The sequence below is a fragment of the Triticum urartu genome, chromosome 2, assembly GCF_003073215.2.
Source record: "Triticum urartu cultivar G1812 chromosome 2, Tu2.1, whole genome shotgun sequence".
NCBI lineage: Eukaryota > Viridiplantae > Streptophyta > Magnoliopsida > Poales > Poaceae > Triticum > Triticum urartu.
In genome coordinates this window covers 332,203,845-332,348,023 of record NC_053023.1, presented here as the reverse complement: position 1 = coordinate 332,348,023, position 144,179 = coordinate 332,203,845, and positions in this window count along the sequence as shown.

The following is a 144,179-nucleotide window of genomic DNA, read 5'->3' as shown; positions in this document are numbered from 1 at the left end:
CTTCTAGCAAAAGCTTCTGAATGCTGGCTCTGGCATCGGAGGCTAGGGCATGCTGGCATGAGGAACCTCCACACTCTTGCAAGGAAGAAGCATGTCATAGGCATCGAGGGCGTCAGGTTCAAAAAGGATCACTTATGCTGTGCCTGTGAAGCAGGAAAGATGACGAGGGCCAAGCATCCCTCGAAGACAATCATGACAACGACTCAACCCTTCGAACTGCTCCACATGGACCTTTTTGGTCCCACTCATTACTCAACTCTTACTACTACTGCTTGTCTCTATGGCTTTGTCATTGTTGATGATTATTCAAGATATACCTGGGTGCATATAATCCTCTACAAGACTGAAGTGCAGGATGTCTTCAGACGCTTCGCAAATCGAGCCATGAACAACTATGGCGTCAAGATCAAGCACATCAGAAGTGATAATGGCACTGAATTCAAGAACACTGGCCTAGATACATATCTTGATACTTTGGGAATCACACATGAATTCTCAGCTCCGTACACGCCACAGCAGAATGGCGTCGTGGAACGCAAGAACAGAACACTTATTGAGATGGCTCGGACGATGCTGGATGAATACAAGACTCCAAGAAAATTCTGGCCTGAAGCCATTGATACTGCATGCCATATCATCAACCGTGTTTATCTTCACAAGCTTCTCAACAAGACATCCTATGAGCTCCTTACTAGCAAGAAGCCAAATGTCAGTTACTTCAGAGTATTTGGTGCTAGGTGCTGGATCAAGGATCCACATCACACTTCAAAATTTGCACCAAAAGCACATGAAGGTTTTATGCTTGGATATGGAAAGCATTCGCACTCCTACAGAGTCTTCAACCTTTTTCACTATAAAGTGGTTGAAACAGTGGATGTGCGGTTTGATGAGACTAACGGCTCACAAAGAGAGCACCTGCCAAATGTGCTAGATGAAGTTCCATCCAGTGAATCAATCAAACTTATGGGAACTGGAGAAATCATACCTTCTAAAGCTCAACCTGAAGAGGAACTTATCATCTCCACACCTGATCAACCTGAAGACAATGATCAACCTGAAGACAATGCTCAGCCTGAAGACAATCCTTCTAAAGATGACAATGATCAGCAAGAGCAAAATCTTCGTCCTGTACATCCTCATGTTGCAAATGAAGTACAGATTGAGAAAATAATTGATAGCATCAATGCACCAGGTCCACTCACTCGTTCAAGGGCAACACAGCTAGCAAATTTCTGTGAGCACTTCGCATTCGTCTCAATATCTGAACCCAAGAAAGTTGAAGAAGCCTTCATGGAACCTGAATGGATTCAAGCTATGCAAGAAGAGCTTCAACAGTTTGAGTTGAATAATGTATGGGAACTGGTTAAGCGTCCTGATCCTCGCAAGCACAATATAATAGGCACCAAATGGATATATCGCAACAAGCAAGATGAGCATGGTCAAGTTGTCAGAAACAAAGCTCGTCTCGTTGCTCAAGGGTACACTCAAGTTGAAGGGATTGACTTCGATGAAACATTTGCTCCTGTGGCTAGACTTGAAGCCATACGCATACTGCTGGCCTATGCAAATCATCATAACATTCTTCTGTATCAAATGGATGTGAAGAGTGCTTTTCTCAATGGCAAGATTGAAGAAGAAGTGTATGTTGCACAACCGTCTGGCTTTGAAGATCCAAAACATCCTGACATGGTGTACAAGCTCAACAAGGCACTGTATGGCCTCAAACAAGCCCCTCGGGCTTGGTATGACACACTCAAAGACTTCCTGAAGAGCAAAGGCTTCAAACCTGGTTCCCTCGACCCCACTCTCTTCACGAAGACATATGATGGTGAACTGTTTGTGTGCCAAATATATGTGGATGACATTATCTTCGGCTGCACCAATCAGAAATACAGTGAAGAGTTTGGATATATGATGCACGAGCAATATCAAATGTCCATGATGGGTGAGCTGAAGTTCTTCCTTGCTCTTCAAATACGTCAGCAACGCAATGACATCTTCATATCTCAAGAGAAGTACCTCAAAGATTACCTGAAGAAATTTGGGATGCAAGACTGCAAAGGCTTCACGACGCCAATGCCAGCCAAACATCATCTGGGTCCCGACGACAATGGTAAAGAGTTCGATCAAAAGGTATACCGCTCCATGATTGGTTCTTTACTTTATCTATGTGCATCTAGGCCAGATATTATGCTTATTGTTTGCATGTGTGCTCGATTCCAAGCGGCACCAAAGGAATCGCATCACTTAGCTGTGAAGCGAATTCTTCGATATTTGGCTTACACCCCAACATTAGGATTATGGTATCCAAAGGGCTCAGAGTTTGATCTGGTTGGATTCTCGGATGCTGATTATGCTGGTGACAAGGTGGATCGCAAGTCTACATCAGGCACATGTCATTTTCTGGGACGATCACTTGTATGTTGGTCTTCAAAGAAGCAGAACTGTGTATCTCTCTCCACTGCTGAATCTGAATACATTGCTGCTGGATCTTGCTGCGCTCGGCTTCTATGGATGAAGCAAACACTCAAAGACTATGGCATTCATCTGAAGCAAGTTCCACTCTACTGCGACAATGAAAGCGCCATCAAGATTGCCAACAACCCAGTTCAGCACTCGAAGACAAAGCAAATTGAAATTCGTCATCACTTTCTCAAAGATCATGTTGTGAAGGAAGATATTGATATCATACACGTCAACACTAAAGAGCAATTGGCAGATATCTTCACCAAGCCCTTGGATGAGAAGAGGTTTTGCAAGTTACGGTGTGAGCTAAATATCTTGGAATCCTCAAATGTCCTGTGATCAGGCACACATCCTAACACTTATGCATGCTGATGACTTAGATGTGCAACACATGAAGTAAAGTATATCTTCAATCAATGAAGACTTACATTCTAAGTGTGAATATATTAATGTGGAATTTGACTTCGGAGCACCACGATAATTGTGCGTCGTGTCTGGGTCTAATACTTCCTATACGGTGGGTAACGCCACCACCAAATTTTTCTGTTTGAAGTGTTTCACTCATGGCGTTACGTTTGCTATGTCTTCACATTTGGTTTGGCTTCAATCTCAACTTGTCTTCATGATTATCTTCACTATGTTGATTTGATTGTCTTTCTCATATATATATATATATACTAGTGTTCTGTCCTCTACAGCATTCACTTATAGCTATGTCTTCTTGTTGAATCTTTTGAACTAAGTGAATGTGATCGGACCCTAATCTCTCTATGATTTCTATCTCAAACTCTATCTGTCCAAATCATATGCATTCTATTGAAACTGTCGAATGTCTTCTCTGCGTCCTAGTCAGCAGAAGATACAGAGACAAACATTAAGTCCATTTTCAATGCTAATTCCTTCACCTGAATCCCGGAGAAGTGGGAACGACCACCCAACAATCCAGGCGTGCGTGGGAACGTGGAACAACCTCCGATATGTTGCATGATGGCCACGTGTCCTTCAGATGTGAATCGCCAGGGGCACCTGTGTAATAACACTGTGTCGTCCCTGTCCCTATAAATACACGCCTCACCACAGTCATTATCCTTTCTTCCACTCTCGCACAAACCCTAGAGCCACCGCTAGCCTTCGACGACGCCGGCGATGAAGCGCTTAGCTGCCGCGACCTCACCAACGCCGTCTTCACACCGGCCGCAGACATTGTCTTCTCCGCCGTCGCCGTAGGTGTCCTCCATCGCCAAGTTAGGGCACGGACGATCGAACTTCTCGGCCTCCTCTCCCACTCCGTCTAGCAGTTCTTCGTGTGGTAAATAAAACTTCCTTTTTACGGTCCCTTTGATCCTTTAGATTCATCATTTTCTACCACAAGCAGTTTCTGTTCACACAAGTTGGATCTATTTCATACTGCATCTCATAATATGCCTAGTATGTTCACTTATGCTTCACAAAGTAGTTAGATTCCTCACTTGTACTTATTCGTGGATTCGTACAAATCTGGAACCAACTCTCTATCTATGAGTGAATGTCTTCGCACTATGAGGTCAATGTCTTCTAAACTAATTTATCTTCAAAATCTTCTGAGAATGCATATGACCTCTTCCCCTTCCCTCGCACCTTAATGCTGTCACAGGTACATGTCCGTGGGAGAATCCCTTGGTTCTCATAGTCTGCATTCATTTGCAGAATTCTTACAGCATCATATAAATTCTCCCGAAGCCAGTTCCTGTTTGACCAGCAAGCGGAAGCCTTTGAAACCTTTGAACGTGTTGAAGCCATTCAGTTTGAAGTTCATGGCTACAGAGAAATCAGCAAGGAAGGGTGGCACACAGCGTCGAGGGGGAACATCAAGAGATCTGCCAGATGACCTCTCAGAGCTGTACAAGATAGACCCAGAAGAGGATTACAATCAGCGCAAGACACGAATCCAATGGATTCGAAGATACTGGGCTGAGCAATGGTTCAAGTACAGGTTTGTGACCCAGGAATATGCTGAGCAGAATGCCATCAAGCGACCATGGGGAGACATCCTATACAGAAATCTTCAACCCAGGTCCAAAGATGAAGCCATTGAACAAGGCTTCTATCCCTGCATGGTCCGTAGACCACAGCCTGTGGATGCAGACCCATCGTCATTGCTATGGTGTCGTGACGACAATCTGTTCAAGCGCAACTTCCAGTTTGCCAAGAATTCGGCTAAGCAAAACAAGAAGTCATTGGGACTAGACTTCAACCCTGGTCCTTCTGCTCCCCGTGCCGATGGCACCCGCGAAGCTGAACCCAATCTTGTTGGGCCCTTCTACAACCTGGAAGGTCTCATCACTCATATCATGGTTCAAGGGACAGCCGTGGATGAGCCTGTAGATGACGCTGAATCTGATGAAGCGCCTGCACCGCTGAAGCCAAAGAAACTGAAGAAGCCTAAAGCTTCAAAGCCTGCCTCAGCACCAAAAATCTTACGGGCGAAGCCACTGGCTACTGCACCTCCTGAAGACAGTGTGTAGTCTGAAGATCTATCATGCATCTCCAAGCCCTCGAGAGTAAAGATGCCCTTGCAACCCACCAGCCAAGAACTGACTGCTGCTGCTATTCTGCACAATGACGCCATTGATCTGTCCAGCGATGAAGATCTTGCAGATGACGCTCTTGAGCAACTGATCAAGAGCAAGGAAGAAGCAGAGATCTTCAATGATTTGCCTCTCTTTGATGTGGCAATCATCCACAACTTCATTGATGAGTGGTTTGACACGCCCAACCTCAGCCTTGAAGATCTGCAACTTCCAATTGGCCTTAGTGTCGCCTTCACTGGCGCCATTGCTTCTAAGCTAACTCTAGCTCGGCGCATCGTTGAACTGAAGCAAAAGATCGACTATGAGAATCTCAGTTCAAGAAGCACATGGACAAGCTCAGCGTGCAAGATGTGAAAAACTTCAAGATTATGCTGCACGAGCTCAAGGAAGCCTTTCTCAAGAAGCGTGAAGAAGCTAAAGGTTCTCGTGAGCGCATGAAGAGCCTGGCTGACAAGTGTGTGCAAGCCTACAATGAGGCTGAGAAGCACAAGGCCCTTGGTCGTCCTGGCATCGACCCCAGAATGGCTGCAAAGAAGAAGAAGCCCTCAACTGACCAATCTGCACCTTGAAGGCAGGAAGAACCTCGCATAGTCTTCCCAAGAAGCATGACTGGCTCGAAGCCAAAGGTCAGGTCAACCGCTTCAGAACTGAAGAAGACGAGGACTGCTGAGGCTGAAGCCAGAAAGAGGAAAAATCCTGAAGCTTCTGATGTCGCTCCCTCTAAGAAGAAGCGCAAAACCAAGAAGGACCGGGCTGCTCCCACAGAGTCCTTAGTTGTTGAACCTATCTCAATGGTTCACCCTGCATCTGAACACCACGAGCGCCAACTGATTGTTCATGAGCCTGCTTCCACAGAGGCTCATGAAGCTGAAGACATTCCAGCAGTTGATCCCACCGCTGCTGAAGACATTGGTCACCATGACAATGTTGAAGATGATGTAGTTCTTCCTCAGATCGAGCACAACTTGGTATCATCGCCTGTTCTCACGAACAACAAACTCATCAGCATTGGTCGTCCTCTGACGCCAATTGCTCAGGATGCGTCATGGGCTGATCACCCACAACAACAAGACACCCCGAGTACTCCCAAACAACAAGTCACACCACCCGTGCAAGAAGAAGAAGATGACTTTGACGCCCAGCCAACTCCATCTCCAAAGGCGTCGCCAGCGTTACGTAGGCTTCGCAAAGGACCAAGGCCTCAAGTCCCCCTTTCGAGCGTTCCAGAAGGAGAAGTGCCCTAATCTGTTGCACGTCAAGTGTTCCCAGAAGCCACTCCGACTGTGAATGTCTCCGTGTCTGAAGCCAAAGGTGCTGAAGACAATCCGGCTGCATCAGCCGATGACAAACAAGAAGAAGATCGTGTCCCTACACCCCCAATCTCTGAAGAAGCTGTTCCTGAAGTGAACGTGTCTGTGCCCGACCCTCCTGCTCATCAAGTGGAGGTTGAGAATCTTGAGGCTGCCACCACCAACACAAATGAAGCCAATGACGTAGTCATGGCTGAAGCAAATGTGGAGCCTGCACCAACCAATGTGCCAGAAGCTAATGAAGCCAATGATGCACCTGCAATAGATGTGCAGCCTGACGCCTCTGTTTATGCCACTGCTCCTGTTCCGCCACCAAGGCCACATACTATGGAGAAAGCATACAACTATGGTCAGCTCATCACTGTCAAATGGCCTTTTCTGACTCCTCCGCCTGCTGCTGGTCCTCAATTTGACTATCATGTCGAGCACAGGCCTCAGGTTCAGAAGCCAATGCCAAGGTTGCCCAGGTTTCCAGGTACTGCATCTGCACCTAGATCTTTTAATATCAATGGCTTCAAAGCACACAACACCTTCTTCAATAGCGCCAAGAACCCCTACTCAAAGGCAAGAATATCTTCTGATCGGTTCTGGAGCTATCAGCAGCGCAGTTATTACTCATGCATTCTGTACAATCAAGGTCACATTTTCCCCCATATGCGTCTTGACACTGAAGCCATAACTGGTCTGCCTTGTTTGGAAGAAGCTCTGGATTGCTTCAGAGAGTCTGGATTGTTGCAGTTCGTCACTGACAAGGAGCACTGGAACAAAGAATTGTTGCTCCAATTCTATGCCACTCTTCATATTCGTGGCTACAACAAGGATCCGAAGACTTGGGTCCTTGAGTGAATGACAGGCAATGTTCATCACGAAGCCAAAGCCTTTGATATCATTGAGCTCACTAGCCTGCCCACTCCAGGAGATCTTTATGAACCTGGTTGTCAGCTTCACAGTGCTGCTATGGAAAGCATTTTTTACAAGCCTGAACCCAACATGAGTCAGATGCTTAGCATGATGAAGCCTTTGCCTCCAGATGCTGAATATCCTAAGGAGTTCTTTGTTGAAGACCTTGAGTATCTGCCATGCACTATCTATCACATCATAAGGCGAACTCTCTGGCCCATCAAAGGACATTCTCCACATGCAAAGCTGGAAGGTGCAATGAAGACTTTGGTCTTCCATATTCTTCACGACAAATGCTTCAATGCACAAAACTTCTTCATCCGCCAACTTGCTGCATCAGGATCTGATGTCTTTGGCTTGAAGTTTTACGCTCCATGGATTATGCGGCTGATCAAACTACACTCAGCTGTCACCTATCAGCCCTCTGCTCACAATCATCGAATCTTTATGACTGATGTCGATATGTCAGTTGAAGCCATCTATACAGAGCCTGCCAAGGAGCCCCTTAGTCTTTAGAATGCTAATAAGAAAAGTTTCTCTCAACACATTGAAGGAGACCCAGCAGTCACTCATGTTTATCCGCTAACTGGTACTACCCATGCACCTCATCGTGCCCTCACTGAAGCCACTGAAAGCACCATTGCACAACAGACCAAGAAGCGATCCCGTGTTCTCAATGACCGAGAGCTTCTGGTTGCCCTTCATCAGAAACAGGATAAGCATCATGACTGGCTGAAGCGCCAAATGCAAAGCCTCTTGGTGGACGTAAACAGGATTCGCAACCTTGCCACCAAGAATGCCTTTGTTGCCCATGAAACCTATCGGTGTACATGGAAAGGACTGACGCTTATGTGTTCTGAAGATGATCTTCAAGAGGATGGCTTCTCTGAACGCTTCAAGTTTGACTCAACACCTCCAAGAAGGACTGTGCTGCGACGTACTCCATCTCTTGAATACTCTGATTTCTCCTCCTCTGCTGCAACAGTGAATGCACGTGTCATCGATAATGAAGACGATGCTACTTCACCACCTTCGGCGCGAATCACCACTGCACCGAGTTCGTCCCTACTGCTTCACCAACTCCTCATGGGAACGAGTAGGTGCTCTATGTCTTCAAACCTTTTTGGTCCTTACTGACAAAAAGGGGAGAAGCATATGAGTTTGATAGTCTTCAAGCGGGTCCATATGGGCGGTGGTTTTATATTTTGCCTAGTGTTTACAACTCTCATTTTCGATACCTTTAGTTCTTTGAGTTGTAACACTTAAACTCGATGGTCGTCTGCTACTTATTTGCTTTTCTGTGATGCGATGGTAAATTCCGCATGTGCGACGATAAATTCCGCACTTAGATCATTTTGCAGACATCCATTTTTCATTATGCATGTCATTATCTTCACATACTTTTCATGCATGATGAATTGTCATCATAAGTTGAAGAGGATCTCGACAAGTACAACCTGCCATGTGCATTTTCATACCAAAAGCAAATTACTTATATGCATATCTTCAGGGGGAGCCTTTGCCACTTATGAAGACAATAACCTATCCTTTACAATTTCACATATTTTATTCCCCGTTGAAAACTTCAACTAGTTTGTCATCAATCACCAAAAGGGGGGAGATTGTAAGTGCATCTAGTGCCACCCCTAGTTGGTTTTGGAGTATTGACGACAAACCTAGTTGAGGGACTAATGTGTTTGTGAGAATTGCAGGATAACACAGGTAGAAGTCCCTCATTGATTCGGTTTTCCTACCAGAGATGACCCCTAAAAATGTATGAAGACATTGAAGTCAGAGGTGGTATGTGAAGACATTCAAATTGAAGACTATGATAAGAGAAGACATCGCATGAAGACTATGGAGCGCGAAGACTTAGCAGTTTCGTCGTTCTGTGTTTTTCTTTGTTGAGTCATAGGACCCACCGTACTATTAAGTGGGGTCCAAGAAAACTAGTCAGAGTGACTGAAGTGATGCTTAACCAAAATCCTATGTCTTTGAGTGAAGACTATGAGAGAAAATCTTGTCCAGAGTTGGATAAGTCAGCTTTGCTTGTAGTCCAAGTAAAATTGCCGTGTGTGTTTGAAATCTGACCATTGGAACACGTGTCAGTTCCTTAGTGACCAAGGGTCATTTCGGACAAACCAGGTCGGGTTGCCCAGTGGCAATAAATAGCCCACCCCCTACAACCATAAACGGTTGGCTGCTCAAAGTTAGAGTACGGCTTTTGTCGTTTGAGAGCAACCCACCTCGAAGCCTTTGAGAGAGAATTCCTTGCGAGGATAAAGCCCTAAACACCCAGAGCCAAAGAGTGCTAGGCATCACTTAAGTCTTCCTGTCGGTGTGATCTGAAGACTTATTACACTTGAGGACTGTGAATCCTCCAGCCGGTTAGGCGTCGCGTTCTGAGCATCCAAGAGTCATTGTGGATCGCCGGTGAACGAAGTCTGTGAAGGTTTGGAAGTCTACCTTGAAGACTTACGAGAGTGATTGGGCGAGGACTGGGTGTCCTTAGCTCAAGGGGAATAAGGTGAAGACGAGGTCTTCTGAGTTGAATCTCAACCTCCCTAACCAGACGTACAGTTGTCATAGCAACTGGAACTGGTCCAGCAAATCATTGTCTTCAACGAGTCACTGGTTTCATCCTTCCCTTCCCTTTACTTACGGTTGGTCCTTGTGAAGTCATTGTATGATTGCATTATCTTTTGTCTTCACTGAGTGACTGCTTGTTCTGATTGGCTTCACAATATCTTCCTACCTGATCTTTACTGCCTAGCTGCTATTAGTCATTGTGCTTTCACTTCATTGAATACTTGACTATGGTTTGCCTAGTGTAGTCTACCTTCCGCTGCATGATAATAGGTTTATTTCTATCGTTTGTCTTCGAAACTTCCATGTTTTGAAGATTTTCATAAAAATCGCCTATTCACCCCCCTCTAGTCGATCACTAGCACTTTCAAGCATGTTGTTATCTTGCTCTAAACATTACTTCCTGATGTTAATTCCTGACATGTTAGTATTTTCACCAAGTCTGTGAAGCTGATATCTTTTGCACTTTTGCCATGCTTATTTGAACCTGCTCTTGTGTGTTTTAGCCATAGCTCAGTGTTCATTTTTGTCAAGCATCTTGAGTAGATCACTGCCATGTGCTTTGTTGCTATGTTGGAGTGCAGTAGCTTAGTTTCCTGTTGCATTCTAGATGGCATCGTGATGTTAATCGCATAATTGTGCCATTATTGTTTTGCTTGCCATTTGCAAACCGTGCATCCGTTTCCAGTGATCTTTATATCGATTTCAACCGAAATCAACTCATCTTTCCAGCGGCACACTTGGTTTGCCAAGTTGAGGCCTGGTTCAATTTTTTCCTTCCGGAGCATGCATATGCATTGCATATAACATCCCGCATACTGCCATGTTTTGCATATGTTGCTTGTGCATTGCACCGTGATTGATTGTTGGTCTTTTGCTTGTGTGCTTTCCTTGGGTAGAGCTGGGAGACGAGTACGTGATCGAGGCACCCATTGAGTACGCTTACGAGGATCAAGCTTTCGTCAACTCGAAGAACTTTGCAGGCAAGATGACCATACCCTCAAAAACGCTTCTATCTTTGCTTGCTAGTTGCTCGCTCTTTTGCTATGCCGCGATACCTACCACTTGCTATATCATGCCTCCCATATTGCCATGTCAAGCCTCTAACACACCTTTCCCCGCAAACCATTGTTTGGCTATGTTACCGCTTTGCTCAGCCCGTCTTATAGCGTTGCTAGTTGCAGGTGAAGATGGAGTTTGTTCCTTGTTGGAACATGGATATTGTTGTGATATCATTAGTATATATGGTTTACTTTAATGCATCTATATACTTGGTAAAGGGTGGAAGGCTCGTCCTTATGCCCGGTGGTTTGTTCCACTCTTGCCGCCCTAGTTTCTGTCATACCAGTGTTATGTTCCTTGATTTTGCGTTCCTTACGCGGTTGGGTGTTATGGGAACCCCTTGATAGTTTGTTTTGAATAAAACTCCTCCAGCAAGGCCCAACCTTGGTTTTACCATTTGCCTACCTACCACCATATACCTTCCCTTGGGTTCTGCAGAATCAAGGGTCATCTTTATTTTAAACCCCCCCGGGCCAGTGCTCCTCTGAGTGTTGGTCCGAAACGGGCAACCTACGGGGCCACCTCGGGGTAACTTGAGGGTTGGATTTAATTGTAGCTTGACCTATCCAGTGTGCCCTGAGAACGAGATACGTGTGACTCCTATCCGAATTTGTCGGCACATCGGGCGACTTTGCTCGTCTTGTTTTACCATTGTCGAAATGTCTTGTAACCGGGATTCCGAGACTGATCGGGTCTTCCCGCTAGAAGGAATATCCTTCGTTGACCGTGAGAGCTTGTGATGGGCTAATTTGGGACACCCCTGCAGGGTTTTGAACTTTCGAAAGTTGTGCCCGCGGTTATGGGCAAATGGGAATTTGTTCATATCCGGTTGTAGAAAACTTGGAACTTAATTTAATTAAAATGGATCAACCGCGTGTGTAGCCGTGATGGTCTCTTTTCGGCGGAGTCTGGGAAGAGAACACAGTATCATGTTATGCTTGAACTTAAGTAGTTTCAGGATCACTTCTTGATCATTATAGTTTCTCGACCGTGCTTTGCTTCTCTTCTCGCTCTCATTTGCGTAAGTTAGCCACCATATATGCTAGTGCTTGCTGCAGCTCCACCTCACTACCTTTTCCTACCCCCTTAAGCTTAAATAGTCTTGATCGCGAGGATGTGAGATTGCTGAGTCCCCGTGACTCACATATTACTTCCAAAACCGGATGCAGGTGCCGATGATGCCAGTTCAGGGGACGCGACCAAACTCAGGTGGGAGTTCGATGAGGATTCAGGACGTTACTATGTCTCCTTTCCGTACGATCAGTAGAGGAGCCCAGTTGGGGCGATCGGGGATCTTTGCATTTGGGGTTGTCTTTATTTGTGTTGGTTCCATAGTCGGACCTTGATTGTATTCTGGATGATGTAATGCTATATTTATGTTTTGTGTGAAGTGGAGATTGTAAGACAACTCTTTATCCCTTTCTTATTCAGTACATGGGATGTGTAAAGATTACCCCTCTTGCGACATGCCTACTATGCGGTTATGCCTCTAAGTCGTGCTCCGACACGTGGGAGATATAGCCGCATCGTGGGTGTTACACACTCTCTATCCTTTTTCCCTAATGTTAGTGACTCTATGGCCATGACATCTAAATGTCTATAGGATAGTGGGGGAGGATTCCCTGATGTATTTTTCATCTAATAACTGTATAATTTTTCAAAAAAAACTAAAGGAGAGATCGATTTCCAAAAAGAAATATCAATTTTGTAGGATTGTGCATGTAGGAACAATGCGGGGGGCTATATTTTCCAACATAATTATTCTTTCCTTCTTTCTTCCCTCCTAATTATATGCACCTCGTATAGCCTCTATCTTTTTCCTTCCTATCTTTCCTTCTTTATTTACACCCCGTCTATAGAAGATTAGCCTCTTTCCCTCCGCCTCTCTCTTTCCTTCCCTCTTAATTATATGCACCTCTCTTTCCTTCCTTCTTTTGGTCCACATCCCCTCTCTTTCCTTCTTTTTCCACTTGTGTAATTGGCCTCTCTTTCCTTCTTTATTTCTCATATAATTCGCCTCTTTGTTTGTTCTTACTTGCTGATATTTCTTGTAATTTGCAAAGTATATAAACATGTAGGAATAACTCCAAGGTAGCGAGGTGGTACTATTCAACATTCATACAATATCCTAGTTGGTTGTACATCTTAGACAAAAGGTGAGGTCTTGAGTTTAATCTGACATGAAATCAATATTTTTTTGGCTGCTCTATAGTTGACATAAGAATAAGGCATGTTGCAAGCCCGGCTCGGCCTCGGCAGGGGCCAGACGAAAGCGGCGCTCGGACACCACACGTAGAACACATGGGGGCAAAACTTTCTTCTGTTGAATAAAGAGTATACATAAAACAACTTCTAATTCAGTACAATAGAACTTTCTTGGCATGGTGGTATTGCTTCGGATGTGCATACTAAAGGTCGTGGGTTCGACCCTGCCGCCCACACTATTTTTTAATTTTTACAAAATACTTCGATGCCACACATAGGCTAACGATGTAAGAAAAAAGAATAAAAATTCCATGTAAATAGTACCACCTCAGATAGCAAAAATAATATAGGTGAAAAAACTAAAAACGTAAATTCACGGGAAGAAGCGTATTGTGACGGTGAACCCGACAAAGTCAATCCGTGCTTTATTATTAGGGAGAGAGTTTTTGTTTGAGTCAGGTTAGTACTTGTCGAGATGTAAAAGGCATGCTCTATTTAAATTAATAGAAGGATATATTCTATCGAGGGTAGACATCTTGAGTTTGTTAGATGGGTTAATCATTATATAAGGTCAAGTACGTGAGCCATGTAAAGGTAGGTTATATTTTATATGAAATAAACACGATGTGTTTTCAGGGTAGACACCTGTATCAAGTTTTGGAGGAATCTTTAGAAAACCTCTGTGTTGTGATTTCTTTGTAGAAATTGTTTTGTGCGTGAGTACTGTCGTCGAGATTGGTTTTCTCGTAATGGACCGTAGGGTTCAATCCCTCTACTTCGCGTAAATCATGTGCACGGGTGAGAGGTTTCTGCTGTTGCTGGTGGAGTGTCGTGAAAGATCGGGCTGCAACAACAGGTTGGATCTCACCACGAGGTTAGGTCTATATTACTACTTCGTGAAGATCTACCCGAGTGAGGCAAGTCCTTCGTGGGCGATGGTCATGGTGGGATAGAAAAGGTTGCTTCTTGGTGGACCCTTCGTGGGTGGAGCCCTCCATGGACTCGCCAACTGTTACCATTCGTGGGTTGAAGTCTTCATCAACGTGGATGTACGATAACACCACCTATCGGAACCACACCAAAAATCTCCATGTCATTATTGCATTTGCACTCTCCAAACACTTCCTTTTACCTTCATATGCAATATTTTACTTTCCGCTGCTACACTCTTAGAATTGCATGTGTAGGTTGATTACTTGATGTGTGCTAATTGCTAAAATATGCCCACAACTAAAATTGGGAAAATCTTAGATTTTTATTTGGTCAAGTAGTCTAATCACCACCCTCTAGACCTAGTTTCGATCCTACAAGTGGTATCAGAGCTTTGGTCTCCATTTGCCTTGATTTCCATTGCTTTGGTGATCATAACTTGGTTTCACAACCTAGGAGAGTATGGCATCTAGCGAGGGAAATTACCACCGTAGAGGTCCTTACATTGATAGTAGTAATTTTGCTAGTTGGAAGCTGATACGTCTCCAACATAACTATAATTTTTCATTGTTCCATGCTATTATATTATCTATTTTGGATGTTTTATATGCATTAATATGCAATTTGATATGATTTTTGGGACTAACCTATTAACCTAGAGCCTAGTGCCAGTTTCTGTTTTTTCCTTATTTTACAGTTTCACAGAAAAGGAATACCAAACGGAGTCCAAACGGAATAAAACTTTCGCGATGATCTTTCTTGGACCAAAAGACACCCAGGATACTTGGAGTGCAAGTCGGAAGAGCCACGAGGCGGCCACAAGGGTGGAGGGCGCCCCCAACCTTGTGGGCCCCTCGGTGGCCTCCTGACCTAGATCTTCCTCCTATATGTACTCTTATACCACAAAAACTTCCAGGGAGCCACGAAACCACGTTTCCACCGCCGCAACCTTCTATACCTGTGAGATCCCATCTTGGGGCCTTTTCCGGCATCCTGTCGGAGGGGGATTCGATCATGGAGGGTTTCTACATCAAGACCATTGCCTCTTCGATGAAGCAGGAGTAGTTTACCACAGTCCTACGGGTCCATAGCTCTAGCGACCCGACCTCAGACGGTCAAGTCTCTATGCTTAAGTGTCATCCCTGGATCGGTATGCTGACACACACAATACTCGAGGATTTATAAAGAGGTAAGTCACATGTATAAAATAACATAAATACTATTACCTCAATCCAAATAGCAGAAGTAACAAGCTTGTGGATTCCCATCAACACCAACAGCAGAGTTGAGTGTAGAAATCGTAACCCTAACATATCACTTACTCGTCGTAAGAATCCTGCAACATAAGACATTGCAGCCACAAAGGGTCAGTACATTGAATGTACTGGAAAATTCACACCATAGGATAATGATGAATAATAGCTATCACTACATGCATATATGGCTGGTGGAAAAGCTCTATGGTTATAATGTTTTTGCGAAAAGCCAATTTTTCCCTACTGCAAAGGAATACATTTTATTTAACTACAAAGTTGGTTGAAAACATTGAGAATGGTAAACCCCATCTCAATCCCAATTAAAAGGTAATTAATAACCCAACAATATTAATTTAGAGTGATGAGATCAACATGATAATCCAAGAACCAGATACTCAAGATGTACATAACCGGGGACACGGCTAATCATGATTAGTTTGTACACTCTACAGAGGTTTGCACACTTTCCCCCCCAAGACTCGATCTCCTCCGTTGGATTTCTCGCACTACAACGGATGACCGAGACACAGTCTTTCAGAAGCGTTAGCACCTTACGATGGATAGACAGTACCACCTACATCCCCTACATCTGTTAGTCTACCACTGTAAGAGTTCACACTACTTAATCAACTATTCTAGAGCCCATAATAGCTTGTGGCTGCACACGGAAGTTTCTAGCATGAATAATCTTATGATCCCTTTGAGCCTGGGTGGCAGCCCATAGGAAAATCACACGGTACCCCAGAATTTCCCAAAAATACAGGCAATCACTGGGTTCCCCAGGTGCCTCAATCCACCCATATGTGTATTAAAGTTGCCACCTTAAGTTGAACCATTAAATAACAATCTCACATCTGTCATGGATTCACTCACCCAATCCACGTCTACGAGCATAGCAGATCAGTATAAGCATAACGTAGTAGTAACTCCCAAGGTTTGAATGCAGGGCAATAGGTTCCTACCTCATCAACTACTTCCCAATACCCACATGTTATCAAATCCTAACCATGCAATGTTTGAGGGTGAAACTAATGCATAAAAACTGGGTATGAAAGGGATATGATCAAAGTGTGAACTTGCCTTGTACTGCTGATGAAGATGATTTGCACTCATAACTCTTGATAGTTCTACTTGTCACACTCTGTTCAATCTATCGCGAGCAAGCAATAGTAACCACACATAAGCAATCACTCAAAAGATTGGGAAGAACAAAGAAGACAGTTCGGAAAACATCAAAACCAAGCAAATAACTCTTGAAACATAAAACAATTTCTAAAGTACCAAAATTATGTGAATTTGGCCTTATCAGAAATTTCAGGTCAAGAGCTTTGATTTGCAAAAATAATCAACTAAATCAGAATTACGAAACTCAAGTTATGTTCAAAAGAAATTTGAATATGAATCTAAACAAAATTAGAAATTTCAAAATTTCAAAAATTTGATGTGACAGGTTCACTGGATAGGTGAAAACAAGACGAAGCTATTGGTGCTGATTTCATCTAATTTGGATAAACAAGTGAAAAGTTATGGCTATTTGAAAAATCAGGGCCAAACTGTTTTACGAAAGAAAAATAGCTACGGCTAAGGTCTAGTGTATAAATACATAGACTAATTGATAATCTAATTATTCTATCATATTAGTCTAGAAATAATATACTACGGAAGTATAAAAAGAATAAACACAAAGAAAGATACCTTTATAAGGCAGAGAAAAGATGACTTCGGAGACAGGAGTAAACTTTCAGAAGTCGCGCCGGAGAGGAGAAAAATATTTTTCTTAAATGAATCTAGTCAAACCAAAATATTGATTTAACCCGGCACGACTATAGACCCATCGAGCCTCCAAAAATCATCCAATTTGGGTTAAATCAATATTTTGGTTTGACTAGATTCATTTATGAAAAATATTTTCCTCCTCTCCGGCGCGACTTCTGAAAGTTGTCTCCTCTCTCCGAAGTCATCTTTTCTCTGCCATATAAAGGTATCTTTCTTCATTTTTTTCTTTTTATACTTCCGTAGTTTTTTATTTCTCGACTAATACGATAGAATAATTAGATTATCAATTAGTCTACGTATTTATACATTAGACCTTAGCCGTAGCTATTTTTCTTCCGTAAAACAGTTTGGCCCTGATTTTTCAAATAGCCATAACTTTTCACTTGTTTATCCAAATTAGATGAAATCAGCGCCTATAGCTTCTTCTTGTTTTCACCTATCCAGTGAACCTGTCACATCAACTTTCTGAAATTTTCAAATTTCGAATTTTGTTCAGATTCATATTCAAACTTCTTTTGAACATAACTTGAGTTTCGTAACTCCGATTCAGTTGATTCTTTTTGCAAATCGAAGGTCTTGACCTAAAATTTCTGATAAGGCCAAATTCACATAATTTTGGTATTGTTAGAAAAATTTTTATGTTTCAAGAGTTATTTGCTTGGTTTTGATGTTTTTTTAACTGCCTTCTTCGTTCTTCCCGATCTTTTGAATGATTGCTTATGTGTGGTTACTATTGCTTGCTCGCGATAGATTGAACGGAGTGTGACGAGTAGAACTATCAAGAGTTATGAGTGCGAATCATCTTCATCAATAGTACAAGGCAATTTCACACTTTGATCATATCCCTTTCATACCCAGTTTTATGTATTAGTTTCACCCTCAAACATTGCATGGTTAGGATTTGCTAACATGTGGGTATTGGGAAGTAGTCGATGAGGTAGGAACCTATTGCCCTACATTCAAACCTTGGGAGTTACTACTACGTTATGCTTATACTGCTCTGATATGCTCGTAGACGTGGATTGGGTGGTGAATCCATGACAGATGTGAGATTGTTATTTAATGGTTCAACTTAAGGTGGCAACTTTAATACACATCTGGGTGGATTGAGGCACCTGGGGAACCCAGTGATTGCCTGTATTTTTTCGAAATTCCGTGGTACCGTGTGATTTTCCTATGGACTGCCACCCAGGCTCAAAGGGATCATAAGATTATTCATGCTAGAAACTTCCGTGTGCAGCCACAAGCTATTATGCGCTCTAGCATAGTTGATTAAGTAGTGTGAACTCTTACAGTGGTAGACTAGCAGATGTAGGGGATGTAGGTGGTACTGTCTACCCATCGTAAGGTGCTAACGCTTTTGAAAGACTGTGTCTCGGTCATCCGTTTCTCAAACACCATGTAGTGCGAGAAATCCAACGGAGGAGATCGAGTCTTGTGGGGAAAAGTGCGCAAACCTCTGCAGAGTGTACAAACTAATCATGACTAGCCGTGTCCCCGGTTATGGACATCTTGAGTATCTGGTTCTTCGATTATCATGTTGATCTCATCACTCTAAATTAATTTTGTTGGGTTATTAATTACCTTTTAATTGGGATTGAGATGGGGTTTACCATTCTCAATGTTTTCAACCAACTTTGTAGTTAAATAAAATGTATTCCTTTGCAGTAGGGAAAAATTGGCTTTTCGCAAAAATATTATAACCATAGGGCTTTTCCACCAGCCATATATGCATGTAGTGATAGCTATTATTCATCATTATCCTATGGTGTGAATTCGCCAGTACATTCAATGTACTAGCCCTTTGTAGCTGCAACGTCTCATGTTGCAGGATTCTTACGACGAGTAAGTGATACGTTAGGGTTACAATTTCTACACTCAACTTTGTCGTTGGTGTTGATGGGAATCCACAACCTTGTTACTTCCGCTATTTGGATTGAGATAATAGTATTTACGTTATTTTATACATGTGATTTACCTCTGTTATAAATCCTCGAGTACTGTGTGTGTCAGCATATCGATCCAGGGATGACACTTAAGCACAGAGACTTGACCGTCTGAGGTCAGGTCGCTACAATAGCTAGTAGCTAGATGGATTTTTCTCTCTCTTTGATTCTCAATACCATGTTCTCCTTGATGTTCTTGGATATCTATTCGATGTAATACTCTTTTGTGGTGTGTTTACCGAGATCCGATGAATTGTGGATTTATGATCAGCTTATCTATGAATATTATATGAATCTCATCTGAATTCTTTTATACATGATTTGATATCTTTGCAAGTTTCTTCGAACTATCGATTTGGTTTGGCCAACTAGATTGGTTTTTCTTGTAATGGGAGAAGTGCTTAGCTTTGGGTTCAATCTTGCTGTGGTGCTTGATCCTAGTGACAGAAGGGGAATCAACACGTATTGTATTATTGCCATCGAGGATAACAAGATGGGGTTTTCATCATATTGCTTGAGTTAATCCCGCTACATCATGTCATCTTACTTAATGTGTTACTCTGTTCTTCATGAACTTAATACTCTAGATGCAGGCAGGAGTCGGTCGATGTGTGGAGTAATAGTAGTAGATGCAGAATCGTTTCGGTCTATTTGATCCGGACGTGATGCCTATATTCATGATCATTGCCTTAGATATCATCATGACTTTGCGCTTTTCTATCAATTGCTCGGCAGTAATTTGTTCACCCACCATAATAATTCCTTTCTTGAGAGAATCCTCTAGTGAAACCTATGGCCCCCGGGTCTATTTTCCATCATATAAGTTTCCGATCTACAATTCTGGTTTCCTATTTACTTTCTTTTGCAATCTTTCACTTTCCATTCCATAAACCAAAAATACCAAAAATATTACTTTACCATTTATCCATCTCTATCAGATCTCACTTTGTGAATAACCGGGATGGGATTGACAACAACCCCTTTGTCACATTGGTTGCAAGTTGGTGTTTGTTTTTGCAGGTATTCGGTGGCTTGTCGTATTGTCTCCTACTGGATTGATACCTTGGTTCACAAAACTGAGGGAAATACTTACGCTACTTTGTTGCATTACCCTTTCCTCTTCAAGGGAAAAACCAACGCAAGCTCGATAGGTAGGAAGAAGGATTTTTGGCGTCTTTGCCAGGGAGATCTACGCCAAGCCAAGACATACCAAGTACCCATCATAAATTCTCATCCCTTGCATTACATTATTTTCCATTCGCCTCTCGTCCCCCCCCACTTCTAAAACGATTTTCAAAAATATTCGCCTTTTTCTTCGCCCCTCTTCTGTTCATCTTCTTCATTTGTTTTTTGTGTGCCGGTGTGTTGGATTGCTTGCTTTGTCATGATGTCTCAAGATAATACCAAATTGTGTGACTTTTCCAACACAAACAACAATGATTTTATTAGTACTCCGATTGCCCCCGATGCTAATGTTGAATCTTGTGAAATTAATACCACTTTGCTGAATCTTGTTATGAAAGATCAATTCTCCGGCCTACCCAATGAAGATGCCACATCCCATCTTAATAATTTCGTTGATTTGTGTGATATGCAAAAGAAAAAATATGTGGATAATGATATTGTTAAGTTGAAGCTATTTCCGTTATCACTTAGGGATCGCGCTAACACTTGGTTTTCATCTTTGCCTAAAAATAGTATTGATTCATGGAATAAGTGTAAAGATGCCTTTATTTCCAAGTACTTTCCTCCCGCTAAGATCATCTCCCTTAGGAACAATATTATGAATTTTAAGCAACTTGATCATGAACATGTTGCACAATCTTTGGAGAGGTTGAAATTGATGATTAGAAATTACCCTACTCATGGTTTTAAATTGTGGATGATTATACAAAACTTTTATGCTAGATTGAATTTTGCTTCTAGAAATCTTTTAGATTTGGCCTCAGGAGGAACTTTTATGGAAATTACTTTAGGAGAAGCTACTAAACTCCTAGATAATATTATGGTTAGTTATTCTCAATGCCATACCGAAAGATCTTCCACTAGTAAAAAAGTGCATGTGATTGAAGAAAAAAATGTTTTGAGTGGAAAGATGGATGAACTTATGGAATTGTTTGCTAATAAGATTGCTCCTATTGATCCTAATGATATGCCTTTGTCTACTTTGATTGAAAACAATAATGAATCTATGGATGTGAATTTTGTTGGTAGGAATAGTTTTGGTAATAATGCATATAGAGGTGATTTTAATCCTAGGTCGTTTCCTAGTAATTATGGTAATTCTAACAACAATTCTTATGGAAATTATAATAAGATGCCCTCTGATTTTGAGAATAGTGTTAAAAATTTATTAGTTCGCAAAAGAATTTCAATGCTTTGATTGAAGAAAAACTATTTAAGATTGATGATTTGGCTAGAAACGTGGATATAATTTCTCTTGATGTTGATTCTTTGAAACGTAGATCTATTCCACCTAAGCATGATATCAATGAGTCTCTCAAATCCATGAGAATTTCCATTGATGAGTGCAAACAGAGAACCGCTAAGATGCGTGCTAAAAAAGATTTGTTTATAAAAGCGTGTTCTTATGCTTTCCGTGAAAAAATTATGAAGATATTAAAGTGATTGATGTGAATCCTATTGAATCCTTGTTTTGCAATGTTAATCCTGATAAAGATGGGACTGGAGATGAGTCAACTTTAGTTAGAAGGCGTCCCAATGATTTGGAGTTTTTAGATCTTGATGCAAAAATTGATAAAAGTGGGGTTGGAGAGGTCAAAACTTTAAGTAGGAATGAACCCACTCTTTTGGATTTCAAGGAATTTAATTATGATAATTGTTCTTTAATAGATTGTATTTCCTTGTTGCAATCCATGTTGAATTCTCCTCATGCTTATAATAAAAAGAACGCTTTTACTAAACATATCGTTGATGCCATGATGAAATCTTTTGAAGAAGCTAGAATTGGAAGTTTATATCCCTAGAAAACTTTTTGATGAGTGGGAACCTACTATGAAGATTAAGATTAAAAAAGATGAATGCTATGCTTTGTGTGATTGGGTTCTAGTGTTTCCACGATTCCGAAAACTTTATGTGATGTGTTAGGTTTCTGTGAATTTGATGATTGTTCCTTAAATTTGCATCTTGCGGATTCCATTATTAAGAAACCTATGGGAAGAATTAATGACGTTCTTATTGTTGCTAATAGGAATTATGTGCCCGTAGATTTCATTATTCTTGATATAGATTGCAATCCTACATTTCCTATTATTCTTGGTAGACCTTTCCTTAGAACGATTGGTGTAATTATTGATATGAAAGAAGGAAACATTAGATTTCAATTTCTGTTAAGGAAATGCATGGAACACTTCCCTAGAAATAATATTAAATTTCCTTATGAATCTATTATGAGAGCCACTTATGGATTGCATGCCAAAGATGACAATACTTAGATCTATTCCTGTTTTTATTCCTAGCTAGGGGCGTTAAACAATAGCGCTTGTTGGGAGGCAACCCAATTTTATTTTTGTTCTTGATTTTTAGGTCCTGTTTTGCAATAAATATTTCTTCTAGCCTCTGGTTAGATGTGGTTTTATGTTTTAATTAGTGTTTGTGCCAAGTAAGACCTTTGGGATAGCTTATGGTGATAGTTGATTTGATCCTGCTGAAAAACAGAAACTTTTGTGCCCAGGAGATTAGTTTTCATTTCTAACAGAAGCGCTATCAAATACAAATTCTTTTTGAAGAGGATTAATATACAAATTGTATAGGACTTCCTAATTTCTCAGGATTTTTGGAGTTATAGAAGTATTAGAAATACCCAGATTGCTACAGACTGTTCTGTTTTTGACAAATTCTGTTTTTCGCGTGTTGTTTGCTTATTTTGATGCATCTATGGCTAGTATCGGGGGTATGAACCATGGAAAAGTTGGAATATAGTAGATATTACACCAATATAAATAAAGAATGAGTTCACAACAGTACCAAAAGTGGTGATTTATTTTCTTATACTAACGGAGCTTACGAGATTTTTTGTTGGAGTTTTGTGTTGTGAAGTTTTCAAGTTTTGGGTAAGGATTTGATGGACTATGGAATAAGGAGTGGCAAGAGCCTAAGATTGGGGATGCCCAAGGAACCCCAAGGTAATATGCAAGGATGTAAAAAATCCTACGCTTGGGGATACCCCGGGAAGGCATCCCCTCTTTCGTCTTGGTCTATCGGTAACTTTGCTTGAGGCTATATTTTTATTCACCACATGATATGTGTTTTGCTTGGAGCGTCTTGTATGATTTGAGTCTTTGCTTTTTAGTTTTACACAATCATCCTTACTGTACACACCTTTTGGGAGAGATAGGCATGAATCGTGATTTATTAGAATACTCTATGTGCTTCACTTATATCTTTTGAGCTGTGCAATTTTGCTCTCGTGCTTCACTTATATCTTTTTAGAGCACGTCGGTGGTGTTATTTCATAGAAATTGATGAAGTCTCGTGCTTCACTTGTATTATTTTGAGAGTCTTTAGAGCGGCATGGTAATTTTCTTTGGTTATAAAATTAGTCCTAATATGACAGGCATCCAAGAGGGATATAATAAAAACTTTCATATAAAGTGCATTGAATACTATGAGATGTTTGATTCCTTATGATTGTTTTGAGATATGAAGATGGTGATATTAGAGTCATGCTAGTGAGTAGTTTTGAATTTGAGAAATACTTGTGATAAAGTTTGTGAGTCCCGTAGCATGCATGTGTGGTGAACCGTTATGTGATGAAGTCCGAGCATGATTTATTTATTGATTGTCTTCCTTATGAGTGGCGGTTGGGGACGAGCGATGGTCTTTTCCTATCAATCTATCCCCCTAGGAGCATGTGCATAGTACTTTGTTTCGATGACTAAAATATTTTTAAAATAAGTATGTGAGTTCTTTATGACTAATGTTGAGTCCATGGATTATACGCACTCTCACATTTCCGCCATTGCTAGCCTCTTTAGTACCGCGTAACTTTAGCCGGTACCATAAACCCACCACATACCTTCCTCAAAACAGCCACCATACATACTTATTATGGCATTTCCATAGCCATTCCGAGATATATTGCCATGCAACTTTCCACTGTTTTGTTTATTATGACACACTCCATCATTGTAGTTGACATCGTATTTGTGGCAAAGCCACCGTTCACCATTTTTTATACATGTCGCTCTCGATTCATTGCACATCCCAGTACACTGCCGGAGGCATTCACATAGAGTCATATTTTTTCTAAGTATCAAGTTGTAATCTTTGAGTTGTAAGTAAATAAAAGTGTGATGATCTTCATTATTAGAGCATTGTCCCATGTGAGGAAAGGATGATGGAGACTATGATTCCCCCACAAGTCGGGATGAGACTCCAGATAAAAAAAGATGCCAAAAAATGAGAGAATGCCCAAATAAAAAATGAGAGCAAAGAGGGAAGGGGCAATGTTACTATCCTTTTACCACACTTGTGCTTGAAAGTAGCACCATGATGTTCGTGATAGAGAGTCTCCTATGATATCACTTTCATATACTAGCGGGAATTTTCATTATAGAACTTGGCTTGTATATTCCAATGATGGGCTTCCTCGAAATGCCCTAGGTCTTCATGAGCAAGCGAGTTGGATGCACACCCACTTAGTTTTCTTTTTTTGAGCTTTCATAAACTTATAGCTCCATTGCATGGCAATCCCTACTCACTCACATTGATATCTATTGATGGGCATCTCCATAGCCCGTTGATATGCCTAGTTGATGTGAGACTATCTCCTTTTTTTCTTCTCCACAACCACCGTCTATTCCACCTATAGTGCTATATCCATGGCTCATGCTCATGTATTGCGTGAAAGTTGAAAAAGTTTGAGAACGTCAAAAGTATGAAACAATTGCTTGGCTTGTCATTGGGGTTGTGCATGATTTAAATATTTTGTGTCATGAAGATGGAGCATAGCCAGACTATATGATTTTGTAGGGATAAGCTTTCTTTGGCCATGTTATTTCGAGAAGACATAATTATTTGTTAGTATGCTTGAAGTATTATTGTTTTTATGTCAATATAAAACCCTTTTTTTGAATCTTACAGATCTGAACATTCATGCCACAATGAAGAGAATTACATGGATAAATATGTTAGGTAGCATTCCACATCAAAAATTATGTTTTTATCATTTACCTACTAGAGGACGAGCAGGAATTAAGCTTGGAGAAGCTTGATACGTCTCCAACGTATCTATAATTTTTCATTGTTCCATGCTATTATATTATCTATTTTGGATGTTTCATATGCATTAATATGCTATTTTATATGATTTTTGGGACTAACCTATTAACCTAGAGCCCAGTGCAAGTTTTTGTTTTTTGTTGTTTTAGAGTTTCGCAGAAAAGGAATACCAAACGGAATAAAACTTTCGCGATGATCTTTCTTGGACCAGAAGACACCCAGGAGACTTGGAGTACAAGTCGGAAGAGCCACGAGGCAGCCACAAGAATGGAGGGCGCACAGGGGGGTGGGCGCGCCCCAACCTTGTGGGCCCCTCGACAGCCTCCTGACCTAGATCTTCCTCCTATATATACTCTTATACCCCAAAACTTCTAGGGGAGCCACGAAACCACTTTTCCACCACTGCACCCTTCTGTACCCATGAGATCCCATCTTGGGGCCTTTTCTAGCATCCTGTCGGAGGGGGATTCGATCACGGAGGGTTTCTACATCAACACCATTGCCTCTCCGATGAAGCATGAGTAGTTTACCACAGACCTACGTGTCCATAGCTAGTAGCTAGATGACTTTTTCTCTCTCTTTTGATTCTCAATACCATGTTCTCCTTGATGTTCTTGGAGATCTATTCGATGTAATACTCATTTGCGGTGTGTTTGCCGAGATTTGATGAATTGTGGATTTATGATCAGCTTATGTATGATATTATTTGAATTTCCTTTGAATTCTTTTATGCATGATTTCATATATTTGCAAGTCTCTTCGAACTATCGATTTGCTTTAGCCAACTAGATTGGTTTTTCTTGCAATGGGATAAGTTCTTAGCTTTGGGTTCAATCTTGCGGTGCTCGATCCTAGTGACAGAAGGGGAACCGACACGTATTGTATTGTTGCCATCGAGGATAACAAGATGGGGTTTTCATCATATTGCTTGAGTTAATCCCGCTACATCATGTCATCTTACTTAATGCGTTACTCTGTTCTTCATGAACATAATACTCTAGATGCAGGCAGGAGTCGGTCTATGTGTGGAGTCATAGTAGTAGATGTAGAATCGTTTTGGTTTACTTAATACAGACGTGATGCCTATATTCATGATCATTGCCTTAGATATTGTCATAACTTTGCGCTTTTCTATCAATTGATCGGCAGTAATTTGTTCACCCATCGTAATAATTCCTTTCTTGACAGAAGCCTCTAGTGAAACCTATGGCCCCCAGGTCCATTTTCCATCATATAAGTTTCCGATCTACAATTCAAGTTTCCTATTTACTTTCTTTTGCAATCTATTACTTTCCTTTCCAAACCAAAAATACCAAAAATATTACTTTACCGTTTATCCATCTCTATCAGATCTCACTTTGCGAATAATCGTGAAGGGATTGACAACCCCTTTGTCGCTTGGTTGCAAGTTGGTGTTTGCTTGTGCAGGTATTCGGTGGATTGTCTCATTGTCTCCCACTGGATTGATACCTTGGTTCTCAAAACTGAGGGAAATACTTACGCTACTTTGCTGCATCACCCTTTCCTCTTCAAGGGAAAAATCAATGCAAGCTCAAGAGGTAGCAGAAGCATAAGATGAAAATGCATATTCTTGGTCATAAACCCATCGTTTGGGCTATTGTGCACATTGGCTTGCAAGGTGATTTCCTCGAGGATGGAAAAGAACCGGATCATGAACGTTAGTGAAAGAAATGAAGATGTTACAATACAATGCTCGAGCTTGCGATATTCTCTTCAATGGATTGTGCCCCTAAGAATTCAACAAAATTAGCCGCCTTGAGAATGCAAAAGAGATTTGGGATATTTGGTTGATATGGACGAAGGTACCGAGTCCGTCAAGGAGTCCAAATTGGATGTGCTTCAAAGTCAACTTGACAAGTTCAAGATGAAGGATGGTGAAGGAGTCACTGAGATGTACTCTAGGCTTGCTCTCGTCACAAATGAGATTGTCGGCTTAGGAAGCGAAGAGATGACCGACAAATTCATTATCAAGAGGATCCTATGATCCTTGGATGGAAAATATGATACCGTATGCACCTTGATCCAAATGATTCCAAATTACAAAGATCTCAAGCCCATGGAAGTCATTGGTATAATTGTTGCTCATGAGATGTCACTCAACGATAAGGAAGAGCTCCACAACAAGTCAAGCGATGCTTACAAAGCTTCAAGTGATCCTCCCACAACATAAAGTGATAAATAAGTATCCAATGAGGAATTGAGTTTAATGGTGAAGAACTTCAACTAGTTCTACAAGAATAGAAGCAAAGCGAGAAGCTCCAAGTCAAGATCTATAATGACAAAAGATCTTCTAATCGTGATTGTAATTGCTACAATTGTGGAAGACCCAGACACTACTCCAATGAGTGTACGACTTCCTACAAGAAAAGAGAAGACTCCAGACACTACTCCAATCGTAATCAACTTTCAATTGTGGAAGACTCTGACACTACTCCAATGAGTGTACGGCTCCCTACAATTGTGCAATCAACTTTCATATATTGCACTAGTTCATGGAGTCACAAACTCTCTTGTTGGTAAGACAAGGGACAAGGTAACCTAATGCTTTCATGTACATTGTTATGTGTGTGCTTCACTCTTATGTCTATGGATATCCTTGTGTGTTTCTTGTGGGATTAACCCATGTAGGTATTGAAAGTGCGACACTCTAATGGATTTCTCCAAATGATCTACATCAACATTGAGCATCCACATCTTCAACATCTACATGAAGTCATCATCGACAACATCCAAGGTTATTTCATCCCTCTTAGGGGGGATATCACATCTAGGGGGAGCTTTGATCTTAAAATTGAGCTAAAGAAACTCTAATGGTGTGAACACAACAACGCTTTATGTAAAAGTGGTAACCCCACTTGTGCTTAAACGATGAGTATGACCTATGATCAAATGTTCTCATTTGACTCCTAAGTCAATATACTCATGTATAGATGACCTAGTCATTCCCATTGCCTGATAGATGCTAGAGTGTTTGTGCATGCTTTGTCACATGTTTCATTCACTATCCTATTGTGTGAGCATGTTGGTTGCATAATTTTCTCCATTCGAGGACATCCGTTTATAGTTTTTATTGTTTGGTTTTTATTTGCCAAATTTATGGAAAAGAATGCATAAGTTCTCGCTCTAGCTATCTATGCATGTTCTCTTATTAAACTCTATTCATGCTACATCACAAAATTTGAACAAGTCACTTTCGGAGCCTCCGAGTGAGGAGCACTCAGAGTGACCGATCCGTCAAGGGCTAACTTCCAATACCTCTTAGTGAATTTCGGTCAGGCCAAATCATCCCTATTCGGTCTCGCCGAAACAATTAAGTTGATCTAGGTTTTCACCTTGGTGCCACCAATTAGAATGATTCGGTCTCATCGAGTTGTTGCAACTGCAAGCAGTTTCACATCTCGGTGCCACCGAGACATTCCACTCAGCGCCACCGACAACATATGGGTACATATATCGCTGACCCAACATTTGGAAAATCCTTCACACTCTTTGCTCCTGCACCCCATTACTGCTGCCCCCTTGGTCTCCGGCTTGTCGCCATCTCCACATGTGCGCCGTCATCGCAGGTTTCGTTGCCGTCAACGTACATCGCCAACACCGTTGCTGTCATACCAAACCACCACCAAGTTAGGGAATGGTTCGGCCCTCTGTGTTATTCCTTTACTCCGATTCAATGCACAAAGCAAATGCCTTTACTCTTGCCATTATTGAAAGCTTCTTATCCACACAAATCATCCTCTAGAATAGATTTGTTGCAAAATCTTAGGGTTAGGTTTCCGCCAAACTCATCTCGGACCGACCGAATTGACATTTTCTGTCACACCGATTGGCCCTGGCCATTGCACTAAGTACTACTCGGTCTGACCGAAGTGTACTAATTGCTGAGACCGAAAGCACTTTCTCAGTGAAACCGTAGCATCTTGGAGTCACCGAACTGCGTCTCGGTCTGACAGAAACTACATGTTTAGACTTTGTTAGTGCATTGGTGTCACCGAGATTATCAAATCGGTAGCTCCGAAATGCTTTCTACAGAAAACTGAAGTTAAGGTCTTGTCTCAATTTTTGCAAAAATAAGCTGCATTTTGTGATGCTCATCTACTCTACCCACACACATCTTTTCACAGGGTCAGTTGCAGCGATGTCAAAAGCCAGTGACAGCCAGAACAAGTCTGAAGAGCAACTCAACCTTAGTGAGGGCACTAGTCCCTCTGGTAGCTATGATGAGGGAAGCAGAAGCACCCCCAACAACCTGCCAAAGGCAGCTACCAGGCAGAGGAAGAAAAGGAATTCCGACAGTGAAGATGAGGACTTTGTGATTGAGGAGGAAGTGACCTCCAAGAAGAAAATTGTGAAGAAAGAATAAGTTGGTGCTGCTGCTGCCACCAAGCCAGGCCTTTCCAAAAAGGCTCCTACAAAGAGGACACCAATGTCCAAAGCCAAAGCTTCAACACAAGAGACTACGTAATTTACACTTGAGCCTAGAGAGGAAGAAGAAGCTGCTGGTGGAAAGAAGAGGAAAGAAAGGGTCAAAAAGACCATTGCAAGAGTGGTTGGAAGACCATCCATGATGAGGGATGAGGAAGAAGAAGAGGAAGAGGAACAACCTGTTGCACCTCCTGCCAAGTCATAGAAGATGGAAGATGCTATCAAGACTGGTGCTGCTCCTTTAAAGCCCAAGTCTGCCCCCAAGCCCACAGTTCTAGCTCAAACACCCAAGTCCACTGCACCAAAGAGATCCACAAGGAATATCTCAGCTGCAGAGAAGAACAAGGCCCCAGTGCCTAAGGTTCAGGAAGATGATGAGTGATACGTCTTCAACATATCTATAATTTATGAAGTATTCATGCCATATTTATAAATATTTTATATGGTTTTGGTATGATTTGCATGGAACTAACCCGGACTGACGTTGTTTTCAGCAGAACTGCCGTGGTGTTGGTTTTGGTGATGAAATGGAAGTTCTCCAAATGAGCTAAAACTTTTTGACGATTTTTTTGGAACAAAAGAGACCCCCGAAGCTTCATGGGAGAGCCAAAAGAGCCACTTGGAGGGCACAACCCACCGGGGCGCGCCTGGAGCCCAACCCATGGTGTGGTGGGTTGTGCTCACCTCGAGCCCATCTTTGCGCGAAACCAACACAAAAAAATTCTATAAATAGGGAAACCATCAGAAATAACCCTAGAACAGAAGTTCCACCGACGCAAGCCTCTATAGCCACAAAAAACCAATCTAGACGCCATTTCGGCCCTCCGCCAGAGGGGGAAATCGTCACCTATGCCCATCTTCATCATCCTGGCGGCCACCATGATGAGGAGGGAGTACTCCACCCTCGGGGCTGAGGGTTTGTACCAGTAGATATGTGTTTAATCTCTCTCTCTCTCTCTCTCGTGTTCTTGAGATGTCACGATCTTGATGTATCGTGGGCTTTGTTAATATAGTCGGGTCATATGGTGTTTTCCGCTCTTTATCTTGTTGTGAATTGAGTTTTCCCTTTGAGATTTTGTTTTATCAGATTGAATACTTTTATGGATTTGAGAACACTAGACGTATGTCTTTCTATGAATACCTATGGTGACAATGGTGATATATGTTTTGGCACTCAACTCGCGGATTCCCGAGGTGACATTGGGGTAATCTATGCATATGGGTTGATGCACATTCTCATCTTTGTTTCTCCGGTAGAAACCTTGGGGTACTCTTTGAGGTTCTTGGTGTTGGATTGAGTATTATGAATCTAAAATTATTTGGTATTATCTTACTACGAACTCTTGATATATCGATCGGAAAGGATAACTTGGTGTTATTTTAGTACGAACTCTGGATAGATCGATCGAAAAGGATAACTTCGTGTCATTTTAGTACGAACTCTTGGATAGATTGATAGGAAATAATAGCTTCAAGGTGGTTTCATATCCTACCAACAATTTCTTCTTATGTTCTCCGCTCGATAGGAACTTTGGAGTCGTTTTTCATCCCACGTTGAGGGATGGTTATATGATCCAATTATATTAGCATTGTTGAGAGATTGCACTAGCAAAAGTACGGACCCTAGGTCTCATTTTCAAGCACTGCAATACCATTTGTGGTCAGTTTTGTTACTTGCTACCTTGATGTTTTTTATTGTTCCTATTGCAAAAATCAATATGTACTATCATTACTACACTTATATCACCATCTCTTCGCCGAACTAGTGCACCTATACAATTTACCATTGTATTTGGTGTGTTGGGGACACAAGAGACTTTTTATTATTTGCTTGCAGGGTTGTTTGAGAGAGACCATCTTAATCCTACGCCTCCCTTGAGGGAAATTTGCTACTGTCCTACAAAAGTCTGCGCTTGGAGGCCCAACATGAGTCTACAAGAACAAGTTGTGTAGTAGACATCAAGATCTTTTCTGGCGATGTTGCCGAGGAGGTGAGTGCTTGAAGGTATATCTTTAGATCTTGCAAATCTTTTAGTTTCTTATTTTATCATCAGTTTGGTTTATAAAAGAAAACAAAAAATGGAATTGAGGGGGTCTCATATTGTTCATCTTTATCATGTCTTTCTTGAAAATGATGTAAAGGAAAATTGTGCTCAATTGATAGAAGAAGAATTCAATAAAATGTTTGGCATAAAATCTTTAAATGATGAGCATGATTGCAATGTTGTTAGTATGAATTCTTTGAATATCCATGATGCTAATGATATGCAAAGCCATAAGCTTGGGGATGCTATGTTTGATGAAGATGATATTTTTTGTGTCCCATGTTTTGATGAGAAAAATTATTATGATGATTGCATTCCTCCTATTTATGGTGATTACAATGATGAAAGTGGGTTCGAAACAGTTTCAACTCTAGGTACTAATGATCCCACTATTTTGGAGGGTGTTGAATCTTATCATAATAATCATGGAAGTGGATATGGAGAGGTCATGACTTTATTTAGTGATGAATCCAATATTTCGAAAGAGGTTTCAATTGATTATTATGAGAACAAAGTTGCTATATATGATGATTATGGTGATGACATGTGTGTTATAAAGAATAATGATAACCATGACACTTGTCATCATGATTTTAATTTTCAATCACATGATAGCTATTTTGTTGAGTTTGCTCCCACGACTATTCATGATAATAAATTTACTTCTGTGGAGAGTAACAAAATGTCTATGCTTCTGGATCATGAAAAGAATGCTTTAAGTGATACATATTGATACGTCTCCAACGTATCTATAATTTTTTATTGTTCCAAGCTGTTATATTATCATTCTTGGATGTTTTACAATCATTTTATATCAACTTTATATCATTTTTTTTGGGACAAACCTATTGACATCGTGCCCAGTGCTAGTTGCTGTTTTTTTGCTTGTTTTTTTACTTCACAAAAAATCAATACCAAACGGAGTCCAAACACAGCGAAACTTTTTGGAGAATTTTTTGGGCCAGAAGACATAGGATGGGCCAAAGAAGTACCATAGGGGTGCCCCGAGGGGGCACAACCCACCTGGGCACGCCTGGGGGACCAGGCGCGACCTGGTGGGTTGTGCCCACCTCGGTGGCCTCCTGCACCACCTCTTTGCTCTATAAATACCCTAATATTCCAGAAACCCTAGGGGAGTCGATGAAACACAATTCCAGCCACCGCAAGTTCCAGAAACCACAAATCCAATCTAGACACCATCACGCAAGGGTTCATCATCCTCATTGGTGCCTCTATGATGATGCGTGAGTAGTTCATTGTAGACCTACGGGTCTGTGGTTAGTAGCTAGATGGCTTGCGCTCTCTCTTTTGATTCTCAATACAATGGTCTCTTGCAGATCTATTCGATGTAACTCTTTTTGCGGTGTGTTTGTTGAGATCCGATGAATTTTGAGTTTATGATCAGATCTATTTTATCCATGAAAGTTATTTGAGTTTTCATCTCTTATATGCATGATTATATATAGCCTTGTATTTCTTCTTCGAATCTTTGTTTTAGTTAGGGCGACTATATCGATTTTTATTGCCATGTGAAGAGGTTCTTTGTGATGGGTTCGATCTTACTATGCTCAATCCCAGTGATAGATGGGGAAATGACATGTATGTATCGTTGCTATTAAGAATAACAAGATGGGGTCTATTCCTACATGAATAGATCTTGCCTACATTATGTCATCATTCGTATTGCATTACTTCGTTTCTCCATGAACTTAATATACTAGATGCATGCTGGATAGCGGTCGATGTGTGGAGTAATAGTAGTAGATGCAGGAAAGAGTCGGTCTACTAATCTTGGACATGATGCCTATATAATGATCATTGTCTGGATATCGTCATAGTTATTTGAATTTCTATCAATTTCCCAACAGTAATTTGTTTACCCACCGTATGATATTTTTCTCGAGAGAAGCCACTAGTGAAATCTACAGCCCTCAGGTCTCTTCTTTATCATATTTGCATTCGAGAACTATTTTTATTTGCTTTTATTTTCAGATCTATTAATCCAAAAACCCAAAAATACCTTGCTGCATTTTTTTGTTATTTATTTTATCCCGCATTCCCACGAGATCTATTTATCCAATCTACTACAAATTTACCTATCTTTTTACCCGGGAGGGATGCACAACCCCTCTTACACGTCGGGTTGCAAGTATTTGTTCTTTGTGTGCAGGTACCGTTTACATAGTGTTGCATGGTTCTCCTACTGGTTCGATAACCTTGGTCTCATCACTGAGGGAAATACCTACCGTAATTGTGCTGCATCATCCCTTCCTCTTTGGGGAAATACTGACGTAGTTTAAGCCGCATCAAAAGGAGTTTCTGATGCCGTTGCTGGGGAGACATCATCAACATCCATGAGGTTCCTAATCACAAATCTCATCTCCTTGCAATTTACATTATTTTCCATTTTCCTCTCGTTTTCATCTCCCCCACTTCATAAGAATTTTCTGTTTATTCGCCCTCTTTTTCATTAGCCATTTTCTCGTCTGATCTATCTTTTTACTTGTGATATTGTTGCTACGGACAACATGACTACTCCTCCTTTGTGACCGGATTTTGAAGTTTTATACTTCAAACAGAGACAAGGAGAAAATTTGAATGATGCTTTCCATAGGATGATGGAATCCTATCGCATTTGCAATCTAAAAGGGGATGCATAAATTTTTCTTCCGAATTTTTACAAAGGTGATGACCCACAAGTATAGGGGATCTATCGTAGTCCTTTCGATAAGTAAGAGTGTCGAACCCAACGAGGAGCAGAAGGAAATGATAAGCAGTTTCCAGCAAGGTATTCTCTGCAAGTACTGAAATAAGTGGTAACAGATAGTTTTGTGATAAGATAATTTGTAACGAGCAACAAGTAACAAAAGTGTAGCGACCCGACCCAAATGGATCAAGTCTCTGTGCTTAAGTGTCATCCCTGGATCGGTATGCTGACACACACAGTACTCGAGGATTTATAACAGAGGTAAATCACATGTATAAGTAACGTAAGATACTATTACCTCAATCCAAAAGAGCGGAAATAACAAGGTTGTGGATTCCCATCAACACCAACGGCAAAGTTGAGTGTAGAAATCGTAACCCTAACGTATCACTTACTCGTCGTAAGAAATCCTGCAACATGAGACGTTCCAGCCACAAATGGTCAGTACATTGAATGTACTGGCAAATTCACACCATAGAGAAGGATGAACAATGGCTATCACTATATGCGTATATGGCTGGTGGAAAAGCTCTATGGTTATATGTTTTTGCGAAAAGCCAATTTTTCCCTACTACAAAGGAATAAATTTTATTTAACTATCATGGTGGTTGTTAAACATTGAGAATGGTTGACAGCATTCTCAACCCCAATTAAGCATCATGATTAAACAAAACCCAACAAAATTAATTGAGAGTAACATGTTGAGATTCACATGATAATCCAGGTACTAGATACTCAAGATGTCCATAACCGGGGACACGGCTAATCATGATTAGTTTATACACTCTGCAGAGGTTTGCGCACTTTTCCCCACAAGACTCGATCGCCTCCGTTTGGTTTCTCGCACTACATGGTGTTTGAGAAGAGGGATGACCGAGACATAGTCTTTCAGAAGCGCTAGCACCTTACGATGGATAGACCGTTACACCTACTTTCCCCTACATCTGCTAGTCTACCCTTTAAGAGTTCGCACGACTTAATCAACTACGCTAGAGCCCATAATAGCTTGTGGCTGCAAACGTAAGTTTCTAGTATGAAAAATCTCATGATCCCTATGAGCCTGGGTGGCGGTCCATAAAAAAACAGGCAATCCTGGTCTACCCAGGTGCCTAGACAGGCAATCCTGGAATACCCAGGTACCTCAATCCACCCAGATGTGTGTTTAAGTTGCCACCTTAAGTAAACCATTAATTAACAATCTCACATCTGTCATGAATACTCTCAAAACCCAATCCACGTCTACGAGCATAGCATGGCACTATAAGCATAACATAATAGTAACTCCCAAGGTTTTAATGTAGGGCAATAGTTTCCTACCTCATCAACTACTTCCCAATACCCACATGTTATCAATCCTACTCATGCAATGTTTGAGGGTGAAACTAATGCATAAAAACTGGGTATGAAAGGGGATATGATCAAAGTGTGAACTTGCCTGCAATGTTGATGAAGATGATTCGCACTCAAAAATATTGATAGCTCTACTCGTCACACTCCGGTCAATCTATCGTAAGCAAGCAATAGTAACCACACATAAGCAATCACTCAAAGATCGGAGAGAACAAAGAAAACAATTCAGAAAATGTCAAAACCAAGAAAATAACTCTTGCAACATAAAACAATTCCTAATAGTACCAAAATTAAGTGAATTTGGCCTTATCAGAAAGTTTAGGTCAAGAGCTTCGATTTGCAAAAAGAATCAACTAAATCAGAGTTACGAAACTCAAGTTATGATCAAACGAAGTTTGAATTCAAATCTGGTCTAATTCAAATTTTAAACTTTCCAAAAACATGTTTGAGTTGTTTTACTGGATAGAGGGGATCATAACGAAGGCGTGAGCGTTGGTTTCGTTGGATTTGGACAAATGGTTGAGAAGTAATGATCGTTTGAAGTTTAGGGACTAAATTGTAAATAAAACCTTCACAGATGAGTCCCTGGCCGAAAACTAAAATAAAAGAAAAAGAAAAAATCTAAAAAGTGAACGTTCGTTACCGAACGCTAACTAACGAATTTGCTCGCTGCGAAGAGGTAAACAGCGAGCGTTCGCTATTTAACAAGTACCGGTTCGGAAATAAAAAAACGATTAGATCTAATCCTAGACGTCTATCCTAGATCGAACGGACGAGGGCGGCCGGTGGTTTACCGCGGCGACGGGTCATCGGCGGCGAGGAAGAACGCCAGCGGCGGCGTCGGGTCCGAACAGCGAGGCGACTCCGGTGGTCGTCGAGGCCGGCAAAGGGGTCGGGGAGAGGCGGCGCAGCGCGGCGGAGTCGATGGTGGCGACGGCGGTAGTCATCAGAGGCGAGAGTGGCGGCTTCGGGCGGCGGAGCTTGGCGGATCTCGCCGGCGGTGGCGAGACGCGAGATGCAAGGCGAGGGGAGAGAAGAGGGGACCGGGGCCGGCCTTATAAAGGAGGGGACGACGGTGGCATGGAGGAGGGGCCAAGGCTGTGGGGTGGCCGGGTCGGTCACGGCGGCGCGATGGCGGTGACGTGCGGGCGGCGGACTCCCGCTGGAGCTCGGGGACGGGTGCGGGCGTGCTGGGCCGCTGCTGGGCTGGGCCGGCTGGCCTGGCGCGGGGAGAGAGAGAGAGAGAGCAGTGCTAGGCTTCGGCCTGGCACTGGTCTAAGAGTTTTTTTTAACAATTTTGAAGCAAAATAAAAAAACAAAATAAAAATATACTATAGCCATATAGTATATCAAAATTTTCAGAAAAAAATTTCCTACAAGCTGAACATTTTCTAGAGTCAAATAAAATCCACACAAATTTAGAGAAAGCCAAGAGTGCTACTGCTCTAATAAAATCCAACAAAAATCAGTTTAAAACAATTCCAAAATGAATTCAAATTTATTTCTCTCCAATTTTCTATTGTAGGGAATCATGTTACCCTATTTTCCATGTATTTTATTTTTGGAGAAAAATAATTTGAATAAAACTCAAATAAATCCAAATTGAAAATTAATTCCAAAAGGACTTTGAAATTGATCCTTTGAAACTCCCAACTCATATTTCATATAATTTGAAGAAGTCATTTTATCTTCGCTCGTGAATATCATTGAGTTGCATAAAGTTTCAGAATTGGAAATATTCTCAAATGAAATTCAAATATTTTCAACACCCCTTGTCATTTAAATAAATGGAAGAAGTCATGTCATCTTCTCTCGAGGGTTTCATGGTGAAAAGAATTTGAATTCCCGGAGATCATAAATGCAAAATGAAAGTTTGGGAAAGTCCTTTTATTCCCTCTCATTTAACTTTCAAAAAGTTTCGAATTTCACTTAATCAATCACACAACAATCAAACAATCAATCAATCTATCTATTTATTATAACATTCCAAAATTTAGAATTTTGGGATGTTACAAAAAGTAAATAAAGTGCAACAAAGTGGCCCAATCCTTTTGTAGCAAAGGACAAGCCTGGACAAACTCTTATATGATGTAAAGCGCTCCCGAGGACACATGGGAATATCATCAAGCTAGTTTTCATCACGCTCATATGATTCGTGTTCGGTACTTTGATAATTTGGTATGTGGGTGGACCGATGCTTGGGTGCTGCCCTTACTTGGACAAGCATCCCACTTATGATTAACCTCTATTGATTGCAAGCATCCACAAATACGACAAAATTATTAAGGTAAACCTAACCATAGCATGAAACATATGGATCCAAATCAGCCCCTTAGGAAGCAACGCATAAACTAGGGTTTAAGCTTCTGTCACTCTAGCAACCCATCATCTACCTATTACTTCCCAATGCCTTCCTCTAGGCCCAAACAATGGTGAAGTGTCATGTAGTCGACGTTCACATAACACCACTAGAGGAGAGACAACATACATCTCATCAAAATATCGAACGAATACCAAATTCACATGACTACTAATAGCAAGACTTCTCCCATGTCCTCAGGAACAAAAGTAACTACTCACAAAGCATAAACATATTCATAATCAGATGGGTATTAATGTGCATATAGGATCTGAACATATGATCTTCCACAAATTAAACCAACTAGCATCAACTACAAGGAGTAATTAACACTACTAGCAACCTACTAGCACCAATCCCGGACTTGGAGACAAGAATTGGGTACAAGAGATGAACTAGGGTTTTGAGATGAGGTGGTGCTGGTGAAGATGTTGATGGATATTGCCCCCTCCTGATGAGAGGAGCGTTGGTGATGACGATGGCGATGATTTCCCCCTACGGGAGGGAAGTTTCCCCGGCAGAACAGCCCCGCCAGAACCCTAGATTGGTTCCGCCAAGGTTCCACCTCGTGGCGGCAGAGTTTCGTCCAAGAAGATGGCTTATGATTTTTTTCCCATCGAAAGAGTCCATATAGCAGAAGATGGTCACCGGAGGGCCAATAGGGGGCCCAAGAGGTAGGGGGGCGCGCCCAGGGGGGTAGGGCGCGTCCCCCACCCTCGTGGGCAGGGTGTGGCCCCCCCTGGTGAAGTTCTTGTGCTCAATGTTTTGTATATATTTGGAAAACATCATCCGTGAAGTTTCAGGACTTTTGGAGCTGTGCATAATAGGTCTCTAATATATGCTCCTTTTCCAGCCAGAATCCCAGCTGCCGACATTCTCCCTCTTTATGTAAACCTTGCAAAATAAGAGAGAATATGCATAAGTATTGTGACATAATGTGTAATAACAGCCCATAATGCAATAAATATTGATATAAAAGCATGATGCAAAATGGACGTATCAACTCCCCCAAGCTTAGACCTCGCTTGTCCTCAAGCGAAAAGCCGAAATCGAAAAATATGTCCACATGTTTAGAGATGAAGGTGTCGATAAAAATAAAATACGGACATGAGGGCATCATGATCATTCTTAGAACATCAACTTATATAATTCTTGTCATATGATTTCTTATGCTAGAGTAATAATTCAATCACAATATCAAGTATGAATCGTAAACTTCATTGAAAACTAACAAACTATAATCTCAGTCATTGAAGCAATTGCAATTTATCATAACATAGGAAAGAGTCAATGTATAAGAGCTTTTCAGCAAGTCCACATACTCAACTATCATATAGTCTTTCACAATTGCTGACACTCACACAATACTTATGGGTATGGAGTTTTAATCGGACACAGAGAAAGATAGGGGCTTATAGTTTTGCCTCCCAACGTTTTACCTCAAGGGTAATGTCAACAGTAATAGTTCATGAAAACCCACATCCAATTTGCCATATATACCAGGATCTTTCCAACATATTGTGCTTCCCAAAGGATAAAATGTAAAAAGGAAGGGTGAAGATCACCTTAACTATTTTGCAGTATAGGAGATAAAAGTAAAAGATAGGTCCTTCACAGAGGGAAGCAGAGGTTGTCATGCACTTTTATGGTTGGATGCACAAAATCCTAATGCGAAAGAACGTCACTTTAAATTGCCACTTGTGATATGGACCTTTATTATGCAGTCTGTCGCTTTTATTACTTCCATTTCACACGATTGTATAAAGCTTATTTCTTCCACACCAATCAATCATACATATTTAGAGAGCAATTTTTATTGCTTGCACCGATGACAACTTACTTGATGGATCTTACTCAATCCATAGGTAGGTATGGTGTACTCTCATGGCAAAACTAGTTTAAGGGTATTTGGAAGCACAAGTAGTATCTCTACTTGGTGCAATGAATTTGGCTAGCATGAGGGAGAAAGGCAAGCTCAACATGTTGGAGGATCCAAGACAATATAATTTATCTCAGATGTAAGAAAACATAACCCATTACGTTGTCTTCCTTGTCCAATGTCAACTCTTTAGCATGTCATATTTTAATGAGTGCTCACAATCATAAAAGATGTCCAATATAGTATATTTATATGTGAAGACCTCTCTTTCTTTATTACTTCCTATTAATTTCAACGATGACCAAAACTATTTTTGTCAACCCTCAATAACTTTTATTCATCATACCCTTTCTATGTGAGCTCATTACTCTCCATAAGAGTCACATGATCTTTTTGTTTCTTTTTATTTCTTTCTCTTTTCTTTTATTCACTTAGGATCATGGCAAAATAATCAAGCCCTTGACTCAACACTAATTTTTATTATATAGCTCACAGACTCGATTACATAGTGGGGTAATAAAGCAAAACTCACAACTAGATCATACTAAGTACTTTTATTCTACTAGATAAAGATATTACCAAAAGGATCGAACTAAGAAAAACGGTAAAGATAAAAGTGATGGTGATACGATACCGGGGCACTCCCCCAAGCTTGGCAGTTGCCAAGTGGAGTGCCCATACCAGATACTCAATTCTTCTTTGTTGGAGAAGAAGGTGGAGTTGTTGATGATGGATAGTCGCACATCGAGCGTAGGAGGTCTTCTAGCTTGCGGATAATGCCCTTGAGTGCGATGATATGCTCCTTCAACAAAATATTTTCACGTGTGAGATACTTATTTTGTATACGAGCCAACTCAATCATCTTGAAAGCTTCGATTTCTGTTGGAGTAAGAAGATTGTGATCCAGTTGAAGGGTGTTCTCTGTTGCTGGAACTTGGTCCTCCATGGCCTTCTTGATCCCTTCATCCTTGTTGATCTCCATAGGTTCTTCTCTCTTCAGCTCTATGTTCATTAGCCAAGCATCATTGCCCTCATGGTTGGACGAGGAGGGAGACAACATAGTGCCGGGCCTTGAGAACCCTGACAGAAAACAGCTCGAAACAAAGACAGGAGATTTTGCGTGATACGGGAGTCAAAACCCTCGGGAGGTTATATAATGAATTTTTACCGACCAAAATACGTGTCCTATAAGAAAACGGAGTCCGGAGAGCACACGAGGTGCCCACGAGGTAGGGGGACGTGCCCAGGGGGGTAGGGTGCGCCCTCCACCCTCGTGGAGCCCTCGTGTCCTTTCCGGACTGCTGCTTATTTTTCTATTTTTCTAAATATTCCAAAACGGAGAAATATTTCCTTAAAAACTGTTTTGGAGTCGGTTTACTTACCGTACCACATACCTATTCCTTTTCGGAGTCTGAAATGTTCCGGAAAGTGTCCCTTATGTATTCCTCCGGGGTTACAGTTTCAATAACATTGGTTTCAACATTTATAGGATTACGTGAGATATAGTGTTTGATTCTTTGACCGTTCACCACCTTATGATTTGTGCCTTCAAAGTTGTTGATTTTTATGGCACCGGAATGGTAGACCTCCTCGATAACGTAAGGACCTTCCCATTTAGAGAGAAGTTTTCCTGCAAAAAATCTTAAACGAGAGTTGTATAGCAATACATAATCACCTACATTAAACTCACGCTTTTGTATTCTTTTATCATGCCACCTTTTAACTTTTTCTTTAAACAACTTGGCATTTTTGTAGGCTTGGGTTCTCCATTCATCAAGTGAACTAATATCAAATAACCTCTTCTCACCGGCAAGTTTAAAATCATAATTAAGTTCTTTAATAGCCCAATAAGCCTTGTGTTCTAGTTCAAGAGGTAAGTGACATGCTTTTCCATAGACCATTTTATACGGAGACATACCCATAGGATTTTTATATGCAGTTCTATAGGCCCATAATGCATCATCTAGTTTCTTGGACCAATTCTTTCTAGACCTATTGACAGTCTTTTGCAAAATTAATTTGAGTTCTCTATTACTCAGTTCTACTTGACCACTAGACCGAGGGTGATAAGGAGATGCAATTCTATGATTAACATCATATTTAGCAAGCATTTTACGGAAAGCACAATGAATAAAATGTGAGCCACCATCAGTCATTAAATATCTACGGACTCCAAACCATGGAAAAATAACTTCTTTAAGCATTTTAATAGAAGTGTTATGATCAGCACTACTAGTTGGAATAGCTTCTACCCACTTAGTAACGTAATCAACAACAACTAAAATATGTGTATAACCATTAGAGGAAGGAAAAGGTCCCATATAGTCAAAGCCCCAAACATCAAATGGTTCAATAACAAGTGAATAATTCATAGGCATTTCTTGACGTCTACTAATATTACCAATTCTTTGATATTCATCACAAGATAAGACAAACTTACGGGCATCCTTGAAGAGAGTAGGCCAATAAAAATCAGATTGCAGTACCTTATGTGCAGTCTTATCTCCAGCATGGTGTCCTCCATAAGCTTCAGAGTGACACTTGCATAGGATCTGTTCCTATGCATGCTCAGGTACACAACGTCTAATAACACCATCTACTCCTTCTTTATAAAGATGTGGGTCATCCCAAAAGTAACGCCTCAAATCATAAAAGAACTTTTTCTTTTGCTGGTATGTGAAACTAGGTGGTATAAACTTAGCAACAATATAATTAGCATAATCAGCATACCATGGATCAGTATGAGAAGAATTTATGACATTTAATTGCTCATCAGGAAAGCTATCATCAATAGGTAGTGGGTCATCAAGCACATTTTCTAACCTAGACAAGTTGTCTGCGACGGGGTTCTCAGCTCCTTTTCTATCAACAATATGTAAATCAAATTCTTGTAGCAAGAGAACACATCTAATAAGTCTAGGTTTAGAATCTTTCTTTTCCATAAGATATTTAATAGCAGCATGATCAGTGTGAATAGTTACTTTAGAATCAACAATATAAGGTCTAAACTTATCACAGGCAAATACAACTGCTAAGAATTTTTTTTAGTAGTAGCATAATTTCTTTGAGCATTCTCTAGAGTTTTACTAGCATATTGAATAACATTTAGTTTCTTATCAACTCTTTGTCCTAGAACAGCACCTAAAGCATAATCACTAGCATCACACATAATTTCAAAGGGTAAACTCCAATCAGGTGGCTAAACAATAGGTGCAGAGATCAATGCTTTCTTAAGTATTTCAAATGCTTCTACACAATCATCATCAAAGACAAATGGTATATTTTTTGTAATAAATTAGTCAGAGGCCGAGAGATTTTTGAGAAGTCCTTAATGAACCTCCTATAAAAACCGGCATGACCAAGGAAACTTCTTATACCTTTGATGTCCTTGGGACATGGCATCTTTTCAATAGCATCAACCTTGGCTTTATCAACTTCAATACCTCTTTCAGAAACTTTATGCCCCAAGACAATACCTTCATTAACCATAAAGTGGCACTTTTCCCAATTCAAGACAAGATTAGTTTCTTCACATCTCTGCAAAACTCGATCAAGGTTGCTCAAGAAATCATCAAAAGAAGATCCATAGACGGAAAAGTCGTCCATGAAAACCTCACAAATCTTTTCACAAAAGTTAGAGAATATAGCCATCATGCATCTTTGAAAGGTAGCAAGTGCATTACATAAACCAAAAGGCATACGTCTATAAGCGAAAGTACCAAAAGGGCAAGTAAAAGTAGTCTTTGATTGATCTTTGGCTGACACAGGTCTTTGGGAGAAACCAAAATAACCATCTAGAAAGCAAAAATGTGTGTGTTTGGATAATCTTTCTAGCATTTGATCGATAAAAGGTAAGGGGTAATGATCTTTTTTAGTAGCCTTATTTAATTTGCGGAAATCAATTAGTATCCTATAACCAGTAAAAATTCTTTGAGGAATCAATTCATCTTTATCATTAGGAACAACAGTAATACCTCCCTTCTTAGGGACACAATGGACAGGACTTACCCACTTACTATCAGCAACGGGATAAATTATACCTGCCTCAAGGAGCTTTAGTATCTCCTTTCTTACCCTTCTTTCATTTTAGGATTCAGACGACGTTGATGATCATGAACTAGTTTAGCATCTTCTTCCATATTAATTGTATGTTGACATAGAGTGGGACTAATGCCCTTAAGATCATCAAGAGTATACCCAATAGCAGGATGGTGCTTCTTTAGAGTTTTTAATAATCTCTCTTCTTCATGTTCTGAAAGGTTAGCACTAATAATAACAGGGTATATCTTTTTCTCATCAAGATAAGCATATTTAAGAGTATCAGGTAACGGTTTAAGCTCAAACACGGGATCACCCTTGGGTGGAGGAGGATCCCCTAGGATTTCAACAGGTAAATTGTTTTTCAGAATAGGTTCTTGTTTAAAGAATACCTCATCTAATTCCCTTCTTTCATTCATAAACATATCATTTTCATGGTCTAGCAAATATTGTTATAAAGGATCACTAGGAGGTACGGCAATAGAAGCAAGACCAATAATTTCATCCTTACTAGGTAATTCTTCTTCACGGTGTTGTCTACTAAATTTAGAATAATTAAATTCATGAGTCATATCATCTAAACCGACAGTAACAACATCCCTTTTGCAATCTATGGTAGCATTAACAGTATTTAAGAAGGGTCTACCAAATATAATGGGACAAAAACTATCTTGTGGGGAACCAAGAACAAGAAAATCAGCAGGATATTTAGTTTCCCCACACAAGACTTCAGCATCTCTAACAATTCCCATTGGTGAAATAGTATCTCTATTAGCACGTTTAATTGTGACATCAATATCTTCTAACTCAGCGGGTGCAATGTCATGCATAATGTATTTGTATAAGTCAATAGGTATTGCACTAGCACTAGCACCCATATCACACAAGCCATGATGACAATGATCTCCTATTTTAACTAAAATAACAGGCATGCCTACCACAGGTCTAGGTGTATCTGTATCACGGGGTTTAGCAATTCTAGCAGTTTCATTACAGAAATAAATAACATGCACATCTATATTATCAGATAGGAGATCTTTAACAATAGCAATATTAGGTTCAACTTTAACTTACTCAGGAGGTGTATATGTTTTACTATTGCTTTTACAAACCACAGTTGAAGCTTTAGCATGATCCTTTATCCTAACAGGGAAAGGTGGTTTCTCAACATAAGAAGTAGGAACAATAGGATCATTATAAGTAATAGTCTTTTCTTCAAATTTAATAGGTGCAGCTACTTTTACTTCTATGGGAGTATGATATTTAAACCACTTCTCCTTGGGGAGATCAACATAAGCAGCAAAAGATTCACAGAAAGAAGCTACTATCTCAGAGTCAAGTCCATATTTAGTGCAAAATTTATGAAAAATATCGGTATCCATAAAAGATTTAACACAATCAAAACTAGGTGCTATACCTGACTCCTTACCATTGCCGAGGTCCCAATCTTCGGAGATGCATTTAATTATTTCCAACAAATCCCATTTGAATTCAATAGTCTTCATCATAAAAGAGCTAGCACAAGAAGTATCAAGCATGGTGCGATTGTTACCAGAAAGCCGAGCATAACTTTTTTGAATAATCATTTCTCTTGAGAGCTCATGATTGGGGCAAGAATATAACATTGATTTAAGCCTCCCCCAAGCTTGAGCGATGCTTTCTCCTTCGCGAGGCCAAAAATTATATATATAATTACGATCACGATGAACAAGATGCATAGGATAAAACCTTTGATGAAATTCCTATTTCAATCGTTTGTAGTTCCAAGAGTCCATATCATCACATAGCCTATACCATGTGGATGCATCTCCCCTCAAAGATAAGGGGAAGACCTTCTTCTTAACAACATCTTCGGGTACACTTGCAAGCTTAAATGATCCACAAACTTCATCCACATATATTAGATGCTCATCAGGATGTTTTGTTCCATCTCCTAAAAAAGGATTAGCTAGCAGTTTTTCTACCATACCCAAAGGAATTTCAAAGAAAGCATTTTCATTTTCAGTAGGTTCAGTAGGTTGAGGAGCAACTCTTTGCTCTACTGGTCGGGGTGAATATACCCCGAACAAGCCCCTCAGAGGATTACTTTCCATAGTAACAAGTGATAGTAAATTTCAGCACACTATATAAATTTTTCCTTACCAAATTCCACCTACCAAAGGCCCTTCACTCCCCGGCAACGGTGCCAGAAAAGAGTCTTGATGACCCGCAAGTATAGGGGATCTATCTAGTCCATTCGATAAGTAAGAGTGTCGAACCCAACGAGGAGCAGAAGGAAATGATAAGCGGTTTCCAGCAAGGTATTCTCTGCAAGTACTGAAATAAGTGGTAATGGATAGTTTTGTGATAATATAATTTGTAACGAGCAACAAGTAACAAAAGTAAATAAAGTGCAGCAAAGTGGACCAATCCTTTTGTAGCAAAGGACAAGCTTGGAAAAACTCTTATATGATGTAAAGCGCTCCCGAGGACACATGGGAATATCGTCAAGCTAGTTTTCATCACGCTCATATGATTCGCGTTCGGTACTTTGATAATTTGGTATGTGGGTGGACCGGTGCTTGGGTGCTGCCCTTACTTGGACAAGCATCCCACTTATGATTAACCTCTATTGCAAGCATCCGCAAATACGACAAAATTATTAAGGTAAACCTAACCATAGCATGAAACATATGGATCCAAATCAGCCCCTTAGGAAGCAACGCATAAACTAGGGTTTAAGCTTCTGTCACTCTAGCAACCCATCATCTACCTATTACTTCCCAATACCTTCCTCTAGGCCCAAACAATGGTGAAGTGTCATGTAGTCGACGTTTACATAACACCACTAGAGGAGAGACAACATACATCTCATCAAAATATCGAACGAATACCAAATTCACATGACTACACTACTAGGAAAAGGGCTATAGATGGAATTGACACTGATGGCGCACCAGACATGTGGTGCGCCACTACTATATACTAATGGCGCACCACATCCACGGTGCGCCATTAGTAACAAGATTTTTTTTTATTTTTTTTCAAAACTAGTAATGGCGCACCGTGGGAGTGGTGCGCCATTACTAGTTAAACTAGTAATGGCGCACCACATCCACGGTGCTCCATTAGTAAAAAAATTCAATTTTTTTTCAAAACTAGTAATGGCGCGTCGTGGGAGTGGTGCGCCATTACTAGTTAAACTAGTAATGGCACACCACACCCACGGTGCGCCATTACTAGTTAAACTAGTAATGGCGCACCACTCCCACGGTGCGCCATTACTAACTTGGCCCAAAAATTCCCTCTCATGCACACCCCCCCTGTGGACCGCCTTTTCAGTTTTTAAAAAAATAAAAGAAAATGATGAAAATGTCAAAAAAAAAGAAAATAAGTTTCCCATGTGATATGTGGTCTAGTTGTTGGGAAAATTTACAAATATGAATTTCGACTTTATTTGCAAAATCTCTCTGGAATTTGTAAAATGGGCATAACTTTTGCATACGAACTCGGATTAAAAAGTTTTCTATATGAAAAATTATCTACTCGAAAAGTTACATCCGAATTTAAATGGGGGAACCCCGTTAAACATTTTCAAAATCCTCAAAAACCTAACAGAAAAAAGTTACGGGGCTTTTAAGATCTGGAGGCAAAAAAAATCAAAAAAATTCAAACTTACTAGTGGCGCACCGTATGCTAGGTGCGCCACTAGTAACAGAAAAAAAATTAGTTTCGATTTTTTTCAGAATTTTTTTTCAAAATATGATACGTAATATGAACGAAAGTTTGAAATATTTTTTCAAAATTTCATCACACTCATGAACATGAACAAAGTCCTAAACATCAACAAGGTTTAATAGGATTGATATGCTAGATATATCAACAAGTGCTTGTGAAGTGAGCTGGTGCTGGGGTTGGATAGAACTCTGAAGTTAAGCATGCTTGGGCTGGAGTAGTGTGAGGATGGGTGACCTTTCGGGAAGTTTGACCACGGAGTGTGATTTGACCTGAGAGTAAGCATATTGACCCAAGATTAAGCCATAGTGACCCGAGATTAAGAAAAAAATTGATTTTTTTAAAACTAAAAAAATTTGAAAAAAATTTGAAAAAAAATTATTACTAATGGCGCACTTCTATGTGGTGCGCCATTACTAAGTCAGATAGTAATGGCGCACCTCTAGGCATACTAATGGCGCACTAAAGGTGTGCCATTAGTATCTGGTATACTAATGGCGCACCAGTGCTGTGCCATTAGTAAAAAATACTAGTGGCATGGTACTAGTGGCACACTAGTAGTGCGCCATTAGTAGGCAAAACTGGTGCGCCACTAGTAGGCCTTTTCCTAGTATTGCTACTAATAGCAAGACTTCTCCCAAGTCCACGGGAACAAAAGTAACTACTCACAAAGCATAAACATGTTCATAATCATATGGGTATTAATGTGCATATAGGATTTGAACATATGATCTTCCACCAATTAAAACAACTAGCATCAACTACAAGGAGTAATTAACACTACTAGCAACCTACTAGCACCAATCCCGGACTTGGAGACAAGAATTGGGTACAAGAGATGAACTAGGGGTTTGAGATGAAATGGTGCTGATGAAGATGTTGATGGAGATTGCCCTCTCCCGATGAGAGGAGCGTTGGTGATGACGATGGCGATGATTTCCCCCTCCGGGAGGGAAGTTTCCCCGGCAGAACAGCCCCGCCAGAACCCTAGATTGGTTCCACCAAGGTTCCGCCTCGTGGCGGCGGAGTTTCGTTCGAGAAGATGGCTTATGATTTTTTTTTCCCATCGAAAGAGTCCATATAGCAGAAGATGGTCACCGAAGGGCCACCAGGGGGCCCACGAGGTAGGGGGCGTGCCCAGGGGGGTAGGGCGCGCCCCCCACCCTCGTGGGAAGGGTGTGGCCCCCTGGTGAATTTCTTGCGCTCAATATTTTTTATGTATTTGGAAAACATCATCCGTGAAGTTTCAGGACTTTTGGAGCTGTCCAGAATAGGTCTCTAATATTTGATCCTTTTCCAACCAGAATCCCAGCTGCCGGCATTCTCCCTCTTTATGTAAACCTTGTAAAATAAGAGAGAATAGGCATAAGTATTGTGAAATAATGTGTAATAACAGCCCATAATGCAATAAATATTGATATAAAAGCATGATGCAAAATGGACGTAACAATAGGTTTAACCTTGCATCATAGACAACTTTTGGATTTTGCCGCTAAAGGAAATTTTATTGAGCTTGAAAAATAGAAACTTTGTGTGCCAGTCGCAGAATTATTAAAAATCACAGGAGCATGATAAAATTCTGAATGTTTTACACAAGATTGATATAAAAATGTCCTACGTTTTCCTATTTTTTCAGAATTTTTGGAGTTATACAAGTATTCGAAGTTTTCAGATTACTACAGATTGTTCTGTTTTTGACAGATTTTGTTTTCTTTGTGTTCTGTGCTTATTTTGATGAATCTATGGTTTGCATTGGAGGGTATAAGCCATGGTAAAGTTGGAATACAGTAGATATAATGCGAAAATAAAATATGAATGGGTTTGCAACAACACTTAGAGTAGTGATTGGCTTTGTTATACTAACGGATCTCACGAAGGTTTTGTTGAGTTTTGCATGATTGAAGTTTTCAATTTTTGGGTAAGGAGTAAGAAGAGCCTAAGCTTGGGGATGACCCATGTCATCCCAAGCTATTATGTAAAAGAGAAGCAAGCAACTAAGCTTGGGGATGCCCAAGTGGCATCCCCTCTTTCTTCTAACGACCATCGATATTTTACTTGGAGTTATATTTTTATTCATCACATATCATGAGTTTTTCTTGGAGCGTCTTGTATTATATGAGTCCTTGCTTATTTTTCTTTTTAGTTTAAGTCAAGTATCTTTGCTAAATACACCTATTTTAGAGAGCCAAAATTATGCCATGATTTGCTAGAATTGCTCTATGTGCTTCACTTCAATTTTTTGAGCTATGGAATTGCTCTAGTGCTTCACTTATATCTTTTTCAGCACGGTGTGGTTTATTATTTTTGAAGAAATTCTCTCATGCTTCACTTAGATTTATTTGAGAGTTGGTAATTTTTTTTAGAAATTCTCTCATGCTTCACTTAAAATATTTTGAGAGAAGAAACTTTTTATGCTCATGTTCTTCAATTAGATTTGTTTGAGATATCAAAAGAAACATATTAAACTAGTCCCAAAGTGATATATATTCAAGAGGGATATAATAAAAACTTCCATGAAGATCATTGGATAAAATAAACTTGATCCTTTGTAATAGTTTTGCGGTGTGATAATATAATATGTGAGTCATGTTGATGAATAATTATGCTTTAGTAAGAATATTGATGTTAAGGTTTGTGATTCCCTATGCAAGAACCAAAATCAATAGTTATGCAATGAAATTACATCCTACTTGTGGTGCATTATTCGGTGTTAGTTATGCTTAATGCTTGCTTATGAGATTTTTCGTTTCTTGGTTGGATGCTTCTCAATCTTTTTCTAGCCTTCACTTCCACTGAGTATGATTGCTACTTGTGCATCCAAAATCCTTAAACCAGTTTTGCCATATGAGTCCACTATATACCTACCTATATGCGGTATTTCAGTGTCGTTCTAAGCAAATTTGTATGTGCCATCTCTAATCTTCAAAATAAATTTCCTTTTTGTGTGCTTGTACCACTCATGAAACAGTACGGGGTGGCTAATATTTTTCCATTCTAGATGTGTTATTCTCAAGATGAGTGTTTATTCACTTGTCATTGCACGAGAGTACAATAAAGGTACTAGGGATGCCCAGTCCCGAAATGAAAAATGAATTTACTTTATGTTGTCAAATAATAAATTCCTTCAAAAGTGTTGGTATGGACGACACCCGTGGATTCGGTTAGCCGTGGAATGTGAAAGTATGGTAGAAAAAGGAATAAACTTTATTTTCTGTTTGGGAACCGGCTATGATATATCTAGCATGGAAAGTATTGGGAACTACTCAATCATTTTCATTGACAGGAAAGGAATGCCACCCAAAATGTTTTATCTCTATCTTTTTCGCTTTGAGCTCTGGCACCTCTACAAATCCTTACTTCCCTGTGTGAAGGGCGTTTCTTTTACTTTATGCAAACTTTATTTTTATTTGAGTCTCCATCTTCTCTTATAAAGCACCAACTAAGGGGCATTATGATCATACTTGAGCATTGGGTGTAGCTAATATGTGAGTGTGTTTCATGAATGGATCAATTATTGATCATAATGGGCTAGGGATAACTTGCTTTAGTGTTGATATTTTGAAAGACATGGTTCCTTATTGATATGCTTGAGTATTGAAATCCTCATGTCAAGACTAGACTATTGCTTTCAATCATATAGAAGTCCAAATGTCCATGCAACAAAAGAAAAGAATATGTGATGAACATGATAGGAAACGTTCCACAGCAAAAGTTCTCTTTTTATCATTTACCTACTTGAGGACGAGCATGAATTAAGCTTGGGGATGTTGATATGTCTCCAACGTATCTATAACTTTTGATTGTTCCATGCTATTATATTATTATTCTTGGATGTTTTACAATCATTTTATAGCAACTTTATATCATTTTTTGGGACTAACCTATTGACATAGTTGTCGGCGTCCTGGGAACGGGGGTACCCAGACTTGCCTGCCTGCGGCCCAGGGCGTGGCTCCACGTAAGGCCTAGTACGACCCATCTTGATCAGCAATCACTCAAGACCCTCGCGAGGGGCAAAGCCTTGCGAGGCGGACGACATCAAGATCTTCCTAGGGGCGGCCTCGCTAGGCTAGCTCCCGAGGAGCGGAGATATCTATGCAAGGGGCACCTCGCGAGGTTCGCGTGACGTGAGCCATGACGACCGAAGCCAGGTGGGCGCTAGCAGGCGCAGAGTGCCCGTTTCCTCTTTGGTGCTAAAGAAGCAGGCGCAAGCGAGCAGTCCCGAGGTGTCAGGCAGAGGTTTCCATATCGGTGCAACAAGACCAAGACCAGCAGGATGGCAGGACGGCAGGAAGAAGGTCACCGCCGAGCCCACGATGGCATCACCACCAGAGCCTTTGGCAGGTGAAGACCACCTTTTGTCAGGACAACTTGTACTAGTTGTCTCCCTTCAAAACTGGCCGTTGTGGGATCCCTTCCCGCCTAACATTTGGGAAGAGGACTAGGGCCTCTATAAATAGGACTAGCCACCACCGTAGTCAAGGATCAACTCATCTTGGATCGGATCCACTCCACCAAGGCCATCTCACCTGCTCATTGAGCTCAAGAACACCTCTCCTCAGGAGGCTGTTCATCCTATGTACTGATTCATCCTCAGCCCATGAGGCAATCCACCACACCACACTGGAGTAGGGTATTAAACCACCACGGTGGCCCGAACCAGTATAAAACTCTCATGTCATTTGTTCCTTGGGTTCAGCGAGCTAGGCCATGAGATCGTTGCGAGAGTGAGCTAGGAAGAGATCTTCATGCACACCCTAGAGTTCGAACCTCTAGGGTTTGCCGGAACCCAGAATCCGACATTTGGCGTGCCAGGTAGGGTGTGCCGAAGCTTCACCTCACCGTTTGGCCCCCATGGCCAGCGCCGCTCCTCCGACTGGGCCGACGGAAGCCCGCGACGGCACCATGGGGCTTAGGGCCCTCGTCCCCTCCTTACAGCGGGTGCAATGGCCGCACAAGTTCAGGCCGGAAATGCCACCCCACTATGACGGCATGGCGGATCCGTCGAACTTCCTGCTGGCATACGAGGAGGCCGTTCTAGAGGCTGGAGGCCCCAACAAGGTCATGGCCAACTGGTCTCCTATGGTCCTCACTGGCGCACTGCGCGCCTGGCTGCTCAACCTGCCCGGGTCCTCTGTGGCTTCTTGGGAGGAGCTGCGCGACATTTTTGTCGCACGCTTCGCAGCGCTGGCGCGTGTCGCCGGCGCGGCTCTCCTTGGCGGCTCGCGGGCACCGCCCTCAGACCGCCATGTCAAGCAATTCTTTTGCCAGATCGGTGCTGCCTCCGCGGAGCGGGGAGCCCCTCCAGGATGGGCGGCGTTCAAGGCCGACCTCACCTTCGACTCAGGGGACCACCCCGCTACCACTGCAGGCTCGGGCGCGCTCCCGATGCTCTACGCACCCACCATCTACAACGTCGCCAATAGAAAGACCCTCATCGTCGGTGGAGCTAGCCTCAATGTGCTCTCTGTGTAAGATTTCGGCTTGTTTCACGTGCCTTACGGCTGACTCCCTCCCACCAAGCCTTTCTCCGGAGTCGGTACCGGATCCACTAGCCCCGTGGGGCAAATATGCCTCTCGGTCACCTTTGGTACCCGGGACAACTAGCGCACCGAGCTGATCGACTTCGACATCGCCCGCATCGGCCTCCCATACAATGCCATCCTCAGGTACCCTGCCCTGGCTCAGTTCATGGCAGCGACCCATCCAGCCTAGAACCTCATAAAGATGTCGGGCAGTAGCGGCGTCCTCACCGTGGATGGAGACACCAACGACGCTCTAACGGCCCTCAAGCTCACCTTCAGGGCCGCCGCGGCAGCGCGCTCGGCCGACGGAGCCGCCCCAGGAGCTAAGGGATCCGCGCCGGCGAAAAAGAAGCAGTTGTTCACTTAGGACTGGGCCGAAAGGAAGCAAGTGCCGGTCGAGGAGGATGGATCCTCGGGAGCCACCTTCACCATAGGCGCTAACCTCGACCCGGACTAAGAGGAGTCATTGGTGAAGTTCTTGTGCGCAAACAAGGAGGTATTTGCCTAGGAGCCCAAGAAGCTGGTAGGGGTCCCAAGGGGGGTAATCGGACACCGCTTAAGGGTGTTCCCCAATGTGCGCCCTGTGAAGTAGAAGGCACGCGACAGTCCAAGGAGAAGCAGTCCTTCATCGTCCAGGAAACTCGCAAACTACAAGCAGGAGGTGTCATTCGCGAGGTCCGGTACCCGGAATGGCTGGCGAACCCCGTCATCGTGCCCAAGAAAGGTGGGAAGGAACGCATGTGTGTCGACTTCACCAACCTCAACAAAGTCTCCCCCAAAACCCGTTCCCACTCCCGTGCATCAACCGGATCGTCGACTCCACCGCCTAGTGCGACCTGCTATGTTTCCTGGACGCACTCTTGGGTTACCACCAGATCAAGATGGCGGTGGAAGACGTGGAGAAGACGGCCTTCTTGACCCCGTGTGGGGTATACTACTACACCTGCATGCCGTTCGGGCTATGCAATGTTGGGGCGACCTTCCAGCGGCTGATGCATGTCTCCCTGGGCCAGTAGCTAGGGAGAAACGCTGAAGCCTACATCAACGACATCGTGGTAAAATCATGGGAGGCAAGAATCCTTATCTAGGACCTGGAGGAGACTTTCACCAGCCTATGCCAGGTGGACCGCGGCTCAATCTGGAGAAGTGCGTGTTCGGTGTTCCCTCCGGCAAGCTTCTGGGCTTCCTCGTTGTCGGTGTCAAAACCGGCGGATCTCGGGTAGGGGGTCCCGAACAGTGCGTCTGAGGTTGATGGTAACAGGATACAGGGAACACAATGTTTAACCAGGTTCGGGCCCTCTCGATGGAGGTAAAACCCTACGTCCTGCTAGATTAATATTGATGAGTAGGGGGTTACAAGAGTTGATCTACCACGAGATCGTAATGGCTAAAACCCTAGAAGTCTAGCCTATCTGATTATGATTGTCCAGTTTCTCTATGGACCAACCCTCCAGTTTATATAGACACCGGAGGGGACTAGGGTTATACAAAGTCGATTACATAGAGAGGAAATAGTATATCCGATCGCCTGGCTTGCCATCCATGCAAATAAGAGTCCTATCCGGACACGGGAGAAAGCCTTCCATCTTGTATCTTCATGGCCCAATAGTCCGACCCATGTCCAACAGGTCGGACGCCCGAGGATCCCTTAGTCCAGGACTCCCTTAGTAGCCCCTGAACCAGGATTCAACGACAAGGTGTCCGACACATAAATGGTCTTCGACATTGCAAGGCGGGTTCCTCCTCTGAATACTCCGACACAGTTTCCGAACATAAAGATCGTATCCGGATCTGGAAAACAAGTTCCACACACCACTGCAGAGAATATAATATTTCACGAGTCCAATCCGCTGACAACTTTTTGCAACATAACACTACATCACCTCTCGGTCATTATTTCGAACCATTTTTCAGCCTGTTGCTCCATATTTCGAGAGGCAGCTTTATTGGCACGTCTCGTCAAAGTAGAGATCGTGTCCCCCTATCGCGGGATTCTCATCAATACGGGTGTGGGTAATCCAACCACGCCGTTCGCACAGCCCATGGGAACCGGCGAGTTTTAAGGCGAGTGGGGAGGCGCTTGATATTCACTGTCTTTATAATGGGATAAGGATTCCCTTCTTTCACGCACACCTTCTTTCTTTGCACCTACCCACTCTCGAGCTCCAGCGCCCAAGTCCTCACCCTTTCCGCCTCAAGAAAGAACTTCCAACAATGTCCGGATCTGGAGCACAAGGCAAATGGATGGCCTCCTACGTCAAGGAGAAGGACATCACCAAGCCTCGGGAGGCCGGGTATCTGGCGAAGGAAATCGCTCATAGACTTCCGGCCAAGGGGAAAATTGTCCCCAACCCGAAGCCCAATGAGAGGGTGGTGTTTATCCCCCATTTCGTCCATGGGCTAGGGTTTCCTCTCCACCCTTTCGTCCTCGGACTCATGTTTTATTACGGGCTAGATTTCCATGATCTAGCTCCCAACTCTTTCCTCAACATTGCAGCATTCATTGTCGTGTGTGAGGCTTTCCTCCGCGTCCCATGTAACACCAACAATGCGGCTATATCTCCCACGTGTCGGGGCACGACTTAGAGGCATAGCCGCATGGTAGGCATGTCGCAAGAGGGGTAATCTTTACACATTCCATGTACTGAATAAGGAAGGGATAAAGAGTCGGCTTACAATCGCCACTTCACACAAATACAAGTTAAACATACATCATCCACAATACAATCAAGGTCCGGCTACGGAACCAAAATAAAAAAAAGACAACCCAAATGCTAGATCCCCAATCGTCCCAAGATCTTGTTCGTTGTGTTGTTTCGTTTCCAGTTGATCAGTAGTGGAGCCCAGTTGGGACGATTGGGGATCTAGCATTTGGGTTGTCTTTTTTTATTTTGATTCCGTAGCCGGACCTTGATTGTATTGTGGATGATGTATGTTTAACTTGTATTTGTGTGAAGTGCCGATTGTAAGCCGACTCTTTATCCCTTTCTTATTCAGTACATGGGATGTGTAAAGATTACCCCTCTTGTGACATGCCTACCATGCAGTTATGCCTCTAAGTCGTGCCCCGACACGTGGGAGATATAGGCGCATCGTGGGTGTTACAAGTTGGTATCAGAGCCTTCCCCGACTTAGGAGCCCCCTGCTTGATCGAAATGCTGACGTTGTTGTGTCTAGAACAAAATGTTTTGAGTCTTAGGATTATATATATCGGAGAGTAGGATTCTTTTTACTCCTCAGTCCCTTCGTCGCTCTGGTGAGGCCTCGTGACGTAGAGTTTTGACCCTTCTCTCCTCAAATTTCACGAATTTTTTTTAGGATCACGCAGGTATCTTGGAATCGTTCCGATGGTTTTGTGACGAGAACATTGTTCTTGGTGCCTCCTGACATTTAGGGGTTGTGATAGTGTCCCGGGGAGTTGAGCTCCGAGGTGTTGTCGTCACAATTTTATCGTTGCAGTTCTGGAATACCTGAGTTCACCGACATCGAAAATCTGTTTTATGCAGTTGTTGGTGAGATAATCTCGACGCCACCCAGTACTGGGGCGGGAGTTCAGGAGTATTGCCATAACTTGTATAACAGATGCTTTTCGAAGGTTGAGGTAAATGATTTCCGAAGGTTTCTTGGTTATGTGTTGAAGGATGGATACAACTGGAAGTAGGATTTGCTAGTTTTGGGTGAGATATTATGCTTCCCCTATATCCCCAACACCTGATTGCATAACCAGAAAGTTTCAGGAGTTTATAAGTGGGAATTCAAGTATCACGTAGGAATTTGTTCCAATAGACACATGATACGATATGGGATCTATCATATGTTTGTTCCTGCTTATCCTGCAAGCCAATCCTTTGTTATGTTTTGAGTTGTGTTATTCGAGTTGCTTCAATGTCAAGTGTTGATTCCATACCTCCCCTAAGTGGTGTTCTCACACTTCTATGTGAATACTAATCCTTCATGATAATCGAGATTGTCATGTCAATTTTTTTTCAACCGACGTGTTTCTCTTCAAGTGGATCCGATCATTTCAACATCCGCAAGATCACCTCTCGGTTTTCCCAACATTGTTTGTTTCATCCGTCCTAAGTTGCATTTGTTTTCCCACCCTCCCATCCTTTTTCTTCAAGGACTCAGACTTCTTAATCAAGTATCCTTTTTATTGATGGGAAATCTCTCCATTCTTTCCCGTCAATGTTCTTATACGGTGATTCTCAGGAAGATACTAACGAAGCTTCAAGTTCATCATTCTTTGTTGTCTTTTCTTCTCCGTTGGATTCAATTCAAGCTTTCGGTGTTGATCATATCTTTTTCTTCGTTTCAAATGTTTTCTCATGCCGGTGCGCCTCTTAATCATCCATTTCTCGCTATTCAAGTGTTCCAGAGTGTTGAAGATATCTCAGAAGATTCAAGTTTCCATTCTCAATTCGCTCAATTTCTTTTGAGGATGTTATCTCGTTCAAGCCATTTAAATCAACCGGTGCAATCTCCCTTTCAAGTAATCGTTTGAAGGTGTCTCTTTTGAGTGGGCCCTAACCCACAGGTCTTTCCCAGGATCTTATTTGACTCTTCTAATTTTTCTGGAGTTATTCTCAAATTCATTTCAAATTTTGACGTAAGAATGAGTTATCACCAGTCAATTGCCTTCTCCAAGATCTTTCAAATTCTTTTCATCTTTGGCTCAACCTTTCCTCTTTTAATCATTCCAAAGTGTCTCAACAATTCTTGGTGGTGTTTCTCGTCGTCATTCTCAGATTTTGAAGACCTAAGAACAGTTTCTCTTAAATCATATCTGTTATCGTGAAGATTCATGGTACTAGCTTCCTACCATCGTCTCATAATTATTTTCGATTGTGAGAATTCTTTTCTCCCATCCGGAGCAATTCAAGAGTCTTTTCAGTTTGATTCTCCAGAGCCCATCATCTTAGAACTATTCATTCTCAGCGTGTAGCTATCGTTCTCCAAATCTTACAGGTGAATCATTCAAATATCCTCTAATCAGTTCATGATCTCTCCGTTCTCATGTATCTAAATCCCCTCAAGTATCTTCGTTCGTTTCCCAAATTCTTCCCGGTGAATTGTGCCTTTGCTACTTTCTTTTTCAACTCTTACGGTGGTTCGGTCAAGGTTTCTCTTCCTTTGTTTTCATATTAATTTATCCGTTGTTTTCAATCCTACCGGTGGTTCGTTGAAGTTCTTCTCAAGTTTGCGCTATATCTATCTTAATTCCTTTCAACGAGAATAAGTAGTATGCCAAATCCATTGCTTGTCATCAATTTAATTGGTGAAGGATAAGCATAATGTAATTCTTATTCTTGTTTCATCGAGTAAATTCAATTCCTTATTCTAGAGGCTCAACATGGTGGCTCATCAAGGAATTGTTTCATTCTTCATTCGTTCTTTAAGATTTCTCTTGAAGTTAAGATCCGACAAGATATACTCTAAAATAAACATTGTGTTCAACACATGTCATGTTTTGAAGAGTTCAAGAATTCTTCATCTTGCATTCCGAAGAGCAATTCTTTCATATCTCATCTTTTGAGGTGGTGTTATGTCACTCTTGACAATTTCCCTTCGTGTTTCATGATTCACAAGTTGTCTGGAATGACATATTTTAAACCCATAATTTTCATTTCATTCATGAGATCCTTTGCAACCCATCAATCTCTTCATTGGAGTTATCTTGGGTTATATTTCACCTAAAGCTTTCCCTAAGGATTGTGCTATTTATGGTGCTTATAAACGACCCTAGTTCTTTATTTATCCTCCCAGTGAAATAAGTTTCTCGTCTCTTTGTTTATATCAATCCAATCTATTGTTTTTTTGTTAGTGGCAGAATCTCACCTCAAGTTTCTAGATATTTTCCATAAGCCCACAAGAAGCTTACTCTTTTCGTTGTTGGATTTCCAACAACTCCGTTTGACCCTTCTCCTAAAGATGCCTTTCCAAGCTCATTTGAGGTAGAAGATGTGGTCTTCTCCTCCGTTCTTTTGATTTCATTCTTACTTTTGTTCCGGAGGCATTGTGATGTTGCTCTCTTCAACCCATCATCCCATTTTTTTGTCAAAGACCATGTTCTTTCCTTTGCTTATCCATTCAACTGGAGTGTCGTGTCCTCTTTTCAAGTATCCTCTTATCTTGTCAAGTTCATGTTGAATTCCTTCCATTTACAGTCTGAGTGCTGTCCAAATTATATCATTCTTATTCCATCTCTATCTTGTTTTAACCGGAGTGTTGTGTCTATCATTCCTCTTCTAACCGAACTCTCATTCAAGTGCTTTCATTTTGCCAAGTTCATATTCTTCACCTTCCATTTCCAACCGGAGTGTTGTCGTAATTGATCATTATCGTTCCTTGTACATCTCGTTTCATCCGGAGTGCTTGCATGTACTTCCTGTCCATTGCAACCCTCTTCTTATGTCTTTTAACCTACAAGGTTCCCATAATGTTCCTTGTTCCTCCTTTCTAACGGAGTGTTTTCAACCTCGTTCATCTCCGTTGTATTCTCTTCTCAAAACTGTTTAACCTCTCAAGGTTCTCAGGTTTCACTCGTTTGTCAAAGAAGCAACTTTGTTTTACCTCTTCCTCTTTCGTTTTCTATCCGGTGCCATCCTAGATCTCGGGACGAGATTCTCTCGTAGTGGTGGAGTGTTGTGACGCCCCAAGACCAGAGTTTCAGATGCCTTCCAGGGTTTCCGAGTTTCATTGTGTGATTTGTTTTCTGTGTTGCATTCATCTTTGCATCATGTGCATTGCATCATGTCATCATGCCATCTTTTTCTCAACAAGCAAATCGTATGGATCTTCGATCCATTTAAACCGAGGGAATTCACATGGTGTTTCTCTTTAGAACATATACTCCCAATATTATTAGGGAGCTATATAAAACATTCCATTAGTTTGGAATTAACCGCAATAAACTTGCATTATAAATCCCTCTCGTTTCTAAACTATTTTTGCATCCATGATCTTTCCTCGAAGGCCCTTTCTCCAAGTGCAAACCATTTCACTTCTTCCTTCTTGCAAATTTCACCCACTTATTGCAAGTGGCATTATTTTGTTCCGTAAAATGTTCATTCTTTTCCTATTAATCTTAAACCATTACTACACCCTCTCTGCCAAATTTCAGATCCTTTGGACTTGTTTTGGTTGGATTCAAAAATGGCTCAAGTTTGAATCTAATTCAAACTTGAATTATTTTCTATCTGTAACATATTGCCAAACCATTTTATTCTATTTGTGCAAAGTTCCGGCGCTCCAAGAATATTTTATTTTCTGAAATATTCTTTCCCTAACCCTCTCTTTCTTTTTCTCCTCTCTAACTGTTTTTCTGTTAAAGCAAATTAGAAGGGAGACAGAAAGGGTCAAGCCATGCCTCTTGGGCCTCCTTAGCCGCAGGCCACTCAGGCCCAGCAGCAGCCGAGCTGGCCACTAGGCTAAGGCCCAGACGTGCCCGATCCATCCTAACCTAACCCTCATCTCCCGATCGATCTCTCCCTCTCCCTCATCTCCACCCCGCCACCAGAGGGACCCAATCGATCCCATCCTTCCTTCTGCGCCGCACACATGCCCCTCGTCACGTCCTCCCACTCCGCCGCATCGCTCCCTCTCCCCGTCCCTCCAGTGCCGCCATCGCACCGCCTTCGTCCGGCTCCCTCGCCGGAGGCCGCCACCGCGACCCTGCCGGACACTGACGACCCGGGGCGCCGCGCCTCCGCCCCTGCCATGGGCACTGCGCCTATCTTCATCGCCCAACAGGAGCAGGAGCCCCCATGGTTGTCGCTGCCGTCCTTCCTACTCCGATGGAGCTCCCCGCCGCCGGATCGGGTCGCCTCCACCTCGGCGCTCTCCGTCAGCCTCCTCCACCGGCAAGAACCCAGCCGCCACCGCGACCAAGATCTACCCCGCGCCCGAGCGCCTCCTGCCGTGAGCTCGCCTGACCCGCACGGCCATGGCACCACCGGCCTCCATGGTTCACCTACACCCTACCCTCCTCGATGCTCCTGTTCGTCCAGCGCCGCACTGCCTTGCCTTCTCCCATGAGCGCCGCTCTTGTAGCTCCTCTGTCAGTCTCACTCGTCATTCCCTGCTTCCACAGGCCTAGCCTCGGCTCCGTTCGAACCCCTGCATCTCTTCCTTGCTAAGGATCTGAGCTCCATCCTAACCAGTGCCCCTCGCGCTTCTCTGTTTTTGTCGGTTGTCCCGAGAAGTACCCTGTTGAACGATGCCAAATCCCGAACCAAGATCATCATATACCGTCACAGGATTTTTGCCAAGTGCCAGAACTATCCAGTACCCCTTCTACCATGTACAAAATCATCAAGGCCGAACCCGAAGGACCAAGGATGCGCCAAGTACCTTGTCGATACATGTACGACTACCGTCACCGAACACCGCGAGTACAACTACTTCCTCAACGCGTCGTGTATGACCACCGTCGCTGGGACTCGACAAGATGCCGAGTACCACGACACTACCGTCGACCCCGGGAGGACTCGGAGCTGTCAAGTCCGAAAACCCTTAGTACCACAACAACACCGAAGGGATTCGTATTCATCAAGTTCACCTTCAAAACGGGTACCACTACCGCCGCCCGAACGTCTACAAAACATGTACCACAACCATCGCTGAAGACCCCGTGGACGTCAAGTGTCTTGTCGTGACCCCGAACATCTACGGAAATGAACGACTACATCCCACAACGACCCGTGAACGACTACTTCCCTTGACGAACTCGATACGCTTCGAAAATGCAGGCTTCGAAGGTATAACCCCGAGATGACCGTCCGAGAACAATTGCTTCTGTTGTATGAGATGCACCCTTTGTCTGCACCGTGTCCGTAGTGTCTCTCACTTCCATGCCATCGACTCGTGGGAACCCAGTAAACGGGATCACCCCACCATCTTTTGCACACTCCCGCCACACTTCCTTTTGCACCGCTATCTCCATGAGCTACCGGAACCGATATGTTGATGTGGCATCATTTTCGGATTCATTGACGTGGCCCTCATTTCCTTCCGCCATGGCGACAATGCTTCATATCATGTTCATGTCAATCTTTTCATAAAATTGCATAACTTGCACATGTCATCCGCATCATGATAATAACATTTAAAATGTTTAAAATTGTTGTTTGAATTATATTGCTAAATGCACATGAGGTTTTACCGGAATTGTTGTTTGATTTTTCCGGCCCCATTTAAATTGCTTAGACTGTGTATTTTACTCATGTTTCACCTCTTGCCATGTTTAACAACATTTAATATTGTTGAGTACATTAATGGGAGAGAACTAAATAAGTCATGTGGTGTTCTGTCAATATGCAACTCATTGCTTATTGAGCTCCACTTAATTTGTAGTTTTGTTTGTGCACGTTGCCATGCCATGCATCATTAAATCGGACATGCATCATACTTGGTTGTGCATCATGCCATGTTTATGTGGTGGTTGTTTACTATATTGTTTGCTTCATTGCAGTGTTGCTTCTTCGGGTTAGTTCCGATAACGTCGTGTTTGTGAGGATTCGTTCGACTACGTCCATTTGTCTTCTTCATGGACTCATTCTTCTTCCTTGCGGGATCTCAGGCAAGATGACCATACCCTCGAAACCACTGCTATCTTTGCTTGCTAGTTTTTCGCTCTATTGTTTTGCGATACCTACCACTTGCTATATCATTCCTCCCATATTGCCATGTCAAGCCTCTAACCCACCTTTCCTAGCAAACCGTTGTTTGGTTATGTTAACGCTTTGCTCAGCCCCTCTTATAGCGTTGGTAGTTGCAGGAACATGGATTTTGTTGGGATATCATTATTATATCGTATTTACTTTAATGCATCTATATACTTGGTAAAGGGTGGAAGGCTTGGCCTTATGCCTGGTGTTTTGTTCCACTCTTGCCGCCCTAGTTTCCATCATACCGGTGTTATGTTCCTTCATTTTGCGTTCCTTACGTGGTTGGGTGTTATGGGAACCCCTTGACACTTTGCTTTGAATAAAACTCCTCCAGCAAGGCCCAACCTTGGTTTTAACATTTGCCACCTAAGCCTTTTTCCCTTGAGTTATGCAGACTCAAGGGTCATCTTTATTTTAAACCCCCGGGCCAGTGCTCCTCTGAGTGTTGGTCCAACCTGTTAGCCGCCGGTGACCACCAGGGGCAACTCTGGGTTGGCCTACCGGGACCTTGGACAATCTGGTGTGCCCTGAGAACGAGATATGTTCATCTCCTATCGGGATTTGTCGGCACATTCGGGCGGCTTTGCTGGTCTTGTTTTACCATTGTCGAAATGTTCTGTAACCGGGATTGCGAGTCTGATCGGGTCTTCCTAGGAGAAGGAATATCCTTCGTTGACCGTGAGAGCTTGTGATGGGCTAAATTGGGACACCCCTGCAGGGTTTTGAACTTTCGAAAGCCGTGCCCGCGGTTATGGGCAGATGGGAATTTGTTAATGTCCAGTTGTAGAGAACTTGACACTTAACTTAATTAAAATGAATCAACCGCGTGTGTAGCCGTGATGGTCTCTTCTCGGCGGAGTCCGGGTAGTGAACACGGTTCTTGAATTATGCTTGAACGTAAGTAGTTTCAGGATCATTTCTTGATCACTTCTAGTTCACGACCGATGCGTTGCTTCTCTTCTCGCTCTTATTTGCGTAAGTTAGCCACCATATATGCTTAGTGCTTGCTGCAACTCCACCTCACTACCTTTTCCTACATTTAAGCTTAAATAGTCTTGATCGCGAGGGTGTGAGATTGCTGAGTCCTCGTGGCTCACAGATACTTCCAAACAGTTGCAGGTGCCAATGATGCCAGTACAGGTGACGCAACCGAGCTCAAGTGGAAGCTTGATGAAGATCTTGATAGTTGTTTTGTTTCATTTCCTGTTGATCAGTAGTGGAGCTGATGCGGAGCATCCTACGATCACCCCACTGTACACTTCGAATACTCCCCAAGCCCCAAGAGGACATACGATGAGACCTCGACCATACGCCATTGGACACAAGGTGAGCTCACTCCTCTTCGAAACGTCACTTTCCACATATGAGACATGGCTACTACCTCATGCATGGACCTTGCATATACTCAGGTACAACCGAGATAACCATGGAGGATCCAAGGACCAAGGCCAAGCATGGAAGAGGAGAAGGAAGAAGAAGCAATGACAAGCTTCTGGAAAGCCCGGAACTTTCGGCCTCTGCCCGGAACTTCCGCCCCCCGGACCTTCCGACCTTCCCAGAACCTCCGGCCCCGGAGTCCAGACCAGCCCCGAGCGTGCCAACTCTCTGGATAGCCCGGAACCCAGTCGGAACCTGCCGGGAACTTCCGGAGCCCGGAACTTCCGGCCCCACCCAGAACTTCCGGCTTGCCTGCGTGCAAAGACTCAGGCCGAAGCCCATGTATCCCTTTCCCACTTACCCCTTCGTGGCTTAGACTATATATACTTCTCCATCTTCACCAGTTTATGTTAGCGTTGTGATAGCTCATTTGAGAGATAGAGCTTCGCTCATCCACATCGGATCTATTCCACGAGAGAGACCGCGGCCTCTACGGAGAAGATCCCTTTGGATTAAAGACCTCCTTTTGGAGAAGAACTTCAAGACCTCCTCACGGAGAAGACCGGTTACCGTGTATAGTCCCTACTTGATCGTGGATCGTGGATCTTACTTTATGTACTCGAGGATCTAGCACATGTGTGACTATTTCTTGTTGGTTGAGTGATTATCTCATGTTTCCCCTCGTGATTTCCCTCGTTTTCCCCTCGTGTTCCTCGTGTTCTACACGGGATCCGCTCCTTTCGTGAAAGATCGGGCGATTAGGGTTCTACCCTACATCATCTTGGTATCTAGAGCCACGTTGATCACGATTTCGGAGCCTCCCCTCTTCGTTTTCTAGCCTAATTTTGTTGTGTTCTTCCCCAATTTTGAAAATCCCCACCAAAAATAGCCCCAATTTTTTTTTGTGATTTGTTGGCTTTGATGATGTTTTGTTGATTTTGATCCATCGATTCATTGTGTCTCAAGTGGATCTAGCATTCCCCATCTTTTCCCCCGTTTCTATCCACAAAATCTTCCCAATTTTGACATTGGAAATCGAGTTTTTCCGCCCCCATTCTCAGATCTGGAATTTTAGGGTTTGTTCCGGAAGAGATTCCACGACCCTCGAAACTTTCGGACTCCCCCGGAACTTCCGGGCTAAACAGAGAGTTTACCCAAAATCCCCCGGCTTCCCCGAGACTTTTTCCGCGACCCCCGGAACTTCCGGCCACCCCCCAGAACTTCTGAAGCCTGGAACTTCCGGCCCTAGGCCCGGAACTTCCGGCCTAACCAGAAACATTACACAGAATTTCAGCATCAGCCTCTTTCACCGTTTTCATCACAACTTTTCACTCTGAACTCCGATTTGAGTGTTGTTTGGCTCGTTTTGAAGCTATCGACGTGCCCGAGGACCTCACCTTAGTTTCACCACCTTTTGACACCATCAACTATTTGGAATTTTGGCATCTTTGCCTAGGCCTTCCACCATATCATCCGCTACACCACCACCGACTTCCGCAACCTAACCAATTTTGTTCCCCATCGCATATGTGGTTGCTTGAGGAGTGATTTGAGTCTCCTAAGGTGTCTAGGCTACTTAGGGACGGTTGCTTCTTCATCAACCACCACCACCACCATAACTTCCGCATAGGCTTACCAACCATACACTTCTGCCACCCCAACATAACCCAATTTTGTTTGTGTTGTGAGTTGTGTCTCCTAAGGTGTTTAGGCTACTTAGGGACCATGCTTCCATCTCCGACACCGTGTATAGTCCACCACCGCATCCCGCTACCACCATTTTGACATTTGAGATTTTGTGTTCGCGGTATTTCCGTTTCCTAAGGTGTTTTGGCTACTTAGGGACGAGTCTCCATCATCTTGGTATCTCCATCAAGATCACCGCCACTCATCATCGACACGGACAGTAACCTCCATATCATCTTGGTATCGTGGTATCTCTCCATTGTATATTCCCTTGCCATTGCATTGATAACCCCTAGCCTATTTTGCGTTACTTGCCTATCGAGACTAGCCATTTGAGTATTGCCGGCAACGTTACTTGTGCACATTAGTGATCTACACCATACATTCCATACATACCATATCATTTGAGTATTCATCTCGTGTGCCTTAAGTTTGTTCCCGCATATACACAATAGCTATCTTGGTTTGTGCATTGTGCAAAAGTGTCCATACATACAAAAAAGAGAATAAGCTTTTAAGAAAAAGAGAAAGAGCAAAGAAGCTCGTAAGCAAGTGCCATAGCATCATACCACATTGCATAATATTGTCATATCGGATCATCTTGGATCATACCACTGGAACATCATATACATAGCATAATTGGGATAGAAGTCGTTGCATTTTTGTCTCCTATAGGTTGTGCACAAGTGTCATATCCGCCTATTGAGCAATAATGTTAGCGTCTCTCTAGAGTTGTGCAACAAGAGCATTTTCCGTGGATTCCACATTTTGAGCTCATTCCTTGGTTGCACGACCCCATTTATCTATCCGTGTGTGTGTTTCTGTGTGCCACATATTGCTATTGGTCTACTTGTTTCACTTCCGAATTTGTGAATCTCTTTCAACATTATTGACTCTTGCTAACATTTTGCATCAATTTTTTTGTGCCACTATCCTCACCGAGCTCCACCATAAGCCTTATTTGTGTAGGTGTGAGAAACCGACAAGAATTGGTACCAATTGTGCTATTTCCTTTTCCACATTGGAGTGATCACTGATCCACTTTCAACTTCGGTCAAGGTACATTTGGTATTTGTTCTTCTGTTTCTACCACTCAAAATTTTCTCTTGGAGTGATGGATGGGCAAGGCATTTCATCTCCGGTCTTCGACAACAACAACGGCGTGAACAACTACATCACCAAAGTGTCAATCTTCGATCTACAATGACAAATGCAAGGCGCTCAATCAAGATTGCGAGAGCGCATCGAGAACCTCTCCATCGACTTTCGTCACTCCGAAGCAAGGAAAAGGGACTACATCGACAACAAGCTTTCGGCACAAAAAGAGGAGCAAGATGCAAGGATGGAGGAGATTTGGACCTTGTTGATCAACCATTCTTCCCCTTCATCATCCTCAAGGCGGCGATGTTCAAGTCACAAGTCTTCGGAGCGCAAAAATGATGCAATCGCAAGTCATCCACGTCCGCATCTCCATGGCGACCACCATCACGTTCGTGATCCACCTCGTCATGAAGGGCAAGTCATCTCCAAGCAACATGTGCACGACGACGACGAACGACATCTACTACAAGCTCAAGTGCGACAACGACACCGTCATCATGAAGATGCTCGCCAAGCGCAAATGCACAAGTCCCAACAAGCCCTACTTCACGCCAAGTCCAAACATCATGACCATAAGAGAAGACCACAAGACGAGCACCACCAAAACGGAGGTTCGGCTACACCAACCACTTCGGCATCTTCGCCAAGTGCTATCAAGGCATCTTCGCCTTTGGACGTACGGCATCTTCGCCTACTCCCCGTGAGTTCGCCTACATCGACATCTTCAACTACAAGGCGACCACATACGAGCGAGGGCGACACTTCCATCTTCGGAAGCCCCTCAAGGAAGATGACCAAGCATGGGAAATTCCCTTCGGTCATGGAGACGAGCTATGAAGTGCCACATCATATGGGCCTCCAACAACAAGATGGCGACAAGACGGTTGAGCTAGGGCCATCCCCTTCGACAATGGCGACGAGCATGAACCTCTTCAACAACATGAAGATGGCGCCCATATTGGACTCATACTCCGAGTCAAGCTACGAGACCGCACATGAGACCTTATCTTTGGTCTTAGAGGAGAGTGATGATGTGCCATCCTCGGCCTTCATCCATGGCTACAACTATGACATGATTGAGCATGGAGACATTTGCACCAACATCTCTCCGACCACCATATATGACATTGAGTGCATTTCCTATGAGAGGATGAGTGTGACCACCACTAGCCCCATACATGAGAGCATGCCACACATCCTATGTGAGGTTGAGAGCCATTTGAGTGACTCCACCAACCATATGAGTGAGAGCATCATACCGGGAGTGAGTGAGCCACAACACTTAGTGAGGTAGTTGACATGGCATGTGAGGCCACTATGATCTCTAACAACCTGACTTCTACTCCGAGTGTGTTTTCTTCTTTGGTGCTAGGTCTCCTACATGACGACACGCCTATCCTCGACGAGTCCATACCTCCAATGGAGATGACGATGGCCATGGTGGAAGATGATGCACCCCCACATGGTTCCATCAAGATGAAGATGACAACGACTTGGTCTTCGACACCTCACCTACAACACATGAGCGATGCTCCAAAGGTAACATAGGTGATGGTGCTTCTCTTGTCCCACTAGTGGACTATTCTACGAATGATTGCTTGCATGATGTTGACACACCTATTCCCATGCTTCATACTAGTGCGACCTTTTCATGTCATGACTTACCTATTTATGATGAATATGATGATGATCATGTTGATTTGCCTAGTTGTGATGCTATGCTCCATAGGATATCATGTGAAAATTCTATTGGTCACATCATGTTTGACAATCCATTGAACTTGTCATATGCTATGAGTGAGATCTCTCATATCGCATCATTTCAATCTCAACATAGTAGCTATGCATGCCCCATTAACATAAATCCCATTTGCACTTATGGCATAGATGACGAGATGATGGTCATTGGCTTTTGTTTTTCATGTGATGATATTGCCATGCTTCCTTTACATGATTTACGCAATTCATCTACTATGCCATGCCATGATCACATAGAACCAAATATGATTTGTTTTGGATGTTGTCAATATTCTCCAAGAGATGTTTCCATTAATGCTCATGAGGAGACCCCCATATTTTCCTCATACATATTAGGAGATTTTGATGCATTCCGTACTTGGCATGATTCCCATAATTGCTTGCACCATATGCACTCCATGAATAACAATGCTCTACATATTTCTTGTGATGCATTACACAATTTGAGTCTCCATTATGCTATACATAACAACAAACCTATCATGATGAATGACATGTTTCTATATCACGCATCTCATTTATTCGAGCATTGGATATTCTGTGCTAACCAGCACAAGCACATGCGCATCATGATGGATGATGTGTACATCTACCACGCACAAACAATTTTCCCTTTGTCTTTGTTTTGTGTAGGTACTCACGTATACTCGTCAACCTCTCAATCCCAAGAGTTGATGAAACGAGCTCTTGAGAGCATAGATGACTTGGGATCCCATGAACTACCCTTCCCACCGTTCTCTTCGCGCAACGACTACGCGCATCTATTCTACTTGTCTCTCACATGGTTATTGGCTATATATCACTTGTTACGTTATGCCCATTTTCCCGTGTTCACTTTGCATGCTATGCTTGTTTCTATGTCTTTGCCCTGCAATTGTGACCCTTGCTTGCATCTACCCATGATTCACCATTATGCTACTCCTATGTGTATTTGCATGCTTGTTGGAGATCATTGTTACTATTGCCTTGTTTATCATGTGCCTCATGCTATTGATGCTATTTTGCTCATATCCTGCCTTCATGCTTGTGATGTGTCTTGTGCATTATTCATGACTACTATTTGCACACATGACATACTTGACATGATTCCTTCTAGTATGTTGCATCTTCGCACTACTAGCTTGCTTACCTTGATTCATATGATAGCTTACTTTGTCGCGTCACCCATGTTCCATTCTTACATGCTTTCTTGGGTTGATGACGTATATGTTCATGCCTCTCGCATGATATATTTTGTTCATTGTCGCTTTCCTCCAATTGTTGCATCTATGATTATTGATCTTGGAGATTTGGACACTTTACTTGTGATGCATGCTTGCTTGATTGCGCCTATTCTATTTGGTTGTTCTCGCATCATATGCCTCCATACTATGAAATGCTCCCTTGTCCTTTCTTATGATGAGCACGATTCATACACTTGTTGGGTATCTTACCACACGAATGATAGGTTTTGCATCTCCGCTAACCTCATTTGTTTTTCCGAGCGTTTGTCATGTTCTTTCATTTTGAAGGATTCACAAGGTGATACCTTCATGAGACAATTTGGTCATGTGAAGGCATACACGATGTGCAACACCAACATTTGCGAGAATATCCTAAAGGTGAACTCCTTCCCTTTGAGCCATCCTCAATTACGCATATTGGATGGGTCACTCTTTCATTGTTGTCTCCTTCTTGTTGTCTACACGATACATCTCGTGAACGGAGGAGCGACATGGGAGATTGGCTCTATGGACCTTCAAGTTGAGGATTGCTCGGACTTAGTGGATTCACCATCGAACCACCACTTCTACCATAACATTGAGCTATGGTACAACACCACCCATAACAAATTTGCATCTTATGCATGGATTGACTCACATTATGATTGCCTTGTTGCATCTATTTCCATGTCATCCATGATACATGAGCTTGTGCATTTCCTTAGCAAATTTATTGTGATCGTTCTTGACGGCATATTCATACATCATGATCATATTGCCCACCATCAATTGCATGATCACATAGTCACATTGAGCACCAATTACCATGTTCATGCTTTTGATACACCATCTCTCTATGACATCATTTTGCACCGTGGTTTCATTGATCATATTCACAACACATTTGTGTGCACATTGATTGCATTTTCTCCCATGAATGCTTTGCATATCATTCTAGATCATCTTGATAAGCTTCATGCGCTTTGTCACGAACAATCTTGTTGCACAGACTCATTCTTACATGATGGACACTTTGTGTGCTCCAACCATTGTATTTCCGAGTGTCGTTTGTGTTATCTCTTTTTGCATGTATACTACTCCGGTGACACCTTGGAGTACTTGGATTGCACAACGTCTTCCACTCCATCCAACTACAAGTCCGTCCACGACAACCGTTTCCATGGTGATGAGGTTTTCGATCCGATGTCGGATCTTTCCCAAGGGAGGGGAGATGATGCGGAGCATCCTACGATCATCCCCCTATACACTTCGAATACTCCCCAAGCCCCAAGAGGACATACGATGAGACCTCGACCATACGCCATTGGACACAAGGTGAAGTCACTCCTCTTCGAACCATCACTTTCCACATATGAGACATGGCTACTACCTCGTGCATGGACCTTGCATATACTCAGGTACAACCGAGACGACTATGGAGGATCCAAGGACCAAGGCCAAGCATGGAAGAGGAGAAGGAAGAAGAAGCAAGGACAAGCTTCTGGAAAGCCCGGAACTTCCGGCCTCTGCCCGAAACTTCCAGCCCCCGGACCTTCCGACCTTCCCGGAACCTCCGGCCTCGGAGTCCAGACCAGCCCCGAGCGCGCCAACTCTCTGGATAGCCCGGAACCCAGCCGGATCCTACCGGGAACTTCCGGAGCCCGGAACTTCCGGCCCCACCCGGAACTTACGTCCTGCCTGCATGCAAAGAATCAGGCCGAAGCCCATGTATCCCTTTCCCACTTACCCCTTCGTGGCTTAGACTATATATACTTCTCCATCTTCACTAGTTTAGGATTAGCGTTGTGATAGCTCATTTGAGATATAGAGCTTCGCTCATCCACATCGGATCTACTCCACGAGAGAGACCGCGGCCTCTACGGAGAAGATCCCTTTGGATTCAAGACCTCCTTTTGGAGAAGAACTTCAAGACCTCCTCACGGAGAAGACCGGTTACCGTGTATCGTCCCTAGTTGATCGTGGATCGTGTATCTTACTTTATGTACTCGAGGATCTAGCACATGTGTGACTATTTCTTGTTGGTTGAGTGATTATCTCATGTTTCTCCTCGTGATTTCCCTCGTTTTCCCCTCGTGTTCCTCATGTTCTTCGTGGGATCCTCTCCTTTCATGAAAGATCGGGCGATTAGGGTTCTACGCTACATCAGGAGCCCAGTTGGGACGATCAGGGATCTACCATTTGGGGTTGTCTTTCTTTATTTTGGTTCCGTAGTCGGACCTTTGTTTGTATTCTAGATGATGTATGGCTTTATGTATTGTGTGAAGTGGTGATTGTATGCCGACTCTTTATCCCTTTCTTATTCAGTACATGGGATGTGTAAAGATTACCCCTCTAGCAACATGCCTACCACGGTAGGAGCCTTGCAACAATTTAGATGGAGCTTCGTGGTGATATAATTGAGAGATCTAGGAACTCCGGGAAAGAAAGATGAGCAATTGAAACCAAGAATTTGATGAACCCCCAGAATAAGGAATTAATCACTTGGATGAAACAAGAATAAGAATTACATTATGCTTATCCTTCATCAATTAAATTGATGACAAGCAACGGATTTGGCATACTACTTGTTCTCGTTGAAAGGATTAAGAGAGATATAGCGTAAACTTGAGAAGGACTTCAACAATCCACCGGTAGGATTTGGAAAGAACGTATGAATTGATATGATAACGAAGGAAGAGAAATCTTGAACGAACCACCGTAAGATTTGAAAACAAATGAAGAAAAGATAGCGAAACACCAGGAAGAATTAGAAACGAATTAAAATACTTGAGGGAATTTGATACAAGAGAACGAAGAGATCACAAGCTGATTAGGGGATACTTGAACGATGTACCGGTAAGATTTGGAGAACGAGACCTAAAAGCTGGAACGAATAATTCTGAGCTGATGGGATCCGGAGAATCAAACTGAAAAGACCCTTGAATTGTTCCGGAAGGGTGAAAAGCATTCTCACAATCGAAAACAATTATGAGGGGATGTCATAAAGCTAGAACTACGCATCTTTGAGAGAACGGATAAGATTTGGAGGAAAAAACTCTTCTTCGGTCTTCAAATGTTGAAAAACACGATGAGAAACACCACCATGAATTGTTGAGATGCCCCGGGATGAAAATTAGAAAGGTTGAACCGACGATGAAAAGAATTTGCTAGATCTTGAAGAAAGACATATGACTGATGACAATACATTCTTACGTCAAACTTGGAAAAGAATTTAAGAGTAACTCCGGAAAAATAGAAGAGTCAGGTAAGATCCTGGGAAAAGACCTGTGGGTTAGGGCCCACTCAAAATAAAAACCTTCAAATGATTACTTGAAAGGGAGATTGCATCGATTGAATTAAATGGCTTGAATGAGATAACAACCTCGAAATAGGTTGAATCCATCTTGACTAAAAAGACGAGCCTTCTGAGATATCTTCAGCACTTCGGAACAATTGAATAGCAAGCAGGGAATGATTATGACGTGCACCGGCATGGGAAAAGCTTTTGAAACGAGCAAAAGGATGTGATCGACAAGGCTTGACTTGAAACCAACGGAGAAGAAAGAGAACGAACAATGATGAACTTGTAGAGCATCTTCATGAGAACCGCCGGGTAAAACATTGAAAGACAAGAATGAAGAGTCTTCACATCCATAAGATGGACACTTGATTAAGAAATCTTAGTCCTCGAAGAAAAAGGGTGGGAGGGCGGGAAAACAAGGACAACTTCAGACGGATGAAACAAACACCGTTGAGAAACTTAGAATTGATCTTGCGGATGTTGAAATGATCAGATCCACTTGAAGAGAAGCACACCGGTTGAAATGGATTGACATGACAATCTCGATGATCAAGAAGGATTAATATTCCCATAGAAATATGAGAACACCATTTAGGAAAAAGGTATGGATTCAACACTTGACATTGAAGCAACTCGAATACCACAAATTAAAAAAACAAAACAATGGATTGGCTTGCAAAATAAGCCGGAAACAAACATATGATAGATCCCATATCGTATCATGTGTCTGTTGGAAAGATAATCTAGGAGCTACTTGAATTCCCACTTATCAACTCCCGAAACTTTCCGCTTATGCAATCAGGTATTGGGGATACAGGGGAAGCATAATATCTCACCCAAAACCAACAAATCCTACATCGAGTTTGTATCCATCCTTCAACACATAACCAAGAAACCTTCGGAAATCATTTACCTCAACCTTCAAAAAGCATCTGTTATACGAGTTATGGAAATACTCCCTGAACTCCCACCCCAGTACTGGGTGGCATCGAGGTTATCTCACCAACAACTGCATAAAAGAGATTTTCAATGTCGGCGAAACTCAGGTATTCCAGAACTACAACGATAAAATTGTGACGACAACACCTCGGAGCTCAACTCCCCGGGACACTGCCACAACCCCTAAATGTCAGGAGGCACCAAGAACAATGCCCATTTTGCACGTTGTATCCCGATAGACCGGGTTCAGGCTGCTACCACCATCCATGAGGACTTGCATGAGGTGAAATCCATCAATGATTGGGTTGAGGACTAGTGCGGCTGAACCGCCATGACGGATACTGGTCGGATGGTCCCTGCGATCAAAAGTGATCGGGCAGGAAGACCATGGGTTGAACTTTAGGGCGACAGCCTCCATCGCGTAGACGTCCCTGAATGCGCGCTTGCGTTCCCTCTTGGGGATGTGGGCAGCGTATATCATGTTCACCATTTTAACTTGGGGGGAAAACTTCTTCTGTCCCCCTGTGTTCGGTGGCCGGGGCTCCTCGTCATCGTCTTCGCTTTGCGACCCTTCTCCTTGTTCTCGGCGTTTAACTTGTCAGCCTGTTTAAAAACCCAACCGTCTCTATTGTTGTGATTGGCTGGTTTGTCAGGAGTGCCGTGTATCTGGCATGGGCGATCGAGTATGCGGTCCAAGCTAGATGGGCCCGAGTTGTTCTTTTTGAACGGCTTCTTCCGCTGGCCAGACTTGGAGCCGCTGAATCTGGCGTTGACCGCCATGTCGTCGGTATTGTCACCATTGTTTGGATGCTTGTGTCTGTTGCATCGGGGCTTGCCGTTGCTATTCTTGGCTTCCGCAGTGCCAGGTTCGCTTGCCCTGTTATTGCTACGAGCTAGCCAGCTATCTTCGCCCGCGCAAAAGCGGGTCATAAGTGTCGTAAGGGCTGCCATGGACTTCGACTTCTCTTGGCCGAGGTGTCGGGTGAGCCATTCGTCCCGGATGCTGTGTTTGAAGGCCGCCAAGGCTTCGGCATCCGGACAGTCGATGATCTGGTTCTTTTTAGTTAAGAACCTAGTCCAGAGTTTCCTAGCCGACTCTCTGGGCTATTGAATTATGTGACCTAAGTCATCGGCATACGGAGGTCGGACATATGTACCTTGGAAGTTGTCAAGGAAGGCTTCTTCCAAGTCCTCCCAGCTGCCAATGGAATTTTCGGGCAGGCTGTTCAGCCAGTGCCGGGCTGGACCATTGAGTTTTAGGGGGAGGTATTTAATGGCATGAAGGTCATCACCGCGGGCCATATGAATATGGAGAATGAAGTCTTCAGTCCATACCGCAGGGTCTGTGGTTCCATCATACGATTCAATATTCACGAGTTTGTACTTGACATGTTCGGCTTGATAGCCGTCGTCACGCGTCGAGGCACGCCCCCGTGATCCATAGATCGATCTGGCCAGACCTATTTTATTCTTCAGGCCCTGCGGAGATCGTACGTGTATCCCTGAGCAGTTTTGTCTTTGCCTTTCGGTGAGGTAAGGCGGGATGGTGTTCAGCTTGTGTTGCCTCTTTGTCCTGGCCATGTGGCGGTCGGTCAGCCGCATTGTGCGCTGATGGCACGGGCTCCAGCGCCTCGTCGTTGAATTAACGTAGTAATTTGCGCTTCGGGTAACTTTTGAGTGGTCGCTTGAGGCCATATTCTTCGGCTTCAAGGACATTAGTCCATCCGTCATTGAGCAGATCTTGATCAGCTTGAAGCTGTTGCTGCTTCTTTTTCAAGCTCCTTGCAGTGGCTATCAGCCAGCGCTTGAAGCGCTCCTGCTCGAGAGGCTCCTTAGGCATTATGAAATCCTCGGTGCCGAGGCTTGCCTCGTCCTCAGAGAGTGGAAGGTAATTACTGTCCTCCGAGTCTTCATGTACGGCCTGTTCGTCAGGGCTGACTCGCCCATCCTCCCATTCGTCCTGTTCGGAAGTTGGCTGAACGGGGTCTTCATTGTCGTCGGCACTGTCCGGAGTGTTATCTTCTCCTGTGCCGGTGTTGATGTCTTTGTTGCGGTGTGACTTAGAGCGGCGCCGCAGACGCCGGCGCTTTGGTTTTATCTCGGGAGGTTTATCCTCAACCGGATCTTCCTTGTCATCGCAGCTGTTCTCTTTTGGTGCATCCACCATGTATACGTCATACGAGGAAGTGGCCATCCAGCATCCGGTAAACGACGGGTTTTGGGCCTCTACTTCTCCGGCATCGTCGTCCATACCATCGATGTCGTCAGAGCCGTAATCGAGCATGTCAGATAGGTCTTCGACAGTGGCTATTAAGTGGGCGGGGGGTGGGAAGCAAAATTCTCCGTGACCGGCCTCCGGTTCAAATCGGATATAATTCGGTTGTGAGTCCCCCACTAGGGAGAGTGTTTTTAATGAGTTTAGCACGTCTCCTAAAGGTGAGTGCCGGAAGATGTCTACAGAGCTAAATTCAATGATCGACGCTCGATCAAGCTCGTCGTGCGCGGACGCACATGCCTCGAAACCTGTAGCCAGAAACGTGTTCGAGGTTCTAGCAACATAGATCTGACTTGATTTTGGGTCTGTGTGCAGCTCCAACGCTGCTGAGTCTGCGGCCTCCATGGCGAGGCTAAGCCTCCCGTCCTTTGATGGCGTGATCTGCTACGGATCTAGAGACGGAGCGGTTGTAGGTTCCATCTCCTGGGTGTGGTTCGATGACAGATTTAAGTCATGTTCATCGTGGCGACAGGGAGCGGCTATTGCCGTGCTCTCAAATCCGTCGAAGATCAAGTCTCCGCGGATGTCCGCGACATAGTTCAAGCTTTCAAATCTGACCTAATGGCCAAGGGCGTAGCTATCGATCTACTCTAGATGGCCAAGCGAGTTGGCCCGCAGTGCGAAGCCACCGAACACGAAGATCTGTCCGGGGAGGAAGGTTTCTCCCTGGACAATGTTGTTGTGGATGATTGACGGTGCATCGAACCTCTTGGCGGCGACACAGCAGAACTCTCAATGAAAGCACCAATGTCGGTGTCAAAACCAGTGGATCTCAGGTAGGGGGTCCCGAACTGTGCGTCTGAGGTTGATGGTAACAGGAGACATGGAACACAATGTTTACCCAGGTTCGGGCCCTCTCGATGGAGGTAAAACCCTACGTCCTGCTAGATTAATATTGATGAGTATGGGAGTTACAAGAGTTGATCTACCACGACATTGTAATGGCTAAAACCCTAGAAGTCCAGCCTATCTTGTTATGATTGTCCAGTCTCTCTACGGACCAACCCTCCAGTTTATATAGACATCGGACGAGACTAGGGTTATACAAAGTCGGTTACATAGAAAGGAAATAGTATATCCGGCCGCCTGGCTTGCCATCCACACAAAGAAGAGTCCTATCCGGACACGGGAGAAAGCCTTCCATCTTGTATCTTCATGGCCCAATAGTCCGGCCCATGTCCAACATGCCGGACACTCGAGGACCCATTAGTCCAGGACTCCCTCACTCGTATCACACAGGGGGATCGAGGCCAACCCAGAAAAGGTCAAGGCGATAGAAGACATCAGCCCGCTGCAAACTCTCAAGGAAATGCAGAAGCTCATGGGTTGCGTGACCTTGTTGGGGCGCTTCATCTCCAAGCTAGGAGAACGCGCACTGCCGTTCTTCAAGCTGATGAAGAAGAAGGGCCCATTAGAGTGGTCCCTAGAGGCCGACCTGGCATTTCAAGACCTCAAGATATATTTGACCGGCCCTCCGGTGATGGTCGCGCCTCGACGCCTCGAGCCCCTGGTGCTCTACCTGGCCGCCATGCCCCACTCAGCCAGCGCGGCGTTGGTGGCTGTCTGGGAGGAGCGCCAGGCCAAGGATGAGTCGCGTAATGCCAGTCGGGACGGTGTGGCACCAAGACGACGACGCTAAAGCCACGACGATGCCCGCAGACGATCAGGCCCCACAAGACGACGTTTCTGGGCCCGCCGAGGCCATGACGGGTGACCAAGCTCCTGAGGTCCCCCACCTCGGGAGGCACCACAACCTTCGGAGGCCACAGGCTCCACCGACGCTCCCGCCCCTAGTGGAGCACCTGGTATACTTCGTCAGCACGGTGTTACGAGACGCAAGAGCATGATACCCCATGCCATAGAAGCTCTTGCTCGCGCTCCTGGTGGCTTCACGTAAGCTGCGTCGTTACTTCCAAGGCCACCCAATCAAGGTCATCTCGGCCTACCCACTAGAGAGGGTGCTCCGGAGCACCAATGCTGCGGGAAGAGTCGCCGAGTGGAACATCGAACTGCAAGCATTTCAGCTGGAGTTCAGCACAACCAGGGTCATCAAGGGAGCCGCCCTCGCTGACTTCGTGGCAGAATGGACCGACGCTCGGAGCCCAAAGCAGGCGAGAGCTGATCACTCTCGCCAAGAAATGAAGCGCCAGATGGCTGGGTCATGTACTTTGACGGCGCCTTTGCACGCCAAGGCGTGGGGGCTGGCACCGTGCTCATCTCGCCCACCCAAGACAAGCTCTACTACGCTGTGCAACTCTGCTTACAGCGGGGCGAGAAGGTCTGCAACAATATCGTGGAATACGAGGGGCTGATCGCCGGCCTCAAGGCTACGGTGGCCTTGGGAGTGAAACACATCACCATCAAGGGCGACTCTCAACTCCTCGTAAACTTTTCCAACAAAGTGTATGAGCCAAGGGATGAGCACATGGAGTCATAACTCGCGGAGGTGCGCAAGATGGAGAAGCAATTTCTAGGCCTGGAGCTGCAGCACGTGCCTCGCGGCACGAAGAAGGAATCCGACGACGCCGCCATGAGGGAGTCCAAGCATGTAACGCCCCAAGACCGGAGCTTCAGATGCCTTCCATGGTTTTCGAGTTTCATCATGTGTATTGTTTTTTCTGTTGCATCCATCTTTGCATCATGTCATCATGCCATCATGTCTTTAATCTTTGCAACTCTAATAAATAAACCGTATGGATCTTCGGTCCATTTAAACCGAGGGAATTCACATGGTGTGTTCTCTTTATAACATACCCTCCCAATATTAGGGAGCTACAATAAATATTCCTTTTTCGAAATCACCCATAAACACACTTGCATATTCCCCATGTCTTTTCTAGTTCAAGCTTGACTTCAAAACCTTGCCAAAATTTCTCTTCCCATTTACCGAGGTTCCTCCAAAATTCCAAACATTTTTGGGCACTTCAAAATCCTACCCCTTGTTCAAACCATTTGAATTAAATTCAAATGCTTTTGAGTTTAATCCTTGCAATCTTGCCCACTTCAATATTCTTGGACCATGCACCTTTTTGCGAGTCTGGGAAAATAATCCGCGTGCCCAAATCCTTCCTCTAATCCTTTCTTTTCTCTCCTTTATTTCTTTGCGGTTTTCTGTTTTCTAAAAAGGTTTTTTTAAATACTTAAGGGAGAAGAGAGACCCAGGCCTCTATAGGCCCAATCCACCCCAGCGCAGGCCCATGTCCTTGCAGGCCACAACCCTATAGACCGAAACCACCATCTCCCCGAACCCTTGTCCTCTCCCTCGTTCCCTTGCGCCGCCTCTCCCTTCTGCTCGATCTCTTCCTCACGCCGCCAGAGGAGCCCCTCTCCTCGCCCTTCCCCGCTCGTCCTCCAGCCATCCAACTTCGGTGTCCCTGTAAGTGCATCTAGTGCCACCCCTAGTTGGTTTTGGAGTATTGACGACAAACCTAGCTGAGGGACTAATGTGTTTGTGAGAATTGCAGGATAACACAGGTAGAAGTCCCTCATTGATTCGGTTTTCCTACCAGAGATGACCCCTAAAAATGTATGAAGACATTGAAGTCAAAGGTGGTATGTGAAGACATTCACATTGAAGACTATGACAAGAGAAGACAACGTGTGAAGACTATGGAGCGCGAAGACTTAGTTGTTTTGTCGTTCTTTTTCTTCTTTGTTGAGTCATAGGAACCACCGTACTGATAAGTGGGGTCCAAGTGAAACAGTCAGAATGACTGAAGTGATGCTTAACCAAAATCCTATGTCTTTAAGCGAAGACAATGAGAGCAAATCTTATCGAGAGCTGGGTAAGTCAGCTTTGCTTGTAGCTCAAGTAAAGTTGTCGTGTGTGTTTGAAATCTGACTGTTAGAACAAGTGTCAGTTCCTTAGTGACCCAGGGTCATTTTGGACAAATCAGGTCGGGTTGCCTAGTGGCTATAAATAGCCCACCCTCTACAACCATAAACGGTTGGCTGCTCAGAGTTAGTGTACGGCTTTTGTCATTTGAGAGCAACCCACCTCGAAGCCTTTGAGAGAGAATTCCTTGCGAGGACAAAGCCCTAAACACCCAGAGCCAAAGAGTGTTAGGCATCACTGAAGTCTTCCTGTCTGTGTGATCTGACGACTTATTACACTTGAGGACTGTGAATCCTCCAGCCGGTTAGGCGTCGGGTGCTGAGCATCCAAGAGTCATTGTGGATCGCCGGTGAACAAAGCCTATGAAGGTTTGGAAGTCTAACTTGAAGACTTACCAGAGTGATTGAGTGAGGACTGGGTGTCCTTAGCTCAAGGGGAATAAGGTGAAGATGTGGTCTTCTGAGTTGAATCTCAGCCTCCCTAACTAGACGTACAGTTGTCACAGCAACTGGAACTGGTCCAACAAATCATTGTCTTCAATGAGTCACTGGTTTCATCCTTCCCATTCCTTTACTTACTGTTGGCTCTAGTGAAGCCATTGTATGATTCCATTATCTTTTGTCTTCACTGAGTGACTGCTTGTTCTGATTGGCTTCACACTATCTTCCTACCCGATCTATATACTGCCTAGCTGCTATTAGTCGTTGTGCTTCATTGAATACTTGACTATGGCTTGCTTAGGGTAGTCTACCTTCCGCTGCATGATAATAGTTTTATTTCTATCGTTTGTCTTTGAAACTTCCATGTTTGTTCATAGAAATCGCCTATTCACCCCCCTCTAGTCGATCACTAGCACATTCAGTCCCCATCGCCCGTTCCTCCCTCCTCTCACTCGCCTACACCACCCCGGCCATGCCCGGCCTCCAGGCTCACCTCCTCTCGTTTGGATCGAGCAGGATCTCTTCCCGAGCGGAGCGCTCGCTTCAGCCATCGGCCGCGAGCCGCAGGTCACCGGAGTAGCTCCAAGCAGCAACCCCGCATGCTGTGGACCCTCCTCTGCCGCGCTGTGCTCCTTCCCCGAGCTCCACCTCTCCGTCCTTCTGCACATCGTCGCCGGCCCCATCTCCACCTCGCGGGACCGCCCCAACCCCGTCGTCATCCATGTGACCTTGCAGGAGGCCACCACCACGTCTGGTTTGTCTCTGCACACGCCTTGCACCGAGCTCCACCACCGTTCGATCTCCACCTCGCCATGGATGGGGCTATCCCCAGCAGCAGGCTTTCTCCCTCACCTCCTATGCCGCCTTCCTTGCTCGTTTGGTTGCCACCCGCTGCTGCCTCCAAGCACCATCTATGCATCTCCGTGGTTAGTGCCTTCGTCGAATCCTCAGGGGTCACCTTCCTTAAGTGGTACCCGAAGTGCAACAATGATAGGTGAAGACCCCTGCCCCGTGTACCATACTGTAGCTGTTGCTGGGCACTGAGTATCCATCGTCACGTCTGTTTCGTCTATGTCAAGCCCAAGAGGGCGCCAAGATAAAAAGTACCACGACGTCGACGACCATCAAGTTCAGCTACATCGACTATGATCTGTGACAACCCGGAACATCTACGGAGAGTGTACGACTACCATCGCCAAAGATCGTCGAGTGAATAAATACTGTCATGTGGGTTCGATAAGACACCGAGTACCACGACAGTACCGTCGACCCCCGGAGGACTTGGACCCGTCAAGTTCCCTTTGGATGCGCCAAGTTCCACGGCGTCGCATAAGTTTCTTCGTGAACCTGTTCGACCACTCGGATTCGCAAGTACCACAGCGCCCGGAGTCCTCGGATGCATCAAGTCCCGCTCCGACCGTGTACCACTACCCTCGCAAGAACGACTACATCTCGCGACGAACCATGCACAACTACCATCGAATCCGAACCGTCCCAAATGCACGCTTCGAAGGTATAACCCCGAGACGACGTCTGTGAACGAATGCATGAGTTGTATGAGATGCATGTTGTATCCGCCCGTGAACGTTAGTTGTTTCCCTCGCTTGGCACCGTCGTCGACCCGTGGGAACCCGGTTACCGGGAGCACCCCACCATAATTCCATGACAGGCTCCCGTCACTTTTCCTTTTGCACGGTATCTCCATGAGCTACCGGAACCGACATGTTGCCACGACATCATTTTCGGATTCATTGCCGCGGCACCCCTTTCGTTTCCGCCACGATGACAAAGGCTTCATATCATGCTCTCATCAACATTTTCATAAAATTGCATACAACTTGCATATGTCACCAGCATCATGATAACAACTTTTAAAAATTGTTATAATTGTCGTTTGCAATAATTTGCTAAATGCATATGGGGATTTACCGAATATGTTGTTTGTTATATCCGGCCCCATTTAAATTGTTTAGATGGTATAGTTTTGTTATGCTTCGCCTCTTGCCATGTTAACCAACATTTAATATTGTTGACTACATAAACGAGAGAGAACTAAATAAGTCATGTGGTGTTCCGTCAATATGCAACTCGTTGCTTATTGAGCTCCACTTAATTTGTAGTTTTGTTTGTGCACTTTGCCATGCCATGCCTCTTTAAAACCGGACATGCGTCATACTTGATTGTGCATCATGCCATGTTTATGTGAGGGTTGTTCACCATGTTGCTTGCTTGTTTCCGGGTAGCTTCTTTCGTTAGCTTCGGTTCCGTTCCGGTGTTGTGAGGATCCGTTCGACTTCGTCCTTGTGTCTTCTTCATGGACTCGTTCTTCTTCCTTGCGGGATTTCAGGCAAGATGATCATACCCTCGAAATCACTTCTATCTTTGCTTGCTAGTTGCTCGCTCAATTGCTATGGCGCGATACCTACCACTTTCTATATCATGCCTCCCATATTGCCATGTCAAGCCTCTAACCCACCTTTCCTAGCAAACCGTTGTTTGGCTATGTTACCGCTTTTCTCAGCCCCTCTTATAGCATTGCTAGTTGCAGGTGACGATGAAGTTTGTTCCATGCTGGAACATGGATATTGTTGGGATATCATTATTATATCTTATTTACTCTAATGCACCTATATACTTCGTAAAGGGTGGAAGGCTCGGCCTTATGCCTGGTGTTTTGTTCCACTCTTGCCGCCCTAGTTTCCGTCATACCGGTGTTATGTTCCTTGATTTTTGCGTTCCTTACGCGGTTGGGTTATAATGGGAACCCCTTGACAGTTTGCTTTGAATAAAATTCCTCCAGCAAGGACCAACCTTGGTTTTACATTTGCCTAACAACCTATCACGTTCCCTTGGGCTCTGCAGACTCAAGGGTCATCTTTATTTTAACCCGCCCGGGCTAGTGCTTGTCTAAGTGTTGGTCCGAACCAAAGCCACTTGCGGCGCCACCTCAGGGAAACTTGAGGGCTGGTTTTAGCTGTACGTAGTGTTCATCCGGTGTTGCCCTGAGAACGAGATATGTTCATCTCCTATCAGGATGTCGACGCATCGGGCAGTCTTGCTGGTCTTGTTTTACCATTGTCGAAATGTCTTGTAACCGGGATTGCGAGTCTGATCGGGTCTTCCTGGGAGAAGGAATATCCTTCGTTGACCATGAGAGCTTGTGATGGGCTAAGTTGGGACACCCCTGCAGGGTTTTGAACTTTCGAAAGCCATGCCCGCGGTTATGGGCAGATGGGAATTTGTTAATGTCCGGTTGTAGAGAACTTGACACTTAACTTAATTAAAATGAATCAATCGCGTGTGTAGCCGTGATGGTCCCTTTCCGGCGGAGTCCGGGAAGTGAACACGGTTCTTGTGTTATGCTTGAACGTAGGTAGTTTCAGGATCACTTCTTGATCACTTATAAGCTTCTCGACTGTGCTTTGCTTCTCTTCTCGCTCTCTTTTGCGTAAGTTAGCCACCATATATGCTTAGTGCTTGCTGCAGCTCCACCTCACTACCTTTTCCTACCCATAAGCTTAAATAGTCTTGATCTCGCCGGTGTGAGATTGCTGAGTCCTCGTGGCTCACAGATACTTCCAAACAGTTGCAGGTGCTGATGATACCAGTGCAGGTGACGCAACCCAGCTCAAGTGGGATCTCGATGAAGATCTTGTTCGTTGTGTTGTTTTGTTTCCTGTTGATCTGTAGTGGAGCCCAGTCGGGTCGATCGGGGATCTAGCAATTGGGGTTGTCTTCTTTTATTTTGGTTCTGTAGTCGGACCTTGATTGTACTCTGGATGATGTATGTTTAACTTGTAATTGTGTGAAGTGGCGATTGTAAGCCAACTCTTTATCCCTTTATTATTCAGTACATGGGATGTGTAAACATTACCCCTCTTGCGACATGCCTACTATGCGGTTATGCCTCTAAGTCATGCTCCGACACGTGGGAGATATAGCCGCACCGTGGGTGTTACAAAGCGTCAGCCACAGGAGCCTGTCATCTTCGACGAGCGGCTCTTCAAACCTTTCGCGGCCCCTCCGGCTACGGGGTCCGCACCGCCTCGGGAGGAGCTTCCCCGCCACCAACCTCAGGAGCCCCAGCCTGCGGCCCGACTTCAGGAGCACGCCTGCTCCTCACGCCCGAACCTCAGGAGGGGTGTTGTACTGAAGAGTTCAGGGCATACTGGGATAGGGAATACTACCAGAGGAGGAGGACGCGGAGCGCGTGTCCTGGCACGCTACAACATACTGCATCCTGGATGGTGAGCTATACAGAAAACGACCAAACGATGTTTCCTTGCGATGCATTTCCAGGAAGCATGGGTGCGAGCTGCTAGCCGACATACATGGCAGAGATTGCTGGCATCACTCATAATTGCGCACCCTAGTGGGCAAGGCGTTCCGCAGTGGGTTCTACTAGCCCACGGTACTCAACGACGAAACGGGCTGGTGAGATCATGCGAGGCCTACCAGTTCCATGCCAAGCAAATCCACCAGCCAGCTCAAGGCCTCAAGACTATCCCACTCTCCTGGACATTCTTGGTCTGGGGATGGATATCCTAGGTCCATTCCCTCGAGTGCCTGGGGGCTACCGCTACATCTACGTCACCATCGACAAGTTCACCAAATGGGCGGAGGTGGAAGACGTCTGCACCATCCCAGCTGGGTCCGCGGTCAAGTTCATCAATGACCTCGTGAGCCGGTTTGGGGTCCCTAACCGCATCATCACCGACAATGGCTCACAGTTCAGTAGCAATCTCTTCAAGGCATATTGTGCTAACCTTGGAACGCAGATTTGCTACTCTTCAGTAGCACACCCCAGGAGCAATGGCCAAGCCGAGCGCGTCAACGCGGAGGTCTTGTGAGGCCTCAAGACCAGGACCTTCAAGTGGAAGCTCGAGGCCTAGGGCAGGGGCTGGCACGACGATCTCAAGTCCGTGTTGTGGTCCATCCGCTCCACTGCCACCAAGCCAACAGGCAACACCCCGTTCTTCCTTGTGTATGGAGCAGAAGCGGTTCCCCCTCACGAGGTCAGGAATCGCTCCGCGCGGGTCCTGGCGTTTGATGAGACGCATCAGGACGCCATGCGGGGGATGGACCTTGTGCTGGGGGAGGAACGCCACCGCCAAGCCTCGCTCCAAGCGGCAAGGTACCAGCAGGCATTGCGATGGTATCACTACCACATCGTCTGCTCCAGGACGCTCGAAGTGGCGATCTCGTCCTGAGGCGGGTGCTCTACAGGGAAGGGCTGCATAAGCTCTCACCCATGTGGGAGGGCCCGTTTAGGATTTCCCACGTTTCCAGGCCTAGCGTCACGCACCTGGAGACGCAGGACGGGATCCCCATCCAGAACGACTGGAACATCCAGCACCTCCGGAAGTTCTACCCATGAAGAAAGGCCTAGTGCCGGTGAAGGTCTCCGCTCATGACACTCTCACGTAATAATGAGTGGGGCTGTACACGCCCCGGAGTCTTCAGAGTGCCGCCCTCGGGCCTCGGGAGCTCCCTCCCATGTCCTAGTGGCAGCACTTAGCTCCGCGCTGGTGAGAAGACTAGACTAGGTGCCGGACGCGGCTGTTCATCTGCTTTTTGTATTTGGTTTGCCCCTTTTTAGTGGAATTTGAAGTTCTGGCGTTTCTCAATGGCTTGATTGAATCCCCTCTTCCTTCTAATTATTCCCTTGATTCTTTGTTTTGCACCAGGGAGGGCGGCAGTTGCCCGACGCTCTCCCACGCACGTCGCGCGAGGGGGCTGGTCAAGTGTGCGTGCGTGCGTGCTCCCCTGGTCTCCGCGAGGCGCCCTCGATTGAGCTTGTGATCGGCGCACCCCCCCTTTCTTTTAAGTCTGTGCCCTACGGGTACTGCGACGTGGTGCACTAGGCCATGATCAGCCCATGCCTGAGGCCTCATGCAAGGAGGGATAAGGATTTCCTAACGATTTTTCACAGCGTCGCGATGTCGCCTGAGTCGGCGGCAGGGAAGCCTCACCAGATGCCACGAGGCACACGCCCTCACAAGGTGGAAGCTACCCTGGATGTATCAAGCTAAGTTATTCCTCTACGCCCGCATAAAGCACAGATTCTGCAACACAATCCAGAGACAATAAACATAGCACAAAGCAGCATGAGCACTACGGTTCATTACACGCCCTTGCAGGGCCCCATACTTGTTTCTTGTAATGCAGGAGGAAAGGAAAGGATAGGCAAAAGTGGCTCGTATGACGCGGCTGCTCACGAGGACCGGCCCCATAGGCTCACCCAGAGCCCTCCTCACGCTTCACTAGGGCGCGGTGATGGGATGACCCGCTGCCGTCCTCTAAGCGAGCCCGACGACGTGGCGGCTGGTCGTAGCCGCCACTGCTGGGGCTTTCGCCGGAGGAGGAGCTATCGTTGCCGAACGAGCCACGGCCGTCGCCAAGGGCAAGTCCACCCTCGTCCTCGCCCCTGCCATCGCCAAGGCTGAGCACTTCGTCAGCCTCGCTGTCTTCAGGGAAGTACCCGGCACGGCGACCATCTTCCCCGAACACCCTCACGAAGAGGGTCGCGTCACCGTCATACTTGAAGTGGATGGCGCACCGGCTGCTCAGACTGCGCGCGCGGGCAAACGTCTGCTAGCCGTGGGCCAGGGCTATGTTGCTCGCGGCAGAGAACTCCACTGCGACCCATGAAGCCTTGCTGCAGTAGCCGTGGGCCTGCAGCCAGAGGCCGCCAGGACCCGTGGCCGACAGTTCGCCGGCAAAGGAGCTCGGAAGCTGAAGCCAGGTGCCGCCCGGGTTCTCCGACCACACAACAAACTCTGGCAGCACCTCCGCCGAATGGAAGCACGACCGGGGAGGCCGGGCGACCATAGCGCACGACCCTTCGTGGGCAGGACTAACGCATCTCTGGCGGCCCCAGGCGTGTGAGGAGACACCGCCGCGGCCGCCAGGAATGGCGCCGAACCCCGAAGAAGTTCGTCTGCGCCCACGGGGGACCACAGCAGGGGTTGTAGCATGCTTGCGAGGGCGACCACGACCCCTCTTAGGCGGTGGCGAGTCGGGCCCCTCCTGGCAAGCCTTCCCCTTCTCTGCAGCCGAGAACCTCTTTGTCGGCACCATAGGTGTCGCTGCAAGGCGGTGGAGCAAAGAGGAAGAAGAAGCAAGCTGGATGGAGGAAGAGATGAGCAACAGGGGCTCCGCCCCTCTCCTCATTTATAGCCAGAGGGAGACCAACCGCCGGCCTCCATGATCTATGGTAATGATGGTTTTCTTCTGCATGCAGTAGGGTCTCGTCAAGTCGGGCAGTTGCCGAGGCAGCGTGGGGAAGGGATACGCCAACGCCCTGCCAATCGCCATGCGTTAATCAAGGCCGTAGGCGGTTGAGGCCCGCGGCGCTCTGTAGTTGCCCTTTTGCTTCGCCTCAATGCCAAGTCCGAGCGCGCCTTGTGCTCGGGGGCTATTGTCGGCATCCTGGGAATGGGGGTACCCAAACTTGCGTATCTGCGGCCCAGGGCGTGGCTCCACCAACGGCCTGGTACGGCCCATATTCATCAGCAATCACTCAAGACCGTCGTGAGGGGCCAAGCCTCGCGAGGCAGACGTCACCAAGACCTCCCCAGGGGTGGCCTCGCTAGGATGGCTCCCAAGGAGCGGAGATATCTATGCAAGGGACACCTCACGAGGTTCGCGTGACGTGAGCCATGATGACCGAAGCCAGGCGGGCGCCAGCGGGCGCAGAGTGCCAGTTTCCTCTTTGGTTCTAAAGAAGCAGGCGCGGGCGAGGAGTCCCGAGGCATCGAGCAAAGGTTTCCATATCGGTGCAACAAGACCAAGACCAGCAGGACGGCAGGACGGAGGTCACCGCGGAGCCCATGGCGGCATCACCACCAGAGCCTTTGGCAGGAGAAGACCACCTTTTGTCAGGATAACTTGTACTAGTTGTCTCCCTTCAAAACTGGCTATTGTGGGATCCCTTCCCGCCTAACATTTGGGAAGAGGACCAGGGCCTCTATAAATAGGACTAGCCACCACCGTAGTCAAGGATCAGCTCATCTTGGATCGGATCCACTCCACCAAGGCCATCTCAGCAGCTCATCAAGCTCAAGAACACCTCTCCTCAGGAGGCTGTTCATCCATTGTACTGATTCATCCACAGCCCGTGAGGTGATCTACCACACCACACTGGAGTAGGGTATTACAGCACAATGGTGGCTCGAACTAGTATAAAACTCTCGTGTCTCTTGTTCCTTGGGTTCGGCGAGCTAGGCCTTGAGATCGTTGTGAGAGCGAGCTAGGGAGAGATCTTCATGCGCACCGCAGAGTTCGAACCTCAAGGGTTTGCCGGAACCCAGAATCCGACAATAGTGCCCAATGCTAGTTGCTGTTTTTTGCTTGATTTTTACTTCATAGAAAATCAATACCAAACGGAGTCCGAATGCAGTGAAACTTTTTGTAGAATTTTTCTGGGCTAGAAGACACGGGATGGGCCAAAGAAGTACCATAGGGGTGCCCCTAGGGGGCACAACCAACCTTGCCACGCCTGGGGGGCCAGGCGTGCCCTGGTGGGTTGTGCCCACCTCGATGGCCTCCCGCACCGCCTATTTGCTCTATAAATACCCAATATTCCAAAAACACTAGGGGAGTCGACGAAGCACAATTACAACCACTGCAAGTTCCATAAACTACATATCCAATCTAGACACGATAACGGAGGGGTTCATCATCCTCATTGGTGCCTTTCCGATGATTCGTGAGTAGTTCATTGTAGACCTACGGGTCCATAGTTAGTAGCTAGATGGCTTCCTCTGTCTCTTTTGATTTTCAAAACAATGGTCTCTTGGAGATCTATTTGATGTAACTCTTTTTGCAGTGCGTTTGTTGGAATCCGATGAACTTTGCGTTTATGATCAGATCTATTTTATCCATGAAAGTTATTTGAGTTTTGATCTCTTATATGCATGATTACTTATAGACTCGTATTTCTTCTTTGAATCTTTGGTTTACTTAGGCCGACTAGATCAATTTTTCTTGCCATGGGAAGAGGTGCTTTGTGATGGGTTCGATCTTACGGTGCTCAATTCCAGTGAAAGAAGGGGACATGACACGTATGTAGCATTGCAATTAAGGATAACAAGATGGGGTCTATTCCTACATGAATATATCTTGTCTACATCATGTCATCGTTCTTACTGCATTACTCCATTTCTCCATGAACATAATACACTAGATGCATGCTGGATAGCGGTCGATGTGTGGAGTAATAGTAGTAGATGCAGGCAGGAGTCGGTCTACTAATCTTGGACGTGATGCCTATATAATGATCATTGCCTGGATATCTTCATAATTATTTGAAGTTCTATCAATTGCCCAACACTAATTTGTTTACCCACCATATGCTATTTTTCTCGAGAGAAGCCACTAGTGAAATCTATGGCCCCCAGGTCTCTTCTTTATCATAATTTCCTTCGAGATCTATTTTTATTTGCTTTTATTTTCAGATCTATTATTCCAAAAACCCAAAAATACCTTGCTGCATTTTTTTGTTATTTATTTTATCTCACGTTCCCGCGAGATCTATTTATCTAATCTACTATAAATTTACCTATCTTTTTATCCGGGAGGGATTCACAACCCCTCTTACATGTTGGGTTACAAGTATTTGTTTTTTGTGTGCAGGTACTATTTACATAGTGTTGTGTGGTTCTCCTACTGGTTCGATAACCTTGGTCTGATCACTGAGGGAAATACCTATCGTAGTTGTGTTGCATTATCCCTTCCTCTTTGGGGAAATACCGACGTAGTTCAAGCTACATCAGATATGTTGTTGAATTCATTCATGATGCTACTGAAAATTATTATGAGAGAGGAATAGATGCTTCTTGGTATCTGAATAATATCAAGTTTCCTCTGTATGTCTTGAAAGTTTTGAAGTTATGCATGTTTTGCCTTCCCATGGTAGTTGATTCTTGCTCCCAAAAGTTATTTGCTCACAAAATCCCTATGCGGAGGAAGTGGGTTAGGCTTAAATGTGCATGCCATGTGTTTCATGATGCTCTCGTTATGTTCCATCTCTTATCTTTTATGCGAGCATCATCGAAAGCATGATGCCTAACTAAAAGGCATTAAAGAAAAGCGCTTGTTGGGAGACAACCCAACATTTACCCCTACTGTTTTTATGTTTTTACATGATTAGGCTACTATAGTAATCATGATTTGTAGCTTTTGTTTCAATAAAGTGCCAAGTAAAGCCTTTGGGATTATGTTTGGTGGTAGTTGATTTGATCTTGTTGGAAAACAGAAACTTTTGCGTCCGGTAAAACAATTTAAAAAAAGCACATGAGTGACGAAAGCTTCTGAATTTTTTACACAAGATTGATATACAAATTGTCCACATCTTCCTAAATTTCAAATTTTTTTGGAGTTACATAAGTATGGTTAGAGTACAAATTGCTATAGACTGCTCTTTTTACAATTTATATTTTCAATGCATGTTTTGCTTGTTTTATAATTTCTATGGCTTATATTGCTCAATATAAATTGTCAAAATGATAAGGTACAATAGGTATTGTGTGATTATGAATCTTGTCTTTGATAGTACCAAAGTGAATGGTTTGTTTTATCATACTAACCTATCTCACGAAGTTCCGTTAAGTTTTGTGGGATTGAAGTTTTCAAGTTTTGGATGAGATATCGATATGAGGAGAATAAGCAGTAAAAAGACCCTAAGATTCTGGATGCCAAGGGGACCCCAAGGTCATATTCAAGGAAGGTCCAAGCAACTTGGTGGTCTGAGCTCCCATGCCTTTGACAGGACTGGGTGGAGGCATTGGAGCAGATTGACTGTCTGGCCCCTCTGCCCGAAGACACTGTGGATGCTCTCCTGATGGAGATGCGGACTCCGGCTCCTTACGAGGTGTCGGAGAAGACCAAGAAGAAGGCCAAGGGAACCCGAAAGAGTTCCCGGCGCCAGGTGGTATCAGACTCATCGTCCGATAACATCGAGACACCCTCCTCCCGTGAAAACGAGGAGAAGGAAGATGAAGATTCTCCTCCTCTAGCCGGGGGAGACAAGAAAAGGAAGGCCGCCCCAACCGGGGAGGCCGAAGGGTCCAAGAAGGGAAGAACTCTCCTTCCGGACTGCTCCACCTCCGCCGCCGACGGCGGAGACGAGTGGCTGCTCAGGGCCAAGCCCCTGGCGAAGTCGTAAGTATTCGGATACCAGAGTAACTCATAGCATACCTTTGTCGCATTGCTTCCCCTAACGCCGAATATGATTATGCAGTCCGCCCCAAGCCCGTATCGATGTTTCATCGTCGGACGGTTCCTTGGACTCGTCGGACATGAATAGTGATACACTTCCAACCGCCGCCTCTCCTTGCCCTACGGACAATGTCGAGGTATTGTCTCAAGGGGCACCGAGCCGGGGGGAGACAGTCCTGGAGGCGCCTCAAGGCGACCTTCCGGACTCCAGGAGCAAAGGGAGCAAGGCTCCTGAGGGCTCCAAGTTCGGCTCTCAGCCAAACACCGTGCCAGAACCTCCAGTGGTTCCGGACTCGGGCAGGCGACCCCCTTCCAAAAGGCGCAAGACGCCCATGCCGGTGACCTCTGTCCATCCAGAGGCACCGGACAACCTGCTGGGAGCGCTTCGCGGCGCTTCCATCGACAAAGAACACCGCTCTATTATGAGTGCGGTGATCAAGAAGGTTCAGTCCGCCAAGACCGGACTGACTAAAGCCTGTGCCGGCCTTCTAACAGGCTTTGAGGTAAGTATTTAAAATATAGGAAAAATATTACCGCATAGACAGTAGCCCCTGATGCTATGTTTGGTGTTCACAAAGAAAAGCCGAATAGAGGATCAAATAAAATATGTAGGAGTCTAATATAAGTATGTCTGTATGCGTATGGAGGCTTCGCTGCTGACCTCTGGCGCACTGACTGCGGAGGTCGCCACACTGAAGCAGGACCTCGAGGGGTCCGAGAAAGAGCTCGGCCTTGCCAAGAGGCAGCTTGAGGAGAACAAAGGTAAGTAATACCTTGTCTATATATATAAAAGAAAATGTGGTTGCGAAATGACAGGATCATCATGAATGTGCCAGGGGCCATGACAGAAGTGGCGACCATAAAGCAAGCGCTGTCTGAGGCCGAAGACAAAGCGGCCAAGGAGGGCACCGAGCGGGAAAAGCAAGAGGCACGAGTGGGCGAGGTGCAGCAAGAGCTCCAGGCTCTCGTGACGAAGCATGAGGCTTTGGAGCTTGACTCGAAGACGCGAGAGTCTGAGCTTGCCGCGGCCCTCGAGAGCACAAAGAATGCCAAGGTTGAAGCCCAAAAGGCCCTCCAGGAGATTGAGGCGATGAGGAAGATAGCGGCGGGTAAGGCATTTAATATGCAAAGCAAGCATGTGAAAGTAAATTACTTGTTACTTACTCGAGTCCGGAGCTCTCTAGGAGCAGTCGCAGATTTGCCCTGTAGCGTGTCGGATGCCGCGAAATTTTACCAGGCCGAGGAGGGAAGCTCGACGGAGAAGCTGTTCTGGTCTCAGTATACTGGGACCGAACACCCGATGCCTATGAGCGACCAGCTGAAGCAACTGGTTGAGCTGCACAAGGCGGCCGAACAGGCCATGAAGGGCTTTATAGTGCGGATGTGGCCTGGCGACTCCCTTCCCAACAGCTACTTCGGCCTGGTGAGGTGGCCTGTGGATGCCTGCCCACGGCTGGAAGTCATCAAGCGGTCCGTCTGTATAGAAGGTGCCCGCCGGGCTTTTGCCCGTGCAAAGGTGCACTGGGCCAAGATGGACGCTAAGAAGCTGGTGAAGGAGGGGCCGCCGCAGGGCAAGGAGCATCGCCACCCGGAAATGTATTATGAGGGTGTCCTGATGGGTTCCTGTCTTGTGGCGGACGAGTGTGCAAAAGATGTAATTTTTGAATGAACTTGCTCGTGTGATCCTGTATTATGAAAACTTGTTCATATGCGCTATGCAACGCTTGTTTGAATTTAAAATATTACCTTCTGTGTGGCTGTTTATCAAATCTGAGAGATGGCCAGTCGTCGGCTTCTGCCCCCATGCCACGAGTGCTGGGGTGTTCGAGATAAACCTGAGCTTTCCCAGTCGTCGGCTTCTGCCCCCATGCCACGAGTGCTGGGGTGTTCGAGATAAACCTGAGCTTTCCCATTGTTGGGTCCTTCGAGGGAGGTGCTCAGCACAACGAACAAGGCAACCGAACTATAATGCTTTATCACTCTCACTTAGCCATAGAATTCTATAATTTTAAATTTTGGCGAAGCCCCTAGTATTCGGAAGGCCGAATTTGGGGCGCTATACACGCCTTAAGCCGGACAAAGCTGACTCCTCGCTCTAAGCGGCGTAAGTCTTTAGGGACTCGAAACCTCTCGAACAACGACCAACTCTTGCCTTATCATGACAGTCAGTTTTAGCTTTCTCTACTAAGGTGCTTAGCCCAGCTGAACCGGGGCACAATTGCAGTAGTTCTCCTAGTGCTACCTTAGCCGATATAGCGGAACATAAGGTACCAAAACATGGGAGCCGGGAAAACCCAACTATTGACCCAAGACATGATTCGGAGCTGATGCATATAATGCTATAAGTTCGGGGTGCCTCACTGTCGAAAGTGTTCGGACTTCTCATGCCGTATTATGGGGTATGCTTAAGCCCCTGGCGTGTTGGCCGTACCAGAGTGTACGGGTGCTGAATGTCATGAATGAACATATATATATATATAAGAATAGAGAAAGCGATAATAGTCTAGTGCTATGCATTGTTTATTCAAAAAGGTGTGTTAAAGCAGAATGATACAAGTAGTGCGATAAGCAAAAAGTAGGACTATTTGACATGTCCCCTCCAAGGGCAAGCTGAGGAATGGTATTTAAAGCAGGTATTTCACTCGTTGTCAGAGACCACCTGGGAGTTCCATGGTGCGACGTAGCTTTCTGCCTCCTTGGTTGTTCGATCGTGTGTCCGGCAACCGTGCTGCCGGACGGGGTTTCCAGAGATTAAAGTCCTGAAAGAGAGAAAAATAACAAAGCGGGAAGCCCCTAGTGCGGTTGAGTCGCGTCTTGGGGCGTGCCGTAGTCGTACCCCTCCCCACCTATGCCCATGGTATGTTTAATGCATAATTATGTACGCGTGGCACGGATTTCGCCATTTGGCTGGTACTGGGGTGGGGGCCGCATTGCTATGCGAGCTTGGAACATGCCAGGCGGTCTTGTTGCCGATTACTCCAGGTGCGCTTGAAGGTGTTCGGGTCTTGAATCGCCAAACTGGTGGATTGCCTTAAGAGGCTTCTTTGCGCTTCTGCTGCGAGGGCCGCAGTGTGCTCCTCCGTACGGAGAGAGCGCTTTGTGTTTCCATTGAATGTGATGACCCCCCGAGGTCCTGGCATCTTGAGCTTGAGATATTCATAGTGTGGTACTGCGTTGAATCTCGCGAATGCGGTTCGCCTGAGCAGTGCATGATAGCCACTGCGGAATGGGACTATATCAAAGATTAACTCCTCACTTCGGAAGTTATCCGGGGATCCGAAGACCACTTCCAGTGTGACTGAGCCTGTGCAATGGGCCTCTACACCTGGTATGACGCCTTTGAAGGTCGTTTTTGTGGGTTTGATCCTTGAGGGGTCTATACCTATTTTGCGCACCATGTCCTGATAAATCAGGTTCAAGCTGCTGCCACCGTCCATAAGGACTCGAGTGAGGTGAAATCCGTCGATGATTGGGTCTAGGACCAGTGCGGCGAATCCGCCATGACGGATACTAGTGGGGTGGTCCCGGCGATCGAAGGTGATCGGACAGGAGGACCATGGGTTGAACTTTGGGGCGACTGGCTCCAACGCATATACGTCCCTTAACGCACGCTTCCGCTCCCTCTTGGGGATGTGGGTTGCGTATATCATGTTCACCGTCCGCACTTGTGGGGGGAACCTCTTCTGTCCTCCGGTGTTCGGCGGCTGGGGCTCCTCCTCGTCATCGCTGTGTGACCCCTTATCTTTGTTTTCGGCATTTAATTTGCCGGCCTGCTTGAACACCCAGCAATCCCTGTTGGTGTGGTTGGTTTGCTTGTCGGGGGTGCCGTGTATTTGACACGAGCGATCGAGCATACGGTCCAAACTGGACGGGCCCGGAGTGCTTCTTTTGAATGGCTTTTTTCGCTGACCGGGTTTAGAGCCTCTGAATCAGGCATTGACTGTCGTATCCTCAGTATTGTCGTTGTTAATGCGGCGCTTGTGTTTGTTGTGACGTGACCTGCCATTGCCATCCTTGGTATCTGAAGTACCATGGTTCTTTGATATATTATTGTTGTGAGCCAGCCAGCTGTCTTCTCCCGCGCAAAAGCGGGTCATAAGTGTCGTGAGGGCTGCCATAGATTTCGGCTTTTCCTGGCCAAGGTGCCGGGTGAGCCACTCATCGCGGATGTTGTGCTTAAAAGCTGCTAGGGCCTCTGCATCCAGATAGTCGACAATTTGATTTTTCTTTGTTATGAACCGTGTCCAGAATTGCCTGGCCGATTCCTCTGGCTTCTGAATTATGTGGCTCAAGTCATCGGCATCTGGTGGTCGCACATAAGTGCCCTGGAATTTGTCAAGGAATGCGGCTTCCAGATCTTCCCAACAGCCAATGGATTCTGCTGGCAGGCTGTTGAGCCAATGCCGAGCTGCTCCTTTTAGGTTAAGTGGGAGGTATTTGATGGCGTGTAGATCGTCACCACGGGCCATGTGGATGTGCAGGAGGAAGTCCTCGATCCATACCGCGAGATCTGTTGTGCTGTTGTATGATTCTATATTTACGGGTTTGAAACCCTCTGGGATTTGATGATCCATTACTTCGTCTGTGACGCATAGGGGGTGTGCGGCGCCTCTGTACTAGGCTATATCACGATGCAGCTCAAATGAGTCTTGTCCGCTGTGTTCGGCCCGGCCGGACTTACTTTTACTGTATCTGGCGTGACGGTTATCGTCTCGCAAAGTGGCGCGCCCTCGCGAACCGTAGATCGATCTTGCGTGTTTTGCTTTGTCCTCCAATACGTCTCGCAGGTCTGGCTTATTTCCCCATGTCTTGACATTTTTATTTGAGTGGCGTCGGGGTGCGGGCTGAACTTTTGGCTGGAATGCCTCTTTGTCGCGGCCATGAGGTGGTTGATCAGCCGCGTCATACGCCGGAGATGTAGATTTTGGTGCTTCCTCCTCCAGTCGGGGTAGCAACCTGCGCTTTGGGTAACTCTTGGAGGGGCGTTCGAGTTTATATTCCTCGGCCGCAAGGACTTCAGTCCATCTGTCAGCTAGCAAATCTTGATTAGCTTGAAGCTGTTGTTGCTTTTTCTTAAGGCTATTTGCCGTGGCTATAAGCCGGCGCTTGAAGCGCTCTTGTTCGACGGGATCCTCAGGCACGACGAATTCGTCATCGTCGAGGCTTGCCTCGTCTTCCGAGGGAGGCATGTAATTATCATCCTCCACCTCTCCATCTGCCGCTCTCTCGGGATGGCTGGCTTCTCCATCCTCCTGCCCTAAATCTTGCTGGAGGGGATTGTTGTCGTCTTCAGCACTGTCCGGAGTGCTATTATCTCCTGTGCCGGTGTCACCGCTTTTGCTTTGGCGAGACTTAGAGCGGCGCCGCTGATGTCGGCGCTTGGGTTGCTTCTTGGAGGGGTCATCCTCCGCTGTCCCGTCGCCATTGCCTTCTTTGGGTGTGTCCACCATATATATGTCATATGACAAGGTGGCTGTCCAGTGCCCTGTGGGCAGTGGTTCTTGTTCACCTCCTGCATCGTCGTCCATGTCGTCGATGTCTTCGGAGTCGAAGTCGAGCATGCCAGTCAAACCTTCGACAGTGGCTACTAAGTGGGTGGTGGGTGGGCGGCGAATTTATTCGTCATCTGCATCCCAATCCTGCCAGACATAGTTCGGCCAGGACTCTCCTGACAAGGAGAGAGACCTTAATGAGTTCAGTATGTCGCCGAAGGGCGAGTGCTGAAAAATATCCGCGAACGTAAACTCCATGACCGGCTCAGTCGGATTCGATAGGCACGGGTGCAGGCGGTTCAGAGTCCATGGCTGGGGAAGAATCCGGTAGTTCGGCGTCACGGCTCCCGTGAAGGGTAAGGTCGATACTCAGCTCGATCGCCAATGAGAGTGCGGCCTCCGTGGCAGGGTCTATCCACCCGTCCATGGATGGCACAACGGGCTCCGAATTGAGGGTCGGAGCGGTTGCCGGTGCGATCTCCTGAACACTGTCCGATGGCAGAGCTAAATCATGCTCATCGTGACCGTGTGGCGCACTAGGAAGGGGCTCGAATCGGTCGAAGAACAAGTCTCCGGGGATATTGGCCGTGTAGTTTAAGCTTCCAAACCTGACCTGGTGTCCAGGGGTGTAACTCTCGATCTACTCCAGATGGCCAAGCGAGTTGGCCCGCCTTGCGAAGCCGCCGAACATAAAGATCTGTTTGGGGAGAAAAGTCTCACCCCAAACTTCATCGCTATCGATGATCGAAGGAGCCATCAAGCCTAATGATGATGACACATAGGAACTCTCAATGAAAGCACCAATGTCGGTGTCAAAACCGGCGGATCTCGGGTAGGGGGTCCCAAACTGTGCGTCTAAGGCGGATGGTAACAGGAGGTAGGGGACACAATGTTTTACCCAGGTTTGGGCCCTCTTGATGGAGGTAAAACCCTACGTCCTGCTTGATTATACTTGATAATATGCGTATTACAAGAGTTGATCTACCACGAGATCGGAGAGGCTAAACCCTAGAAGCTAGCCTATGGTATGATTGTCTGTTTTCCTACGGACTAAAACCCTCCGGTTTATATAGACACCGGAGGGGGCTAGGGTTACACAAGGTCGGTTACAAAGGAGGAGATATACATAACCGTATTGCCCAGCTTGCCTTCCACGCCAAGTAGAGTCCCATCCGGACACGGGACGAAGTCTTCAATCTCGTATCTTCATAGTCCAACAGTCCAGCCAAAGGATATAGTCCGGCTGTCCGGAGACCCCCTAATCCAGGACTCCCTCAGTGGGCTAGGACGGAAGGTGGGGGCAGCTACCCATTTAGCACTGTGGGGCTCTGTAATATAAAACCACTCCCGCTGCCTGTAATTGGGAGCCTCGGAAAAAGAACCTTTTGGCCAGGGGGTGTTCGCGAGTTGGCTGATTGTAGCACCGCCGCACTCCGCCGGTTCCCCATCGACTACCTTCGGCTTCACACTAAAGGTTTTGATCCATAAGCCAAAGTGTGGGGGAATTCGAAGGAAGGCGTCGCAGGTAATGATAAACGCCGAGACATGGAGGATAGAGTCCGGGGCAAGATCATGAAAATCTAGTTTGTAATAGAACATTAGCCCTCGGACAAAGGGGTGAAGAGCAAACTCTAACCCTCGGAAGAAGTGGGAGACAAATACCACCCTCTCGCCGAATCTTGGGGTGGGGATAATTTGTCCTTGAGCGGGAAGCCGATGGTGGATCTCTGCGGTCAGATATCTGGCTGCCCAAAGCTTTGTGATTTCCTCCTTTGTAATGGAGGAAGCCACCCATTAGCCTTGGGAGCTGGATCCAGACATGATGGGAAGGCTGAAAGCAATGGAGTCCAACCTTGGGTGTTGGAACTCGGGGTTGGGGAGGTTTAGGAGAGGTTTGGCATAAAGAGACAGCCCTTGGTTCCTTTATATACACCTCTAGTATCGAACGTCTCCTCCTAAGCCTAAGAACCTGCCTAGTCCTAAGGAATCTTTCTCGCATGACGGTTGGGTTACCCACGCTCGTATTAATGAATATCTCGTAATAAGGGGACACGATCTCTGCTTTGACAAGACATGCCAGTGACAACCGCGTCTCGAAACGTGGGGGTGTAAAACAGTTCGAAATTATGACTAGACAGGCGTGATGTCACATTGCTAAAGTTGTCAGCATATTGGACTCGTGTGTTATTATATTCTCTCTGCGGTTATGTGCGGTGTGTGTTACAGGTCCGGACACGATCAATTTGTCTGGAGATTATCTGGGAGTTCGGAAGGAGGAACCCGACTTGCAATGCCGAAGACAGCACTACGTGCTGGATACCTTGTCATTGAAGCCAGGTTCAGGGGCTACTGAGGGAGTCCTGGACTAAGGGGTCCTCGGGCGTCTGGCCTGTTATCTATGGGCCGGACTGATGGGCCGTGAAGATATGAAGACCGAAGACTGTACCCGTGTCCGGATGGGACTCTCCCTGGCGTGGAAGGCGGGCTTGGCGAACAACTATGAAGAGTCCATCTTATGTAACCGACTCTATGTAAACCTAGATCCCATCGGTGTCTATATAATCCGGAGGACTTACTCCGGATAGGGGATACTCAATACCATAGTCATACAGGCTAGAATTCTAGGGTTTAGCCATTACGATCTCGTGGTAGATCAACTCTTGTAATACTCATATTCATCAAGATCAATCAAGCAAGAAGTAGGGCATTACCTCCATAGAGAGGGCCCGAGCCTGGGTAAACATCGTGTCCCCTACCTCCTGTTACCATCAACCTTAGACACACAGTTCGGGACCGCCTACCTGAGATCCGCCGGTTTTGACACCGACGCCCCTTAGGCGGTAGTAGCGCTGGCTTCAGCGGTAGTACCGCTTGGGCTGGGCGGTAGTACCAGAATCGTTCCGGTCGATCACAGGAGCTTGCACGGATGTTTAGCGGTAGTACCGGACTCGTTCCGCTTGATCACAGGAGCTTGCACGGATGTTGTGGTAGTAGGGCGGATGTTGGGCGGTAGTGCCGCTTGTGTGCCTTCAGCGATAGTACCGCTTGGTGTCGACGGTAGTACCTCTCGTTCTAGACTAGGCGGACCCTCTTCATGCTCTTGATATCCATCTTGCACCATAAGTTCTCATTTGTTGGTTCCTTCGTACCTAACCACACAGAGCATCTCTGTTTGAGGTAGTAGCCATGTCTCAAGTGGGTCAAAGGGGAGTTGAACAAGGAGAGAGTTAACCTCGTTTTCGATAGCTCTCACACGGGCTCTTGTCATTGGTCCAAGTGGTGTCGTGGGAGATGTAGATAGGTCCGTGGGAATGACCTTGGGATGCTCCGCATCATCTCCCCCCCTTGGGAAAGATCTGACATCGGATCAAAGTCTTCATCACCATGGTTGGGCGAGAGATCCTTGAAATTGAAGCTGTCTCTCACGTTGTACTTTTTGCTTGGAAGGTCGATCCAGTAAGCATTGATGTTGTAGCGTGCTAGCACCTTGAAGGGTCCATCGGCTCGTGGTAGTAGTTTGGACTCGCGTTCGTTGGGAAGCGGTCCTTGCGAAGGTGTAGCCACACGAGATCACCAATGTTGAATATCATGGGTTGCTTGTTGAAGTTGAGGTTGGTTGCGAGTCATTATACTTGGCGCTCGATGGTGTGCCTTGTATCTTCATGCATCTTCTTGAGATAGTTAACTCATGCACTCGCGTCCATGTTGATGCGCTCTTGAAGTGGCAGAGGAAGAATGTCCAATGGGGACAACGGGTTGAAACCGTAGACGACCTCGAAAGGGGATATGTCGGTAGTCGAATGTCTTACGCGGTTGTAGGTTTACTCGGCGATGGGTAGGCACTCCTCCCACTCCTTTATGTTCCTTTTGATCAACACATGAAGTAGAGTGGAGAGCATTCGGTTCGTCACTTCCGTTTGGGTGTCAGTTTGTGGATGGTATGTCGTGGAGAATAGTAGCTTGATTCCGAGCTTGGCGCATAAGGTCTTCCAAAAGTAACTCAAGAACTTGACGTCTTGGTCCAAGACAATCGTCTTGGGCACTCCATGTAGGCGCAAGATTTATCTATAAAAAATATTCGCAACATGTGAAGCATCGTCTATCTTGTTGCGAGGAATGAAATGAGCCATTTTGGAGAATCGGTCCACAACAACAGACACAGAATCCTTTCCATTTCAAGTCCTAGGCAAACCAAGCACAAAATCCATGCTAATATCTTCCCATGGGTGATATGGAATTGGAAGGGGTGTATAAAGACCATGAGATTGAGCTTTGGACTTAGCTTTGCGACATGTCGAACATCGGTTGGTGAATCATGAGACGTGGCGGAACATCTTGGGTCAAAATAATTTCTTGGATAGCGTAGCAAATGTCTTGTCGCGTCCGAACTATCCCATTAGTCCTCCATGAGATTCTTGCAAAAGTAACAAATGAAGAGAAGACTCAGGAATGTAAGGTTTGTTAGCTCTCATAAGATAGTCATCTTTGATGTAATAGCGTTCCCAAGATGTATGCGTCAAACACTTGGCATAAGGAATAGCAAAAGTAGGATCATGCGCATACAAGTCTTTTATGTGCACAAAGACAATGACATCCAATTCAAGTTTAGTAACAAGCATGCATTTGCGGGAAAGCGCATCCGCCACAACATTTTCCTTGAATTTGATATACTTGATGACATAAGGAAATGACTCAATGAATTCACTCCATTTAGCATGACGCTTGTTCAAGTTAGTTTGTCCCTTAAGATACTTGTGTGTTTCATGATCGGTATGCATGATAAATTCATGAGGGCAAAGATAATTTTGCCATTCACGCAAAACTTGCACTAAAGCATATATCTCTTTGAAATAGATGGGGTAATTGAGTTGCGCTTCGGAAAGTTTCTAACTAAAGTAAGCTATGGAGCGCTTTTCTTGCATTAACACACCTCCTATGTCATTACCACTAGCATCGCAATGAACTTCAAAAGGTTTGTCAAAGTTGGGTAATGCAAGCACGGGGTCATGAGTAAGCAAATTCTTAAGCTCATTAAATGCGGTGTCTTGGGATCGTCCCCAAACAAATGGTGCATTTTTCTTACTCAAAGCATGCAAAGGGGATGCAATGGTGCTAAAATCCTTGATGAATCTATGATAGAAACTGGCTAGACCAAGAAAACTATGCACTTGTTGCAAGTTGGTTGGTTGAGGCCAAGTTTTAATAGCATTGATCTTAGATTCATCAACATGAGCACCCTTAGAAGACACAACGAAACCCAAGAAAACAAGCTTATCAACACCAAAAAGGCATTTGCCCATATTAGCATAAAGGCGCTCTTTCCTAAGGGTTTGCAACAGGGTTCTAAGATGGGTGGCATGATCTTTGAGAGATTTGCTAAACACAAGAATATTGTCAAAATAAACCACAACAAATACACCAATATAGGGCCCAAGAACAAAGTGCATGATTCGCATGAAAGTACCGGGTGCTTCGGATAAACCCATTGGCATAACAAGCCATTCATATAAGCCAAATTTAATCTTAAATGTGGTTTTCAATTGATCACCTTCTTGGATGTATATTTGATAGTAGCCACTTTTAAGATCAATTTTATTGAAAATGGTGGCTCCGCTAAGCTCATATAGCATATCATCGAGGCATGGAATAGTGTAACGATAATGCATGGTAATAGCATTGATAGGATGACAATCGGAACACATGCGATATGTAATATCTTTCTTGGGAACAAGGATTACCGGTATGGCACAAGGGCTCAAGCTTTCTCTTACATGGCCTTGTCGATGAATTGTTGTACTTGTTGTTGGATCTCCTTAGTTTCCTCGGGGTTGACGCGGTTGGGAGCCTTGTTCGGAAGTGGTGCTCCGGGGATCAGGTCGATTTGGTGTTCGATGCCTCATAGTGGAGGTAGACCTGGAGGTAGCTCGTCGGGGAAAATGTTTGGGAATTCCTGCAATAGAGAAGATAACATGAAAGGTAGATTGTGAGAGTTGTTAGTTTTGTTGCCTCATCCGCACAAAAGGACATAGTGCATGACACTTGATGGGTTCTCACACTCTGCTCTCATCTCACTTTTGATGGCAAATAGGACTAGGTTTTTCTTGTCGCTCATCGTGGAGGCACTCAATTTGGCCATGTGGCGCTCACTCTCTTTTTGGTGGTTCGCTCTCTCACTATTCTCTCCACGATGGATGGCTTGCTTGTCGGCGATCACTTGGCTTGGAGACATAGGTCGTAGCACATACTCCTTGCCCTTCATCTTGAAGCTATAGTGATTGGTCCGTCCATTGTGGATGACACCTCGGTCAAATTGCCATGGCCATCCAAGAAGTAGGTGGCAAACGGACATAGGAACAACATCACACTCCAAAGTGTCTTTTTAAGCTCCGATCTTGAAGGAAACTTGTACCATATGCTTAACATGGATAGTGCCGGAGTCGCTTAGCCATTGAACCTTGTAGGTATGTGGGTGCTTCATCTTCACCAATTGGAGCTTGGAGCATAGTTCTTCACTTGCTAAGTTATGGCAACTCCCTCCAACGATGATGACCTTCACAGACCTTCCATTGATGCTGGCCTTGGTGTGGAAAATATGGCAACTTTGGTCTTTGTCTTGTTGATGGTGAAGTATCAAGACCTTAGAGACAACAAGAGCAGGGCTCGAATCTTCGTCAAAAAAACTTGATCATCTTCCTCTTCGTTCACTAGTTGGTGCATGGCCACTTGCTCAAGGGCTTCCATTTCCTCTTCACTCATGGAGTCATAGGTTCCGTCGTTGTTAAGGATCATGGCGCGCTTGCTGGTACACTCAAAGGACTTGTGGCCTCGGCCGCTGCATGTGAAGCACTTGAAGGAACTTCTCTTGATGGTCTCATCGGTTGGGGTAGATGATGATGAAGCTCTTGGCTTGAAATTGCTTGTAGTAGGAGGATGACTTGAGGTTGTCCTAGTTTTCTTGTAACTTGACTTGTTGTCATTGCTTGTAGATGGCTTGGTTGACGTAGAAGGTGTTGGAGTCGTTGACGATTGGGTGTTGGAGAAGCCGTAGCTCTTGGAAGAGTACTTGGCATACTTGAAGTCATCTTGCACTTGCTGCTCCGCCTTGGTTGCTTGATGCACTAGCTCGATGAGGTTGGAGTAAGGTTGGAAGTCGGCCATCTTCTTGATAGGATGATTGAGTCCATTCAAGAAACTTGCCATAGTTTGTTTATCATATTCCGTGACATTGGCTCTTATCATGGCAATCTTCATTTCCTTGTAGTACTCTTGAACGCTCTTGGCTCCTTGCTTGAGGAGTTGGAGTTTCTTGAGAAGGTCGCGGTTGTAGTAGTTTGGCACAAAACGTGCTCTCATGACATCCTTCATTTGTGCCCAAGTAGTGACGAGTGGTTCACCTCTTGCCTCACAGCACCCAATGACTTGTTCCCACCAAATGAGGACGTAGTCTTGGAACTCAAGGGATTCCATCATGATATTTTTCTCTTCCTCATAATTGTGCAAGCGAAAGATTTTGTCAACCTTCAATGCCCATGAATGTTACTCTTCAGGATCATTGCTTCCGGAAAACTTGGGCATGGTGAACTTTAGCTTGCCGTAGCGTGGCTCTTCATTGTGTTGGGGTTGGGGATGATAACACCCTTAACGTGAAGGGGTGTCAACCTCATGTTTCTCTTGCCTTGGATGATTTCCATTATCTTCATGCTCTTGGTGAACTTGATGTTCTTGTCGATCTTGTGGAGGAGCTTGTTGAGCTTGTGGAGGAGCTTGAGGAACTTGCGATTAAAGCAAGCTTGATATATTCGTTCTTGAACTTCATCGTGAATCACTTCTTGTTGCTCACGGGCTTGCCAGTTGCGCGTGGCTACGGATCGACTTGAATCTCGAAGGGCATGTTGTGCTTCAAGTGCTTGAGCTTCTCGTTGTTGTTGTTCTTGACTTGTGCCTCGGCATCTTGTGCATCTTGGTGTTGTCGCGCTCGCTCTTCCTCTTCTTGTTGGCACTGGCGTTGTCGTTCTTGTGCTTGCGCGAAAGTAGCTTGGTTTTGACGGTGTCGATGTTCTTGCATGCGAACTTGCTCTTGAGAGTCGTAGTCGTGTAGAGGATTGTGGTTTGCTTGACGGTCTTGGCGCGCGGCTCGTCGAAGAGTGTTTGATGTCGGAGTACTTGAGCTGGAGATGGTGTCGTCGGAGTGTCGACTTGAGCAGCTTCGTCTTGAGTAGGATGAAGAGGTAGAAGAGCGGTTCACCAACAAGGCACGAATCTCGTCCATTCTTGCATTATTCTCTTTCTTTTGTTCATCGAGCTTGTTGTTGGAGTAGTCTCTTGTATGTTGCTTGGAGAGTCGTAAGTCGGTGGTGAGATGGTCGATGCGGTCGCCCTTGCTTGTTTCTCTTGATGCAAAGCTCGTTGTGCACCAAAGAGGTGGCTCTTTGTGACGTAGGACGACATGCCGTCGTCTTGGTCGATGAAGAGTGGGTTGGTAGAAGTACATGGCCTATCCATCATTCCAAACAAATATGTGAGTGGGAGAGAGAGAAGAACTTATACCAAATGTACCTTGACCGATGTTGAAGATGGATCAATGATCACTCAAATGTGGAACAAGGAAATAGCACCATTGGTACCAATTCTTGTCGGTTTCTCACACCTACACAAGTAAAAGCTTATGTTGGAGCTTGGTTAGGATGGTGGCACAAAATTTGATGCAATTGTCAGTGAGCCTCAATAATGTTGGAAAAGATTCGCAAATTTGCAAATGCAACAAGTAGACCAATAGCAAGATATGGTAGATGGAAACACACACGCTAATAGATAAGTGGGGTCGTGCAACCAAGAAATGAGCCAAAATGTGGAATCCACAAAAATGCTCTTGTTGCACAACAGTAGAGAGAAGCTAGCACGATTGCACAATAGGCGGATACAAAACTTGTGCACAACCTACTAAGCAAAAATGCAACGACTTTAATCCCAAGTATGATATATGTATGGTATTCCGGTGATATGATCCAAGATGATATAGTATGACAACCTTAATGTAGTATGATGCTATGGTTCTTGCTTATAAGCTCTTTGCTTATATTTCCTCTTTGCTTAAAAGCTTGGATGGCTATTTCTCTTCTGAGCTCTTTTCTCATGCAAAACTTCACGAACCAAGATAGATATTGTGTATGCTTATGACAACCTTGTGACACAAGAGATGATACCAAGATATGCACCACGATTGTATGGTATGAATGCTATGGGAAGTATGATCACTAATGTGCACAAGTAACATTGCCGGCAATACTCAAAGGCTAGTCTCGATAGGAAAGGTACGCAAAATGGTCCATGGGGTTATCAATGCAATGGCAAGAATGCACAATGATGATATATCACAATACCAAGATGGTATGGAGGTTACCGTTCTTGCTTACGGTGAGGTGTCAAAATGGTGAAATGGTCGTCATTGATGACGAGTCCGTGGCGAAGATGAGCGGCGGTGATGTCGATGTCGAACTGTTCCTAGTTAGCCGAAACACCCTAGGAAATGATGACCCACAACTCAAATTCTCAAAACCAAAGTCAAAAGGTCATAATGAAGTTGGCAAGGTGGAAGTGGTGGTAGTAATGTGGATAATAGGGTGGAGGACCTAGGCAAAACCGTCAATCGGCTATGGCTGAAACTGGGAAGGGAGGGTGGTAGCGCTCGAGTTCAGAGGTAGTACCGCTTGGGGTGCTTCAGTGGTAGTACCGCTTGAGGTGGGCGGTAGTACCGCTCGTGTCAGGAAAGTTCGCGATTCTGGATCGGGATGAGTTTTTGGGGCGGAACAAGATGATTTTGGGGTCAAAATTCAAGAGATTTCATGGACGGAAAGTGGAGAAAATTGGGGAGATGCTAGATCCACTAGTAACAAAGCAAGTCCATGGATCAAATCCAACAAAAATTCATCGCACCAACAAATCACAAAAAAAATTGGGGCTATTTTTGGTGGGGATTTTCGAAATTAGGGAACAACACAACAAAACTAGGCTAGAAAACAAGGGGATAGGGGCTCCAATTTCGTGATCAACCTTGCTCTGATCCAACATGATGTAGGGTAGAACCCTAGGGGGAAATCTTTCATGATTGGAGCGAATCCCACGAAGAACACAAAGAATACAAGGGGAAAACACAAGGGGAAACATGAGAGAATCACTCGAACCAACAAGAGCGATCACACATATGCTAGATCCTCAAAACACAAAGAGATACACGATCCGAATCCAACAAAGGATGATACATAGATTAACCGGTTCTTGTCCATGAGGAGGTCTTGAGGTCTTCCTGTTAGGGGTCTTGAATCTAAGATGGATCTTCTCCGAAGAGGTGACGGTCTCTCTCGGTGGAGTAGATCCGGATGGATGAGTGAGGCTCTATCTCACATATGAGCTATCACAACCCTAACCCTAGTTGAGAGCTAAGGGATGAGTATATATAGTCCAAGGGGTAAGCAGGGGATACACAGGGAAAGCCCCTCTCGCTACGCATAGGCAGGGCGATAGTACCGGCCCTCGGGCGGTAGTACCGCTGGCTTCAGCGGTAGTACCGATTGTGCTGAGCGGTAGTACCAAACTCGTTTCGCTCGATCACATGAGATTGCACGGATGTTGAGCGGTAGTACCGGACTCGTTCCTCTTGATCAAAGGAGCTTGCATGGATGTTGCGGTAGTAGGGCGGATGTTGGGCAGTAGTGCCGCTTGTGTGCCTTCAGCGGTAGTACCGCTTGGTGTGGGCGGTAGTACCACTCGTTCCAAACTGGGTGGACCGTCTTCATGCTCTTGATGTCCATCTTGCACCATAAATTCTCCTTGGTTGGTTCCTTGGTACCTAAGCACACAAAGCATCTCCATTTGAGGTAGTAGCCATGCCTCAAGTGGGTCAAAGGGGAGTTCGACAAGGAGAGAGTTAGCCTCATTTTTTATAGCTCTCGCACGGGCTCGTGGCATTGGTCCAAGTGGTGTCGTGTGAGATGTAGATAGGTCCATGGGGATGACCTTGGGATGCTCCGCATCACAAGGAAGACAACGTAATGAGTTATGTTTGGGTATATCTGCATAGAAGTTATATTGTCATGGATCCTCCAACATGTGGTGTTTGCTTAGGATCTTTTGTTAGGATTTTTTTTTACTAAGTAGAGATACTACTTTTGCATCCAAAAACTCTTAAACCCAGTTTCTTGCCATGAGTGTCCACAATACCTACCTATGGATTGAATAAGATCCCTCAAGTAAGTTGTCATCAGTGCATAAAGCAATAACAATTGCTCCTAAATATGTTTGATCTTTTATTGTAAGGGAAAATTAAGCATTGTATGAACTTGTGATGGCAAAGTAATAAAAGTGACGGACTACATAATAAAGGTTGCTGTCATAAGGGGCAATATAACGTGACATTCCTTTGCATTAAGAGCTTGGGCATCCAAAAATAAAAAGTGCATGACAACCTTTGCTTCCCTCTGCGAAGGGTATATCTTTTACTCTTCAGTACTTACTTTTATCACTACATGAATTAGCTTATTTTCGTCTGCCATGGCGGACGGCAAAGGCACCAAATGCGGACGGCAAAGCTCTTTGCCGTCTGCCACCGACGGCAAACCTACACTACAAAAAAATACTCTTCCGTGATGTTACATGTTTGTCACAGTAGGTCACGTTCTCTATCATGCATGTACATCCATGACAATTTTATGATAGAATCAAGATAATCATACCTGTGATTTCGTAGAAGTGTTCCATGACATTACCAAAATTATCATCATGGAAGTGTCCACTTCCATGACGATAAATGGTGCGTCATGGAACTGCTTTTGTCAAGGGTGACCGACACATGGCATCCACCATAATGGGTCGCTGTTAAGCTATCGGGTCTGGTTTTGGATCCAATAACCCGCTAACAGCCCGGACCGATGAGAATTTTCCACGTGTAAAATTCTCATTGGCTGGAGGAAACACGTGTTGGCTCACCGTTGGGAGAGATGTCATCCATTCATTGGATAGGAGGCGCCTATGATACGTCGACACGTGGCACGACCCAATAGAGGCCCATTCCTGTGAAAAGGCCGGCTCGTTTGACTTGGTCAAAAGGTAGCGGGTTGGCCCACGGAAAGCCTGTTAACGGCCTGTTCGTATATAGCCCATTTACGGCCCGCTAACTCATGGCCCGTTACGGCCTATCGGAATTAAGCCCGGTAGCTTCATCTGGGCCTTCCAATATGATTCCGTCTCGTTGTAACTTTCAGCCCATGTATGGTCCATGATGTCTTTCAGCCCATACGAGGCCATTTGTAACTCTTGCCCATTAACGGCCCGTGGTGAATCTGGTCGCAATGAACAATGTACCACTTTATACCCTTTAACGGCCCATTATTCCATTGGGCCATTTCTAACCTGTGTTATCTTTCAGCCTTCTCATGGCCCATTTATTCTTGGGCTCATTTCCAGCATTCGGTTACTTATGGCCCATTACTGGCCTTTTCTGCTTGGGGGCCAAATACAACCCGTGGTTACAATCGGCCCGTTTGTGGGCCGTTAATCTGACGGCCCGTTATTGTCGGCCCATGAATGGACGATTCAAAATCTAGCCCATTTATGGCCCATAATGCGGTCTGTTATTGGCCCATGTTTGGCCGATCAATCATACGGCCCGTAGAAGGCCCATTGATGCTACGGCCCGTAGAAGGCTCATTGTTTCTACGGCCCATAGGATGCCTATTGTTTCTATGGCCCGTAGGATGCCCATGGAAACTACAGTAATATGTAGCCCATGGTTATTCTAACCTAGTTTTAAAAAATAGGTTATTGTGGCCACTAGCAAACCGCGGAAAAAGAACTGCACTGACTACAAGCAAACAAATAAACAAGACAACAAGGAAATAAATAAGCAAGCAACTTACGCTAGGATAACACGGCTATTACACATATTACATCCACTGGGCATCAAAGTTCGCCACCAGTGCAAATATAGGGAACAAAGCAGCATATCATATATACTAGTTGTCAAAGTTGGCGACCAGTGCAAATAAACGCCGCAGCAGAACTAGTCCAGAACTGAAACCACTACAGAAGAGCTCAAGAACCAATATCCTGGGTACCCATAGTGCTTGCAAGATGCTTAGTAAGATTATTAACTTTCTCTTATTTGGCGCTTAAATCCTCCAACACTTGTTGTTGCACCAGAAAGTATGCATCTGAATTCTACAGGGACTTCCTCGGTCCTTTGGCTTCCTGTCGCATAACATCTGATTGATGTCTTTCAACTTGAAGTTGAGACTCAAGAAGCCGAACTGATTCAGGCAGCGAGTTCGAAGAGCTGGTGCCAGCAGTAGTAGCCAGTAACTCGAACACTACATCAATACAGGACTTTGGGGTTGTCTCAATGTCTTGAATATAGTTTTTATTAGCTTTCTTGGAGACGAACAGGGATGTCTCACTATCTTGAACCTTATTTGCATTACTTCCTTTACCATTGCATAACGGGGTACTCTTCTCCAATATTTTATCCGTGTTATAAAAGAGAAACAAACAAACACATTACAGGTTTACCATGTTATATATGAAACTCATTTTGGTAAACCAGTTCAGTAGTAAGGTGGATAGGATAACAACATGAAACAAACATACATCTATGTAGTATGGTCACTGTATGGTCTATATCATTCTAGTTTATGTTGCCAAATCAAGATAGAGACAGTTCGAATCATATCTATTTAAGACAAAGCAACATAGAAAGAATATAAGTGTGGGAAACCACACAGCAATAACAACACTTGTAATGTGCATGGCATGAGAACATAAATATTTATTCAATTGAAACTAAAATCAACATAGAGCAAGTTACAACAGCAAACACATTAACAAAACAGGTTTAAAACATACCTGATGAGCCATTAGAGTTTCAATTGCATCCTTCAAATTTGAAATTAGTTGGTATGAGTAAATACAGTGATGCAAGAGCAAAGTAGTATGAACCATAGCTACGGAACCTGACCTAAGAACAATTCTTCTTCTGCTTTAAGCGCTGACTTGGGGTTCAGAGTGGTGGTCCTCGTGCTTTGGGCACTGAAGTTGCCTTACTAACTGCTCGTGTTTGGGTACTCTATGGTGGAGACGGTGCTGTTGAGGGAGTCCCGGACTAAGGGGTCCTCGGGCATCCGACCTATTAGACATGGGCCGGACTAATGGGCTGTGAAGATACAAAGACAGAAGACTCTACCCGTGTCCGTATGGGACTCTTCTTGGCATGGAAGGCAAGCTTGGCGAGAAAATATGAAGATTCCTTTCTCTGTAATCGACCTTATGTAACCCTAGATCCCCCTGGTGTCTATATAAACTGGAGGGCTAGGTCCATAGACATGTATCCTCATAATCATAGTCTAACAGGCTAGACTTTTAGGGTTTAGCCATTACGATCTCGTGGTAGATCAACTCTTGTAATACTCATATTCATCAAGATCAGTCAAGCAGGAAGTAGGGTATTACCTCCATAGAGAGGGCCCAAACCTGGGTAAACATTGTGTCCCCTGCCTCCTGTTACCATCGACCTTAGACGCACAGTTTGGGACCCCCTACCCGACGTCGGTGTCAAAACCGGCGGATCTCGGGTAGGGGGTCCCGAACTGTGCGTCTAAGGCGGATGGTAACAGGAGGCAGGGGACACGATGTTTACCCAGGTTCGGGCCCTCTTGATGGAGGTAATACCCTACGTCTCGCTTGATTTATATTGATGATATGAGTATTACAAGAGTTGATCTACCATGAGATCGGAGAGGCTAAACCCTAGAAGCTAGCCTATGGTATGATTGTTGTTGTCCTACGGACTAAACCCTCCAGTTTATATAGACATCGGAGGGGGCTAGGGTTACATAGAGTCGGTTACAATGGAGGAGATCTACATATCCGTATTGCCAAGCTTGCCTTCCACGCCAAGGAAAGTCCCATCCGGACACGGACGAAGTCTTCAATCTTGTATCTTTATAGTCCAACAGTCCGGCCAAAGGATATAGTCCGGCTATCCGGAGACCCCCTAATCCAGGACTCCCTCAGTAGCCCCTGAACCAGTCTTCAATGACGATGAGTCCGGCACGCAGATTTGTCTTCGGCATTGCAAGGCGGGTTCCTCCTTCGAATACTCCATAGAAGATTTTGAACACAAGGATAGTGTCCGGCTCTGCAAAACAAGTTCCACATACCACTGTAGAGAGAATAATATTTCCACAAATCTAATCTGCTGACATGTTTAGCAACATGACATCATGCCATGGCCCGATTATTATTTGAACCATTTTTCTTTACCAGCACTGCATATATTGCGAGGCGGTTTTCTTGACATGTCTTGTCAAAGCAGAGATCGTATCCCCTTATCATGGGATTCTCATCAATACGGATGTGGGTAACCCAACCGCGCCATCAATTACGGCGCTTGGGGAATAAGGGGTTTTACCAGGTGAGTGGGGAGGTGCATCGCCTCTTCTGCCCTTATAAAGGGACAAGGATTCACTCTTTTCACCCACGCCTTCTTCCCGATTCATTCCATTCTGCTCAGGCTCCAGCACCCGAGCATTCACCTTCTCTACCCACAAAAGGTCTTCCAAATATGTCCGGATCTGGAGCAGGAGGCAAATGGATGGCCTCTACCGTCCAATAGAAGGATATCAAAAAGCTTCGGGAGGCCGGGTATCTGGCCAACAAAATCAGCCACCGTCTCCCAACGGCGGGACAGATCGTCCCTACTCCAGAACCCCACGAGAGGGTTGTATTCCTCCCTCACTTTGTTCGTGGGCTAGGGTTTCCCCTCCACCCGTTCGTTCATGGCATCATGTACTATTATGGGATCGATCTTCATGATCTGTCCCCTAATTCCTTCCTCAACATATCGACATTCATTGTCGTGTGCGAAGCTTTTCTCCTCATTTCGCTGCACTTCGGTTTATGGCTGAAGGTTTTTAATGTGAAGCCCAAGGTGGTGGGCGGCGAGCACGCCGAGTGTGGGGGCGCTATGGTGAGCAAGATGCCCAACGTCATATGGCCAACAGGAACCTTTAATGATTATGTCAAGGAGTGGCAATAGCAGTGGTTTTACATCACTGAGCCGTGCGGCAAGGAATGGGCCACCTCTCCCGAGTTTCGATCCGGTGCCCCTCTGCGGCTTACATCCTGGGTCAAGAAAGGCCTGGACTGGTCCTCATCCGACAAACTGTCGGTGATCCAGACGCGCATTAAAGATATGGGGGATAAGAACGTTGAACTTGTCAACGTAGTCCAGGTGATGTTAGTCCGCCGGATACTGCCTTGTCAACACCGGACTTGCAATCTGTGGGAATTCGATCCGGCCTGGCACCAAACCTTGCGAGGGTTCTTTGGCTCCTCACATAAGGACATTTGGAAGGTGTTTTTCAAGTCCAGCAAATCATGGCTGGACTCCGCCGAAGACCACGGGTACCAACTGTCCCGCCCTGCAAGTTCGGTGAGTTTATCGAACATTTCTATCCGCATGACCCAAAGGAAGCGCTTGACGCGTGTTTATTCAACTCTCCCAGAGCTGGACGAAGAAGGCGAGCGGATCCATTGTCCAGCCCTACTGCCCGAAGACCTGGCCATCCCACTTCTGACGAAGATGCTGGTCCTGGCGCCTTAGAAGGTGACGAAGAAGACGGCCGAGAAGGAGGCCAAAAAGACCCGGGGCGGCCTTCGTCGTCGCGGCACTTCGGACACAATACCTGAAGGCTCTGATGCCCATTCGGCCTTCGAAGAGGATGAAAAGAAGGAAGAAGGTGAATCCCCTGCGGGGGGAAGAAGGAAGAGGACGGCCTCCGCACCCTTGGAGGCTGAACTGCCCAAAAGGGGAAGGGCTTCTCTTCCGGAGGAGTCCACTGTCACCGCCGACAACGGCCCGTCATGGGATCCCAGGGCCCAGCCCCTGGTGAACTCGTAAGTATATAAAATCCGAGTACGTTTAAGCATCCTGACTCATCGTGGCTTAGTATTTTAACCTTAAGCCATATTTTTTGGTAGTCCGGTGAGGTCCCGTACCAAACATTCCTCATCATACGATCTGCTAAGCTCAAATGCTATGGAGAGCGGGACGCCCCCAAAGGCCCCTTCCTCCAAACAGGTGCATAACACCGAGGCTTCGTCCCAGAAGGACCCCGGCCAAGGAGGAAAGGAAGAAACTATGAAGGCGGTGCCTGGAGGTCAAACCTCAGGGGACGGACACGTGGGGGAAAAGATTCCCATGGGGTCTGACAGCGGGCGCGGTCCCGAGTCCGGTTCCCCACCGGGTGCGATTCCAGAGGCCTATACGGCTCCAGAGTCAAGAAGGCAGCCTCCTTCGGCTGGAGGGGGCGTGCTTGTTCCGCCGGCGACCTCTGTCCATCCAGAGGTGTCGGATGCTTTATTGGTGACATTATGACACGCCTCCATCGTTAACGAACACCGTGCCCTTATGGGTGCGGTGATTGAGAAGATTCAGTCAATTGAGAGTGGATTGAACGAAGCCTGTATCATCCTTATAAGAGGCTTTGAGGTATGTTTTATGAGTTGTCGAAGAGTGTCATAGTATAGATAGTAGCCCCTGATACACTGTTCGTTGAATGAAAGAACCGGACAGGGGATCGAATTGATGATCACAGGAAGACTCATTGAGTGACATTGATTTCTCTTCTGTTTTAAGCAGATACCTGTAGCGGCTGCTGCCTCTCGGACTGCGGAGATCTCCGGACTGAATCGAAGTCTGGAGCGGGCCATAGAAGAAATTGGCCAATTGAAAATGCAGTTGAGGGATAAACAAGGTATGCACAGGCGTTGCACACATTTATTGTGAAATAAATGTTCAGTTTGAAATAAGCCACATAATTTGTGCTAGGGGTTATGACCGAAGTCGAGGCCCTCAAAAGGGTCCTTACCGAGGCTGAGGAAAAGGCGACCACGGTGCAGACTCTTCGCGAGAAACACGAGGCCAGAGTTATTAAAGTTGAGCAGGAGCTGCAAGAGGTCGTAAGTACATGCGAGACCTTGGAGCAGAGTTTAATGGAGAAAGAGTCCGAACTCACCAAGGCGCATCAAGCCACGAGCGATGCCCGGGGGAAAACCCAAAGCGCCCTGCAGGGGATCCAAGAGGTGGGGAAGATTGCGGCGGGTAAGGCTTTTCCCATGTAAAGCAAATATTTGAAGGGGAAAACTATGTTTCTGATTGTGAATCCGGATTTCTCAGGTGTGTTTGCCGAGCTACCTCACAGCATATCATATGCCGCCCAATTCTACCGAGCCGAAGAGAGGAACACTGCCGATAAGCTCTTTTGGTCGCAGTATTTGGCGCTGAATTTCCGGTGTCTTTTGTCGATCAAATGAAACAGCTGATCGAACTGCATAAGGCAGCCATGAAAGATATGGTTATCCGGCTATGGCCTGCCGAGCCAATCCCAAGCAGCTACTTCGGGCTCGTGAGGCGGCTTGTAAGCGCTTGCCCTCGACTTGACGTCATCAAGCGGTCGGTCTGTATAGAAGGAGCACGAATGGCCTTCGCCCTCACAAAATTGCACTGGGGGAAGATGGATGCCGAAAAGCTAGAGACCGAGGGACCGCCAGAGGGGAAGGAGCACCGCAAGCCCGAATTATATTATAAGAGTGTCCTGAAAGGATCCTACCTTGCAGCGGAGCTATGCACGAAGGACATTATATTTCCATGAATGTCAATCATGTTGTCCTTTGTAATGTTTGAACTAGGTCGTTTATATGTTGCCTGTTATGTAAAAGTTTACCCTCCTGTGCGGTCGTTTTTATGTTAAAACTGAGAGTTGGCCAGTCGTCGGCTTCTGCCCCCACGTAAGAAGTACGGGGGTGTTCGGGATAAACCTGAGCAGTCTTTATCCCAGTTTTGGGTCCTCTGAAGGAGGTGCTCAGCACAACGAACCAGACAATCGGACTATAGGGCTTTATCACTCTCACTTAGCCATAAGAGCTTTAGTATGGTCAGCGCAACCCTTGTGTTCGGAAGACCGTACTAGGGGCTCTATAAGCACCTGATCGGAGGAAAAACCGATCCATCGCACGCTGCATTGGTTATGGCATTATGCGGGAGAATCCCTTAAAGATTTTGTGACCACTCGAACAGCTGACCAGCTCTCGTCGTATCTTGACAGTCAGTTTTGGGCTTTCTCTACTGAGGTGCTCATCCGGAAGAACCGGGACACAATCGCAGTAGTTCTCCCACTACTACCTTAGCCGATATAGCGGAACGTAAGGTACCAAAACATGGGAGCCGGGCAAACCCAACTATTGACCCAAGACATGATTCAGAGTTGATGCATATAATGCTATAGGTTCAGGGTGCCGAACTTCCATGAAGGTGTTCGGACTTTTTTTGCCGTGTTACGGGAAAAACGAAGCCCCTGGCATATTTAAGGCATATCAGTGTGTACGGATGCCACTTGACAAAATGATTTCGATAAGAAATAATCAACAGGTAAAACGACATATAAATCCACATGTTGTATTTGAATAATACGTCTATGCGTATGGGTACAAGTAATGTGATAAAAAAGGAGTTGTGATAGTGGAACCTGCTGTGACTAGGGGGAGGAGGTTGAGTGCGGATCCATAATATATCCGGACGTTCACTGCGGGGAATGTCTAAGGATTCCCTAACGCGTTTAAGCTGCCTCTGTGTAGTCCATCCTGGTTGGTGCAAAGGTGAACCTGTGAAGGAAATATAAGAAACGTATACGTGTCGGAGGGCGGTTGAACCGCTGAGTTCGGCCTGTCATGGCTTTCGCTGAAGTGTTTAGTTGAGCTCTGGATGAGGTGGGGTATCCTTCCATGAAATAGTTCGGAGCCCCTTGACGGTGTCCGGGAGCCTGGACGTCGACTCGAGGTTCGGCTGCAAGGTGTTGTTCGTTGTTTCTGCTGCTAAGGCAGTGGTGTATTTGTTCGTGCCGAAGGAAGGTTCGGCCTTGCCATGAACCGTGATGACGCCGCGTGGATCGGGCATCTTGAGCTTACGGTAGGCATAATGTGGCACCGCGTTGAATCGAGCCAACGCGGTTCGTCCAAGTAGTACTTGATAATCACTGGTATGATGCCTGTAAAAGTGGCTTTAGTGGGTTTGGTCGCCGAACGATCGATCCCCATCTTGCGCACTGTGTCCTAGTAAAGCAGATGTAAACTGCTACATCCATCCATAAGGACTCGAGTGAGGTTGAACCCGTCTACTATTGGGTCGAGGATTAGTGTGGCTGGATTCCCATAATTAGCGTTAACCAGACGATTTGTGGCAATTTGGGTGGTATTTACCACATTCACCGATTGAGTATGGGGGGAATTTCTTTTGCCCTCCTATGTTCGGTGATCTGGGCTCTTCGTCTCTATCGTCGCTTTGAGACCCCTCTTCGTCTTTGGCGCCTGCCCTGCCGGCTTGTTTGAAGACCCAACATTCTCCGTTGGTATGGGTGGCTGGCGTTTCTGGGGTTCCATGAATTTTGCATTGGTGATCGAGTATGCGGTCCAGACTGGATGGACCCGGAATTTTATTTTTGGGTGGCCCTTTCCGCTGACCGGACTTTGAGCCCCTGAGCCCGGCATTAACTGCCATATTTTCGGTGTTTTTACCATATTTGCAGCGCTTGTATTTGTTGTGTCGTGGTTTGCCGTTGCTATCCCTAGTTTCTGATATGCCAGGTTTGCTTGCTGTATTGGTACTACAAGCCAACCAGCTATCTGCGCCCGCACAAAAGTGGGTCATAAGTGTCGTAAGGGCTGCCATGGATTTTGGCTTCTCTTGGCCGAGGTGTCGGGTGAGCCATTCGTCATGGATATTATGCTTAAATGCCGCTAAGGCCTCTGCATCTGGACAGTCAAAAATTTGGTTCTTCTTGGTTAGGAACCGGGTCCAGAATTTCCTGGCCGATTCCCCTGGTTGCTGAGTTATGTGACTTAAACCGTCAGCGTCTAGCGGTCGCACATAAGTGCCCTGGAAATTGTCCAGGAATGCCTCTGCCAGGTTCTGCCAACTTCCGATGGAGTTTGCCGGCAAGCTATTGAGCCAATGCCGAGCCGGCCCTTTGATTTTTAGCGGGAGATACTTGATGGCATGTAGGTCGTCCCCGCGGGACATGTGAATGTGGAGGAAGAAGTCTTCTATCCGTACCGCGGGGTCTGTAGTACCATCGTATGATTCAATGTTTATGAGTTTAAACCCTTCTGGGAATTCGTGATCCATTACTTCATCAGTGAAGCATAAGGGGTGTTTGGCGCCTCTGTGCCGGGCTATATCACGATGAGGTTCGTATGAGTCTTGTCTGCCGTGTTCGGCTCGGCCAGATTTGCTTTTAGTGTATCCAGCGTGACGATCATCGTCGCGTGTTGGTACGCGCCCCCGTGATCCGTAGATCGATCTTGCATGTTTTGCCTTGTTTTCCAATACGTCTCGCAATTCCCGCGTGTTGCCCCAGGCCTTGGTATTTTTGTTTGATTGGCGGCGGGGTGCGGGCTGGACTTCGGGCTGAAATGCCTCTCTGTCTCGGCCACAAGGTGGCCGGTCAGCCGCATCGTACACTGTTGATGTGGGTTTTAATGCTTCCTCCTTGAGGTGAGGTAGCAACCTGTGCTTTGGATAACTCTTGGTTGGGCGCTCGAGTTTGTATTCCACGGCTGCAATGATGTTGGTCCATCTGTCTGCTAGCAAGTCTTGATCAGCTTGAAGCTGTTGCTGCTTTTTCTTCAAGCTATTTGTTGTGGCTATAAGCCGGCGCTTGAAGCGCTCCTGCTCGACGGGATCCTCGGGCATGATAAATTCTTCGTCGCCGAGGCTCACCTCGTCTTCGGAGGGAGGCATATAATTGTCCTCCTCCGATTCTTCGTCTGCTGCCTGCTCTGGAGGGCTAGCTTGTTCGTCCTCCCGCTCTAAATCATGCTAGAGGGGATTGTTGTTGTCTTCGGCACTGTCCGGAGTGTTATTGTCTCTTGTGCCGGTATCACTACTTTTGCTATGGCGGGACTTAGAGCAGCGCTGCTGACGTCGAAGCATGGGTTGCTTCTTGGAGGGGTCATCCTCCGTTGTCTCGTCGCCATTGCTTTCTTTGGGGGTGTCCACCATGTATATATCATATGATGAGGTGGCGGTCCAGCGCCCTGCGGGTGGTGGTTCCAGTTCATCTCCTGCATCGTCATCCATACCGTCGATGTCTTTGGATTCGAAGTTGAGCATGTCGGTTAAATCGTCGATAGTGGCTACTAAGTGGGTGGTGGCTGGGCAGCGAATTTCTTCGTCGTCCGCATCCCATTCTAGCCGGACATAGTTTGGCCAAGGTTCTCCTGACAAGGAGAGGGACCTTAATAAATTTAGCACGTCGCCGAAAGGCGAGTGCTTAATGATATCCGCGCAGGTAAACTCCATGATCGGCGCCCAATCGGATTCGATAGGCATGGACGTAGGCGGCTCGGAGTCCGTGGCCGGAGATGAATCCAGTGGTTCGGAAACACGGCCCCCGTAAGGGGTGAAGTCAGTATCTGGCTCTATCGCCATTGAGAGTGCAGCCTCCATGGTGGGGTATATCCCCCCATCCTTGGATGGCGCAATTTGCTGCAGATTTAGGGCCGGAGTAATTGAAGATGCGATCTCCCGAACACTGTCTGACGGCAGAGTTACGTCATGCTCATCGTGATTGTGCGGCGCACCTGACATGGGCTCGAATCCGTCGAAGATCAAGTCTCCGCGGATGTCGGCAATGTAGTTTAAGTTTCCGAACCTGACCTGATGGCCAGGGGCATAGCTCTCGATCTGCTGCAGATGGCCAAGCAAGTTGGCCCGCAGTGCGAAGCCACCGAATACGAAGATCTGCCCGGGGAGGAAAACCTCACCCTGGACCGTATCGTTACCGATGATCGAAGGAGCCATCAAGCCTTATGGTGACGACACAGTGGAACTCTCAATGAAAGCACCAATGTAGGTGTCAAAACCGGCGGATCTCGGGTAGGGGGTCCCTAACTGTGCGTCTAAGGCGGATGGTAACAGGAGGCAGGGGACATGATGTTTACCCAGGTTCGGGCCCTCTTGATGGAGGTAATACCCTACGTCCTTCTTGATTGATATTGATGGTATGAGTATTACAAGATTTGATCTACCACGCGATCGGAGAGGCTAAACCCTAGAAGCTAGCCTATGGTATGATTGTTGTTGTCCTACAGACTAAACCCTCCGGTTTATATAGACACCAGAGGGGGCTAGGGTTACATAGAGTCGGTTACAAGGGAGGAGATCTACATATCCGTATTGCCAAGCTTGCCTTCCACGCCAAGGAAAGTCCCATCCGAGCACGGGACGAAGTCTTCAATCTTGTATCTTTAGAGTCCAACAGTCCGGCCAAAGGAAATAGTCCGGCTATCCGGAGACCCCCTACCCGAGATCCACCGGGTTTGACACCGACATTGGTGCTTTCATTGAGAGTTCCACTGTGCTGTCGTCAAAAGGTTTGATGGCTCCTTCAATCAGCTACAACGACGCTGTCCAAGGGGAAGTCTTCCTCCCCGAACAGATCTTCATGTTCGGCGGCTTTGCACTGCGGGCCAACTCGCTTGGCCATCTGGAGTAGATGAAAGCTACGCCCCTGGCCATCAGGTCAGATTTGGAAGCTTGAACTATGTCGCGGATATCCATGGAGACTTGATCTTCAACGGATTCGAGACCACGGCAGCCGCTCCCTGCCACCATGATGAACATGACGTAAATCTGTCATCGGACCATACCCAAGAGATAGTACCTGTAGCTGCTCTAGCCCTTTATCCGGAGCAGATCGCGCCATCCGAAGACGGGAAGCTCAACCCCGCCGCGGAAGTCGCAGACTCAGAGGCGTTGGAGTTGCACACAGACCTAACTTCAAGTGACATCCGTGTCACCGGAACCATGGACTCATCTCTGGCTACAGGTTCCGAACCTTGTGTGTCCTCGTGCATCGAGGTTGATCGGTCATCGATCATCGAATCCATTCTCCATGGACATCTTCCGACACTCACCTTTGGGAGACATGCTAAACTCACTAAAAAATCTATCCCTGGTGGGGGACTCTCAGCCGAATTATATCCGGTTCGAACTGGAGGCTGATGACGGAGAATTTCACTTCCCACCCACTGCCCACTTCATGGCCACTGTTGAAGACTTAACCGACATGCTCGATTACAGCTCCGAAGACATCGACGGTATGAATGACGATGCAGGAGAAGAGGGGCCCAAAACCAGCCGTTCACCGGACGATGGACGACCACCTCCTCATATGACGTATACATGGTGGATGCACCAAAAGAAAATAGTAGCGATGAAAAAAATAATCCAGTTGAGGATGAACCTGCTAAGAAAGAACCAAAACGCTGGCATTAGCGGCGCCACTCTAAATCACACCACAAAAAAGACAGCAACACCGGCACGGGAGACGATAACACTCCGAACAGTGCCGAAGACACACAGAAGATCCCGATGAACGATCTGTCGAACAGGATGATCGGGAAAACAGGCAAGTTAGCCCTGATGAATAGGCCATAAATGACGAATCGGAGGACAATAATTATCTTCCACTCTCCGAGGATGAGGCGAGCCTCGGAAGCAAGGATTTTATCGTGCCTGAGAAACCTCAGGAGCAGGAGCACTTTAAGCGTCGGCTAATAGCGACTGCAAGGATCCTGAAAAAGAAGCAGCAGTAGCTTCAAGCTGACCAAGATCTGCTCAATGATAGATGGACTGATGTCCTAGCAGCCGAAGAATACAGCCTCAAGCGCCCAGCCAAAACTTACCCGAAGCGCAAATTGCTACCTCAGTTCGATGATGAGGCGCCGGAGCCCATACCATCATTGCACAATGCAGCTAACCAACCACCACGCGGTCAGGACAAAGCGGCAACTCAAGCCGAACACCAGCCCACCCCACCTCACCGTAAAGACAGAGATAAAATAGCTTGTGGTTATACACATGACCTGCGGCAGGACCTGGACAATAGAGCAGGACATACCAGATCGATCTATGGATCGCGAGGACGTGCCCCGACATGTGACGACGGCCATCTATTCGGACGCAACAAGCCTAGTCACACCCGGGCCGAAAACTGCAGACGGACCCCATCGGAGTTACGTCACAATGTGGCCAATTATAGAGGTGCCGCACACCCTCTTTGCTTCACAGATGAAGTAATGGAGCACGAATTCCCAGAAGGGTTTGAACCCGTGAACATCGAATCATATGATGGAACAACTGATCCCGTGGTATGCATCAAGGATTTCCTTCTCCATATCCATATCGTCCGTGGAGATGACCTTCATGCCATCAAATACATCCCACTAAAACTCAAAGGGCCAGCTCGGCATTGGCTAAACAGCCTGCCTTAAAACACTATTGGCAGTTGGGAGGATTTGGAAGACGCCTTTCGTGACAACTTCCAAGGTACATATGTCCGGCCACCAGATGCCAATGAGTTAAGTCACATCGTCCAGCAGCCCGGAGAGTCAGCTAGGAAGCTCTGGACTAGGTTCTTAGTTAAAAAGAATCAAATCGTCGACTGTCCGGACGCGGAAGCCCTAGCGATCTTCAAACACAGCATCCGGGACGAGTGGCTCGCCCACCACATCGGTCAAGAAAAAACGAAATCCATGTCAGCCCTTACCGCTCTGATGACCCACTTTTGCATGGGAGAAGACAGCTAGCTCGCTCGTAGAAGCAACAACGCCAGCGATCCGAGCACTTCCGAAGTCCGAGACGGCAATGGCAAACCACGACGGGGCAAACACAAACGTAGTAATGATAAGGAAAGAACGCACGACACAACAGTTCAACGGCGGATACAGCGGCCACAAACCCGGTCAATGGAAAAATCAATTCAAGGAATACAGAGACGGACCATCCAATTTAGACAAGATATTGGATCGGCCCTGCCAGATTCATGGCAACCCCAATAAACCAGCTAATCGCACCAACAGAAGTTGTTGGGTCTTCAAGGAGGCCGGCAAGTTCAACGCTGAACACAAGGGGAAGAGGCCGCCTGGTGATAGCGATGACGAAGAAACTCACCAACCAAATACTGAGGGTCAGAAGCAATTTCCCCCTGAGGTAAAAACAATGAACATGGTATACGTGACACACACCCCTACAAGGGAGCATGAGAAGCACTCCCTCCGGACTGAGGATCATACTACGTTTCCTTCAGCCGAAGTACAAAGCGGTCTTATTAAACCGCATACCTTGTCAGCCATTAAGCTGCCGGTCTCCATTCCGCAGGACTGACCAATTTTGGAGCTGGATTAGCAGTTCGGCTTCCGCCAATCGTGTCATACACCCGCAAAATCTGTACCACGCATACATAACTATGCACTTAAAATACCATGGGCATCGGTGGAAGCACAATACGGATGGGCCTCCAAGTACTCCCATAACCTCCTTGTTTTCTTTTCTAACTACTCTTTTTTTTCATTATCCTTTACCACAGGTGACTCAAAGGCTGGTCATCTCACTGACTCTATCGGAGTTCGGGTTTGTACATTCACCCAGAGGCTACTCCTGTTAAGGAGCGGCTTCACTGAGGAAAGGCGGCGCAGACGTGCGATAGGAGGTCCGAAACAACTTTTTGTAGACCGCACTCTCTATTTTGCGAGCCTGTAAAGTGCCTTCTTCCTCAGCTGTCAACCCCTGGCATGTCAAATAGCTGGGGTTGTGGCGTTATTATATACAAAACAATGATTGGCATATCACTCAAGTTCTAGTGAACATAATCTGTATCCAGTATTCACTTTCCTCTAAAGAACTGAATTTTGCTCCTTGTGTTATTTCACACACTCCGACAAAACTCGCTAGGGGCTCGATATGGGAACAAAATAAACCGCCAACAAGTCCGAACAACTTTATAGCATACTTCGGCGTCGCGAGTTTGGCCTTATATGCGTCAGCTCCGAATCATGTCTTGGGTCAATAGTTGGGTTGTCCGGCTCCTGTGCTTGCTACCTTATGTTCTGCTCTATAGGCTAAGGTAGTAAAGGGAGAACTACTGCAATTGTATTTCCGATTCATCTGGTCAAACACATCAGTAGAGAAAGCCGAAAACTGACTGTCATGATGCGGCGAGAGCTGGTCAACCACTCGATGTCTTATCGGAATCTTTTGTGATTCCCTCCGTATTACATGTAAAGCACCATATAGGGATAATTGTATACATATCAGGGTCTATATACTAGACCCACCATAAAACTCCTATGGCTAAGTGAAAGTGTTAACGCCCTATATTCCGATTGCCTCGTTCACCGCATTGACACGTCCTTCATGGACAAAGATGTTGGGTTAAGAGTGATCAAGTGCTTTTCCGAACACCCCTGTATTTTTTACCGGGGGGGGGGGGGGGGGCTGAAGCCAATGACTGGAAAACTTTAAGATTAAACAAAAATGGCCGCACATGAGGAACCAAAACTTTTAAGCGAATATCATAATATTGTCTTTTACAATTTCAACACATTTCATTCGAATATCATGTCTTTCGAACACTGACCCTCTATCAAGCGGGCACCCTCTAAGACGTCCTCGAAATAATGCTTTGGTGTGTAATGTTCCTTGCCCTTGGGGGTACTCCTCGCTGCAACGTCGATGGCCTTCATCTTCGCCCAGTATGTCTTGACGCGGGCAAAGGCCATCCATGCACCTTCAATGCACGTTGAACGCTTAACGGCGTCGATACGCGGCACCGCATCAACAAGCCGCTACACCAAACCAAAATAACTATTCAGAATTGTCTCAGTAGGCCACAGTCGGACTATGATGTCCTTCATGACAGAACCGGATATCCTGTGGAGCTCGGCCCATTGGGCCATCTGTTCATTCAGTAACAGCCGACGCTTTGGCGCGCCAAATTGTGACCAAAAAAGCTTCTCCATGGCACACCCTTCCCGCGCTTGGTAAAATTGCGCCGCATCGGAGGTGCTCTTCGGCAGGTCCAAGAATGCGTCTGGAGAGCTCCACAACTGATAAAGCGGGGAATACTTCTGATCGCCAAATTTAGTCTGTAACAAGAAAGGCTTACCAGCCGCTATCTCCCCAGCTTGCCGGATCTCCTCCTGAGCCGCTCTAGACTCGGATCGTGCTTCTCTCGCCTCTTGTAAGTCCTTGTCGAGATTGGCCGCTTTGGCTTTGTTATCCTCTCGAGGAATTCGCATTGGACAGTGGTTTCCTTTAGCTCGCACGCCATGACGGAAATTCTCTCCTCACACTGGCGCCGAGCAGCCTATTCGGTTTTTAATTCATCAACCAAATTACTCATTCGGGCTTGCTCCTTCGCTAGAGCAAGTTCAGCCTGAAGGGCCTCCACCGCGGCAGCACCATCTGCAGTTATGCGCATCTTAGTATACAATTCTAGCTTTGTGCATATATTATCATACATACATATACTGACTGCCCTAAAAACATACCTTGTGCCTCGTCAAGTCTCCTGTTGATAAGTGTGATGTCATCATCCGCCTCATCAATCTTCCGCAGCAGATCTACAACCTCTGTGGATCGAGCAGTAGCCGGGAAGGTAACAACCTGTGTTCTAAGTAGTCAGATTATTTCCTGGACATATCCTTTTGATACTCTTATCGCCTCCCTTGGGAGCCAATCAGAGTCTCAGGGGCTACTATCTATACATAGGAGTATTTTGTGAATAAAACACAATCGAAAGCATTACAGTACAAACCTCAAAGCCTCTTAGCAGGCTCGTGAAGGCCTCATTCAATACGCTTTTCGCGGACAGGACCTTTTCAACCACCATACCCATCAAGGTACGATGGTCCTCGGAGACGGACGCCTGTCGCAGCTTGTTCGTCAATATATCCAGAGCTTCTGGATCTCCGGAAGCTGCTATAGCAGCACGTCATCCCTTCGAAGGGATCCATCCATTCGTCCCTACAGTTGTCTCCGGCTATAAGCCGCACAGTCCGGGGCCTTTATTGTTGCCCCCCGGACCCTGGGCTTCTGAAGTATCACTTTTGGTTAATGTTTGCATCATCCCGCGCATCACTTGTTGATCAGGAGAGACCCTCCGGGACGACACCTCGAAGTCGTCCGCCCTATTGGGCGAGGAGACCGGTGGAGGTGTCCTGCTTTCCATCATCTCCGGGAGAAGATCCCTCGAGCAAGAGGATTGTTGAAGAAGACTGTGTGCCGAGCTGTAAAAACATATATTTTAGATTTTACCTTGGTCACAAGAGATGAACGGGATATGTTTAAAACACCCTTGTTAACTTATGATTTGGTTAAAGGCTTGTCCTCACCATGCGACTGCACGATGACATCGTCCTCCAAGCCTGAGCCGCCCGACAGGGGCATTTTGGCTTTCTTAGGAGCCTTTTCCTCCTGACCTTCGGAGGCGACCCTTTTCTTACCATGAGGGGAAGGGATGTTTGCTTCTCCTTTATCTTTGTCTCCAGGCGATGGGATTTTGATCTCCCCGGATGCAGCGTCTAATATACCTCCGGGATGGAGGCCACCTTCGGTCCTCCCGCTCTCTGTCTTATCCTCCTTCACATGGATCTGGTATGGTGCCGGGGCCAGCATCCTTGTTAATACGGGACCCGCTGAGTCTTCGGGAAGGGGGCCCAAACACCTAATTCGCTCTGCTTTCTTCATCCAGCCCTGGAAGAAGATAGTGTGATCAGTATCACACTATGACACACATAGCTAGAAATTGTTCGGGAGTTGAGTGCTTACCGAGGTATCTAGATGGTTGCGGTCCAGGCCGATGTCCTCGGTGGTGTCCGGCAACTATTTTCGTTTCTTGAAAAACAACTTCCACATTCCTTTGTGCGTAGTACTGAAGAAGTCTTGGAGGGTCCGTGTACCTTCCGGATTAAACTCCCACATACGGAGAGGCCGTCGCTGGCACGACAGAACCCGGTGGACCAGCATTACTTGAACCACGTTGATAAGACCGACGTCCTTCTCAAGGAGGCTTCGGATGCGGCTCTGTAGAGTCTGCACTTCATCAATTGATCCCCAGTCCAGTCCCTTATTAATCCATGATGCAAGTTGTAACGGAGGGCCAGATCGAAACGCAGGTATAGCCGCCCACTTGGTACCACGGGGTTGAGTGACGTAAAACCACTCCCACTGCCATAGGTTGGGAGTTTCGGTGAAAGAGCCTTTTGGTAGGGAGCATTGGTAAGCTTGCTCACTCTAGCACCTCCACACTCCGCTTGTTCCCCGTCGACTACCTTCGGCTTCACACTAAACGTCTTGAGCCATAAGCCGAAGTGTGGGGGAATACGGAGAAAGGCCTCGCACGTGATGATGAACGTTGAGATGTGAAGGAAAGAATCCGGGGCTAGATCGTGAAAATCTAGTCCGTAGTAAAACATGAGCCCCCGGACGAAGGGATGTAGAGCAAATCCTTGCCCTCGCAGGAAGTGGGAGATGAATATGCCCCTCTCGCCGGATCTAGGAGTAGGAATAACCTGTCCTTTCGTAGGAAGCCTGTGGGGGATCTCCGCGGTCAGGTATCTAGCTGCACGAACCTTCACAATGTCCTCCTCTGTAATAGAGGAAGCCACCCATTGGACTTGTGGGCTGGGTCCGGACATGATTGGGAAGCTTTAAGCAATGAAGTCGAACCTCGGGTGCGAGAACTCGAAGTTGGAAGGGCTGAGGAAAGGGTCGGCGTAAAATATGACGGCCCTTGGCTCCTTTATAAAGGCAGCGGATATCGAATGCCTCCTCCTAAGCCTGAAACCCTGCCTATTCCAAAGGGATCATTCCAATGGAACGGTTGGGTTACCCATGCCCGTATTGATGAGAATCCCGCAATAAGGGGACACGATCTCTGTTTCGACAAGACGTGCCAATAAAAATCGTGCCTCAAAACATGGAACAGTAGGACAAGAAACGGTTTGAAATAATGACCGGTCAAACGTGATGTCACATTACAAAAAGTTGTCGGCGGATTGGACTCGTGATATATTATACTCTCCGCGGTTGTGCGTGGTACTTGTGTTGCAGATCCGGACACGTTCGTCATGTCCGAAGACTATCTTGGAGTATTCGGAAAGGGGAACCCGCCTTGCAATGCCGAAGACAATCTGCGCGGCGGACACCTCATCATTGAAGCCTGGTTCAGGGGCTACTGAGGGAGTCCTGGACAAAGGGGTCCTCGGGCGTCCGACCTATTAGACATGGGCCGGACTGATGGGCTGTGAAGATACAAAGACCGAAGACTCTACCCATGTCTGGATGGGACTCTCCTTGGCGTGGAAGGCAAGCTTGGCGACCAAATATGAAGATTCCTTTCTCTATAACCGACCTTATGTAACCCTAGATCCCTCCGGTGTCTATATAAACCGGAGGGCTAGGTCCATAGACATATATCCTCATAATAATAGTTAGACATGCTAGACTTTTAGGGTTTAGCCATTACGATCTCGTGGTAGATCAACTCTTGAAATACTCATATTCATCAAGATCAATCAAGCAGGAAGTAGGGTATTACCTCCATAGAGAGGGCTCGGACCTGGGTAAACATTGTGTCCCCTGTCTCCTGTTACCATCGACCTTAGATGCATAGTTCGGTACCCCCTACACGAGATCCGCCAGTTTTGACACCGACAGCTGTGTCAACTGGAACTGGGTTACTATCTGCTGGGGTTGGGGTTAGAAGGGGTGTAGCTGGTTCTCTGTCCAACTGGGTAGGGGTACAATCTGCGTGAGTCTGGGTTATGTGTGGTGGGGTGGTTCTTCGGCAAGTACAACCGTGGTTCTATCTGCATCGACAGGTAGCACGATCTTTTCTGAAGACCGTGTTTTTACTCCCACAGATACTACCATCACCCCCTCCAATTGAAATGGCTGATAAACAAGAAAAGTAATTGAATGTATAGACATTGTAAGATAGACAAGTGCAATGGATAGTAGGGAAGAAAACGGGGCATGAAATAATTCGCATTTATGTTGTCTAACCAAGCAAAATAGCAGGACATAATTTCACATATATGATGGCTAATTAAATATGATAGCATGACACAATTTCACATGTATGATGGCTAACTAAACAAGATAGAATGACATACTTCAAAATATGATGACTATGTAAACATGATGACATGATATAACTATATGATGTGTCTATTAAAGTGGTTGGCATGCCATAAATCACAAACATGCCGTCGATGGAAACTGGATGGATGATATAATTCATAGATAGAATGACATAATTCAAAATATGATGACTATGTAAACAGGATGAAACGATATAACTATATTATGTCTTTAGAAAATGGGTTGGCAAGCCATAATTCATATACATGCTGTCTATGTAAACATCATGGCATGATATAATTCAAATATGTGATTTATATACTAAGCAAGTGAGCAGAGGGCAATCACATATATGATGTGTCAGCTAAGGAGATGGCATTCAATATTGTGTATATGATGTAAAAACTAAGCATTGCAATACAACATATGCATGATATGAGTAATATAACCCTGCCAAGTTTGAGCATATACCTCAGGGAGATAATAGGACTGGTCATCTGCCTCTGAATCCTCCTCTGAAGAGCTATCTGTAACCAACAAGATATTTGCTTCAGTAGGTAGCATTGTCTGCTTTGAAGACCTTGTTTACACTCAAGATTTCTCCATCACCAATTTAAATGGCTGATGCACAGGAAGAGTAGTTGAATATACAAACATTGTCGACAAATGCAATGAGAAATACAAAAAAAGGACGTCATGATATAACTCACATATATGACGCTTGGCTAAACAGCATGGCATTGCATAATTCACATATATAATGCCTTGAAACAAGATAGCATTGCATAGTTGACATATATAATGTCTTGCAACAAGATGGCATTGCATAATTCACATATATGGTAATTAGATACTAAACAGGTGGCATTCACACAAAGCATGTCTAAACTAAGCAAATGACATAGCAATGCAAGATACCATATGCACGATATATGCAGCATAACCCTGCCAAGTTAGAGCATGCACCTCGGGGGGGATAGGACTGGTCATCTGGCTCTAAATCCTCCTCTAAGGAGCTATCCGTAACCAGCAAGACATGCGCTTCGTCAAATAGCATTGTCTGCTCTAAAGACCTTCTTTCCACTCCAGATTTTTCCATGACCGTGCCGAATGGCTGATGCATAGGAAGAGTAATTGAATGTACTAAAATTGTTAACAAATTTAACACGTAATAAAAAATGATGGCATGATATAATTCACATATAAGATGACTGGCTAACCAGGGTGGCATTGCAAAATTCACATATATGATGCCTGGCTAAAAAAGATGGCATTGGATGATTCACATATACGATAAGGAAACTAAACAGATGCCATTCACACAAAGCATGTCTAAACTAAGCAGATGACATATTTGATGTATAAAGTAAGCAATGCAAGCACCATATGCATGATATTACCAACATCAGCATGCCAAGTTAGAGTGAAGGCCTCAGGGGGTAAATAGGAGTGGTCTTCTCCTTCTGAATCCCCCTCAGAACAATTATCTTCCTCTTGATTACAATCCGAAATGGGTGGAGGGGGCTGCCTTTGCGCCTACCATGGAGTGACGTCTGCATTAAATTTTATTACCATGCAAGACTCGTCTCTTTTGCTCTACATGTTAAATTCCATTGTGTACAATAACTGACATGCATAGGAATAAAACATAGTGAGATTATGTAAAGAGTGCATGCACAAATCCAGAGTGATGGTAGCAAACTATGGATAGACCCAAAACCAATGATAGCAGGCAGATAATAGCTTTAGTTAAAAAATACAGATAATGGCTCCTTTAATGTTTGTTTGCACCCAACATGAAACTCATAGTAGACACCCAAGATTAACCAGATAGTAGACAGATAGTACTGATTGCTGCCCCAATATGTACCCCACAACCATTTAAAAACTCAAGTTTCAGCATTAGTTTGGACCTGACTCAGAGTCTAATAGGTGAACACGATGATAAAGTAGCATGTCATCATATTAAGCCATGCATAACGTAAGCAGACATGGAAGAGTGCGACCTCTCTTGTGGACCCATGTATTCCTCAAGGTCATCTACTCAGTTGATCATGGTAATGTAGTTCTCGTGGATGCCGGCGCCGGGAGAGAAGATCTGTGGCGGCGAAAGATAGTATGGAGAGAGGATGCCTGCTGTGGTGGACCCTTCCGTCGTTGGAGGAGCTGAGCTGGGGTGGAACACAATGCAACAGGAGCAGGACAAACCACACAAGGTTTTCTTTGACACCTATCTGTAACAGAAGTAATTGTGTAAGGGCTTGTTTGAATTTGAGGATTCTAACAGTGCAGGGATAGGAAATAGATAGGAATAGGATAGGAATGCACGTGCAAAACAGTGAATTTAAAAACACATGATTTCTGCCAATCTGGGTGTTTGGTTCACAAGAATTGGAAGATCACATGATGCAAAGAAGCATGGTGATATTAAGTCAAACCATAAGAAAATGTATGGTTATAATGCTATTATGCTACTATCTCTTAGTCTTGTGCTTCATGAATAGGAATTTCAAAAGGAGGACAAGTGGAAATTAAAATCCTATGGTTTTTCTTTCAAGGAGACACTAAAGGAACAAATCCTACAGTTTTCCTTTGCTCCATTCCTTTGAACCAAATGCATGAATAGTAGTACCATAGGAAACTTTCCAATTCCTATGTTTATCCTTCACTTTTCCTTTCAAGCACTGGCGATTCTAGTAGTTAGGCTTGAGCAAGGAAAATCCTACACTCAAAAAATGTTTTTGTGCTACTTCTTCTACTTTGGACACAGGCCACTGCCTTACTAGCTCAACTCCCAGGCCCATCGACAAATGCACAACTCAAACACGCAGAGATAAATAATGATGGCGTTCAAGAAAGTCCATCATGGATAGCTAAGTTTCCTGGTACCTCACTGCTTGTCATATAGTAGGATAAAATAATCATATTTCACATTACTACGTGTGCTCAGTGGACAATATATATAATATGTAGAGTAAAAATGAGATGCAACAAGTGTACAACCTCTTTGGCGAAGCCATGTCGATCTCAGCGTGATTGGGTTGGTCGGTGAGGATGCTCTGGCTAACTTGGCTGTCGGATGAGGGGAAGAAGATCTTAGGCGTCTGGATGTGGAGCACGGGGTACAACTCAACTGTGATGGAGGGTTTCATCATTGGAGCAGCTCCGGTCAGTTGTACGATGCCGAGGCTGAAGCAGGACAAGAGACGCAACGTTAACCTGAGTGGAATTATAATAGCATCTCCAATAGATGACGTAAAATACATAACCACAAAGTGCTAGATGTAAAATACACCAGCCGCTCATCTCTGAACTTAACACTCGAAACTGAATTTAACTGTCGAAACTGAACTTAACTGTCAAAACAGAATTTTTCTATCGAAATTGAATTTTACTGTCGAAACTGAACGCACTAGTAGAAGAAAAAGCAGTAGTAGCAGCGCGTGCGAGAGCCAGGGTAGCTGGTCATGTAGCACTTCATCTTCAACCTCCATCCCCCTGAGCCACCAGCCACCACCGGCCAAACCGCCGCCCCCACCGCCCGTGGCCGGCGGTGCACCCGCCTCGAAACCACTCCCCACCGCCAGTCCGCCACCGCCCTGGAGATCCCTCTAGCCCCTACCCCCCGTGCCGAGCTTTTTCTCCGGCGATCCCCACGCCACCACCCGCGACCACCGCCCCCACCCTAAACCCTAAGATAGGTAGTGGGGTAGCTCTCCGGCGAGCTCCCCTCCCTGCTATGGCTAGTTCTTCCTTAACTCCGGCGAGCCCCCCACCCCCTAAAAATCGACCGACCCAAATGTCGATTCAGTCGACTAGAGTGTAGCCAAATCGGAGGAGCATCGCAAGCAAGAGCAAGAGCGAGAGCAGCAGCACGAGCAAGAGAAATAGCAAGAGCAGACCAGGCAGGGGACCGAGAGCAAGAGTAGAGGAGCAGCGCGAGCGAGAGCTAAAGCAACAGCAGCTCCTACTAATGAGGACGTCGCCGCCGAGGGAGAGACGTCGTGGAGGAAGTGGCCGGCGGCGCCGCCGTGGATGGAGCCGCACCATGTCGGCTTGAGACCGAGCGCCAGCAGCACCGTGAGATCGAATCAACACGAAAATGCGACGATTAGTGTACAACCTCTTTGGTGGTGCCGATTTGGCCTCAACTTCATCCTAGGAATTGGTGATGATGCTGCTCTTCCTTTGGTGTAGGTGAAGAGGCGGTGTGGGAATGGAGATAGCACGAAAGATGAGGGGAACATCGGGGCAGCTACTTGGAGGTGGCAGACGGGGTGGCTGAACCAACGGGACGACGAGATCGATGATGGATCCTCATCCAGTACGGTGGATGAGGGACGTCGAGGTATTGCTGTGGACGACGTCATCAGGGAAGAGGCTCCAGCTGGGTGGCGGATGAAGGAGGGTGTGGGGCTTCACGGGTTTTCGCGGCCTCGATGTACGAATATGTGGGCAGATGGGAATGGAGTGGAGAACCATGGCTTAGGGACGAGCTTGTCCTAAATGTGGGGTATGTTATGAAAGTACCCCCACCGATTTGAGCTCGGCGGTTCTATCGGTTCAGGGGTATCACGGGCATTTCGCATGTCGGGATTTGGCAGGAGGTGGGAGTTTTCGCGCGCGTTGTAATTTTGGGATAGCAAGGCGCGGGTTGAGATGGAGGGCGTTTTTGGAGCACAGCGAGACAAATATATATCTTTAATATTTTGGGGTAGCAAGGCGCGGGTTGAAGAGGTGGGAGTTTTGCAGCACGATAGACAGAGATGCTAGTTTGAAATTTTGGCATAACAAGGCGCGACTTGAAATTTTGGGAGAACAAACTTAACGTGTACCCCAAAAAAGACAATTCGCGCCTCATCACTAGAGAGAGCCATGTCCCGTTTTACTATATTACTAGAAATGCATTCAAATACAACAAAAAAAGTAAAAAAATTGGACAACAAACATAACGTGTACAGTACCAAAACAATTTGCACTTCCCTCAACAATAAAAAAACAATGTGTGTTGTCTATCATATGGACTAAATTTTAGTACATTTTCCCTGTTTGAATGGGATTGTACTCGGCTTAGTTATACAACCATCTAAATGTTACCTTCACAACACATGTCACGAATATAGGAGAAGTAAATTCCTATATAAATACGAACTACATGTTCATACGATCTCAAAATCAAATATATGTATCCATTTTATGTTCAATTCAAATCATGGTACATGTATGCTCTAACTAGATGTTCGGAATCTAAACCATGTATGATACTACGTACAATGTGTTTAACACGCACAACACACACACAAACACCATTTAGACTAGTAAGGTACACATGCATGGCACGCATGAGATTTGGCAACCAAATTATGAATAAATACCACATTATAGCATGTAAGCTTTGAGTCATATATGCATGATGTAGATGTTCATTTAATTCTTATAGTTCATTTCATTCAAAATCATCTAGTTTTTATAAGAAAGTTGATCTATTTAAAGATTCATGGAATTGTGCTTGTAAAGCATAAAGTAAAAACAAATAATGGCAAATCATGTAGAAAAACATTTGGGCAATTCTGATACGGAAGATTCTAGAAAAAAGAAGAAGTGCTTGTGTTTTGAGGTTTGTGCATTATGCTTAAGTTCAAACATGGAGTCTTCGAGATTGTACATGTGGCAAAATCTAGAAGAATCTAGATGATATCCAACGACCAGTAGTGCTCAGATTTGCCATCTCTGCACCATCGGATTGGCTTCATCTAACGACCATCTTTCAAAGTTAAAGTTATTCGCACACTATATAAAAAATATAAAATATAATATATAGGTGTATAGATATAGATAAGTGATGGGAAAGCCACCCATCATCTCCAATTAGAATAGTGTGTCCATGCACGGATGCAATGTGGCCAAACGATGTCTGCCATCGGTATTTCAAATTCAAATCAGTCTCACCTTGTTCATTGTGTATACAATACAACATGCTCGTTTCCAAACCACACCGCGCATATCTCAGTTATATTCATGCATGCATGGGTTTCAAACATCATGATCTCTTATTCAGATATTTAAATTCAACTATATATTGGTTATGACCTCACCTAGTCTTTTACACCCACACAGTCATCTTCTCCTTATAATTGTACCACTAACTTTCTCTCGTGCATGCATGCACACACACACTACTGCTACCTCTTGAGCACTGCGTTGGATTTCCCCGAAGAGGAGAGGATGATGCATGAAAGTAGCGTAAGTATTTCCCTCAGTTTTTGAGAACCAAGGTATCAATCCAGTAGGAGGCTACGCGCGAGTCCCTCGTATGTACACAAAAACAATAGCTCAATGCAACCAACGCACTTAGGGGTTGTCAATCCCTTCACGATCACTTGCGAAAGTGAGATCTGATAGAGATGATAAATAATATTTTTGGTATAGAGATGCAAAGTGAAAAGTAAAAGGCAAAGTAAAAAAGCAAAGCAATAATAAAGTGATGGAGATTGATATGATGAGAAAGAGACCCGGGGGCCATAGGTTTCACTAGTGGCTTCTCTCAAGAGCATAAGTATTCTACGGTGGGTGAACAAATTACTGTTGAGCAATTGGCAGAATTGAGCATAGTTATGAGAATATCTAGGTATGATCATGTATATAGGCATCACGTCTGAGACAAGTAGACCGGCTCCTGCATGCATATACTACTATTACTCCACTCATCGACCGCTATCCAGCATGCATCTAAAGTATTAAGTTAAATATAGACTAATGCCTTAAGCAAGATAACATGATGTAGAGGGATAGTTTCATGCAATATGATAAAAACCCCATCTTGTTATCCTCGATGGCAACAATACAATACGTGGCTTACTGCCCCTTCTGTCACTGGGAAAGGACACCACAAGATCGAACCCAAAGCTAAGCACTTCTCCCATGGCAAGAACAACCAATCTAGTAGGCCAAACCAAACTGATAATTCAAAGAGACTTGCAAAGATAACCAATCATACATAAAAGAATTCAGAGAAGATTCAAATATTATTCATAGATAGACTTGATCATAAACCCACAATTCATCGGTCTCAACAAACACACCGCAAAAAGAAGATTACATCGAATAGATCTCCACAAGAGAGGGGGAGAACATTGTATTGAGATCCAAAAAGAGAGAAGAAGCCATCTAGCTACTAAGTATGGACCCGTAGGTCTGAAGTAAACTACTCACACTTCATCGGAGGGGCTTGGATGATGATGTAGAAGCCCTCCATGATCGATGCCCCCTCCGGCGGAGCTCTAGAATAGGCCCCAAGATGGGATCTTGTGGATACAGAAAGTTGCAGCGGTGGAATTAGGTTTTTGGCTCCGTCTCTGATCGTTTGGGGTACGTGGATATATGTAGGAGGAATAAGTATGTCGGTGGAGCAACAGGGGGCCCACGAGGGTGGAGGGGGCGCCTAGGAGGGTGCGATATCCGCGGAGACTTGATCTTCAACGGATTCGAGCCTCTGCCTTGTGCGTCACGCAGTCACGATGAGTATGATTTAGCTCTACCATCAGACACTGTTTAGGAGATCGCACCGGCAGCCGCTCCGACCCTCAATGCGGAGCCAGTTGCGCCGTCCATGGACGGGTGGATGGACCCTGCCACAGAGGCCTTACCCTCAGCGGCCATCGAGCCGAACATCGACCTTACCCTGCACGAGAGCCGTGTTATCAAACTGCCGGATCTTTCTCCGGCCACGGATTCCGAACCGCCTGCACCCGTTCCTAGCAAATCCGATTGGGCGCCAATCATGGAGTTTACCTCCGCGGATATTTTTCGGCACTCGCCCTTCGGCAACGTACTGAACTCATTAAGGTCTCTCTCCTTATCAGGAGGATCCTGGCCGAACTATGTCTGGCAGGATTGGGATGCGGATGACGAAGAAATTCGCCGCCCACCCACCACCCACTTAGTAGCCACTGTCGATGACTTAACCGACATGCTCGACCTCGACTCCGAAGACATCGATGGTATGGACGGCGATGCAGGAGACGAACAGGAACCACGACCCACAGGGCACAGGACGCCCACTTCATCACATGACGTATACATGGTGGACACACCAAAAGAAAACGACGACGAGGAACGGAAGGACGCATCGAAGGGTTGTCCCCTCGAGAAGAAGTCAAAGCGGCGGCGTAAGCGCCGCTCCAAATCCCACCTCGGCAGAAACAATGATCATATAGACCCAGCGTTAGAGCAGGGTGAACCATCGCCGGATCTCGGCAACACGGAGAATCAAACCGAAGAACCCGACTCTGTCAAAGATAATAGTCCGGACGACATCACACCGGACAGACACCCGGAGCAACAGAATGCCCATCAAAGGCTTGTTGCTACCGCGAGGATTCTAAAAAAGCAGAAGAAAAGTCTTAAAGCTGCGCAAGACACACTCAGAATCAGATGGAGTAAAGTACTCAACATAGCAGCGAAGTACGGCGGTAATCGCCACACCAAGAGCTACCCAAAGCGGAAGTTGCTACCTGAATTCGATGAGGAGGCCTTAGATCCCCCGCAACCAAAAATTAAAATGGCCATCTGGCCGGATAGACGACCTCACGGCCAACATGGAGCGGCAAACAACGCCGCACATAAGCCAACACGCGATCCACGCGAGGGCTCGCATCAAAAGGATGGCGCAACCAGATCCATCTATGGACCACACAAGCGTGCTCCAGCATACGATGCAACACAACAAACATCCGAACAACGCGGTACACCCAGATATAGGGGTGCCGCACACCCCCTATGTTTCACCGACGAGGTGTTGGACCATGAATTTCCAGAGGGATTCAAACCCGTAAACATAGAGGCATACGACGGAACAACAGACCCTGGGGTCTGGATTGAGGACTATATCCTCCATATCCATATGGCTCGAGGAGATGATCTCCACGCCATCAAGTACTTACCCCTCAAGCTCAAAGGCCAGCTCGGCATTGGCTTAAAAGCCTCCCCGAAAACTCCATTGGAAGCTGGGAAGAGCTCGAAGACGCTTTTCGGGCAAATTTTCAAGGGACTTATGTCCGACCTCCGGATGCGGACGATTTAAGTCATATAACTCAACAGCCCAGAGAGTCAGCCCAAAAGCTTTGGAACAGGTTTCTTACTAAAAAGAACCAAATAGTTGACTGTCCGGACGCCAAAGCCTTGGCAGCTTTTAAGCATAGCGTCCGCGACGAATGGCTTGCCAGACACCTCGGCCAAGAAAAGTTGAGAACAATGGCAGCATTAACAAGCCTCATGACCCGCTTTTGCGCGGGTGAGGACAACTGGCTAGCCAGATGCAGCACCAGCGACCCAAGTACATCCGAAGTTAGAGATGAAAACGGGAAATCATGACGCAGCAAAAATAATAAGCGCCGGAATAAAGAAGACAACCCGAAGAGCACGGCGGTAAACGCCGGATTCAAAAGCTCTCGGCCAGGTCAGTAAAAGCCGCCCTCTAAAGGCGCCAGAGATGAACTGTCCAGCCTCAACAAAATTCTGGACCAAATATGTCAGATCCATAGCACCCCTGGTAAACCTACTAATCATACCCACAGAGAATGTTGGGTCTTCAAGTAGTCCGGCAAGCTCAACGCGGTACACAAGGGGGAGGATACACCAAGCGAAGACGAGGATGAGCCTCTCAAGCAAGACACTGGGGAACAAAAGAAATTTCCACCAGAAGTCAAAACAGTAGACGTGTTACACGTGATCAAGGGGAGAAACAAAGCGGCACTCCCAGAGAAATATGCCCAAGGGCCTATCACCGCGGAGTCCTGCCACTGGTCGTCTCAAACGACCACTTTTGACCATCGGGATTAGTCAGCAAGTATCTGGCGTGCAGGATGGGCTGCCTTGGTACTAGACCCAATAATTGACGGATACCACTTCACACGAGTCCTGATGGACGGTGGCAGCAGTCTAAACCTGATATATCAGGACACAATCCGCAAAATGGGGATAGACCCAACGAAAATTTTCCTCAGCAATACTACCGTTAAAGGAGTAACGCCAGGCCCAGGGGCTCATTGCACGGGCTCCCTGCTACTAGAAGTTATATTCGGCTTCCCCGATAACTTCCGTAGCAAAAATTTAACCTTCCACATTGCTCCGTTCCAAAGTGGCTATCAAGCACTACGTGGACGCGAAGCTTTCGCTCGATTTAATGCAATACCGCATTACGCCTCCCTCACGCTTAAGATGCCCGGTCCATGTGGCATCATTACAGTAAATGGAAATATTAAGCAATCCCCGTGCGCCGAGGAGGGTGCGGCTGCCTCGGCAGCCGCACACTGAAACGGTCTCACCAACTAAAGTATTCGATAGGTCGTCAAGACCACGGACACGGTTAGACGAGTCCGGCGCAGCTATATGTAATTCGTACAGGTTTTATGGCCACACCCCTATCACAAACACAAGGGGCTCAACGCGCGTAGACAAGTGGCAATTTTTACTCATCTTGAAATTTACATGGTTTCTTTAAAACCTACCTTTTTGCACGACAACTTTTCACCTAAGTTCCTCTCTTTTACAGATGACCATCGTGCTACACCCGTCCAGGACACGGCACAACGGAGACACAGGCGCAGATGTGCAGCAGGGACCCGTCCCAAGGATTCTTTTTAGATTAAGACCCTGCGTCAACCTTTTTTACTGTCTCTTGTTGATACACATCCCTCGGATTCTCAGTACAATTGAGAAGGATGCTGGCGTCTTGGCATGTGGCCACGTCAGAATAATGCACGTACCTGGACACCAGGGGCTTCTTACAAAGGGCACTATTTAGGCCCGGTTTATACCATAAAGACCGAATACCTTAGGGAGTGTTCGGCGTCGCGAGTTTGGCCTTATATGCATCAGCTCCGAATCATGACTTTGGTCAAGTGTTGGGTTTGCCCGGCTCCTATGTTTTGGTACCTTACGTTCCGCTCTATTGGCTAAGGTAGCACTAGGAGAACTACTGGGATTGTGCCCCGGGTCATCCGGACAAGAACCTCAGTAGAGAAAGCCGAAAACTGACTGTCATGATATAGCGTGAGACTGGTCAACCACTCGATGACCTATCGGAATGTTAGAATTTCTTCGCCTTAACAAAGGGCAGTTTCCCGGCCAGGCATGTACGCGCCCAGAATTCGGGAGAGTGCGGAGCCACCAGGGGCTATATAGTAGCCCCACCGTCAAACTCCTATGGCTAAGTTAAAGTGTTAAAGCATTATAGTCCAGTTGTCTCGTTCGCTGCGCTATCACCTCCTTAATAGGGCCAAGACGTTGGGTTAAGTGTGAACACGCGTCTTCTGCGAACACCTCTGCATTATATGCGTGGGGGCTGAAGCCGACGACTGCAATCTTTCAGGTTATACACATGTATACATAAACGGCCGCACAGGAGGCATCATATTACTTTCAGGCAAAAGTATAAACACAGCCTTAATAAATTTCATAAAAACATTGTGTTTACAATGGGAATACATGTCACTCAAACATAATATTCTTCGAGCACTGGGCCTCTATCAAACGAGCACCCTCGAGAACCTCTTCGAAATAGTGCTCGGTAGCCACTCGGCCTATGGCCGAACCATGCGCCGCAATAGTGGTAGCATCCATCTCCGCCCAGTATGCTTTAAGACGGGAAAGGGCCATCCGCGAGCCTTCTATCCACGCCGACCTCTTCATCGCATTGATGCACGGCACCGCACCAAGGAACTGCTGCACTAAGCTGAAATAGCTGTCCGGCTTCGGCTTTTCTGGCCACAGCGGATCCACGACAGATGTCATGGCGAGTCCGAACAACCTATTGAGTTCGGCCCATTCGGCTAGCTGACCAGTCAATGGAAGCAGACGCTCTGGAACGTTAAATTGCGACCAGAACAGCTTGTCCACTTCACGATCTGTTTGATCTTGGAAGTATTTGGCCGCATCGACAGCGCTCGCCGCCAAGTCCATATATGCGTCTACCGAACTCCACAGCCGATCTAGAGGGGCATACCGTGGATCTCCGAACTTCCTCCGCAGCATGAAGGGCTTCCCAGCCGCAATATCCCCGGCTTCACGCAGCTCCTCCTTCTTCGCTCTCATAGCAGAGCGGGTGTCTTTGGTCATCATCATGGCCTTTTCAAGGTCCGTCGCCTTCACTCGGTTTTCTTCTTCAAGGAACTGGCAACAGTCGGCAGTGTCTTTTAACCTTACAGCCGTCTTGGCCATTTTCTCTTTGCTCTCGCAATGCGCGGCCTTCTCGGCCCTCAACTCTTCGGCCACCTTCAAAGCAGCTGCATTACTACTCCTTGCTTGTTCTTTGGCTCGGGCAAGTTCCGCCCGAAGGGTCTCCACGGTGGCAGCTCCATCTGCAGTCACAACATATTAAAGATACTGGCATCGTGCTGCTCTTACTATGTGACATTCACTAGAAAGCATTACTTACCATGTGCCTCGTCAAGCCACTTGTTAACAAGCTCGATGTCGGCATCTGCCGCATCCAGTTGCCGCTTTAGTTCGGCAAACTCATTCGTCCGGCTAGCCACTGGAGCTTCCACCACCTGCACATAAAGGCGGTTTGGTTACTACCTGGGACTACGATCCTCTGTTCGCCGCCGTTCTCGACGACAACCAGAGTCTCAGGGGCTACTATCTACACAGGGCACACCTAAAAATGCGATGTACTATCAAAAAGTATCACGTACCTCAAAGCATGTCAGTAGACTCGTAAAGGCTTCATGAAATCCGGTTTCGGTAGACGAAATTCTTTCCATCGACGTACCCATTAACGTACGGTGTTCTTCTGAGATGGCCGCTCGCTCCAACAGCTCCCTCAGTACGTCCGACCACATACCAGACGGTGCCGGACTCTTTTGTTTGCTCTCTTCAAGAGCCGGACGCTGAGGACTTCGGGTGACTATAGGATTATCTTCTGGCCTCACCGGATCCAGAGAGGCCCTCCGTGACGACATTTCAAGGTCGCCCGCTTCTTCAGCGGGGGAGTCCGGGGGAGGCCTTTCGCTCTCCATCATCTCCGGAAGAAGATCCCCCGAAGACGAGCTCTGCTGAGAAGGGCTAAGATCCGAACTGCAAGATAAATGCTTCGGTTCTTTTCCTCATAGGTAAAGTAGTATATCTTCACTATTAAAGTACTTTTTGATTACTTATAGCTCGTTAGAGGGCAGATCCCCACGCGGACTTTGTGCGGCAAGAGCACCCTCCAAGGCAGGACCCTCTGGTGGAGACTTCTTCTCCCGTTTGGAAACCTTGGTTTCTGGATCTTCAGGGGTAGTCCTCTTCCTTCCCCAGGGTGAGAGAATGTCAGATTCCTCGCCTTGGTTATCCTCCCTCACGGAGGCGCCCGTTCCCTCGGTCGGAATAGGTAGCGGTGGAGGCCCGCTTCCGCCCTCTTTATTCCCCCTTTATCTTCCTTTGAGGGCTCCGGGTAAGGTGTTAGCTCGAGCATCTTTTCCAGTACCGGATTTTCCAAACCCTCAGGAAGGGGGGCCGAACACCGAATCATCATCGCCTTTGTTATCCAGTCCTGGTCAAAGAGCGATTTCTCAGAATGACGTCATGATAAATGAAAGATGGTGTGTTCGGCTAGAGGATAACTTACTTGGTCGGCGGTGCGGTTGCTACTCAGGCCCACGTCCTCGGTAGTGTCTGGACACTCTATCTGGGGTCCGAAGAATGATTTATACATCTCCTCGTGCGTCAGGGCGAGGAAATTCTGAATAGCGCGCGGTCCTTCTGGGTTGAACTCCTACATGCGGAGGGGCCGGCGTTTGCATGGCTGGATTCATCGAACCAGCATGACTTGCATTACCATAATCAAACTGAAATCTCCTTCGAAGAGATCTTGAATGCGGCTCTGCAGTATAGGCACGTCCTTGGCTGGACCCCAGCTCAGCCCTCTGCTAATCCATGACATCATTTGCGGTGGAGGGCCTGAGCAGAGAGCAGGGGCAGCCGCCCACTTGGCACTTCTAGGAGCTGTGATGTAAAACCACTCCCGTTGCCATAGTCCGGACACCTTTGGAATGGAACCCTTTGGCCATGGAGCTCCAGCTATCTTGCTTATTAATGTGCCTCTGCACGCTACGTCCAGCCCCTCAACCATCTTCGGCTTCACGTCAAAGGTCTTGAGCCACAAGCCGAAGTGAGGGGTAATGCGGAGGAAGGCCTCACATATGACAATAAATGTCGAGATGTGGAGAAAGGATTCCGGGGCTAGATCATGGAAATCTAGCCCATAATAAAACATCAACACCCTAACGAAGGGATCCAGAGTTAGGCCTAGACCTCGGAGGAAGTGGGAGATGAACACGAAGTCTTCGTTGGGTTCAGGTGTAGGGATGACCTGCCCTCGGGCAGGCAGCCGATGCGAAACCTCGGCGGTCAAGTATCTGGCCTCCCTCAACTTCTTGATGTCTTCTTCCGTAACGGAGGAGGGCATCCACCGGCCTTGAAGGCTAGATCCGGACATGATTGAAGGTCCGAAGCACCTGACCTGGGCTTTGGGTGTTAGAACTCGAGGCGGGGGAAGG